General features: G+C 37.8%; 13 protein-coding genes and 2 long non-coding RNA genes across 28 annotated transcripts in view; 7 read left to right on the top strand and 8 right to left on the bottom strand.

Moving 5' to 3' along the window:
- The window catches only part of LOC135588492 (glutathione S-transferase zeta class-like), a 4,734-nt gene extending 2,479 nt beyond the window's left edge, over positions 1-2,255 (top strand). Inside the window, exons 7-9 of the mRNA XM_065080643.1 lie at positions 704-765; positions 1,302-1,361; positions 1,900-2,255. Of these exons, the coding sequence (XP_064936715.1) occupies positions 704-765; positions 1,302-1,361; positions 1,900-2,004 (227 nt within the window). The 3' untranslated portion in view covers positions 2,005-2,255. The remainder of the gene's footprint in view (positions 1-703; positions 766-1,301; positions 1,362-1,899) is intronic.
- A 655-nt stretch (positions 2,256-2,910) lies between these two features.
- Positions 2,911-6,905, bottom strand: LOC135581143 (cinnamoyl-CoA reductase 1-like). 3 transcript variants are annotated; one of them, XM_065080641.1, is made up of 5 exons: positions 6,772-6,905; positions 5,982-6,518; positions 5,174-5,336; positions 4,914-5,100; positions 2,911-3,189 (listed from the first exon to the last, which is right to left on the bottom strand). In XM_065080641.1, exons 2-5 carry the CDS (start codon positions 6,495-6,497, stop codon positions 3,033-3,035), a joined length of 1,023 nt encoding a protein of 340 aa, XP_064936713.1. In that variant the 5' UTR covers positions 6,498-6,518; positions 6,772-6,905; the 3' UTR covers positions 2,911-3,032. The 3 variants fall into 3 exon arrangements, with proteins under 3 accessions (XP_064936713.1, XP_064936712.1, XP_064936711.1); XM_065080640.1 differs by having other exon boundaries at positions 5,982-6,499; XM_065080639.1 differs by having other exon boundaries at positions 6,748-6,882.
- A 132-nt stretch (positions 6,906-7,037) lies between these two features.
- On the top strand, positions 7,038-9,295 carry LOC135588495 (uncharacterized). The gene is made up of 3 exons (XR_010476300.1): positions 7,038-7,175; positions 7,368-7,871; positions 8,763-9,295. It is a non-coding gene; the product is annotated as an uncharacterized LOC135588495 (long non-coding RNA).
- A 347-nt stretch (positions 9,296-9,642) lies between these two features.
- Positions 9,643-16,043, bottom strand: LOC135588491 (glyoxylate/succinic semialdehyde reductase 1-like). Its single transcript, XM_065080642.1, has 8 exons — positions 15,828-16,043; positions 14,156-14,266; positions 13,977-14,078; positions 12,058-12,159; positions 11,124-11,239; positions 10,451-10,529; positions 10,186-10,356; positions 9,643-9,907 (listed from the first exon to the last, which is right to left on the bottom strand). The coding sequence occupies exons 1-8, from the start codon at positions 15,930-15,932 to the stop codon at positions 9,812-9,814; spliced, it is 882 nt and encodes a 293-aa protein (XP_064936714.1). The 5' UTR covers positions 15,933-16,043; the 3' UTR covers positions 9,643-9,811.
- Positions 16,044-17,969: 1,926 nt separating this feature from the next.
- LOC103996468 (putative protease Do-like 14) lies at positions 17,970-23,566 on the top strand. The gene is made up of 10 exons (XM_065194307.1): positions 17,970-18,127; positions 18,256-18,396; positions 18,473-18,619; positions 18,711-18,814; positions 19,843-20,054; positions 20,298-20,379; positions 20,871-20,998; positions 22,371-22,491; positions 22,874-22,966; positions 23,399-23,566. The coding sequence occupies exons 1-10, from the start codon at positions 18,016-18,018 to the stop codon at positions 23,564-23,566; spliced, it is 1,308 nt and encodes a 435-aa protein (XP_065050379.1). The 5' UTR covers positions 17,970-18,015.
- Positions 23,567-24,791: 1,225 nt separating this feature from the next.
- On the bottom strand, positions 24,792-26,878 carry LOC135588488 (uncharacterized). Its single transcript, XR_010476297.1, has 2 exons — positions 25,746-26,878; positions 24,792-25,515 (listed from the first exon to the last, which is right to left on the bottom strand). It is a non-coding gene; the product is annotated as an uncharacterized LOC135588488 (long non-coding RNA).
- A 2,313-nt stretch (positions 26,879-29,191) lies between these two features.
- On the bottom strand, positions 29,192-35,659 carry LOC135588487 (RAP domain-containing protein, chloroplastic-like). 3 transcript variants are annotated; one of them, XR_010476296.1, is made up of 5 exons: positions 33,742-35,659; positions 33,559-33,641; positions 31,266-31,460; positions 29,751-29,922; positions 29,192-29,656 (listed from the first exon to the last, which is right to left on the bottom strand). XR_010476296.1 is itself a non-coding variant. In XM_065080634.1 (3 exons), the coding sequence occupies exons 1-3, from the start codon at positions 35,585-35,587 to the stop codon at positions 31,356-31,358; spliced, it is 2,034 nt and encodes a 677-aa protein (XP_064936706.1). In that variant the 5' UTR covers positions 35,588-35,659; the 3' UTR covers positions 31,191-31,355. The 3 variants fall into 3 exon arrangements, 1 of the variants encoding a protein (XP_064936706.1); XR_010476295.1 differs by having other exon boundaries at positions 29,192-29,922; XM_065080634.1 differs by lacking the exons at positions 29,192-29,656; positions 29,751-29,922 and having other exon boundaries at positions 31,191-31,460.
- A 444-nt stretch (positions 35,660-36,103) lies between these two features.
- LOC135588485 (2-dehydro-3-deoxyphosphooctonate aldolase) lies at positions 36,104-55,587 on the top strand. Its single transcript, XM_065080633.1, has 14 exons — positions 36,104-36,262; positions 36,648-36,707; positions 37,430-37,527; positions 37,630-37,726; positions 38,739-38,804; positions 40,240-40,299; positions 40,407-40,481; positions 49,153-49,237; positions 51,067-51,125; positions 51,660-51,704; positions 54,309-54,407; positions 54,988-55,035; positions 55,121-55,168; positions 55,271-55,587. Exons 2-14 carry the CDS (start codon positions 36,672-36,674, stop codon positions 55,325-55,327), a joined length of 873 nt encoding a protein of 290 aa, XP_064936705.1. The 5' UTR covers positions 36,104-36,262; positions 36,648-36,671; the 3' UTR covers positions 55,328-55,587.
- A 727-nt stretch (positions 55,588-56,314) lies between these two features.
- Positions 56,315-62,211, bottom strand: LOC135581136 (FRIGIDA-like protein 3). Of its 2 annotated transcripts, none has more exons than XM_065080631.1 (4): positions 62,099-62,211; positions 59,431-60,480; positions 58,217-58,386; positions 56,315-57,044 (listed from the first exon to the last, which is right to left on the bottom strand). In XM_065080631.1, the coding sequence occupies exons 2-4, from the start codon at positions 60,467-60,469 to the stop codon at positions 56,631-56,633; spliced, it is 1,623 nt and encodes a 540-aa protein (XP_064936703.1). In that variant the 5' UTR covers positions 60,470-60,480; positions 62,099-62,211; the 3' UTR covers positions 56,315-56,630. The 2 variants fall into 2 exon arrangements, with proteins under 2 accessions (XP_064936703.1, XP_064936704.1); XM_065080632.1 differs by having other exon boundaries at positions 59,431-60,502; positions 62,099-62,201.
- Positions 62,212-62,987: 776 nt separating this feature from the next.
- On the top strand, positions 62,988-72,151 carry LOC135588484 (probable V-type proton ATPase subunit H). The gene is made up of 12 exons (XM_065080630.1): positions 62,988-63,092; positions 63,258-63,361; positions 66,394-66,519; positions 68,433-68,535; positions 68,616-68,688; positions 69,180-69,245; positions 69,324-69,441; positions 69,702-69,863; positions 70,494-70,619; positions 70,713-70,838; positions 71,159-71,338; positions 71,669-72,151. Exons 2-12 carry the CDS (start codon positions 63,332-63,334, stop codon positions 71,915-71,917), a joined length of 1,359 nt encoding a protein of 452 aa, XP_064936702.1. The 5' UTR covers positions 62,988-63,092; positions 63,258-63,331; the 3' UTR covers positions 71,918-72,151.
- An 875-nt stretch (positions 72,152-73,026) lies between these two features.
- LOC103995982 (uncharacterized) lies at positions 73,027-81,540 on the bottom strand. Of its 7 annotated transcripts, none has more exons than XR_672557.3 (15): positions 81,389-81,540; positions 81,064-81,270; positions 80,629-80,763; positions 80,305-80,555; positions 79,918-80,106; positions 79,525-79,617; positions 79,366-79,404; positions 78,015-78,104; positions 77,825-77,927; positions 77,644-77,724; positions 75,538-75,614; positions 75,354-75,434; positions 74,096-74,187; positions 73,351-73,539; positions 73,027-73,257 (listed from the first exon to the last, which is right to left on the bottom strand). XR_672557.3 is itself a non-coding variant. In XM_009416760.3 (15 exons), the coding sequence occupies exons 2-14, from the start codon at positions 81,170-81,172 to the stop codon at positions 73,416-73,418; spliced, it is 1,464 nt and encodes a 487-aa protein (XP_009415035.2). In that variant the 5' UTR covers positions 81,173-81,270; positions 81,389-81,540; the 3' UTR covers positions 73,027-73,257; positions 73,413-73,415. The 7 variants fall into 7 exon arrangements, 6 of the variants coding, with proteins under 6 accessions (XP_009415035.2, XP_009415034.2, XP_064936698.1 ...); XM_009416760.3 differs by having other exon boundaries at positions 73,413-73,539; XM_009416759.3 differs by having other exon boundaries at positions 73,027-73,539.
- A 6,261-nt stretch (positions 81,541-87,801) lies between these two features.
- Positions 87,802-89,449, top strand: LOC135589208 ((+)-neomenthol dehydrogenase-like). Of its 2 annotated transcripts, none has more exons than XM_065081493.1 (4): positions 87,802-87,932; positions 88,014-88,272; positions 88,361-88,546; positions 88,919-89,449. In XM_065081493.1, the coding sequence occupies exons 1-4, from the start codon at positions 87,886-87,888 to the stop codon at positions 89,312-89,314; spliced, it is 888 nt and encodes a 295-aa protein (XP_064937565.1). In that variant the 5' UTR covers positions 87,802-87,885; the 3' UTR covers positions 89,315-89,449. The 2 variants fall into 2 exon arrangements, with proteins under 2 accessions (XP_064937565.1, XP_064937564.1); XM_065081492.1 differs by having other exon boundaries at positions 88,877-89,449.
- A 7,712-nt stretch (positions 89,450-97,161) lies between these two features.
- LOC135588482 (F-box/LRR-repeat protein 12-like) lies at positions 97,162-98,601 on the top strand. The gene is made up of 2 exons (XM_065080625.1): positions 97,162-98,180; positions 98,308-98,601. The coding sequence occupies exons 1-2, from the start codon at positions 97,302-97,304 to the stop codon at positions 98,368-98,370; spliced, it is 942 nt and encodes a 313-aa protein (XP_064936697.1). The 5' UTR covers positions 97,162-97,301; the 3' UTR covers positions 98,371-98,601.
- A 3,015-nt stretch (positions 98,602-101,616) lies between these two features.
- Positions 101,617-102,649, bottom strand: LOC103995986 (uncharacterized). Its single transcript, XM_009416765.3, has 2 exons — positions 102,460-102,649; positions 101,617-102,305 (listed from the first exon to the last, which is right to left on the bottom strand). Exons 1-2 carry the CDS (start codon positions 102,507-102,509, stop codon positions 101,816-101,818), a joined length of 540 nt encoding a protein of 179 aa, XP_009415040.2. The 5' UTR covers positions 102,510-102,649; the 3' UTR covers positions 101,617-101,815.
- Positions 102,650-103,751: 1,102 nt separating this feature from the next.
- Positions 103,752-107,050, bottom strand: part of LOC103995987 (protein NLP2) — a 4,865-nt gene continuing 1,566 nt past the window's right edge. Inside the window, exons 2-5 of one of the 2 annotated variants that reach the window (XM_009416766.3) lie at positions 106,677-106,718; positions 105,830-106,585; positions 105,306-105,429; positions 103,752-105,104 (exon numbers count right to left, since the gene is read on the bottom strand). In XM_009416766.3, coding sequence (XP_009415041.2) covers positions 104,074-105,104; positions 105,306-105,429; positions 105,830-106,585; positions 106,677-106,718 — 1,953 coding nt within the window. In that variant the 3' untranslated portion in view covers positions 103,752-104,073. The remainder of the gene's footprint in view (positions 105,105-105,305; positions 105,430-105,829; positions 106,586-106,676; positions 106,719-107,050) is intronic. The other variant, XM_009416768.3, reaches the window with a different exon arrangement.

Raw genomic sequence — 107,050 nt, 5'->3', positions numbered from 1 at the left:
TGAACCTGATCTAACACATTAAAGGACCTGTGAAAGATGACCCTCATGTTATACACCAGAAAATCAGTGTTCATCCTAGCAGGTTTCAACAAGCTGTTATACACAAGGATCATATCGTAGAGGTTTTACTACTCTTTAAAAGACTTTGTCCATGTATGAATTTTCTTGATCTCATCATTAAAGATGCCTCCCTATAATCTCAAATAGAAATCCCAAAACCATTGTAAAACTTTTTAGATGGTGGATATCACAAGTCTATAATAAGTGTCCCTAATTGTTTTAAGAGTGATGCGATTGAAATTGAATTTCACCAAAATATGCTAGATCAGTATCCATCTTCTTCTCTTATAAAGAGGCATTGTGGACCCTGCATTATTTTAGTGCCTATGGGGTCAATATCACTGATATTTGATGCTTGTCTACTATTGAATAAGTTGAGGAAACACCTAATGCCTCTTAGGGGATGAGATTGGTTGCCTTATACTAGTGCTGCTACCTACCCTAGGAGCATTACAACTGCATTCATACTAGTGTCTGACTCATCAGCACCACCAATTGCAATTATTGCCACTCAAACACCTAATGCTTGATGTTCCTGCAGTCGCATGATAATGAAAGTGTCAATTAGTTGAATTTTTATTCTGACAGTGTTCTTAGTTTCTCTGTAAACTATTCTTAAGTTTGATTGTTTGTTCGTCTTCAGCACTTGAGAAACTCTTAAAGGAGCATGCTGGCAAATATGCTACTGGGGATGAGGTCCAGCTGGTTAGTCCAACAGTAGCCTTGCGATAAAAATAATTATAGCCGATTAATTTGCTGCTTTATGTGTCGTCATTTTGGTGTTTTGTTCCATGTTTTTAGTAATTTTCTAGAATTTTTTTAGGTTTTAAGTGAATTTTCTTTTCTTGGTTTTGTGTTTAAAAAGCATGCATGGAAGCATAAAAATGCATTCTGAGCAACTACTTTTTGTGCTATACTTGTTCCTTTTCTTCGTAAGTGTCTGCATTGTGTTCACTAATGATTGTCAATTGTCGAGTCCATGTGGTTGGAAGTTAGAACCAGCTGAGTTCTGCTTCAGCAGTTGGCATAGATCTGCTTGCCTGATCATAAGCAATAGTGATGTTTTGACGATTTATGTCCTTATGTCCCTAGCATATCTGAATCCAGAGACGAGCCGTTCTTTGTCCTGTAATTTAGCATATTGCAGGGTTGAATCACGGTTCATGTGCTTGCAACTGTAATTGTTCTCAGGTTTTCCAAATTAAACTAAAGTAATTTCACTTTATTGTTGTCATGCGCAGGCAGACGTGTTTCTGGCACCCCAGATCTATGCAGGATTAGTGCGCTTCCAAATTGACATGGTATTATATGTTGCATAAGTTCTTTTGCTTTAATAAAATATTGAAATTTTTTATCAAAGTTAATGGAAATCCATCAGATCTCCTCATCCTCTTCTTCCTTTTGCTTTCCGGCATTACATTTAACCTTATTCAATCTAGCTGCCAGGTTTTGAAACCATTTATATGTCATTTTTTTCATAACAGACAAGAACAACCACCTAAGCAACAAAACTTACATGATCCAACAACTCAATCTCATAGATTTTGTCCAACTTGGCTCATAATATTTCCTCTCCAGTCTCTCTCTTGGTTTCACAGTCCCATAGGTGAAAACCAGTTTTTAACCAAAAACATCCTTCTATAAATCTTTTTGGCATGACAAAGAGACATCAGAGGTGAAAAACTAATGGGATGAGTCCTGAAATATGAATCTCAAGCACTCTCTTCCTGAATAACTTTCGACATTGAATTCAGTATTTTTCTTTTCGGCTGAAAGCTGCTTCATAGCTTACATGTTCATCCATCGACTCTTTATATCTTCTCTTTATCATGAATGCAGTCTCTTTACCCTACGCTAGCCAGATTGAACGATGCATACAACGAACTGCCTGCCTTCCAAGCTGCCCTCCCTCAGCGGCAGCCCGATGCGCCTTCTCCATCCTAAGGATCTCTCTGTTGCTGGATTTACTTTGGAAGGAGAACAAGTATGAAAATAAAGCTACTTATAATGTTGCATCCTCTGCTGTGTTTGATACATTACTGCAAGTGCTCCTGGTTGTGTAATCTACTACGCCTGGAACATTGGTAAGTTGAGTTTACTTGAGAAGGAACACACAAAGTAGTATCAAAATGTGAAGTTTACCTCTGATTTAACCAGGTTTAGATACAGCTATAAAATTCTTGAGTTCTAAGCAATGCTTGAAAATTACTGATGAATGCTAAACCTTGACATATAACATCTGACAACCTCAGAATTCAAAGGAGAGGAAATGGGAAAAATGATTGCTTGAGTTGTGGCCATAGTTATTTGAATGGAATTGATCATCGAAGCTTGTAATTTTACTGCAGGTTCAGTTATTATAAATTATATTTTCTTTTTTTTTTCTTATTCTTCTTGTCAGTCTCTACTCCCCTTTTTGCTCGAAACTTCTCTTTCCTATTCTCTTTCTAATTCCTTTCACTTCCTTCGCCTCTTCTCCCTCTCCCTATTCTTTCTTTTTGATCTGATAATTATGAACGATAAGTTGCTAACATTAGGCAGATTAACAGCAACAATTGCCAATTGTTCCTACGCTTAGCTTAGTTTATTTGGAGTTGTGTTAGGAGTTATCAAAATCCAAAAAATGATAACAAAGAGATGAAATGAAAACCTTTTAAATTAATGTTCTCCAGATTTCCCACTTCACATCACCTCACAAGCAAATAACCATCCTACTCAGTTCCAAAATACCCTTCCAAGTCTTTGCTATCATCAGCTGAGTGAAACTCGAGATACAAAATACTCTCGAGCTTTGGAGGGCATTTTGTGCCAATCCAATGGCAAGTCAAGCATGCAAAACGGAATTCCAAGTTGAAATAAGAACTACACCAAATTTATTTTTTTAGAACAAAGATCTTAAGTCACTGGTATTAACAATTTATGAAACAAGGTTAATTCCATGACCATAATGGAAAAGATCAACAGCATTGGATTTATTGGGTAGGTGGAGCAAGGTAGCCCTTTGCTATCAGGCTCTCTTGAGAGTCTTTTATTGCACTTTCTATCGGTCTGAAGACGAGGCCGAGCTTGATCAGCTTCTTTGCTGCATCTTTCAGTGCTACAAGTCCTGGCTGAGTTTCTTCTGTAAACCTGGTAACGGGATATTAGCAATCAGTGCATATACAGAAAAAGAAGGAACAAATCAAATTTACAGAGGGTTATGTTATTCTAAAACACTATAACCAAATACAAGTCCGAGTGCAGGGCATAAAAAGGATAATGTAGAGGCTGCATACGTCACACTGATAAATGCAACATGACTTTTGAAAAGAGATGAAGCCAAACCAAACTATGGCCCAGATACCAGAATGCCAGTTTGATAAATTGCAGTTTACAAGCTACCTTGATAAACAACTAGAAGGAAAGAGAGCAGTACAAGATTAAGACAGAAGTGCAGAAATAAGTGTCTAACAAGAGATTGATGTGCAGCATCAAACTGTGCACAAAATGTTATCCAGATCTTGCTGGTCACTTGGATACTCTGCTTGTCTCTCATGATCAGCTGAGTTGTCACGAAATCCACGACTTTGACACAAGGGTACACCTCAATTTGTTTGGAAGACCAAGGAGAAACAGACAAAAGCTGAATATATTTTTGACATTTATGGTCTGACACAGATCTGTTACAAAGCAGCACAGACCACTAAAAGAACAAGGCAACATGTAGGAACTTTGAAGAATTTCAGCTGTAAGAATAACATTAGAACATTAAAATGATGTCAACATTTTTAATTATTTATCTTATTGTTTGTTTGTCTAGTAATTCAATTGATCCAATGTTCTGCAAAATGAACTAGAAAATAAACCATCACTAGACAATAAGAAAACTTGAAGACTATACAAGGTAAACAGACAAATGAAAGAAACTTCCTTAGGAGAGATTATAAAAGCTTAAAGACTATACAAGGTAAATGAACAAATGACAGAAACTTCCTTAGGAGAGGAATGTCACTGGCAAATGCAACTTTCCTGAAATGCAAGAGCTTCAAAAAGAGTCAACAAGTGCACAACATTCAGTGCACAAACAAGAATCACAAATGAAATAAATATAAGCACAATAGCATGCCTGCCAATGTAAGATTCAAGGCAATTAACTAGTAGAACCCTACCAGAAAGAAGACAAAATAACAAAAGATTGTACTTTTTGTTTTTGCTTCAAAATTTTGTAATAAAAAGTGACAAAAACTCAACTATATCTTATTCTAACTATTTGTCATTTACGCTATCATTGCATGGATCTATTCCAACCTTGTAAACTTAAAGCTTCTAGTTCGAGAAACAAGAAAAACAATTGCAAAATTTCATTCTTCAAAATTTTAGAGAAGATTTTTTTGATAGGAAAAGAAATTGATCCACTAAACAAATGAAGTAATCAGGTTGTTTGATTTATTAACAAACTCACTTTAGTTTCTGATTGACCCCTTCAAACTGGTGAAACAAAATGAACCAAACGGGATTAAGGCATATGCTATGTGATGAAATGATAATGACTGAAAATGAATATATTGACCTACTATGATTTAGAAACAAATCTGGTGAAACAAAATGATTCAAGTGAGATTAACTCATATGCTATGCAATGAAATCATTATTACTGACAAATCAAGATACTGACATACTAAATATTTTTTTAAAGAGCACATTTAGGACAGGAAATTAACTCCATTAAGTAATTTTTTAAAGTATCTAACAGTACTATTGTTTGTTTTTTGTGCAATGAAACACTACATGTTTTTTATGTTGATTCATTTATTATTCTTTTTCTGAATCCAGGAAACAGAAACAAAGGAAAAGCACTTGTCAAGTGTGGTTACCTGTGTACATTATATCCAGGACATAGCTTATCAACAGTTTCAGCAAAGTCCTTAAACTGATATATGCCATTAGTGCATAGATGACGACCAGATGCACTTGGTGTCTCTAAGAGCAAGATATGAGCATCAGCAACATCACACACATGCACACAACCCAGCCAGTGATACTCCTGGCTGTCTTTTGACCCTGCTCAGAAACAGAAGCAATAATTAACATACTACAAGAATAAAGTCATTATCAAAATTTTAATCAAGCAAACCTTGTAAGAGTTGTTGGAGCACAGCAGAGCTAGCATTGAGAGTCGGCTGCAAGAGTGGACCTAAGCATGTAGATGGATTAATGGTCACAATATCCAACCCATGCTTTTGTGCATATTCCCATGCCACCTTTTCTGCCGTTGTCTTAGACACTGGGTACCATTTCTGTAAGAAAATGATTCAAATGAAAGAAGAAACAAAGAATAAATTCACAGCAAGTGCAGTGGCTTCACTTTAGTCATCACTCATGGCATTGCTGACTAGCAACTTAGCAAATTTATGAAATATGATGGTTTAAGGCAAATGGAAACACATGCCCAAGAATAGAGGCAGACTTATATGCATAAAAATCCCCTACCTAGATAGCAAGATGTCTTTTGATGTTACTAAAAAAAAAGTACTTATGCATTTGCTCAGATATCTTTTAAGCATGTTGATTAATTGACAACCTAATCACCACCTCATCATCATTTTATCAATTTTCGATCTGCCATTTAGATTCAAATTTGTAACCTAAACATAAAAAAAGCATATATCTTTTCATATGCTAAAAGCAATGTAAATACACTAGTATAGATATAACCAAATGAATTAAATATATAAAATGGTTTATGAGAGTTCTTTATAACCTAATTCTCTCATTCTGACAAAATTTTCATTGAAGGGGACTGCAATCACACTTCTAATATCAAAGAAATAGCAAAAAAATCCACGTTTTTTTTTACCTTTTAGAGGCACGAAACTGTGCAAAAAATAGAGTATAGACACTTAATCCTAAAAATCTTGGAGCAGAGGGAGTGCGGAGCTAACCTGGTGAGCCTTGCAGTAGTCGAGGTCGGTCCAACACTCCTCGTCGACGGGCCTGCCGGGGTGGTCCAAAGCCCACCTCGGGTTCGGCACCATAGAGGAGATGGAGGACGTTATCACCACCCGCGACGCCCCCGCCGCCCGCGCCGCCTCCAGCACGTTGAGTGTCCCCTCCACAGCCGGGGCGACCAGATCCCGCTGCGGGTCCCGCGGGGCTTCCAGGGTGCAGGGCGAGGCCACGTGGATGACGCCAGCGCGGCACCCAGCGACGGCGGCGGCGATGGCTTCGGCATCGAGGAGGTCGGCGGGGCGGAGGACGAGGCGCCGGCTGTCGTCGCCGCCGGGGAGGGAGCGGAGGTGGGAGGGGTCCGTGGCCGGGTGATAGGTAGCGGTGACGGTGTACCCCTTAGCGAGGAGGCCATGCACGATCCATGAGCCGATGAAGCCGTTGCCGCCGGTCACGCAAACCCTTCGCTCCGCTGCCGTCATATCGCTTTCGGCCATTTCTTTCGCTGTCATGTCTTCCGATCGAAAGCAAACCTCCATTTATAGTGTCGCACGTATTTCGGTTATTATTAAGATAAAATTATACATAAAATAATTAACTAAATAATAATAATAATAATTCGTGTAGTAAACCTAAATAATTAAAATATAATCATTTGTCATCATTATTAAGATAATTGAAACATTGTTATGCTTATAATTAGATTAACATTATGGCCACATCGTTATGGTAGTTTTGATGGATAAAGCATAAATCTCCTACCAAACAAATAGATAGAAGACAAACCCTCGAGACGACGCCCTAAATCTTGGAGCCTCCTCTCTTTGTGTTGTTTGGATTTGGTGATTTGGGGGGATGGAGGCGTAATCCGGATTGCCAGTTTGCTGTTGGGTTTGCTGATTGGAGGGCTTGGATTCGCCTCTTGCTTTCTGGGACTTCGTTTTACCTATCTCTATCTCTCTATCTCTAGTTTAGATTTGCTGATTTAGAGGAATGGAGGCGTAATTCTGTCGGCCTCTCCTCTTCCGCTGCCTCATTCATGGCTGATGTATGTTGCAGGGTCGCCTGTGAGCAGGGTAACCCTCCCCCGCCAGAACCTTTGGTGGCAACGTCATCCTTTGGTTGGACCACCCTGCCCCTGATTCCTTGACCACTTGATGTCGAAGGATCGGTGCTTATGCTCATCATTGGTGATTACAGCTTCTGAAAATTTTCATTTTTTTTTGTGCGTAGGCATTGTATGGTTCTGGAGTTGGGTTTTAGGGCTCCCTTTTCGTTCATTTATATGTTTGAAGAAATGGTTGTGTCTCAGTTCTGAAACATATCTGATTAGATTGTGCAATTTCCAGTTTGTTCATGTTCATATCTTTTTGATATTTCAGGTTTAAAAGGATATGAGAATTGGAATGGCCCGTGCTCAAGCCTTGAAAGATGTCAACAAAGAAGGAAAACCTGGTGTCACTATTAAATTCAAGAGCAAGGAGTCTGTGGATACAACAGATGCATCTGGAATCTTATCTATGAACGTTGGTGAAAACAATGTGTTTTATGTTTTTGTTCTGAAATCAGAGATCAGGGGGTTGGTGGGTGCCAAGGATATGTCTGGATTGATCTGTGCTAACAATTGCCAAGATCGTGTCTTCTGAAGGTGGTCGATGAGGTCATGGATGAGGAAGCTGATATTGCTAATTGCCCTGGCAGCATTGTATTTAAGATGGAGAAAGATGAGGACCTGGATGCTGCCATATATATATTCAAGCTCCTTTGGGAACACCTTCTCTGGATCAGACAATAGTCAGCCGAATCAGGATCATGGAGACATGGTCACCCTTTGTTCCTTCAAATGTTGACCCTGCTGCTATGGATGGACTTAACCGGGTTCTTAAGTAAGTTCCATGTCTCATAAATTTGTTAATTTTGTTTGAGAAGTTACCTTTCCTTTATATTGTTAGCACCATTGGATCTGCTTGGTTTCAAAGGCAGTGATAGTTCTCTTGAACAGATTCTTTTGAACATTGAAGTTGAAAACTCATCTTGACAATGTGATCTGCAGAAATGCAAAAGATATATCTTCTATTGGCAAATTATTTCCGCAAGATCTGCCTGCCAGATATACTTATAATGTTAGTGCTCTAAAATAATGCGTTGTTAGGTAGTCCGCCCCACCATGTATCTGGATATGAGATACAGGATGTGGTGATGCTGTGATCTTGATATAATTGAAAGCACAGTAGGCCTGTTGTCTGGTGATGGAGCCCTGAATCAGCATCAAATTAGCAACTTATCTAAAGATGCAAGACTAATGGATTGATTAATTATTTAATATGAACTTTTAATTGTTGTGATTGTCCCTATATCTCGGTAGAACTCTGAAATGTTTCTTAGTAGAACTTCTATTTTGTTGTTAAGCTATTTTATCTTTTGAAGCAACTACCTTAGGTCATCTACCTTACTGATGTGAACGATGAAACTTGGGGAGTATTAACTTATACTGACCCGAGAAAGTGCAGTAGTGCTGGAACCCATGTTTTTGTATTTTGGCATTATGAACCAGTAATCAGAGTTAAGTAGATAGTGTTATCTCCAGAATCAAGAGTGATATTCCGGCTTCATTATGTGCTCAGTTGAGCTATGTTCGTTTGTTGCCATATGAAAATAATATTGCTTTAATTACATGGTAGGCCTGCTACTTTCTAGTGTTTTATCAAGGAAATGATTTTTTATTCTGTTGATCGTGATCCGCTCATAATTGCTCAAAAATCTTGCTTGTGTTGCAGTGTCGATGACAATTGTGGATAGATAATCAAGTAGCCGAAGATGGGTATCAGTACTTTCAGAAAGTCAGCCAAGCAACAGAGAAACTTCAAAGGATGATAAAGACAAGCTGAGACCCATTCTGGAGATGCGAGCAGTGCCCCTGAGGTCCCATTGCCAAAACCAGTTCCAGCAACAGAAATCGTGTCTATGCCACAGCAACCGGTTCTGAAGCCCTGCTACATAAGAAAAAAAAATAGAGGGAAAAAGCCCAGGAAGAAATGATGCCAGAGTGAGAGGCTTAAGAAATGAAGATTGTCCAGCAAAACAACTTAAACTCAAGTATGTGTTCGACATGTATCCTATCTAGCTAATTTTGATCACATTTTGGTGGTTTGATTCCTCTTTCACAATCATATCATGATAAGTATAAGATTAAACTTGTACATCTGGCTGTTGGTGGTCTAAAGCCTTTCTCTCAAGTTGACAACTGTTCACAGTCATGCCTGAAAAATGTAACTTGGACCGGGCTAATTGATCAGTCTGAATTGATGAACTAAGTGATGGCAATTACTGTTGTCTGTGGTGGTCTGTCTAAATAGGCCATATGTTGGATCTGTTCTTGTTTTTTTCTGCTAGCTATTTGTTGGGGAATTTTCAGGAAGGGCACCACATGCTGCAGATTGTGATCATTATTTTGAGGAGGAATCAGCAAAAATTCCTATCAGCTCGTGGAGGATCTTTATATTTATCGGTGACGAATGAAATAGCAGAGAGCTTCAACTTATGTCCAACTCAACGGAGTGCCTGTATTCTTGAAAGAAAAAATGTATAATCCCACCACGAATATTGCAACATGAAGAATATAATAACATCGGCTCGGTAACCAAAGTACAAAACAGATGCAGCAAAGCCAAATAATTTTCACTGAATTAATAATATGCCATAGCTTGTCAGGAACTCTCACATATATCCAACGCTAAGCAATCGTTGACTCGAACTAATGTAGTCATTTGAGGGCATGGTGAGGACATTAGTGTGCATCTTTTTTATTTTTTTCTGGAACCAATCTTCAAGCACTATCGGAGTCTTTTGCAGACTTTACGGCTTCAAAGACAGCTGAGAAATCGAGGTCTCCTAACCCCAAGCTCCTGGCCTTCTTGAATGCCTGCACGATCACAATATGAGACCAGTTTTTATCTTATCATAGCTACGATAATAATGTATCTTCATGAATTTTTTTCCACCATTGAGCTAATCCTAGCTAAGGTTTTATATCTGATTGGATCGGTTTACCGGTGTACCAGATGGTATATTAATCTGTACCATCCAATATCACATTACTAGTCATCATTGACCTATATGATCCAAATATTAATTCTCGGTCGGAATGATAAATGTGCAAGAGATAGATGGTTGGTGTTGAGGAACAGTGGTAAGCATTACCTCATTGGATGCTGCAGCAATAGGCATCGAGACAGCATTTTCATCACCAAGGGCGAGAGCCAACCTCATATCCTTCTGCTGATGCTTGAGGGGGAATGCAGGTGGGTAGCTGCCTTTGATCATCGCAGGGCCTTTGAGCTTGAACATGGGATTAGCAATTGCGCCCAGATCCTGCCAGAATAACCGGGAAAACAAGAACAATTAGCTAACTGTTATTTCGGAGAATTGTGGAGCCTTCCATGGGTGAGATGTGAGAAACAAGTACCAAAACGTCTAGAAGCGTTTGCTGGCTCAGCCCACTTCTGTCAGCCAAGCAGAGTCCTTCCGATAACGCATTCATCATGCTGCAGAGCGCGAAAAAGAAATGAATGGAGGAATCAGATGTCAAAGTTCTGACAACCTGGAATACCAACTTGTAACATCATGTATCATTAAATGAAATTATAAAAATATTATGATGAACTATTATGTAGTGGTAGCAAGCTGTAAGTTTCGATACTAATACTTGATAGAATCAATAAATGCTGACAGGGACCTACCGGTTTTAACTGATGTTCAAAACTTTGGATAAGACTCCATGTCAATTATATACTATTACCAAGTTGTTCGTGCATGAAATAAGATATGCATACTTAAAAGAAGACATCATAAACGATGCAAATCTTAGCAGCACCAAAATCATTTGTTGCATCAGAGATGCACCAATGTGCTCATGAGATGCTCCAATGTTAACAGATGCCTTAATGCAGTTAATAAACTAGTCAACTACGAATACTAAGAAGAGAGTTCATAGGAATCATTTATAAGGTGAAATCATTTCAGCAAAATGGTGCACTTTTTTTTCATAAATCCTCATGAGGATCAACCAGTACTAAATTTACACTTTACTGAAACATCCTTCAAAAAGGTATGCCAAAGTCTTGGATTTTATAACGTACCTGCCCATGATCATGTTCACCACAAGTTTGAATTTGGCTCCATTTCCAACCTCCCCTAGAAAGAATGATTTTTTCCCCAGTACATCAAATGCAGGAACCATTTCGTCGTACAATGCCTGCATTAGGATCCAATACAAAGTTATAGTAATTAGTAATGTAGCAGAATGAAAGGCAGCATGAAAGGCGGGTAACTCATACAATGTTGTCTCATCTTTGGAACATTATAGTAAAAGAAAAATAAAATAGAAAAATAACTCGAACTCAAAGGAAAAAAGAAAAGAGAAGAATGCAGCAAATTTCTGGCATTTTAATCTTCATTTAAAAGCCAGCAAATCATCTAATTTAAGGCCCATCTACCATAAGCCCATTGACGTAATAACCAGGTGCCTTCTACGTGCATAATAGAACAAAATAATGAAATATATCATTATCTGTTCCATGAGATGGTCAATATACGTGAATCTCCCTTTAATATTTAAACAATCTGCAAAGAGATTATCATCTGTATATAACCCTAACAAATGCTCATCCTAGATGTATGATATATATTTAAGAACAAAAATTATTGTTTGTAAAACCACAGTTATCCAATAACTCTAGACAACTAAATCTTGAAGTAGAACAAAGTTCTCTTCCATCATCAGCCAAGATCTTATCCACAAATGCTAATATCTACAAAAAAAATAGTGGAGACTACATGATCTATCAAAATATTTCAAAAGTTCATGCTATTTGTCTGAAAGAGCTCACAGGAAATCCAATCAGTTACGCCAACTTAGTATTGATTATATTGGTTAAATTTTGAACAGAGAAGATGGACCAGAATTCTATTACTAAGAGCTCTACCAAGCCAACCAGTATGAAGCATAACTGAATAGAAGTTCCCAACAAATTGTGTAAAATACCAACAGATGCTTGGGATTTATTAGATTACCTTCTCTCCAGCTGCTAGAATTACCAACTGGCCATCTTCAGCCGGCTTTTTGCTGCCAGAGACTGGAGCTTCAAGAAAGTACCCACCCTTCTTTGTAATTGCCTGAAAATGTATACAAGCATCTTTTATGTGGATGGATCATTGATGCAGAAATGATGATGCTATTTACATAAATTTATAAAGCTAGATTTGTCAGATTGAAAATTTAGTCAATAACAATCAATGCCATCCCTAGTGCATTACAGCATTCGCCGAAAGCACAAACTAAGTCAAAACCAAGTTGCATTAACATGAAATATTAAAGAAAATCAATTGTAGGCTTATTCTACAATGAGAAATTTTACTTGTTTCAGATCAATTTTCTATATTGGTCCTGTGCTTTACAGCTCAAGTTTTATCAAATACAATAACATAATATTCTTTGATTTAGTCAGTCAAAATTCAGCTGTCTTATTTTCCTCGGAAAATATTTAGCAATTTTATTTGTCATCAGAAGCATAAGTATTTAAGTATACTCATTTATCATACATGGTGTTTCCCATCAATATGGGGCCAGCTATTCCAACAACTCAAAACCTAGAAGATCATGCCCCATGGTAAGGCTTCTCTCACTTGCAAACCTAGTCAACATTCACAATGTTATTATGGCTATTTGTCATCAGAAGCATAAGTATTTAAGTATACTCATTTATCATACATGGTGTTTCCCATCAATATGGGGCCAGCTATTCCAACAACTCAAAACCTAGAAGATCATGGCCCATGGTAAGGCCTTCCTCACTTGCAAACCTAGTCAACATTCACAATGTTATTATGGCTATTTCTTTCCCTTTCTTCCCAGATAGCTTGTCTAGAGCAGGTCACTCTATCTGACTTTTTCAATTTGTTGAATTAGAGATGGGCATCTAGTGGTGGAAGTAAAAAACAATGTAAAATGTTTATGAGGCTCCGTAAGGAAAGTAATAGAACTCTCATGCAGGTGTCAGTTTGGTTTACTGGTTTCAAAAGGATAACTCCTGTCTTGGTGATCACTAATTTTGATGAATTTAATACTATAATCTCTTTTTGTGATGTATTACTCGTTGCCATCTTGAATAACCTACTATCCTTTCTGCTTTCTTTTTATTTTTATTTTTATTTGTTTTTGTTTTATTTTCCCTTTTTATTGTTCTTATTGCATGTTCTTGATGATATAAGTTAGTAAACTTGCTGCTTTGCATTAATTAAACTGAGATGAATATGCTGAAAATTTGGCAAGATTACCTCATCAGCCAGTAATTTACTGTTAACCTAACAATTGACTGCCAAGTTCCAACCAAATTTAGACAAGAAAAAAATACTGGTGAAACTGGGACAGTACCTCCATATAGGGTGGTATACCATATGTACTGCTGGATATCATCAAAGAAAAAAATTAAAAATTTAAATAATAATCAATAATGACATATGGTCCCATACTGGCCTTTGATTGGACCAAAAAATATCAGTTCATACATATCAGTCTAACTGATATTTGAAACCTTAGTTTAAACTCAAGGAACATGGATTGACATCAACCATCCAATTCCTCTAGGAATCAAAAAGATATAAGAATAAGAACTCAAGAGTCTTTAAATTCTTGCCCTTCATCAATGGTTGCCCATGACAATTGAATTTTTATATGATCACAAGATTAATCACATAAGAAAAAACCTCATTAGCATCCATGAATCTAATTCTATCAATTAGCAGGTATAGACATCATTTCATGTTTAAAATTTCAAGTAAGCGTATTTTCAAAAGAGATCATTTTTTCATGCATAAAAGGAAATAAAATTATTGATACTAAATTAACAATAATCACAATACAAATCTCCCAACCAAAGACAAAGACAGAAGGTATTGCAAGTAGCCAGACTATATACACCATTAGAACAGACCTCACTGATCTTAGATGAAGTTTCTGCATCAACCGTTGACATATCTACGTAGCCTTTTCCACTGCAGATTTGCTCAAGCACTCCATCTTTGTCAAAAACTACCTGAACATGATCTGAACAAATTGGTAACAATGAAGTTTTAAGATGGTGTCCATAGCTGATTTTAGTTATTTGCTAACCGAGAGGGCTGCACTTGGATCAGATAGCATAGCTATGGTGTACTTGCACTTATTGATAACAGCTGCAGGTGTTTCTCCAACAGATGCACCTTGCTCCACTAGCTCTTGACACTGCAGTTATTAGATTAGTTAACTGAAAACTGTTTCCAATAGTGGAAGCTCAAGTATCTTTCTTTAAAGATAGCAATAAGTTTTGCATGAAAAAGCCATCTTAAAAGTTAAAACTACAGAAATACCTGGGTAAAAGCATATTAACACAAAAAGATATTGGCATCAACAAAAGACGGTGTCAAAGCTATGACGAGAATACAAAAGGAAGATATAATCACAATCAAAACTATAATTGTGTATAATGTGTCCAAAATCCATATGACCTACCTATGTTAAGACCAACTTAGGAATCAATCACAACTGAAGATGATATATTTGTAATAAAGCCATGAGCACATGACCCAAACATAAGGGTTGCAGTTTAGGTGGGTAAGTGGAGTCTGAGTCAGGCTGATTTCCAGTCGACTAAAAATTGCTCACTAGAATCTAGGCATTTCTTTTATTTGGCGATTGGCAGAATGTATCAACCAGAATCTGTAAATAATCTACAAGTACTACCATAAAATTACCAAGGCAATGGTACTATCCTCATCACATTATCTTAGCTATCAGATATTTATGCCTTTACCATGGCAATAGTCTGCTCTATGGTTGGTTTTCCGATACAGCATAAAAAATTGAAGGTACATTATGTAGACATAGATCAGAAAGGAATGAGTGATAATGGGAAGCACATGTGCTGGGCGAACAAGGAAGAAGGCCAGAACCTACATATATGTTCTTCCACCCATTATCTATATTTCTGAAGTGAGTGGATGTGGATGGCTCTATTGGGCATTCCGAACATTGTGACAAAATAATTCCGTTCAGAAGGGGCTGACCGAGTAGTTTCAATAATTAAGTTATAATCTATTATGCCTAATAGTTCTGGATAGAAAATCAACGCAAGAATCAAGTGTCTTTCCCAAACCCAATCCAGTTGAGCAGGTTACAGGTGAGGTTTTTCTCCCAAATTAAGGCACCAAAGTTTTCTCCTACTTCCTCTTGACTATTGAAGTAATTAAACTTGACACAAAAGTTCAAATTCATGCAGAATTATCAGATTGCACTAGATTCAAACTATCACGTTAGAATATCTTTACCCTCAATCATGAGTGCCCCTTTGTATTCTCTCAGTATGATATCGACTTTTCCCACCTGCCAAGATTATTTGGCTATGCATAAGGCAACAACTCTCAACTTAAAACTAAGAGTAGCAGTCCATCCAAGTATGTTACACATGGACATCATCAGATTGGGTCCGATTCCAGACGATAGATATCACATTGGGTCCGGTTCCAGACAATTCATATGACCCCATAAGTAAGAGAGCAATCCATATCGATAAATCAAATCGAACTTGTCCCTCCAAAGGCAACAATCGAGCACATGAATAAATTGTTACTCCATCCATCTTAAAAATCAAATCTTTATAGACATTCGTTTTCTAATCGCGTGACTACCATAGAGATACCACGGGCAATAGTGTCTATCCACCATATACACCAAATGAAGCAAAATCGAACAATCCTCGAACAAAAGAAAACAAAAGCGTGATATAGGTGAAAAGAAGAGATGAGACCTTGGAGAGGGTCCGATTCCAGACGGTCACACCGAATCCGTGGCGGAGAAGATTGACTGCCATGGCTTTCCCCATGATGCCCAGACCCAAGAATCCCACCTCCATCTTTTCCCCTCCTCTCTCTCACTCTCTCTCTCTCTCTCTCTCTCTTCTACTTCGCGTCCTACTTCAGCTTCGTCTTCCACTTCTACTGGAGCAGATCAATGAAAACCTACCAATGTTTCTAATCATGTTTATTGCGCCGGCGAATGGACTCTAGCTATTCTGTGTTCCTCCATTAACCAGTGGATGCTTCCCACGTGGTAATTGGGAAGGCCGCTGATCGCAGATATGATACAGACTACTTTAAACCATCGGATGTTGCCACGTAGTCGTTGAGATTGCCGTTGACGACGATTACACCACATTGCACCATGTAAGTATAATATGCAAGTACGACTCGCGTGTCTCATGCGAGGCAGGATCTAGGGAAAAGAGGGATACCACCTGTTAGATGACAAATCACACGGTGGGACCAATAAAAAGTGCCTCGCGCTCTCACCCGTTTCCTGAACCCTGTCCTAGATGTGCTGCTGAGCCGCCGGCCACAACCGAAGAGGGCCAATACGCGCGGGTCCCGCGACACCGGTCTCGGAGCAAACCAATAGGAGCGTGCCAAGTCGTCGTTCTCGACTCTGCTCTTGGTTCGCTAAGAGCAATGCATCGAAGCATAGTTATCATAATCCAACCACATCGACAGAGTCTGATCGAGTGTAAAGAAAAGCCGAATCAATCCATCAAATTAGAATGAATCGATCGGTTTTTCAATATGTGCGAAATAATAATATTATTATTCTTTTTTCAATATGGGTGAATTGATTAAATCATTTTCATTAAAAATCAATATCATAATATCGTTTCGGCTCATATAGTTATTATCCTATGTTTTTAGAATTCAATATTACACTATCATATAAAAAAGGTTTATTAGGTACATCTTTCGAAGCTAAGCTGAACAAAGGTTTTAACTTAAATTTCTCTTTGTCTAACACCACATCACTTAGAGATACACACAGCGAGATCTCGATTTAGACTAAAATCAACAATCATATTGAACGAACAAAATATGAATTAATAGTAGTAAAATAAATTATTTATTTATGCATAATTGTTAGAGTTGACACCTACTGTAAGATGGTAAGGGACTCTTGGTAAGACAGTAAACAGTTTAAAAAAGAAATTATTTCTGTAGAAAAATGCAAGCGAAGTTATTTTTTTCAAAAATAGTTTCAAAAGAAATTCAAAATATAATGAGTGAATTCCAGGCTAATATTAAGAATTTTTGGTAAGATGTCTAACTTTAAATTTGTAATGTTTTTTATATAAATATTCATTTTTCATGGCTCTTGTCGGACTCATCGTTACCTCCGCCCTACATCTCCCTTGCATCGCTTTCGTCGTGCTCACTCGCAGCCCTTGCGCGAGGAAGGAAGGGGAGTGAGGCTCATCATCTCATTCGTGAATCCTATCGACCCCCATAGGATTCACCCCTATATGTGTAAAGGCAATGACAAGTTCGATAAGAGTAACTGGGTTCGTAGATATAATAGCGACTCGCCTTTTTCGTGTGAAGGCCATGAGAGAGTAAAGAGGGGGAGCAAGGGTTATTGTCTCATCCGTAGACCCTATCGACCCTCATACGATTTGCTCCTATGCATATGAAGACAATGATAAATTCATCCAAAACTAATAGGTCCTTACACGAGGACCATAGGGGAGTATGACGAGAGTCAATGAGCGAAATAAAGGTGGGGCAATCGAGCTCTGATTTAGGATTTAAATATTTATATTTAAATTAAATATAAATATATATTTGATTTAAAAGCAGAATTACAAAATCATTCTTTAGAAGAATGATTTTTTTTTATATTTATCCCTCCGAACTAACGTTTTCTAGTGTTATTATATTTAATATTGTATTTGGGTAATTTTGTTAATTTGAAACTTTGTAGGTATAGACATGTAATTTGGGGTCTCTGGTTCGAATGGTCCGTTCTCGAGCAGTTAATTCGTTTCCTGATGCCGACTATAAATACTCTGGATGAGAAGCTGTTGCCATCGTAACAAATTCTTGGCGCCAAGCCCAAGCCGAAGGAAGGCGACGAAGAAGAGAGAGAGTCGCGATCGGTTCCCTCGACGTCGAAGAGACATGTTCCGCCGACTCCTCACGCAGAGTCCACGCCGCAGCGCAGCCACCGGCCTCGTCGCCCTCACCGCGCTTTATGGCGGAGCCGCCCTTGCTCCCTCCTCGTCCGCCACGCTCGACGGCCCCTTCCGTCCCGCCAGTAACCTTCTCTCGCCCTTTTCCTTTCTTTCTCCGTCTTACCTATTCATCTCAACATTCTTGTAGCTTGTCACATCTTAATTCTATTGTCTTCCCCATCCGCGGCTGATGTAGTCATTTCGATCTCGGCTCCGTTGCGGCAGTTCCTCTCCTCGACGTCGGATCTGTTCTTGCGAGACTTCACTCTTTCATATCTCTTCTCAACCCCTTCCGGAGGTTTAAATTTCAAGCCAATATTTCCTTCTTTTACATTTCTTCGGAAATGACTGATTCTTGATTCTAAATCTAGGGTATCCTACGTCGCGTTCTTCCACCGTGAGACCTATTCCGCTGTCGGGTTCAAGTAAGGAGACTTCCAGAGAGAGCCGGGATGATGGGCCGAGCTCCCCTGGTTGTATGCAGAGCGACACTATTGCCAAGGCGGCTGCTGCTGCCTGCCCTGCTTTGGTGCATGTATCTGTCGCTCAAGGTGAGGATGCCTCTTGATTTAGGTTATGTCGATCTTGGGTTTTTTGTTTGTATGGTTTTGTTTGGTGAGTTCTTGCAAAACATTTCTGTAGGTCCGTATGGATCCGGCACAATAATTGATCCAGATGGAACGATCTTAACCAGCGCGAGCTGCGTGGCAGAATCCCTCAACTCGAGAAAGGTTTCTAAAAGCAAGGTCGGTGCATAGTCGGAGACTAATTGTTCATTTTATTTCATTAGATCTGCCCTAGAAATGTTAGAGACTTTGGAAAGCTTAGCTCTAATAGTCAGTTTCATGAAGCAGCTCTGGTGTTATTGATTATAAGACAATGTCAGTAATTCTAGATGGTCTCTGAGAATCTAAAATTTCATTTAGCATCTGTTTGAATGTTTGTAGATACATTTGCAAGCAAATAAAATTAGAGCCTGTAGAGTCGATGCATACCATATAAGAATTACTTAAACCATGATAGATAAGTAGCAATGATAACAAGGTGGTTAGGCTCTGCTGCATGCACTAATTTGAGGTATTGCCTTTCTTGTACATATCTCATATTAGCTTGATAGATTCATGTTTTACTCATTCATATGTAGTGTTACCAATACTGTTATAAAATGATAAAACAAGGTGGCTAGGCTCTGCTTTATGCGCTAATGTAAGGTATTTCCTTTATTCTACATATCTCATTTTGGCTTGATGGATTCAGGTTTTACTCATTCATTTTTAGTGTTACAAATACTGTTATAAGGAGATTTTAGTTGTTTGAACAAAGCAAATCGTCTACATGTATGATAACTTTTGTGTAAGTTCTAGAAGGAAAAGATGTTTGAACTTTCTTTGAGAAAGGAGTCACTGACAAGATGGGCTTGAATGGTGAGTCTCTTTATATATTGTTGGAGGCCATTTCTTGAGTGCTTAGTTGAAATGCTTTGTTCCTAAAATCTGCATACTTTTACAGTTTATTAGAACTAGCTCGGTCCTCGTCAGGGCAGGTCTTTTGGGACCTGGGACTGCGCTGGGCCATTATGAAGCCAGCTGCCATTGGCACTCTGGCAATGATCAGACACATTTTAATTTTATTTGAAACCCTAATATTTGCCTAAGAAGAAAAACAAGAGAATAATTTGTTTGCTGCCATCCTGGTCTCTTTTTAGTTGTTAATGCAAGAAAATATCTGACTTGTTTTCAAATTTTACTGATTATTCTTTTGACAAATAAAATAGATTGGTGTAACTTTACAAGATGGCCGTGAACTTGAGGGCACAGTGGTCATTGCTGATTTCCTTTCAGACATCGCCATTGTGAAGATACAATCTGAAACTCCACTGCCAACGGCTAGAATTGGATCGTCATCTAAGATTCGTCCAGGCGACCAGGTTATTGCCTTGGGAACCCCACAAGCTCTGCAAAATACAATCACATCAGGCATTGTAAGGTGTGTTAACGTAGAAATTAACATGCTTCTCGATCAATTTCTACTTAATTATAACATATTCTTGATTTAATACAAGTCATTCCAAGAATATTATAAGAATTTTATTCAAATTATTTATTATGGTTTTGATCTGGAGTTATTATGAGCTTATGCTTGCAACATGTCAGAAGCACAGAGAGTTTCTTCTTTTTTTGCTACACCTTTTCTTTAAAGGTTGTTTTCATCTTTCCCGTTTATATGTAGCTGCACTGATCGGGATAGCAATGACTTGGGGCTTGGAAGTGTTCGAAGGGAGCATCTGCCAACAGATTGTGCAATTAATACGGCAAGCTTACTTTCATTCTTTCCCTTGAAATAATAAACTATAAGAACGTATCGGTCATTCCCAGATCTTCTTGTATCCTTATGGTTCTCTGGGTTGTATATGCAGATGTATCAGTTTTTCACTGTTACAATGCAAATGTTTATCGTTATTCGTTATTACTATATATTCTGAACTACAATTTTGCTAGGAATTTTTCTTTCCGAAAAATGAAATTATTTGGTGAACTTTTTTAGCTTATGCTCATTAGATGGTTAGGTTCCTTAATGCAGTGCATGCATGACTTTTATGTCTTGGCTAGATAGATAACTGGCAAAAGAAGAAAATAGAGAACACAGTTCATAATATACACATCAAATTGCAGTCGATGGAACTTGTAAGGTTTAAAGATTTGCAACATATTTGATTGTCTAACCTTTTTAGTTCAGCTTTTTCTAGCATAACCATGGAATAGTTTATGATCATTTTATTTGCCGATTGTTTCTTTTTTATAGGGAAGTCTTGGAGGACCCCTTGTGAACCTTGATGGCGAGGTTGTGGGTGTCAACACAGCAGATGGAATGAGCTTTGCAGTGCCAATCGATATAATCATGAAAATTATTGAGCAATTCGAAAAGAATGAGTATGTTCTGTATTGGTTCGGCTGCTCTTATCTCATTTTGCTTTTAACATCACTTTGGCTCTTAACGTTGGATTTGTTCTAATATCTCCCTTAGTTATCAACTTTTTACTGACATCCTTAATAAGGTCCTACTGATAGAAATTCTGGTATTTTGTTCGAGGACACAAGCAACAAAATTCTATCATTTTACTGGCATTATTTATTGACATCCTAAATAATGTCCTATTGATTGAATATTTTTTAGCCTTTTGCTTAACCCATCGATAACTATAGCAGAGTTGATGGTGGAGCTATTGGTAGGAGCTTACGTTGCTAAAGGCGAAAGTGTGGAGATGTAGGAAGTGGCAACCTTGGAGAAATAAAGTGATTGGAGATGAGCTTAATAGGGTGCTGGTGGAGCGAGTAGGTCAACAATAGGATGTGGGAAAGAGTAAGCGTATTTAAATATTTGAGCGAGTGGGTCATTTAAGATTTTTCTAGTTATTGCAAAGGTAGTGGAATATTCAGAATATCCTTGTGCAAAACATTTTTTTTCTATTTACTTGATGGAGAGTTTCCCTAGTTTAAAATATTAAGTGAAACTGAGTTTCATCTATCTAGTTTTAAGAATTTAATCATTTAAATAGTTCTCTGTTGATGGCATCTAAATTAATTATATATTCAAAATTTTAGCTATTTTTGGAGGATGTATTGTCTTATTTGCTTTTTAATGTTGTGGACCATAGTTAGTATCCCACACATAAATTTTTTACTACAAATGTTGTTTTGGTGTCATTTTGATTTAAATTAGACATGGTGTAACATAGGATCTCTTCTCACGCTTTGTCTTGGGTTCTCTATCCTATAGAAAAGTAATAAAATTTTCAAATATGCTAATCCTATTACTATAATAAATATCAATATCTTATAAGTAGCTATCCTATAAAGAAATAATAAGACTATTATATTCATTATATATAATCAACCTAATAAAATATAGAATTATAATGAAGAATAATGAAATAAATTTTCTAATAATTTCATTTTCATTTTCATTTTTGAAAATGAAAATTTTCAGTTTTCATATGGGGGCAATATATTCAGGGTTTTCTAGAATATTTTATATGTTCGAAGTAATTTTTTTAAAATAAAATCTTGATAGTGGATCATTGCTGCTACTGATATGGTACGCAATGTATTGGCACTTATTTCATGATATTTGTTTGTAATTTGCCTTACATATTGTTATATATGTGGAAGTTCCAGTACTTGTTTCAGTAATGAAAGGTAGAAAGTTTCGATACTGGTTGATTACTTTATTTATATAATTTCTTTTTTTATTCTGGCATTATATATTTTTAATATATTCAGTAACGGTGTGTGGTTTGTGCAGAAGGGTAATCCGACCACGGCTTGGAATGAAGGTGCGTGATCTTAATGAAAGGAAAATTGCACATTTTAAGAAAAAAGATGCTTCCTTTCCGGACGTAATCAAAGGTGTGCAAGTATGCGCGGTAAGCTTCGTCTAGTGGTAGTATGGTATAGGATAATGGAGATGCTTTTTATATTAGGTTACTCTATAGTGCTTGATGTTGGTCTTTGTTTAGGCGCCAGGGAGTTAATTAGATTTGAAAATTGTGGTTTGGTTTTGGTCACGTTAAAGAAAAAATTAAGAATATTTTAAACAATATTCTTAAACAATATTATGTTCATCTTTTAATTAAACGATTTGCTTATTAAACAATATTTCAATTAAAAGAAAAAAAAAAGGAGAAAGAGGATTATGCATTGGCAGGCTCATTTGTTGTATTATTCATCTTTATTGTTATGTTCTCATGTTGTATTCCTGCAAGGCAACCTAAAAAATGATGCATTCATTCACATAATGTCCACCAGGTAAACCCGGGATCCCCAGCTCAGCATGCTGGACTTCGGCCAGGTGATGTGGTCATCGAGTTTGACAAGAAACCCGTTGGAACCGCTAAAGAGGTACGTACTTCCACAGATTTACTAGAAACCAACACACTATGACCTACATCCTTAAATATATTAACTTACTAGTCAGGAGAATTCATATAAAATTAGTTCTCTTTCAAGTTCCAAATCCTTTCCTTTCCATCCTATCTTGAAAAGTTTCATATAATCGCTTTTAGATTCTATTATTTAATTTTGATAAAATTATTAACTAACATTTTTTCGTTTTCATGTTTTAATATATAAATCAAATACCTTCAAGCAATGCCTGATGAAACAATTAGTGTAATATCACATAGAGCCTCGAGACATTCCAGTACTCCATAACTATATAAATTATGTGTTCAAAATACATAAAAATTGATTATTCCTTTAATTTTTAAAGAAAAGTATCATAATAATAATTGTTATTTTAATTTTTTTTACATAATTGTTATCTTTTTATAGATCATAGACATCATGGAGGATCAGGTTGGGAAGACTTTGGAAGTGCTCATAAAACGAGCAGACAATACATCCATGACGTTGACTGTAATGCCCAAGGAAGCCAAAACTATGATTGACCTACCTCAAGAAATGTTAGAGGATTTCTCCACTAAAACTGTCTTAAGGTAAATATCGTACGAGTTTGACAATTGTAAGATTTGAGGTAAAACGGTTCATGAGTTGTAGGAAAGATAATAGACTCAAAAATGATGTGCGATTGATTTAGCTACATCTGTTACAGTGGTATGACAATTAGCTAAGAACTAAGATGTTGTGGGGGCTCTTCGACTTGAGGACGAACAAGGATCAATTTGTATCAAGCCTTGCATTGTGCTTCTACTTGGGCTATTTCAAGTTCACTGTCTGCAGGATGTTCAAGTTCGATTTCCTCTATGTTCTTGTTGTCTACCAACTTTTGCCCTTCAATATGATAACTCACAGGAAAATTGTAGAACAACGAAATGTTATCTGCAAAGGCCGGTACAAATTATGCCTATCGCTGAGAAATATCAGGACTTGTTTCAAGATCAATTCTTTGTTCACGGGACCTTCGTTTACCGTTGTTCTGATTAGATTAGATATCAATTGTTGTTCAAGAACAGGAACGCAGTAATAAGTTACTCGTGCAGTCTAATTGTCGGTCACCTTCTAAGAGGAGTATTGGTGATTGTGGGCGATGATAAGAGCATGACAGAATATTCGTATGTCGAGATCATTTGCATGTTTGCATGGATGATGCAAGAGGTTACCATCACCGGTCCTCTTCGACAACAATGTTCTGTTGAAGTCATAATCCATCCTGCACCTCCTACAAACCGATCTTTTCATTATAGGCTAACAGCAACTTCAGTGGAGTAGAGTCCGAAAGACTCTTCTAACTTGAAAAAACATCGAAATGGTTGTGATATGTAGTTTACTCAACACCAGTCCATAAGCGGAGAAATCAAATGTGTTTGTTTGGATCAAGAACTCATCGATACAAGCATAAGGATGCAAACCACTCTGCACTCACGCAAGTCATAACCTTACTGCTCAAGATTTGGAAGCAGAAGGTCGAGGAGAACAAGAAATCATTTAATTATCAGACAAGAAATAGTTAAAGTTCTTCTTATAAACTATGTTTCAGATCATGCAAAATAACGATTTAAGATGCCACAGAAGATGTTTTTCTATTCTTGTCTCGATGAACTAAAGCAATTTCTTCCACTTTCTCTAGTCCGAGGAATTCTTCTGGCACGATCATTTGTTCCACGAGATCTAAAGCAGTATAGTTTCCATATCAATTACATAACGTAGGCACAGAAACCAAGCAAATATGAACCGTCTTCTTACATTTTTCAGAGGTGGCATCATGTGCAGTAGAGTAGCAACATATATAATTTTAGCTCAAAATAGTTTCTGAATCTACAAATACTCTTATCTCGCGAGAACCGAAAATTCGCAACATAGTTACAAGTAAGAGGAGGCAATGTTTCTTATATCTGGGGGCATGAAAGCCAGGATCATCAGTAAGGCAAGTATGCCTAGAGGAAGTAACAGCAACATGGAAGGTGGAGGCGGCAGTGGAGGCAATACAAGGGGAAGTATCAGCAGAGACATGGTGAGGAAGATGAGCATAAGGAATGACTCCATGCTGAAATAGTTGGAAGCTGAGCTTCCTTGGTCTGGCTCTTGCGGCGGAAGGATTCTCTTGTCCGTACTCGAACCGCTCATCGATCTTTTCCTCCTCCCTCTGCCTTCCGTCGATCCAGGCCGAAAAGATCTCGTATCGCTCTGATCCTTTTGCATTCTTGCCAACAAGGCTTACCGAGCAGATGAATTTATTCCACGAGCAGATTTTTCTTCAATAATGGCTTCGAGATCGATGTGCTACTCTTCCCCTTCGTATTGAAAACCAGCTTCTTAAATGAAGTCCGAGGCTCGAGAGATCTCCAAACCAAACAGTCTTCGTACGAGTCCGACAAATCTAGCTATGGAAGAGAGAGAAGAGAATCCGGTCTCCTATGTTTTGGTTTTCGTCAATCGTGAGTGATGCTTCAAAACCATAAATCTAGTGGCACCCTCGGATGCTTGGTTTCCTGACACAGTAAGAGAGGCAGGCATCAACTCCTTTTTAGTTACGCGGTAAGGTTAAGAAAACTGGTGATCAGATAAAGATTCAGTCTTTTGTGATGGAACTATGATCTTGATCCAGCAAAAAAGTTACAATGCAAACTCCTAATTCACACCGGATGACAATAAGAAACACTATAATCAATCTTCTGCATGTCAAAACATCATTTAATGATCGAGGCGACGAAAGAATTACCTCTCTGGTCTGCTCTTGGCAACTCTTAGAAACAACCGTGTGAGGTCCTCTCCCTGAATGGTTCTTCACTTTAAGATCCATTAGGAAGAAGAAGAAGAAGAAGAATTGCATGAACACATGTCAGTGCATGTTTCCTCTCTCGCTCTTCTCCTGCAATTCAAGTTAAACGAGATGCAATCAGGACAGGAAAAGTTTGTTGAGACGTATGCTTCGAAGGAGGAAGGCAGCTTCTGCGAAGTTAAGATGGATGGACTGGTGCTGCTCTTGTTACTGTGTGTGTTCGGTAGCCAGCTACCTGCTCTCATCTATCTATCTATCTATCTATCCATCTGTGGGACGATGAGAGGGCAAGGAAGATGTTGGAGAGCCGAGGGCTGGATACACTGCATCCCATGAACAAGTCGGAGGTATTGTTCACCCCATGCAAAGCGGTGGGGGATGGTGATGCTGTTCGTGGGGCACATTTCTTTGCCTTGTGGAGAAGGATAGCCAAGTTTGATGTTTAAGGTTCCTCTCCCCTGGCCATGTTTCATTTTCCCCTCATCCCCCTGTCTCTTTCCAGCTCCCATCACCAGCCAAACTAAGGTCTCCATTTCCTTGTCCTTGTGCCTCTCTGACATGGTCCATGCTGGTTTTACAATCATTTTTCTTTTTCTTTTACTTTTTTTACTTTATTACTAAGAATGTAGATTCTTTCTTTCAAAATATACTTTTCTTTTTTCTTTTCTTTTACTCTCTTCATTATAAATTCTTTCTAATGATGATATCTAAATATAGAGAAATTATTTCGATAACTCGAATCTAAATTTTTTAAGATCGTAAAGGAGTATTTTTTTTTAACTTTATAGATTCTTTCTATCAAAATGTATCTTTTTTTTTTTTTACTCTCTTCATCATATATTCTTTTCTATGATGATATCTAAATATAGAGAGATTATTTTGATAACTTAAATCTTAATTTTTTAGATCGTAAAGGAGTAATCCCATCATCTCTCTTTATCAAATAATAATAATAATAATAAATAATAAAATTTTAAGACAGAAATTATAAAAGAGTTATATGTTTGTTTACCTCTTTCTCTCTTTTTATTTTTATTTGTATGATAAACAAAGAAGATGAGATTCGAGCTTAGGATCTTACGATAAATTATTAAAGCTTTCTAACTAGCACTCTTGAAACATGTCGAATAAGATTTCAATGAACATTCAATAATCTTTGTAAATAAATCTACCAAATTAATGTTCTTAGATAGATAAGTTGAATTTTTCTTTTGCTTAGATCAACTCCAAAGTATATATTATTTTTGGATATTTCTCTACCGGTGTTGATTATCCATTTAAGAATCCTATCAGTAATCTTTGAGGAAAAAATATATATAAGAGTTGAAAGCTAATTTGTGGCTGTTGAATGCTCAATGAGACAGAGAAACAATGAATGGAATAACCTATTATAATATTGCCACATGAAATTGTCCACTGTGGATGAAAAATGTAGGCTGAGTTGATATGTTTGCAGTTGCAAGTCAGTCACACATCAAATGAATCTAATATTGCAAATGGGAGATCTAAATCATTATTCTGGGATCCACTCTCAGAATGCTCCACATATCTTTTCAAGCCATTCTTTTCTTCAACCTATGATTCCCTCCACAGATTTCTTTCTCCTCTTCCCTTACAAAGTACCAACTTGGCTGACACAAATCCCAAACTTCTTAGCTGTAGTCTTCTGTTCTAGTTGGAAGAATCAACAACATCATAAAGAGAGCATACTTTTTGACTGGGCATTGATGGAGAAATGAATCCTCCAAAGGCTTTCACACTTAGAATTTTGTGAAGCACTAATTTTAGATTCAGAAATGATTAATTTACAGAACTTTATTCCCGCAAACAAAGATGACATCTTTATATCTCAAACACATCACTCAACACTAGAATAAATTTGCGCTGGATCAAACCAGAGAGAGCTTCTCTCCCCATGGAATTTGGCATCAGTGAACTCATTAGAAAGAAGCCAAAGCAGGAGATGGACATGTGGGGGATGCTCATCTGGAAAGTTAGAAGAACCAGTAGCGGCTGCTTCAGTACTTGGAAATCTCAGCTTCCTTGTATCAACTTGCACTTTGTTTTAGAGTGGATGATGACTTCAAAGGTTTCAAGTTCTTCTCAAGCAGCCGCCACCTTAATCTTCTATTCTGTACTCTGCTCTTTTATCTGTCCTCCAACATGAGCTGAAGACTGCCTTTTTAGCATTGTTCAAAAGAATAAAAAACATCACATGATAACTTTGTTTTTTTTAGATCTCTCAATATATATATATATATATAGAGCGCGTATATATTTGAATTTATCAGTTCCTTGTTCTTGCATTTGGTAACCTTAATCCTTTTGTAATGAACCAGCATTTAATGCTTAATACAAATTGCCAACACAAAAGAACTGAGAGATGTCATGCTTGTCATGTATCATCACATGGAACAATTGATGGAATTCTTCAAGCTCAGCTCATGTAATTATAGCAAGCAGGATATTTAGGTCAGAAAATATTTCTTGGTTCAGCAAAGGTTCTCTCCTCAGAGGATGTTGTCAACCATGGATTAAAACTGGTCTGTCTATTCTACCACCTCAAAAGAGATGTTTCCTTGTCTTTTTGCCTTGAATTCCATTCAACCAACTTCTTGCTTCAACTAAAGGGGCAGACTTTGTTGAACATACAACAGTAGCAGCTCAAAATTTTAGGTCAATTCCAGCTTCATTCAACTCTCTTTAGTAGAAAGTCTAGTTTGGTGTTTTATCTCTTTTGACTTTGAACCTCAAGAAGGTAAAATGTTTTCATGTACATCCATCCATGCAACACCACAATTGCTTGTATAACACTTTAAGCCTACAAAAGTTGGAGACTACACATAATGGTCTTGCAACACTAAGCAAAGAACTCTTCCTTCCACTCCTTGTTGTGGAGGTCAAACTTTGTTCAGGACATGGCCAAAGTTGGACACAATTTTAAGAATTACAAATTTTATTAGATTTGTATTGTTTTTAATTGGTCCATGTAAAGTTTTTCCACCTTCCCATATTTCTAACTTGGATTCATAATTGACTTCTTATTTGCCGACAATAAGGACCTCTGCTGATAATATAAAATCCAACTTGGTCTTGGGAAGCTTTAGATAAGGATTAGTTCTAGCATTTGGTACTAATAAGATAAGAGATGCATGAAATTTCCTTGTTCAAGAAAGCTGTTGTCCACCTTGTCAGAAAATAAAGTCTATCATTTTGAACATGATGCTATGAATATGTAATTGACATGAACATTATAGGTCATCACAGAAAATAGAGAAACAGTATTAGATGGAACTCACAATATGAAAGTTAATACTAAACACCACTTTGGAGGAACCTTAACATAACCATCATTATAATGCATCAGTACCAACTTGAGACAAAAGTACATCAAAGTCAAACTTCATTATAGTCTTCTTTTTCTTTTGAACAGAAAGATGGTGATAGATCCTGTGCAAATTTAATCAAACATCTTATGTTGATCCATCAGCATCTTAACAGAAAGGTGTCTCAAAATAAGGATAGCATCCTCTGCAATGTAATCAATAAGTTCATTAATGAAAGCAATTTTGGTCTGATTAGGTTCATGAACTCATGTATCAGAAAGGAAGTCAATTGTTTTCAGATGCCAATCACCCTTCATGAATCAGAGGCCAACAAGCCGGATTTGTGCGAGACAATTACAGAACACAGTACAATCAATGTGGATGATACAACAATATGGTCCCCAAGTCTGTCCATGAGATGAATCTGGACCAAAAGTCCAAGCAGCAACTATTCACTGGCAAACTCCACTTAGGTTTGCTGTGTGCTAAGCATTTGTCAGCTCTACAGATTGGTATGTTGGAAATCTGAGGAGGCCAATTTGTCCAACATTAAAGATTTGGTTACACATACGTTGTCATGGCTTGTCATAGTAATGGAATAGCAGCAATATCAACCAACCTCACATGACATCTTGCTATGCTAATATGATATCAAATGCAACAAACCATCCAGGAGGTTCAAAACCCAAACTAGCAGATCCATTGAACTCATCATTTCCACCAGTTTTATGGGCATTTTTTGGATGACATGAGCCAGCATTTCTGGCTAAACCACCCACTTAGAGATTGAGCTACAACATTCCAGCACAAACTTGTTAGAACAAAAAAAAAAGAAAAAGAATGCTGATTGATTTGGTAATTTGGCCAACCACACTGAATTCATGCAATCTTCTGAACATTCATACTCTTCTATCTAAAATTATTATTTTCTTACAGAAAAATGCTTCAACAAGCAGGCTACTGACTGCTTCTGAATTGTCTCACTAGTTTGAAATGGAGGAGAAGGATTACACTTCAGATGATAACTTTGAAACTGTTTTATATTCTCTCTCACCAATTTTCACAAAAATAAAGATTTAGACTTCAGATGGAGAGAAGAGTTCATCAAGTAGGATTCTGACTAGCTTTTCTAACTTCCTTTGATATTTACAAGGATGAAGAACAAAGCCCCTCTCTCCTTTTATCTAGATGGAGAAAACACATCAAAGAGTGAAGGCATGTGGGCAGTGACAGAAAATCCACAATGGAAAGCTTATAAAGATCTACATGTGACCTTCAACAGAGATTGGTGGGTTGTTCCTTTTTCTTAATGTTGTCCAGTCATAGTTTAGTGCTATTCAAATAGACCACCTCATTTCATGGTCTACACTCGTGCTTGAAGAAGTTGCACCACAAAAAGGTCTTGAAACAGGAAAACCAACCATTAAAAGGGTACATGCATATTCCCTTGTTATTTCTCATACTGGCCTTCAAAGTTCTCCAGTAGCTTCAAGGACAAAATTGCAGCCCACTATTCTGAATTCAATATGTTAAATCACTTTCTTATCATACAGGAAAGGAATATGGCAGGTTGGATAAGACTTGGAACAGTTAAGACAAAATAAACTAGAGGAATCTTGATTCACAGTCTTATCCACAACTTGCAGCACAGAAGTACATAAAATACTTCCCACTTGGAAAATTTACGAGGAATCAGCGGCTTGACAGATGAGATTATACGAAAATTTATCAAACAACTACCTTGTTCGAAAACCTAGAAGTATGAAGTGAGGTTGAAAATGGGTCATGTCATAGGAGGATTAGATTATAAAATATTGATGTTTTATTCCCTATTATTCCTAAGGAGCCTTGTATACTGTTACTTTATCAATCAAACCTGAATCATTATACAAAGTATTGTTAGCATGTTGGTGTGGAATGACTTATGATCCTAAACTCAAGTACTGTGGGTTCAGTAGGATAAGAGGGCACCTAGCAGTTGAGGTATTAAATCTATGCAAGCATATAAACTGAAGTAATCACAACATAAAGGGTGCCAAATGGAAATTCTGCTGTAAGATTGAAGAAGAATCAGAATGGTATAATGCATGGTGAAAATGTCAAGAGACATGGTGCCAAAAAAAAAAAAACTTACAAAGGATATCATTCAATTTAGATACAAATTTGAAGCCTTCAGCAACCATCACTGCCAGCATCAATGTATCATCAGCAATAGGTTGTGCTTTCATTTGAGCACCTCAGTTGTTTCTTCTAACTCATTAAATGTGTCGATACCAAGAATTCTCCTTAGGTACTCTAGTTGCTCAAAGCCCCCTTGAAGTTCCTCCCACTGCAAGGAATCATTGCATCTAGTCTCTTAATAATTGATTTTACAGCTATCATATCACAGGAAACAAGCATGGAGAAAGTAACAGGTTCAGGATTTGAGATACAAAGAACAGAATCAACAATCAAATCATCACAAGAATCAACAAATATAAACCATCACAAGAACAAACAAAAGAAACATTTTTTTCAATAGATGCATCTATAAATCCTTAGCACCTACGTGATAAAGGTTCGAGTCACGAAAATAAACTCTCTATTTGCAATGCTAAGATTGCTTATACAGTCTAGACCCCATATTGGTAGGAACCTCATGCATTCGTGACCTTTTTTCATTGATGTGTCAATTAGAAAGCATATAGGTAAACTTAGTTCTGATTTCTGAATACTAAATGAAACATGATTGTTTTTCCACCTAGCAGGGAAGCATTTCATTATATAAACATTTCATAGTGAAAGAAAGCCTATCATAAACATTACTCATGGAACACATATTCCAAATTCAGCGATCTTCAACTTTACCATTTTAGATGTTAATATTGTAGCATAAACTCCCTGAGTATTGCTGCCAAGGAGTACATAATCTAGCATATCACTTCCATTAGATGCTCCTATCAACACATCAGCGACAGAAAATAAGGCTTAAAAAACTATATGAACACGATATGAGATGAAGCCAGAATCTTTTGATCATCAATTTATAGGCCAAACAGTTGATGAGAAAATTCTAGCAAGGCTTAAAATATGCTAATCTTTCCCATATAAGATATATCCAACTTCAAAGTTTTATATTATCAGAAAACTTAATCTTCTAGCATAACACATGGTTCTGAATATCGCACCAACTTTGAAGCCCCAAAAAACAAAAATGAACTAGAGGATCTTGTCAATGCTAACTTTCCAAGTTTCCCTCCCTCACTCTACAAATTTATTCTTTTTTGTATTTGCTTCTAAAATTTTAAGATATGCCCACATTATAGAGTTTATGACAAGGCATTCATCTAAATTGTGTAGAAAGGAAATTATTAGATGACCTAAGATGAATTCTTCTCAATACAATAGTTCAAGCATCAGTCAACTTCAATATGATACACCTACTCTTTATTGGTCTTGCCAAAGATTGATACAATTTTGATCTATCACTCAGCACTATAGTTAGAAATTGATAGCGTTCAGCTATAAAATTGATCAAACTCAGTTGAAGGTGACCAAGATTTGACAAACTTAAAAAAAAAAATACAAAGTTTAAGAGATAGAGGAAGGGGGTGAAAGAGAAAGAGAGGAAAGCCAAAATGGAGGGGAAAAACACTCATGGGTGTGAGTCTATGTAATACAGAAGGAGATACTATTATAATAACTTTGCATGGGATTCAGAATAGATCATAAATCCTATGTGTTCTCTCTTCAAAGAATTTTCTATCACTCTTTGCATTATCATACACTTCACTTTCAGGGTAACTAGAGTGGCATTTAGGTCATGATAAAGCTAACCATCTAAAGAACTGTTTTTGGTACTTTTATATGACACATATGATAGTTATGTACTAAATTAATGTAGTTGATAGAATTAATACTTGTTCTCTAAAAAATATATTATATTATTTTCAAGAATTATTCTTCATCATTTTCAGATATATTTATCTTTCATATTTCATTTTTCTACAAAAGTTTATCTTCCAACGTATAATATTTGTATGTTCTCAAAGTTTATATAACCATTTGATAGTAAGCTTCTTTGGGCTGATTCTGATCATGCTGAGGTAACCTGATCAATCTTGCCAATCCCAATTGATTAAGAAAGAGATGATAAAAATAAGATATTAATTTAAAAGATTGTACTCCATTTGATAAATATGGCCATTACTGTTCAGTAAAAGAAGCCAGCTTTGGTCACACCTGAACATAATAATCAACACAATCTTTCTTTCTTTCCTTGTAACCTAATGGATATAAGCATGCATCCTTACCATTTTACTATTTTACTAAATAACCTAAGAAAAGCCTTCCTATAAGTAGCTCTCTATATTTTAATATTTGAACATGGTAGTTGAGCGACTATAAGATATATATAGCATCTCAGCTTAGATTATGCAAAAGCTCACCTCTTGAAGGGAAAGAGAAACTAGATTCCAACCAGCATCAGCAATATATTGTCGTTTCAGTATTGTGTGTCCTAAAGGAGTACCTGTGAAACAAGCAACATCAGTTACTCGAGAGATTATGAACAGCAGCAACATCTAGAGACTGGCAAGGAACAAAAATGTGGTTCACTGGTTAGTGCATGCCTAAATTTCTCGAGAAATGTGTTGGTCCATCGATCTCAAAAGCAAGCTTTTCTTCAACAAGCACCGCATCTAGTGTATACCCATCAACCATGTATTCTTTGACCCAATCAAGGCCTGTACTAACCAAAAGCCGTGCCACCTCCTTTTGGAATGAAGAAGTTGTTTTCTGATTGAACCGCTTAGTCTTCACTGCTCGTGATATCTTCTCCTCTAGATCACTCCTAAGAGATAGACCAAGATGAGGACATTGAAGCTTCAAGCACTGGTTCACCAGATGAACCTGTGAAGCAAACATGATATCTTCCCTATGCTGCTCCGAAATCCTTTCCTCTTCAAACTTGCTGAGAGTAGTCCAAATATGGGAGAAGAATGGACGATTCATTTGTCCAAGCACAGCATAGGACCAAGCTATATTACCAAGTTGATCTCTGTTAAATCTGAACCTAAGGCCATTGAAAGATACATCCAGAATGCTGCTTTCTGTGCTTTCAAAATTTTCATCATTCTCAACCTCGGCATGTGAACTTTCAAGCTGACTTAAGTTTTCTGCATTCATGTAGCATCCAAGGCTTACTGAATCCTCAAAAGAATGATCAAGTGAATTAAGCAAAGGATCAGCATGCTCGTTTAGAGATGCAAATGACCACAAGAGTTGAGCAAGCTCTTGCTCCCTGAATGTGTGAACTATTTCTGATGCTCTTTTAGCTAATTCACAGAACAGGTCTGGTGCAGAGTGTTGCATCGAAGCAAATGCACCAGCAATATTCGCAACATTCTGTGAATTGAACTCCTCAACCTTGGTCAGTGCCACCTCAGCAATTCTATCCATCTCTGACAAATAAAGCAGCTCACCACCAACCTTTGACAATGCCCAGGCAATGTTTGAGATGCCCTGAGCAGAGCACTCTGGTAATGCAACCATTGCGATACCTACAAGCATAGACATCTCTCTTTGACGAGAAAATGCCAACCTTTGAGTCCTCGTCATGGAAACCTTTTCCATGTTCTTGGCTATCCGGTGGAGAGCTGTAGCTATATTCAGCGGAGTAAGTGGTGAAGGTTTCAATCCTTTAGCTACAGCTAAAATAGTCTCAGCAGCTACTTCCAAGACCACATCTGCAGTCTGAGCATCCACGATCGCTTTGTTCAAAGAAATCTCTTTCTTCCTATCTGAGGGTCCCGAGAACTGTGACAATTTCTCGATGAATTCCTCCCTGGCCTTCAGCCTCCTTTCCTCGAACATCCCATCTGCAAACAAATTGATTCTCTTTTTAAGATCACTTGTCCCACCACTTTCCCAGTTCATTTCATCCAAATCAATTTCTTCAGAAACACCATCAACATCATCACCCTCTAAATCTTCCATGTTTTTTCTCTTCGTAATATTTTCTTTCTTGCTCGCCTTAAGCTTTTTCTTCTTATTTTTCTTCTTTGATGTCACCATTTTCTCCACGGAACCTCTCAGTCCCCTGGCTTCGATTGCTCTTAGCGCAACCTTCCTTGCATTCACACACCAATCCATGCTCTCAGTCTCTTCGAGCAGCCTCGATTTTTCCCTACGCTTCTTATTCTTGGGGATGTCCGACTGAGATGGACGAACCTCTCCCAAGAACTCCAATTCCCACGAGGAAGCGAGCTCCTTTTGGTCCTCTACTCCCTTCTTATCCACCAAATCACTTCCTAATCTGCAAGAACCGAGCTTTCTACTCAAAGACCCAACCTTGCAGTTGAAGTGATGGAACCGTGGTATAGTCTTCATCGCTGGACATGTCTGCATGTCTTTTGCAGGAAAATGAAGCGGAGGGAGGCATCTTCTTGGCAGGAGAGCGCCGACACAAGCTTCCATTGTGACCTTAAAAGGCAAAAGCTTGAAAGCTTCAACGCCCTCGACGAGATGGAATCTTCGGAAGCACAGCCGATTACAGAAGAGAGGTGGCTGATGAAGCCCCGAGCGTCTTCTGATCCGAATGCGCGACGTGGCGAACATCGAGCGGACGGATCGTGACGGTGCGAATTTTAATGTCCACCGACACCGCCTGTCGTACACGTTTTCGCGTCTTAAGTCGTGCAACGATCGTAGTCCTCGTTTTGATCGGGTCCGGTCATGGATAAATATCCGCTACCCGTTTATCGACTACCTTCCGGCAGCTGACTTCCGTACCTATGACTATAAAAGAGCTCACGCTTAGCGAGTGTAACGCGGGTCCCTCTTCTTCTACAGTAATACGTCAGGTAATTGATTGGGTACTGTCGGAAGGGCAGGAAGATCGTTGCCCCTCTTATAAGCAAACAATGTATATATCGGGTCTGGTCCGAGTTAATGACGAGATCCGACCCGGACGAGTTACGGTCCTCCGTTTCCTCTATCTGACAGTACCCATGGAAGGCATCCCGAGGACGACGGTTCATCCAAAACCCTTTCGTCGTCCTCTTCGCAACCGAGATCCAGAGCTCCAGGCTGCAGGGATCGCGCGGTTCTTCCTCCGATCGAAACCTCTTCAAGCTCGTCGACGAGTTCTGGGTACGATCTACTCTCCGTTTTTCGACGATTTCAAAAAAATGGAGGAATTTTCCATACATTTTTGTCTGCATTGTCTTCTCATCGACCCCTCAAACCAAACGGAAGCGATTTGCCTGTTTCTGCTCTTCGACATTGGTGTTTTTGCTGAAAGATTTGTGAAGTCTGCATTGCTTGTGGGTTATGATTTGATGTCCATGACGTCAAGTTTGATTCCTTTACTGCTTTATTGGGTGAAACGTTTCCATTGTTCTTAATTCTTGTAAATCAGTTCTGTTTAAGGTCAAAAAAAGCTGTCAGTTCGAAGTGTTTCTTGATATGTTGAAGTCGCCTTTTGTCCTTTTCCTGATTCACTTGAGCCGTACATAACGTTTCATTTGTGATGCAGAACTCTACTGACGAATCAAAGGCAATGGATTCTTCTGTTGCACTTTTCAACCAGCTCAAGGTTCTATGCTGTCATTCTGAATGTTCACATATGTCTGTAATTTTGTTTATTAGCCTCTATCCGGTATATAGGGCTTGCCGCATGCCTTATTCTCGGCTGACGTTATGTGCGGATGGACTAATTCTGTTTGATGAAAGCTACATCAGTGCCGTCTTCTGCTAATCTAGATAAATCTCCAATGAACATTGCAGTGACTTGATGTGACTAGTCAGTGTGTTCTCATTTCCATTTAAAGGTCTTGTGTTAAATGCAATCTAACTTGACCAAGGGCTGTTTGTATTTGATTTGCTTATGTCGAGATAAATCGGTTGGGTTCTTTATCATTAGCGTAAGAGTTATTCAAGTAGAAAATGCAATGCCCAGCCATCTGAATCCAAAAACGCTGGGCTGCTCATATGCATCTGTCTGAAGTATTAGGAACACAGCGGAAGTGACCTAGGCATATCGTTTGACATTAGTAGAAGCCAGCAGATGAGAGCAATCCAGACCATACCGTTATGCATTTGCTAGAGGCAATTTTGGTATACATTAACTTCCTTCTTTAGTGAGAAAAATGTAAAAATATGTAACTTCAGGAAGGATTCACGGAGGATCAGAGGTCTAATGATGCCTTCTTTTTTAGTTCTTTGAATAAGATTCCATAAGTGTCATATATGTTTTCCTTTCATTTAATAGATGAGGCATCTAATTTTTTTCTTTATTGATTTCTGGTTTACGAACAGGCTGCAGAACCATTTTTCGTACTAGCAGGCCCTAATGTTATTGAATCTGAGGAGCATATACTGAAGATGGCCAAACATATAAAAGCCATCACATCAAGGCAAGCATATAATAATGCATGCAATGCTTATCTAATGGTTTTGCAGTGTGGGTGTCATAATGTAATAGACTTCTGATTAGCATTTCGAATTGTTACTTTCAGGCTCGGTTTGCCCCTAGTGTTCAAGTCAAGTTTTGACAAAGCTAATCGTACTTCATTGAAATCATTCCGAGGTCCTGGTTTGGAGCAAGGCTTGAAGGTAGCATCTAGTCTTCTCTTGATTATTCCAATCATGAACTATATTCGCGAGTATTAGCAAATGGCAATGCTTTAGGAACTGAAACGTTGATAATCAAATTGACACAAATTTCACAAGACAATATGATTATGATACTAGCTCTGAATGTGAATTTCATTTTTCTGGAATCTGTTTGTCATTGAGATAATTCAGGTTTGGAGAACACCCCCTTAATTATTGTCAAAGAACATATGTTTAAGGAAAATTTCTAATCTTTTGTCATACTTAGAATTGAAATGTTCAATATTTTCTTAAATATCTTCTTTTATGAGAGTTCTATCTGATTCCTTGTGGATCAGCGTTGATTTATAGTTAGGGTAGTTACTCAAAGAAATCATGCTTAATTTAGTCAACTAAGAAGATCTGAAATTTGTGGTCATGTTTTATCATAATTAGATCAACAATTTGTATCTTGAATTATAGAGGAATGCCTAAAATGATTTTTACTTATTTAACATATATATCTTGGTTCTTCAGTTATTCCATCTGCTTAATATTGTTACCATTGCTCTCTAGAACCTAATGTTAACTGATTTTGTACATTGCTAAGGATTTCAGCATCAGGATGCATAATTTGTCATAAATTGTATCTGATAGAGAAATGGTACACTTCTCTACTTAGTTACTAATAATACAAATTTTATACATGTAAGATAGCATTAGAGCATAGGAATGCATAGACAAGTCTTTTTTTCCCCTGAATAACAGTGACTACCTTATAATGGATTTTCAATGAGTTGCACTTTCATTTATTAGTTATTTCTTTTAGTTACAACAATATTGGTTTATGGATAAACATTTACAAGCTCTGTAGATTAACTTGATTGAATGATTGGACAATCAATTCCTAAAACATTGTCCTTCAAGCTTACATTTTCTCGGTACTCCATGTCCTAATCCAGTTATTCTTGCAGTTATATAAAATACTCTTTCTAGGAATTTCCAAATTGATTAGTATTGATCTGAATGGCAGATTCTTGAGAAGGTAAAAGTGGCATATGATCTTCCTATAGTAACTGACGTGCATGAGAGCAGCCAGGTAATCATCAGTTGCTTCTCTAGATGTGTCTGGCTGTATTATGTATGGGTATAATTATATGGTTGATAACTTGGTGTTGTTATTGCAAATATTGAATCTAGTCCCTCTAGCTTCAGTTATGTGATTGTATTACTCGGTCATTCTTGGCTCAAACTTTTCTAAAACCTATGTTTCTTTCTGGACAATGAAAGATAATTCTGCTTAGCATGGATTTAAATGAAAATGCATCAAAATGACCTGATTTTGGCTACTTGATGTCGATGACATAAAATCCATTTGAGTTAAAATATATGCTGACCTGTATCATTCACATGAGAGGTATTATCGAACATTGTGAGGAGATCAAATTTCACAAAACAGATGTGCACATGGTGTAAAATCAACTGCCTACCATCATCATTGAAATTCATGCAAATTTTTTTAGCTTCATTGAATAAGATTTAATTGGACAAACTTATTGAGACACTGTTCGCTCATATTGATAAAACTTTAGAAATACGTGGTCATCTCCAACTCTATCTCATGTCTTTTCAGTTGCTTTTTCTGATTGTATAATCTAAAGAAAATGTTCAAATTCTTGGTCATGATCCTCAAAGCTCATTTTTATGTTTTTTGATATATTTTCTTTTATTTTTTGAGTTACGCACAAAATTTATGATTTATTCCCCATAATTTCCCTATTGAATGTCACCTCTATATCTGGATCCACAGAAAACTTGATTGATTTTCTAATCACAGGATTCATAGTTACGTTAAGCTATCGTTTGGAAGTGAAGCTGTAAGTTCAAATATTGCACAAATTGTATGTCTCGTCTAGGCTTTTTGTTGGTTTTAGGGAACTTTCAGATAGTTATTTCCTGGTTGTACAAAGTCAATTTAACTGCCAGTAAGGTGCTTCTTTTAAACCATAACAAGAAGAACTACTTAAGCACCAGAAAAATTGTAGTCAACTGTCTTGGCCATCTATATCAGTGGATCATGAAAATACTGATTGATAACATTTTCTTTAAGTTAGCACCAATGTTTTTCTGCATCTCATCAGTTCTTCTAAAACAGAATTTTGACCTCAAATTGGAGTTTTTTTGTCTCATATTTTATTCTCACATACAACTTAAATTATAAGCAATCCACTTTGAGTGTATTAACGCAATGTCTCAACTTATAGATATGCATCTGACCTAACTACTAAGGATCTATATAACAATCAAGTTTTAACCTTTCTGCAAGAATTCATTGGAGATAGTTGAGACATTTCTCCAATTCTGAGATATCTTTTTTTCCTTTTATGTATAATTCATGTACAGTAATGGATATGTTGCACATAGAGGCTAAAAGTCATATGAGATGCAGTTATGAATTTTTGTGGTGCAAGTAGTTAAAAGAAGCACAAGAATTTTTTCAGATTTAATTCTCTAACCTGATTCAATGAACATAGTGTGAACTTGTTGGAAGAGTTGCAGACATCATTCAAATTCCAGCTTTTCTGTGCCGTCAGGTATAAATCAGCCCATATTTATAATATGAACATCTGTTAATCTGCTATTATATTGTAAATTTTATAAGTCAGCACTTCTGTTAACATGCTGCATTCTATCCTGACAGACTGACCTTCTAGTAGCAGCAGCAAAGACTGGAAAAATAATAAATATTAAGAAAGGCCAGTTTTGTGCCCCTTCAGTAAGTGCATTCTTTTACCTTCTGTATTTTTTGATCTTTTACGTTATGTATTTTCGATGTATCTGATAATTGAAACGATAGACAAAATCCTATTTTTTATCTGTTAAAGCAATATTAAACTATAATGAGGCAGATTTCTAGCAGCTTGAAGTATAGGAACCATGTCAAAATTCTTTGAGAAATATCTGGGATCGGCCTCATGGATTATTTCTCTGGCTTAACCAAATATTGACTTGTAATTCACTTACATAAGTGCTAGAATTATATTTGCTTCTTAGCAAAACATAATTATATTTGCTTCTTAGCAAAACATCCATATTGCGAATTAAGCTTTGATATATGTGTGTCAGTTCAAAATCTTTGAGGAAGTCAAGGATTTAAACTCATAAAGAAAGAAAAAGAAGGGTTCATTGAACAGCATTTATATGGTCTATATGATCTTTGATCATTTAGCAATGCTCAAAATTACTTTTACGTTCAGGTGAATTTATGATTTTCTTCCATAATCTGATTTAGGCACCTCCAAGAAATGTATTACTTTTTTATTATAAACAAAGGTTTCAATCTTCAACTCTGTAGTACTTGTTACATTTTACTGTAAATTTCTTCTAGCATCAATCAGATACCACTTAAGGATTGCAAAGAAACAAGAAAAGTTCCATATGCTTAACTGCAGTTGTGGTAACACACATTACTTCATTTTTATGTTATGCTAGATCAGTGTCACCAACCTTGTGATAGGAAAAGAGTGTTTTAATACTGAAAATTAGTTCATCTAAGGTAGTTAGCAAAAATGTCAACTGGGAATCCATGTGTTGTGTCTCAGAGTTGGATACAAATTGGACAAGAAGAATGGACACCGGAATATTGGATTTTGGGTCAAATATATATTTGAAATCATACTTCTATATCAACTCTTTAAGATGAAGTCTACTGTGATCTTGAGCTTGCAGTTTTTAGGTGTTAAGAGTTGGCTGTTAATGAATGTATAATTCTTAAGGAAAATCATGTGAATGCCCTAATTTTGTTGGTTTGGCCCTTTATTTTGATGAGAGTTGTCGCTGCTTATGATTCGTTAGCTTAGAATCATTTATTTGAAATTTGAAGTACTTCAATTGCATCTCATGGCTCCATTATTTTTTGCAAAAAAAGAATCTCACCAAATATCATTGGTTATGTCTTTTGCTAGTGCATGATAACTTTTTCTTTTTAATCCCTAGTTGAATCAACAAATAATTATTGCTTGCAGTTATTAAAGTATCTTAGTTTCAGTAGGTTTCAAGGAACCTTTGTTACAGCATTTTGTAGCCACATAGGTCACTAGATATGACTGTTCTGAAAATGGGACATAAAAGTAAACAATTGAAAATCTCAATCTGTGGCTTTTAGCAAGGTTCGCCTTATTAGTCCGTACCGGTGTATTGACCAGCTTGACACGGACTTAGCTGGTTTTGCTTAAGTCGTGCGGCACCTTTGCGCGTCCGTCCGCAAAGGTTAGCCTCTCCGAAGCCTCCCATTGTCCCTTAGGACCAACAAAAGAGAGAACGGGTTAAAGAGAACGCCTCAATCGGGATCCACAAGCAAACATGTCCGAAAAACACTTCATAGACAAAGCAAATTACAAACAGACTTTACAAGCTCTGAACAGTGGCACAACAAAGGTTAAAATGGTCCATTACAGACCGGAAAGCTCTCGCGCGTGTCCACATGACACAACCTTTATTTACAAGCCTAAAGAGGCCACCAACCCAACTAAAATGGGACTATTAAGCCTTCGGCCGCCCCTCTACATGTTGTACAAGGCATGAACATGCCAAAAGACACGGACACACATAAGCATTACATCCAACATCTTGTCTAGAAGTTTGTCCGTGACATTCTCCCCCACTTATCCCTTCGACGTCCTCGTCGAAGCCTTTGTGAACACTGCAACTCTTCGCCTTTGCTGATTCTTCAATCTTCTGCTCCAGCTGCAATGCGCCTCCTGGCTCCCAGCTGCTCTCCGCTGCTGTTTTTGAGTAGTCGAACTTTTGATCCGCCATGCTGCTTCAACTCGCCAATGACTCTGACTCTGGTGTGGGGTTGGCTGAGTTGTGTTGATCCTCGTTGATTCCTGCGGATCCACCAAAATGAAGGAAAAGACCATCCTTACTGCGCCAGTCTCTCAAAAATTCCACATGCTGCTTGAACTGGGTGGATGCTTGTTGGAGCTTTAACGAGCATCGCCTCGCAAACTTCTGAAGTTTTGGGTCCTTCCTCCATAACATCTGCTCATTGACTCTTCTTTCAGTTAGTTGTCACATCCAAGTAGGTTCGCATCACTTCCGCTTTCGATTGACATTTTGTTGGGAAATGAAGCGGACAATCTACTCTCAGTAGCACTGATCACCATTGGTGAGGATTTGACAACTGTTGTCTTCCATTCTCTTCGAAGGGTCTTTGAACTTGTGCATAGCTCCTCTGCTGGATAGATAAGAGAATTGTGGTACTCGGTTTCGCCCATTCTCTTAAGAGTTGAGAAGGCAAAGGTTACTTGACTTCGCCCGCCTCCTCGAGGTTGTACTTCATGCATCGAGCTGGTTACTGGCCTTCGCCTGCTCTTTGCTCACACTTCTGAAGCACTTGAAGTGTTTGCACTCCTTGCGTTGAGTTAGCTACTGTGATTCACCTTCTCAATGCCATTGAACTTCTGGAATGCAGGAAGTTTTCACCCCAACTTGGAGTAATTCTCTGATAGAAGAGGTCGCCTCTGGGATTGTACCGTCTTCTCTATCAACCCTACCGCCTACTCCACTGAGTAGCAAAGGTACAGCACCGCGTACTGCTTGCTTCGTTCCTTGGTCGTGCACTCTTGCATGACCCGAAGTCCTTCACTTACGGCTATCTTAATGAGAAACTTGTTGACACCGGTCTTACGAAGTTTCTTGGCCTCTGCCCTTCAGCCTTGTCTTGGTACTTGGAGATTGCCTCTGCATGCTCCACCTCCTCGGCCCCTTTCACGACCAAGCACTCTCCCTCCATGAGAGCAAGGGATCAATGACTTTTACGGAAGTCCCGCCTCTACGGTACCATGGCGCTGCCATGCCCATGGCCCTACTATCCGTCGCCTCGCATCTGCATCCCTTTTCTTCACGATCAGTAGAAATGTCTCCGTGGCACTCCTCTGAGTCCACCTCCATTCTAATTGATGCTTGATTTTGGGTAGCTAAGTCCCTCTGGACTCGTCGTCGCTTCCTCGCCCCTTTCAACCCCCTGCTTCAACACCTCTGTGTTCTCTAAGCAGTCTGTTTGGTCGATGGAAAGACAGACTGTAACTCCCATGCATGGCCTCTGCCATCACGTTGTAGGGTTTGCACTGATTCTGTTCTCCTTAGCTTCCTTGATAGCAACGTTCGCTTACTCGACCTTGTCCTCTGACTTGTCGGGCTCCCTTAAGCGAATATGAGCTCTGGAGCAGTCCAACTCTCCAGCTGCTTCGATCATACCTCTGCATGATCAAGTCCCTCCCATGGAACTCACTGGTACTTGCATTCGAACTTTTCCCTTAGTGGAACACAGCCCCCATATGCTGATGACCAAGGTTTTCATCCGATGCAAAATTTGATGCACGCCCTGAAGACCCGCCTCTGCGGTACCATGGCCTTCACTCCTTGAATCCATAGCCCTTCTTGCCGTCGTGTTGTTCACCGAAGTGGAGCTTCCAGTAGCTCCCGATCATACCTCCATATGATCTAGTCCCTCCCGGGACTGTCGTGTGTATCGCATTGCCACGAACTGTTCCACCACGATCCGTTGCACCATGTCGCCTCCTGGTGACATCTCCATTGCATTCTGATCCTTGTGGAATAAATTCGAATTGTGAACCCTCCATGTGTGGCCTCTGCCAATACATCGCAGGGTCTCTTCCACCTTCGATTTTGTTCGCTCTTTTGGCAATCGACCTTCATCCACCCACTCTTGGGTCATACCTAGATGAAGCACCGCTCTAGGACAGTCCGTCGCCTAGTAGCTCCCGAAGTCCACCGACTTCGCTGTAAATTGTGCACCATTGCCTGGATCCTGGGCCTCTGCCCCTACCAGCACAATCTCCGCTGCACACTGCTTCCTTCATAGCAACTCGAATGGTAACACTGTGGCATATTCTTCAAGAGTACCCGCCTCTGCGTCCTCTTGCCCCGTACTAAGGCCTTCTGAACCCAACTTCGCCTCCGCAAATTGAGTCGCCTTAGTTCCTCCATCAAATGCTCATCCGAGATAAAGTGCATGTGCCCAGAAGCTCCATTCGTCTTTGGCACCATGAAAGATGAGTCCGCTCTGTCAGAATGAAGGACCCATGGAACAACATGATCCTACCCTTGCCTCTACAAGAGTTCATGTCTTTGACCTCTGTCTAAGGAAAGCACTGTGCTTCTGCTCCATGTTCCAACTTCTCTGCTGGCTCCCTTCATGCGGCTTGGGTACTTCGCCAAGTTGCTCCGCTCCTCGTTTTTGCATTGAGTCGATGGTGGCCCTCGTGCCCACCATTCCACGAGTCAGCCCTCCCTTGAGTCCGATCTCTACATCGACTCCAAGTGTGCCTCCATTTAAGTTGCTTTAGGTCGCTCCCCCACTTGATCTCGCAATGCATCCACCAATGCATTCTCTCGAGCGAGATCATGCGACAACTCCTCGCTGCTTGCTCGGTCCATTGAGCTTCGTGGAGTTGTTGTTTGTGAGGTACTTCCTCCTCAACATGTGAAGTCCGTCTCACATGATTCTCCCTCTGGAGAGCCGAGACTTATCCCTCCTGGATAACTGTCCCGTTGGAGCAACATCTCTCTTCGTTTCGGAGACCACCATCCCCTTGGACTACTCCGATCTGCTGAACAAACTGTGCATTGTTCTGCCTCTTGCAAACGCACTTGCTAGATTACGCCTCCACGTCAATACAGCCACCGCTGCACCCCTCAAGGCCTAGCAACATGCTGAACTCGTTGCACACTTCAGCCTCCTCCGGACGTATCCTTCGCATGCCGAAGAGAAAGTTTCAATGCTCCATGGCGCCGAGTCTCGGTCGCCTTGGGATGGCCACGAACATTCCATCGTCCGCATACAAGCCCATGCATGAGTACCAAATTCTTCGAGTTAGCAATTCCCCTCACCTCTGTGAGCTTTGCATAACTCTTTTGGTCGTTGAGCAACTCATTCTACCTTGGATGGTCTCATTCTTGCCAAGCGCCTCGCTTGCCTAGAGCACCATCAAGTATAGTTGTCAACGTTGAGCCGTAGCTCAAACTCAGCCATCCCAACCTTTGTGCGCTCCACATTCTTCCAAGCTTGCCTGTTCTCGTGGTGCCTCTTGCGCGAAGGGTTGGCCATTCCTCTGAATGCCAATGTCAGATGCCCGCTCCTCTGAGCGACTCCTTTTCCCTACATCTCCATGCCCGTTTTCCCCCAAACGGTCGCGCCTGTGCTGACTACCCTCAACGCAGCCCCGCTAGGTCCCCCACGTTTGCATGCTAAGTGTTTCTATGAGTGCTTGTCCCGCTCTGATACCATATGACACGGACTTAGCTGGTTTTGCCTAAGTCGTGCGGCACCCTTGCGCGTCCGTCCGCAAAGGTTAGCCTCCCCGAAGCCTCCCATTGTCCCTTAGGACCAACAAAAGAGAGAACGGGTTAAAGAGAACGCCTCAATTGGGATCCACAAGCAAACATGTCCGAAAAATACTTCATAGACAAAGCAAATTACAAACAGACTTTACAAGCTCTGAACAGTGGCACAACAAAGGTTAAAATGGTCCATTACAGACCGGAAAGCTCTCGCGCGTGTCCACATGACACAACCTTTATTTACAAGCCTAAAGAGGCCACCAACCCAACTAAAATGGGACTATTAAGCCTTCAGCCGCCCCTCTACATGTTGTACAAGGCATGAACATGCCAAAAGACACGGACACACATAAGCATTACATCCAACATCTTGTCTAGAAGTTTGTCCGTGACAAGCTGTCGGTATGATACATACCGAGGCATACCGATATATTATATATCGGTACGCCGGGGCATACCAATATACGGCGTGCCCAAAATCGTAGAAAATAGCTCAAAAAATATTTAAAAAAAATAAAAAATAGAATAAGGTTTTAAAGTTGAAAATAAATATAAATTTAATATTTTTTTGCAAAAATAATCTAAATTAGGAAAGAATAGTGAAACATCTTTTTCGGACTTTGAGGAGTAGCTTTGTGGTATGTTTTGAACCGTCCTTCTTGTCACGGCCTTAGCTGGAATTGCCTAAGGCGTGAGGCACCCTTGCGGCAAAGACGCGAACTTAACTTGCGTTGCCTAACTCACGAGGCACCCTTGCGGTAGAGACGCAAACTTAGCTGGCGTTGCCTAAGTCGCGCTTCGCCCTTGCGATTTGCGTCCGCAAAGATCAGTCCACTTGCAACCTCTCGCAGGTCTAAAGGACCTGTAAAAAGAGAAAGTTGATTAGTTCTAAGAACGAGCAATAGACAAGTCCCGACGTCTCGTGAAAAGGGGAAGCTTTACAAGCAATTCAGTGAGCACCTTGCGTGCACGAGAGAAAAGAGGGAGAGGGGGGAAACAAGGACTTTAGAAGATTGAACGAATAGCTGCAAGCCCACAAACAGCTGCTCATCGGGTGCCGGGCGCGACAACAAGTTCCCGTCAAGGTAACGTGCGAATTTACGAAAGATTATTCAACGCCCAACACTATACCGAAGCCCCATCCAGCCTTGTGTCATCCGGGGGGGTTCCAAGGGGCTGAGATGGCTGATGTTTTGTGAGCGGAAGCGGACTGCAGAAAACAGCTCGTGGCATATGAAAACGGAGCTGTTTTGGGCTGTTTTGGGGCTGTTTTGCTCGGTTTGGTGAGCGGTCGCTTTGTAGCGCTGCAACTTGTTCAAACTTTCATTTTTACAAGCAAAATGATTCAAAACCAAGACAAAATATGCTGCCAAGCAGTTGTACATGTAGATGAGAGCAACGAACGGTTCGTTGAATGGAGTTGTTGCGGGTGCGCGATGACCGTTCGTGACATTATATATCGTGCGCGACGACCGTTCGTGACATTATATACCGAGGCGTACCGATATATTATATATCGGTATGCCGGGGCATACTGATATATGGTGTGCCTAAAATCACCGAAAATAGCTCAAAAAATATTTTTTTAAAAAATAGAATAAGGTTTTAAAGTTGAAAATAAATATAAATTTAATATATTTTTTGCAAAAATAATCTAAATTAGGAAAGAATAGTGAAACATCTTTTTCGGACTTTGAGGAGTAGCTTTGTGGTATGTTTCGAACCGTCCTTCTGTTAATATTGAATTATCTACAAAGAAATTATTTAAATTGATAGATTTTTTTTAAACAATTTAAACTTTAAGGTTCAAATTAATCAAATAATCAATCGATGAATATATCTAATTCTACCACCAAAACGAACCATAGGGCTCCACAAGCAGCAGTGAATCGAGGTCTTCAATTATATGTATATGTATATCAATTTGATATGTTTGTCGAACTCAATCCTAAAATTGATCACACGACATAGTATACTGATACACTATATACTATTGGTACATCAATATGGTGATGGTCATAGTCTAATCGTCATAAATCACAGGTTTCTGAGGTGGCTCCTGAGGCAAGAGCGATTGTGATATGTATTGGTGTGGAACATAGAGAATAATATCAAAACTTCTACTTTCGTCATTGATCAGCTGCCCCGTATCGTACTGCTGCTTGGAGAAGTCTGACCAATTATCACCGTATTGTTGTTGGCTGTAAGATTCTTCATAATATGACGATTGTAAATACGATGAGTTTCGCTCTGTGTTTACGTTGTGTAGGCTCTGTCTTATCTGCTCAAAATCATCCACTGCTTGCCCCTTTCCCTTTTGTGTATAAACTTGACCAGTACCTCGTCGAGTTCCATGATCTAAATCTTGGGTGGCATGTGGGTTGAAAGAGAGGGGGAGGAAAGGGTTTAAAAATCAAGTTCAATGATTCAAATGGTCAATTTGACCATTTGAAATAGGGCAATCTCAGCCCTTGATTGGTAACGATTGAAATCTGATCGTTACTGACCTGTACCGATCAGTAACTGTCAGATTCTGATCGTTACCAACTGGTACAAACCTTGTATCACCCGATACGGGGTCATGTAATGGTACCGCCCAGTATAGGTTAGTCCACGTATTGATCCCCTATTGAATTGGTACGTACTGCCATGCATCGGTACAGCAAACCCTGGTTTTTCAGAGTATCTCACTGTAGGTAACTTGTTTATTAAATAACATGTATTAGTTTAAAATAGATCAGTTTCATTTGTTATTGGTCACAAACTATACTTCTAAGTTGTAACTGAGTCAGATTTTAAAGCTTATCCATGAAGATGATGGTGCCTTGTTTGGTAAAGGAAGTCAGACAATCTGTATTGACTAACATATAGTGTTAATCTTTAGATACCTTGTACAACTGAATTCAAATCTGATAAATGACCAAGGGCAAGTTTTGCTAAAGAACGTGTTTCAGATTTTTTACAGTTCTCTCTTCAACAATGAAGTATTGGATCCATATGTATTAGCAAATGCATGCATTGCCTTAACCTTTTACCACATGAAATAGTTTTCTGCTTTTATAGTGACATGGGTTTTGCAGGTTATGGTGAATTCTGCAGAAAAGGTTAGACTTGCAGGCAACCCAAATGTAATGGTTTGTGAGCGAGGCACCATGTTTGGGTACAGTAAGTTCGCTTTAACATTTTTAGTTTCTTGCTTGCATTTTTTCCTGAGAAACTCATATCTTTCATCATGTGTAAGAAGTGTAGTCTTTTTATAAGCTTCTTTAGAAGAATTGTTGATTGGATGAAGAACCATGTTCCATTGATCAGTTAATGTGGTAGCAGTTTTAAGTTTTTCATTTCAAACATAACCAAAGTTTGTTTCCAGGAACCTTCCCGCAAGGTTCTGTTTTTCTTTTTGAAGTGTTTTCCTTTTTTTTTCAAATTCTTAGCATTAGCAACAATATGTAGCCTTTTGGATATCACTGTATCCTGCTATAATTGGGCTATATAGAGAAGAAATTTCAATAATAGGATAAATCCCTCTATGGATATTTGTAATAGTATCTTTCTATAATCTAGCCTTTCCTTTCATTCCACAATTCATTTCTTCATTTTTTTATTTCATTTTTCTATGAATTGATCATGTAGAGTGATAATCTTTAGGTGATAGGTCCTTTGTTTCTAGTTACCAAAAATGCTCATAGGTAGATTGGAGTTCCGTTTTCACCGGTATTCATGGCGTCAGCGTTAATATAAGGACAATTCCTTCAGATGTTTCTTCACAGCACAGATTGTTTCCCGGGCCTACCTCTGTTAAGGATACAAATCATTCTTAAACGGAAACAGACCCTGAACTTGTGTGACTAATTGAGGAAAGAATTCAATTCAAACTAGAAGGCCCTAATACATAAGTAGCGCATCTATCACTCTAAGGCCCTAAGAAATAATGGCTATCGAGCGGGTACAGGCCCAACAGAAGATCTTTATCTGTAAGGATCTCATGCCCATGTAGCGGTTAAGGCAATTAATGAAGTTCGGGCTCTGTACTACTCGTATACTAGTTTGGGCTGTAAACCCTAATTTCTTTTACTACTTAGTTCAGAGTTCAGTTCCATTATTACTTGCTTCATTCTTATCCGAGTAAAGTCAACTCACCACTCCTGTTCATTTGATACCATCATTCTTCTCCTATCACTCCCGGCTCTGACTCCTATACGAATCCACCTCATGACTCTTAAGTGCACTAGGTTAATATTAAACTTGATTGCAACTCTAAAGAATGCCACCAACTGCCATCAATTATTGCACATATACACCTAATTTTTCCACTATTGCCCTCTACCATCATGATTTCTGGTTGTATTGGAGTAACATGAAACCTTGTGTCCTATGTACCAAGAGATCAATAATTGGGCTTTAGGTGGAAAAGCCACTAGGATTATTGTGGCTACATTTAGAATACTCCTAACCAAGGTTTTGAATACCGATCCGCACCGGTATACCGAGCTCTACTCGGTACGGTATGTACTGGTATGTATCGTTGGTATGCCATGGCGTACCAATGATACATCTTAAGACCTTAAAAATACCTCCATCTATCATGCCAGGGCGTATCGACCGGTACACCTTGATAATGATTGAAATCCAGGGCGGTACCAGTCGGTATGCCTCGGTACCGATCAAAACATTAGTACTGGCCAATAGAGGGTGGTTCGCGTACCTGTACATATCGCCTGTACCACACATCGAAATTGAGAAACTTGCTCCTATCACAATATTCTTATCGCACATGGTTAAGAACAAGGAAAGATAAACAACTTGCAAAACTTACATAAGTGATGATCTGCAGTAGGCTCTGATTTTGACTGGCATAGAACACTTAACCCTTTAGTGTATCCATCATTGGATTGAGCAAATATGACCTTTATATATTATTCAACTTTCAAAAATTTTAGAAATATAAATTTCATTCCTCTATATGTTGCTAATCTCTAAATTTATAATAACAGATGATTTGATCGTTGATCCACGGAATTTGGAATGGATGAGGGAAGCAAATTGCCCTGTTGTAAGTACCTTGATTATTATTATGTTTGCTTCATTGTACTTCTTTCATTCTGATATGTTGATTAAAAGTATGATGTTAAGGTTTAACATACATGCTCCGTACTTGTATTTTATATATGTTGCATGGAGCGTCAGTTTAACTTTTAAAGAATTTCCTTGTTGAGACATCATAGATGTAAATGTCACATCCTATTTCAGGAGGTTCATACTCTGTTGTTTGTTTTGTTGGTTTTGTTGGATTTCAATTCCACTCATGTCTTTCTTCATGTACATTCTACTCATTCTATTGTTTGCTAAATTTATCAATCATATTGATCTGTGGTCTTAAGAGATATTTTTCTCTTTCATCTGGTAGAAGACTTGAATACTAGATACAATCACCATAGCCAAACATGCCTTAAGATAGAATTGTTTTGTGCAATTTTCTTATTCAAATAGGAATTTTAAATGGTGCCATTGTAAAGTTGGTTTACCTTGTTTATTAGTTGAGTTCCTCTAGAATGAAGCTCAGCAATGAACAACTTGTCTGTTACAGGTAGCAGATGTTACACATTCACTACAGCAACCTGCAGGGAAGAAGGTACAAATTTGCATTTACTACCTTCACTTATTTGGTAACAAATTATGAGTACTATATGTTTGCTATTTGGAATGTGTATTCTGTTTCCTAATTTTGGATGCTTATTTTAAAATTATGGAAATTCCTAAGCATTTATCTCAAGTAGATAAGAAAATAATGTTAAATAAAGAAATCTTTCATGTGCTGAAAATACATTTTAATGTTAACCGAGCACTGTTTGACCTTTAGTCATATTACTTAAAAAAAATCACTAGAAAATCCAAAAAAGAAAAGAATGAAGCAAATTGATGGGAGACATCCTAAGGTTGTTTGATGGTAAAGGTAAGTACTTTACAAGCACCTCCAAAACATGCTGCAATATTAGTTGATTCATCACATATCTAATGGATCAGGTATCACACCTATGATGCAAATTAAAGTGGTTAGCAACCTTTTTCTGTAAGAAGCTACCAATGCTTGCAAACTACAATTTTGTCCAGGTTCTCAAAATTTTCTTTGCTTGTTGAGAGACTTTAGGTATATAAAGTATCTGAAACTAGTGATTTAAAAAGGCGTTCGGGCGCTCGCCTAGGCGCTCGGGTGAGGCCTGAGCACCTCGTTTAATGGCCAAACAGCATGCTTCAAAGAGACGCCGCCTAGGCGCATGCCGGAGCCCAAGCGTCGGCCAAGCACGCGGTTTAAACCAAGCGACTGACTGTAGCAGCGGTAGCGGAGAGAGGCAGCGAGCAACCGATTAGTTGGTTCGATTGAACCAACTAATGCACACATATCAGCCCCCCCCTCCTCTCGACTTCCCTTAACCCTACGCCCAATTCCGTTGCCTCTCTCTGCCATTACCATTGCCTCTCTGCTGTCGTTGCCTCTCTTTGCTACCACTGCCGCTGTCGCTACCTCTCTCTGCTACCTCTGCTGTTATTGTTGTCACTGTCGCTGCTCTCCGCTGCCTCTCTTCACTGCCACTGCTGTTGCCATTGCTGCTGCTCTCCGTTGTTGTTGCCCACTGTCGCTGCTATTTGCCGTCGTGGCTCTTAGACAATAGTCTCCTGTCCGCTCGGTTCTCATCGTGACTCAACTTCTCACCTCGGTCTCCTTCTCACACTCTACTCTTCTCTATTGCTATTAACAGTAGAGAATATTTTAAAATATTAAAATATTTTTTTATTTTAATATTTTAGAGATTTTTGCTTCGCTCGGGTGAGCGTCTCGTGCCTCGAGCGTTTTGGGACCTTAGCGCCTAGCGTTTTTAAATCACTGCCTCAAACTTGGGGCATGCAGGGAATTAGGTTAATGGGCTAATGGTTTGAATGGAGGAAATAGGTTAGGCATTCAGTCTCTGAACAGGTTGATGCTTGAGCCTTGGGGCATGCAGCATACGTTTCTTGGATTTTCATTGAAAGAAGAATGAAAGAAGAAAAATGCAAACCCATTAAAAATTACATAAGATAAGACCAGAAAAGAACCTCCTTCCTTTTACTTTTTGTTCTACCACTTGGGCATCCAACTTTGCATGGGTATTAGACACCTTAAATCTATGCAACAACTTGAGCAAGCACACTAGAAGATGGGTTCATTTTAGTGTATATTTCCATGTTCTGGAGTTTGTTTAGGAGCTTTCATATGTTGTCATAGCTAATCCTGATATTACTTTTAGCATGACTAAGGGTTAGCTTGACAAGCCAAAAGGAAGAAAGGATCCAGTAATGATGGGAGCAAAGTGAGAACATTCAGAAGGTTGCCTCTTCTTTTCTACATTGTTCCTTTATTCTTATAGAGCAATGGTCCCTTTGACTAAAGGGGAATGCTTATCAATTAGTGATGCCCATCCCAATTGTCCTTAGAGCCTGAAGTGTTAGATATGCTATTTGATTGTAACAACATGATGCAAAACAATAAGAAATAATTTCATGGATTCCTTTGTATGAGAAAATAACTCAAGCTGAAAGCACAAGAAAGATGTGGAAGTCACATTTATGTTAGTTGGGATATGATGATCAAGCGTTGGATTATATAATGACAATGAATCTTAGGTTATTTTTGGAGAGCGTAAGTTCATATTAATTATACCTCTGATGTCTAAGCCTCAAACGTACCTTAAATCCCTGATGATGATCTGTAAGTCATGAAAGGAGGAAAGCTTCAAATGCACCTTTCAAATGACTTTTCTTTTTTAATCTTTGCAGCATGTTGTTCTCTGTTCCCCTTTAATTACAGAAATTGCCTAAAATGAATGACATAGCTATATACCCCTAGCTTGATGAATCATTATCTGTTTTTAGATTAATCTCATCGTGCAACATTGGTACATGCCACACTTCCTAAGATATAAACTAACATCACAGTATAACCAAATCAATTAAAAAAATCTGTCATGCTGAACATCAAAATGAGGAGAGATGCTTAAGCTGAAGCAAGATATGGCTCTTTTTCTTGTCTTTGTGGTAAATAGTATTGCAGTTCCAAGATATTGCATATCTAGTTGCAGTGTAGTTAACTGACAGATAACATAAGCATACTGTATACTGTAGGCTTGTTAAACGTACAGATTTTAGCAACTAGACTAATAGTTTCCGCATCTTTCTTTCTTTGATAATCTCTCTATTTTAGCTTGACGGCGGTGGTGTTGCGAGTGGGGGACTGCGTGAACTAATACCATGTATTGCAAGGACTGCAGTTGTTGTTGGTGTGGAAGGAATTTTTATGGAGGTAACTACTTTGACAGTTACATGAAAATCTTCATAAATTGTCCATCGCCAATTACATGGAAATGTTCATTTATTTGAAGAACATAAAGCAATATGTTATATGTTTGTCATTTGTTTGGTTAGCATGTCAATAGATGCTGTAGTTGATTTAGTGATCAATGGACATCTTGTCTTGAAAATGGCTCACTTGAAATCACAGAAGCCGAGTATCATTCATGGTTTATGTTGTAGCTTTCCTCACCCTTTATGCTAATGAAATGTACATTAACTCACCTTTTGTTGGGTAATAACTATAGGCATTGGAAGTTGTGAATTATCCAAAGCTCATATGAAATGATCCATTGATTGAGGTTTATTTGGTGTCGAAACACTTTGGCAACCTCAGCGATCTCTTCTTCCATGTTGTCATTAGCCTTTTTGTCTCAACCACAAGAACTATTTTAACCTGTCTTTGCAGGTCAGCGGACTGTTTCATGAAACTTTGGTGTTCCGTTATATATCTTCTGAAGGTTTCTGCTGATAATTCTTTGGAGTCTTTTTTTTTTTCTTGAAGTTAATAGCAATTCTTTCTTGGATGTTAGGTACACGATGATCCCCTTAGTGCACCGGTTGATGGTCCAACCCAATGGGTTCGTATTGCTTTCCAATATTCCCATAAATAGCTTAACTACAGGGAAGAAAATAAACTTCCAATAATCTATTCAAACAATGCAGCCTTTGCGCAATTTGGAGGAGCTACTCGAAGAGCTCATCGCAATCGCTGTATGTCCTTCATCCTTGCATTGTTTGTGCGAATCCTTGTTACGTTCAGTTCAGTTCAGTTCAGTTGCTGACGTATGCATGTTGTTTCTTGTGCTTGTGAAGAGGGTCACCAAGGGGAAAAAGGCATTCAAAATTGATCTTACACCTTTTCGCGAGTGAAGTGATGATATCGGCAGAACACGAAGGAGTGACGTATGCATCTTGTGCTTGTGTTTGTGCATTTGCTTGTTCGGCCGAGAACAAGAACCATGTCTTATCAAATGTAACATTTTGCTCATCAATTTGTTGTTTCCTATTTTTTAAGGAGTACTTAAAGATTTTAGATATCCGCTGGATGTAGATTTTGGCAACATATTGGACCAGTACGAATATTGTAGAATAATAATAATAATAGAATAAAAAAATTGGAATATTATGTCTTTTGTTATCCATCTAGATTACTTGTTATCCATATCAGTCAGTATATACAGGGTGGTATATGACTGACTATATGTATCCGTATCAGTACATATCAGTAGGACACCTTATTTGAGTTGGTGGCATGGACCGAGTCAGCAACACATGCCTTTCAACATATACTGGGTGGTAATATGTGCTTACGTATCAACAATGGACTTTGGGACATGTACTGATCGAGTTGGGGGGGATTAGTACGGGTTTGGTATCCAAAGAATCAAACCATGATTGAGATCTCAAGGATCGTGGGACTCGTTTCGATGATCTCTCTTGATCGGTATACCCGACCCAATAGGTGATTGCAATATGTGCCATTAGGGTAAAGGACGTGACGACGATGTGGTTGAGATTGTAGAATCAAAATGCATGCGAAAAATCTAAATAAGAAAACCTAGCCTACACCCACCCTTGTTTTCCTTTTATATGAATGAATGGACAACTACGCCCACCGTCCATGCCCTGCTCTGCTCGGATCAGACATCGCCGATTTTATACCGACCAATATAATTTCTCTGTAATCAGCCAAAGACTAGTTTTATTTTGGTGGGTTATGTTATATCATGATGGTTTCTGGTTCAGAACTGAGAGCAGCATCAAGCCTTGATGAAAAATCAGTCTATCATATGCCAGCCAATGTTTAAATTTTAATGTGCATGTCCTATTCAGGATTCCAGATTACCATAACTAAAATGCGACTCAATATTATCTATCATATATATGCAACCAACCATCAGATCAATCTCCAGATCGGTATTACATGGAAGAAACAGAATTGTTTGAGAAATAGAAAACGAAATCAAACTGGACATTAGAAGAAATACATGTCTATCAGTCAAAAGGGGATAAACACACAGCTTCCACCATTCCCAGGTGGGCAGCAAACACTTGTAGTAAACAGATTAAATCTTCTGGATATAAGCAGATTTAGTTGATTAACATGTAGACATACCCGATGGGTTAAGAGCTCAGTAATTAGCGGAGATTATGATCACTGTGGCCTTCTCCATTAGTGCAGATAGGCAGTCTGGTACTGGACCTGGTAGCCATTTCCGTAGTAAGTGGTATGAGTAGGGGAGATGGTGGTGTATGGAGCAGAATTCACCAGAGGAGGATGATGAGCTTCGGCTGCGTACACATACTGCCTATCGTAAGGATACAGATATCTCTCAGGGGGTGCATGGTAGAAGCTTTTGTCAGGCATGCTGGTGACACGAGGGGCGTAAAGGCTGCCACTGGCACGGGGTCTCTTGGATTGTGGCCTTGCAGCTTCAGCTGCCCTCCTCTTGTCAGCCTTTGCTTTCTCTAGCTGGAGGATTCGATTCTGAAGTGGATCGACAGGGTATTGATCTTCAAGTTTGTGCTCCTCGATGCACTTGATGACAGCTTTAAGGGCAGATAATTCACGTTCGTTCATTTCATTCTGAAATAGACACACAGCATTGATAAAAAGAACATACGAGTTGGACAATTAAAAATGCAGAAGCAGAGAAATGGCAAGTATTACAAGTTGTCAAATGAAGCATATAATTTTGCAATCTTTGTCGGATTGTAGGTCCAGCTGATCACGATACAATCAGGATGCAAGTTTCCCAGCTATGGTTTTTCATTTTTAGTTAACTCTGGCTACACGAATGGTCAGTGCTGTAATGTCTTAACATCAGCGGCATAGGATCGCCACAGTGACAAAGAAGAAAAGAAAAACTAAATGAAAAGATCGGTCTCGAATGGGGAAATGGAAATATATATTGCCATTAGTTTACAGGTCAAACAAACAAATCACTGTGGAGGCAATCCTGGAGGAATAATTAAAAGAGAAGCACTACATAATACACACATTAGTGCTAAAATTGACCTAAAAACTTACCACATAAAATTCTCAAGTAAATATTCATAGCTGATGGCATCTCAATGCAGCTAATGTCAATGCCGTGTCAGCAACGATTGCAAAGGACAAATATGTGCGCACAAATCTAAAAAAAGACATACCCAGTGCACGAGGCTCCCATATGAATTTGTCCAGAAACTAGAAATTACCGAGAAGAGCAGATTTGACTAGAAAGTAGAATTTACTGAGTTTGCATCGTCACAAACTTTTAAATACATTGTATTCCTTTCACATGAATTTGCCAAACTAGCATAAGCGCCTAACTACACAAACAGATGGCAATTAACATCTAGAAAATTTAGACATGTAGGTAAGGCTAAAGAGCAGGCAGTGCTCTCAATTGAACAAAGTCAGAACGGTTTATAAATCCACCATGTTTGAGAATATTTGGCCCAACAACTTAACAGATATCAGGTTTCCAAAATTTCTTTGGAGAAATACACTCCATAAATAAACAAATATATAATATGAATAGCAAGTTATAAACAACAATTAGTATCATATTAGCAACACAAATTTGACCCAATAATAAGCCAACTGTATATGTTTCTAAAATAACTTTGTTGCAACATTAGAATTAGAAGCTCCACCTAAAAGTACAAAAATAAAGTCCCTTCGTTCCAAAACTAGACTCGAAGACAGCTAATTAGCAGATGGCAACATAACTCGGTGAAATATAAAATTGTAACAAGCTGGTGAAGGAAGACCTGTGCACCAGGAGACATGCTTCCAGCTTTGACTTGTGATACCTTTTTCGCTTCCTTCAAATATGATTTAAGTAATGGCACTGGTGCAAACTGCTCAGTTAATTTGAAGGCATATGCGAGATTAACCACCTCAACTTGCCTTCCACTATTCAGTAGAACTTCGATCAAACCTAGGAATCAATTGACATGGAACAAAACATGTTTACCCATAAATGATCAAATTAAGTGCATCAGATCATTAATGTATTGATTTTTATTTAGGACTCTATAAACTTTAAGCATGCTACTTTTGGAAGGATGTGATAGAAGAGACTGAAAAGTAGCTAGCATGATAAGTATGTAACATGGCTCCTCAAAGGGTTTATGAAATTATATGTAGGACAATGAGATCAAGCTATTACAAAGGTTCATTTATCAACACCTGAAATTTGATAAGCAGTGTGGAATATACCATAAACAATTTCTAAATAGTGAATAATCAAACTAAAGTGAACCACAACCCTAGAAATTATGGCAGAGGTATTTTTGACAGAATAAAAACATACAAAATAAAGAACTCAGATATTTTTGTAAGAAAGAAAGTTCCCACTCAGATTAGAACCAAGCATGATTAAGATATAATACAAGTGATTTTAAACAGCTAATCTAGTCAAGTGACATCCTAATATGCCTGCTTCAGAACACAAAACTCAAGAGTAAAAAAAGGACAGCAAATAGCTTAAATCACAAATTTATCTCCTTATTGCAAATAGAATATAGTTCAATACTTGATTAAGAATAATAATAGAAAGTAAACAAACTACAAACTAATTTACTTTAAAGAATGATATAAAGGAAAGTGAAAAATTACAAACTGATTTGCTTTAAGTAATGGTAGCAAAAGCATGCAGCAAAAGTACCTACTCTGAAAGTAACGACTTATCGGCCAAATTTATGACTCGGACCGCAAAACTAGAATATTTCAAATTTGTGAAATCAATAAAATATACTTCATGTCCTTCAAATTTGTGAAATCAATAAAATCAAGGTAAAGCATAATTCTGAATCTTCATGTCCTTCATAAATATGGTAAATTTCTCACCATTAAAATGCATAATGATGTGAGGCATAAGGATAGTAAGTCCAAGACAGAAGTGTCATTTACAAGAATAAGAATCATCTGTCCTACAAACATGAATATACTTTAAATATGATCAAATTAACATATAACCAACCTGGCATTTTATGTGACAAACCAAGTGAGCGACACAACTCAACAGTTTGACGACGCCGTGTAACAGCTGGAATAAGTTTGCAGATTTCATCTTGATCAAACTCCGAAACAATATCAAAAGTAGCCAAAAGCTGAAGAAATGCATGTGCTTCCAACGAGTTTCCACTGCTGGCTTCAGTGTCAAGATGATCTAGTTTTGGCTTCCATTCTTTAGCTACCACCTTTGCTTTCTCTTTAGTATCTGGTGTAAGTATTTGCTCATCAGAAAGAGAATCTGGAACACCATTTGCCAACAGTTGTTCAAGAGATTCCATCAACATGAGACAAGTCCTTCGCAGGCCCAAAAGGCTTCCATCTTTTTTTCCATTTAATCCTAGAACCTCTCCAGCATAAAAGCCCTTCAAAGAATCCAAAACTAAGCTGAAAGGACTGGGTGCACTTCTTAATGCAACTGGTATTTCTTCACGTATAGAGCTCAAGTTTTTACGATTGTCTGAAATGAACTTGTGTAGACCTTCTGCATCCATTTCTTCACACAATTTAATCAGCTCCGAAGGAGGCTTGGTGCATGTGTTTTCATCTTCTATAGGACACACATATTCAGAGCCAGATTTGGCAGCTGTATCATCCAAGTTCTCTCTTAAAATAGGATCAGCCATGCCATTGCTGACCCCTGCAGCAACGAGTTCTGGAGAAGAGGTCCTGTATTTGACAAACAAAGCAGATAGAACAGCATCTCTTTGTTCCTGCAATCGTTCCAGTGATGCAAGCTCCTTAGACACGACAGCAGCCTCCTGCTTCTCCAACATCTCTTGGGCTTCTGTGACCTTTGTAACGTATTTCTTTTCCTGATCTTCCAACTCATCAAACCTTTTCTTCAGAGATTTCTCAAGTCCATGAAAATGTTCTTCAAGTTCTTTCCATTTCAAGTTCAAGGATATGGCACTATGACTCTCAAGTTCAGAAAATGCCTGTTGCAATTGTTGCAACTTTGAAGTTGTAGAATCAATAAGTGTGACGACTGACCGTGTATCTGCCATAGAATAAATCCCTGCCAACAGAGAAAACAGATGCTAGTGCATCAAATAGTAAAATCACAAAAGTAAACTCCACATATATATACACACACACACACATATACATGTACATATATATATATACACATATATACACATATATATACACACACATATACACACACACACACACACACACACACACACACACACACATATACACTCATGTTGCCACCTGAAAAGTGAACAAACAGTACATGATAATTGCAGAGTGCTCACCAGTAGATGTATTTCTAAGAGTTGCTCTTTACCATGTGAAATCTAGTATCTATTGGAATAAATGATAATTGCAGACTATTTTTCTACTCATTTTACTTTGTAAAACCTGGTTTCTAATTCTATATGAATAGAAAATCATATTAGAATGATAGCACGGCATTCAATTCAGCACCTGTAGACCTGCTAGGCTTAGCCAGTGAATTGTAGCATCTCTGTATATGCTTTTTCTTTTATGAGCTCTAAAATATATGATTGCACAAAATCAAAAGTCATAGGAATATTTAACAACAGTATCTTATATTTGGATTATTCAAAGAATGTTGGGTGAAAGCTTTCCATCACTTCATCTTGTTACATGGGTTGTGATTAGTTGCAGACATGCTATTGGCCAATTGAACTTTTTAAGTACTTGGGCCCTGATCAGGAACCAGATTTATGGCAATCATAAAACCTACAAACCACAGAGTTCCTAGTTGCGTATGGAAGCATTTTCAAAATAATTTAAATGGATCAATAGAGAACCAAAATACCCACAGACTTAACCAGAATGAATGTACAAAAACTACCAAGAGATAATGGAAAAGGACGACAAGAGCATGAGGACACAGAAGTTCCTATACTAAGCACCAAAAAAGAAGAACTAAAAGGAGAATTAGTTCAGTATACTTCCAGAAGACATAGAATCCCATTATTAGTGGAATCCCATTATTCACAAATATACTTCCAGAAGACAGAGAATCCAGATGCAATTACTTCCTAAATTGATTACATTCTATAAATACACTTACAACACCTTACCCTAAACTAGCTCCAAGGCCAAGACGAAGAAAACCAAGCAATCATAATGGGTTGAAACTTGAAACAATTCAGACATCAGAACCACATTTCTATACTGACTAGTGTAACAATAACACTTGCTTGCAACGCCAAGCTATACTCACTTGTAAATTTCTCCCAGGAAAAAATGCTCCCATTTTAGACTTAGTACTTAATCCAACCCTCCTAAAACTTATACGGTCAAAACTAGCCTCCAATCTGCCCTCCCAATATCAAGGCCCGCACCATCATCAAATCAAACAATGTAGAGCAAAAGGCCCACCAACAGCCTATCAAAAGGGGTTTCACCTTCAGCTCATAACCAAACCCTAGAAACGATACAAGAGAGGAACCACGACTCCCGGCCTCACTAAACCGACTTCAACAGAACAAAGCAACAAAGAACAGAGTCCACTAAAATCCATCAATCTGTTCCCCGAGAAACCTGCTTTCTGCATCAAATCCACCGAAATCCGTACCGAATCGGGGATCCAACCACGAACAAACTGAGAGCGAGAAATCCCTGTTGAAGACGAAGGATTCAGAAAGAAAACTCACAGGAATTCGCAAGCACGAGATCAGGGGATCACAGAAGGAAGCGGCGAACGGGATTGGGAACAGAAGCCATCCATCCAAATGACAGTAAAAGAAGAGAGAGAGAGAGGAAAGCGGTTAGTTGCTTCCACCTCTATATAGCGGAGGCTTTATTAAAGCGCGGGTACACGTTGTAATCTGGACTGTCCATTTCCAAATCGACGGATCAGATAACTGTAAATTTCAGCCGTTGGATGATGATCGGAACACTTTTGCTGATGGGTTCGTGGGTGTGGCAATGATGGCGTCTGATACATAGCTCTGCGGTCCAGTCATCATATGGACACGTGGCAGACTTAGAATTCTCATGATCCGCAATGATCTTCGACGCACACGTAGGTGAAATTAGCTGACGTAGATAAAAAAAGATAATCTATTAAAATATTAAAATATTTCTACAAAATAAGATAATTCTATCTAGAGAACATTTATATGTAGAAAAATATCTTTGGTAGGTCAAATCGTTATATTTTTTGTTTTTCTTTTTAATTTATTACACGTGGCAGTCCTTATCTTGCCTTGAGACTGGTGATTATTTTATATTATCTTTATATTGGGAAAATGATAATAATTTTAATAATTATATTTAAATTTAACATATATGTATATATATATATATATATATATATATATATATCTTTTAAGTTTGTTGCACCGCTTCTCTTTCTCGTCTTCATCCCGTCCCGTTCACGTTTACCTATTCTTCCACCTGCATTGTGAATGGATAAAAAGAGGGAATACGGTGGGACCCATTATAAGGCTGTGCCGCGCGGCTAGGTAGAGTTATTAATCGTGGAGTGGTGGAGATCCGGAGTCAGTTATTGAACCGGATCCAGCTCGACCAGACCCGGATCGAGCAAACCGGACACGGTTGCCCGTTTCCATCAGTGAAGCACCCCCTGTCGCGTGCGCGATCAATGATAGCAGCAGCGCATTGACGACAGACGGAGTGGTGCGGGTGAGGTCTCTCCTCCCAGCTCGTTTCTGTAGTCAACCGATTCGTAGATGAATCTTCGTATTTCCTGAAAGATTTCCTCATCTCCTGGAATTCGGATCGGCAGTTTCGATTAGGTTTCAAGATTTCTCTCTTCTATAACATTACGAACATTTTTGGGTTCTCCAGATCCGTGGTTATTGATTTGGAGGGGTTGAGGCGACGAAAGCAATCCTCTCTCGTGGTAGAAGGCCTCGTTCCCGATGGATCGCGCGGATGTCACGACAGAAGAGGTTGGTCATCTGAGATCCGACTCTGTGCTTATCGGTTGGGAAATGGTTGTCGAGCGTTCCTACATCTTGTTTGAATGCATGTGTGCGTGTTAATTTAGGTTATTTGTTGATAATGTTGAGAACACGATGGTGAATACGGACTTATTTTGATGATATCTTTTTTGGGTCTAGGATGTGATCACCACTTATCGAAAAAATAAAATAATAAAATAATATTCTGTATCTTAATATTCAAAATAGTGTCAAATTATTATTTCTTGCTCTTAGCCTTTTATGAATATCTTCTTTTTAAATTTCTTGATTTATTTTTTTTTCTAAATTGACTATTTATCCAAATTAACTCACTTTGTGTACCTAATGAATTTATTGATCTATTTTGGATACTTTATTGCACCTTATAAATTGACATTATTTTTTGGATATCATGTTGCTTAATTGTCTAATATCATGATCCATGAAATAGTAGGTCGTACGACCAAGGATTCATGTTTGGTTGTATTGACCGGCTACGTGACTAGTGTGTCGCGAACCAACCAATAAGCCACTAATTTCATTGAGCCTGACCAATAGTTTAGAATGTTTAAGCCCAAGTTGATTGTGGTAGGCTCTTCTAGCTCTTATAAGTCCCTTAAAGTCTTCTCACACTTCTGATGTAGAAATGAACCAGGGACTTATAATTTTTCGTATTTAATGGGCTTAACGTCTTCATCAAGATCTGGCACAACCTTTAAATCTTAGCATGGTGCATGTGAGGCCTAGCCTAGTGGTGACTTCACATGGTGATATGCCCTCTAGCCTCATCTATGGGTAGTACTTTCGTACACGAGTCTCTCCTATACCCAATACTAGGTCAACTCTGATAAGAAACACATTAACTTGTTGAGTCTTTGAACGACATAAGTTCAGGTTAAAGAAAGTAGACATATTCAATCATTATAAGTTCATTGAATTCTTCTCTCATTTCTATTGTGGGACTAATTCAGGTATTGCAATTTTCAAAGGAGTGCAACACAAGAACTTCCAAGGGTCTTGACTTTGGATTTTTGATGAGATTTTGTGCATTAGTGCTGGTATGATTGAACATCTAATATGATTTGGAAAGTGTTCACAACTAAAGGTGTTATGCCATATAGAATGCATGACAAATTGAGTCCCAGATTTGTTGGATCATCAGAGATTTTAGAAAAATTGAAAATATAGATTACAAACTTATTTTACCACCCATCCTGGTTGGAGTTTATAATATCTTTCCTATGTATATATGTCGAGATAATATATTCCAGATTTTGATTGTGTAATTGAACTGACACTACTATAGTTGGAGAAAGATATATTGTAAGGAAAAACTTATTTATATTGTGGAAAGAAGAGCAAAATTAAGATGCTGAATCCATATTAAGGGCAATCGAGTGATTTTAGTGAAAGAAAAGTTACTTCAGAATTGGAAGATGTCATGAATGAAAATTTCTTAATTATTTTCTAATTTAGGTTTGTCAAGTCTAGAGGATTAAACTTTTCTGGGGGGAAAAATGTAATGTCATAATTTCCTAGACCTAATTGTAATTATAATGTACAAAAAGAATTAATATGAAAAAAAATACCTTAAGGTTTCTTTTAGCTCTCTATATCTATCGAGTTATAATGATGCCATTCGAGAAAAAGAATTCATCCATTGGAGTCTTTGAGTTGGAAAGGAGATTTCTTTGAGTTCGAAAGGAGAGTTTGTTCTACGAATGAAAACAGAATATCAAGATCGTACTAAGGAAGATTGAGTTTAGGTAATAATTATAACTTTTATAATTTTCGTCAGTCATCGAAACCTATGGGGTTGTAGAGAATGTAAATCTTGATCCCTATTTATTGTTTAGCTTAATCTTTAACAAATAGATTTATTCATGGATAAAAAAGATAAAAAAAAAATTGATCATTTTTCATGACTTGCCACAGGATTGATAGCAATCCGTGAAGAGCGTAACTTTAAGAAAAACTAGGCAACAGCAAGTTATGGTGGGAAAGAACAAACGGAGAGAAGAATTTGAAGTGGTGTTTCCTCTTCACTTTTTCCTTTCCACCATCACTTGCTATGGCTTATGATTTATTTTCTTTTTCAAGGTTACCCTCTTCATGAATTATTGTCAGTCATCTGGTTATTCATTAATCAATCCATTCTCTAATGATAGTATCATTACAGATTAAACTAAATTATAAAAAGATCAACATTCATATTCTCTATGACCCTATAGATTTCAATGATTGATGAAAAAACTCTAAAAACTATAATCCTTACCTAAACTTGATCTTTCCGGTACATCTTTTGGTATCATTTCCGGAGCAAATCTTCTTCCTGAATCAAAGACTCTGCACGGACAGATTCCTCTTCTTGAACGGCATCATGATGACTCGTGAGAGGTACAAAAGGTTAAAAAGAAATTCTATGGCCTTTTTTCATATTAATCCTTTTCATATTTTATAATTACAATTAGATCCTAGAAATTATGGGATATTGCATAGTCTGTGCCAACCAGTGTGCTGTGGAAATGGGAAACCAGAAAATAGGTATCTGATCAGAAAAATGATGTCCAACAAAGAGGCATGCACTCATACAAACCTATTTAATGTGTGCATGCAAATCCAGATTCATGACAAAAGACAACTCATAAAAGATGGAACTATTTCCAAAAAAGATGAAACTATAAATTTCTTACCTTCTCCGGTGGATGACTCTCAAGACCTTTTACTTATTTTCATTATGTGGGAGTTAGAAATCTTCTCTAAAGAATCCAACTTTAACTATTCTGAGTTGAATTTTTATTAAACCTTTTGTTTGCTTGTAAATTTTAACTTATTTCATGTGTTTATGTGGTAACTTCAAAAGGTAGTTGCTATATTCTATTTCCTACTGGTTTTTGCTGGTTTGAAAAAATCAGTGGACTTTATTAGGTCTCTGCTGGCATTTCCATAGAGCAGTAGTGTTGGTTATGCTTGTTGAAGAAACCCGGTTATCACTTTAATTCAATCTTATGTTTTTGAAGGTTCTCAAGAGGGACATACCATGGGAAACTTACATGTCAGCAAAGCTTATTACAGAAACACATCTTCAGCTACTAAGGCGCTATGACAAAAAATCTGCAAGCCAAAGAGCTGCTTTGCTTGATGAAGTAAGTATTATGTTTAATGGTATCAATCGATAGGTATTTGGTGTTAAGGTATGTTGTTTTGGTTTCAGTTATAACCGTTCTAGTGTTCTAGGTGCATATTTCTCATGCTGTTTGTTAAGTTTGGTCATCCTTTTGCTTCTTTTGTATTGACTTCAGATGTTGTTTAGCATGTCTGGATGTTGGAGTAAAACATACTTAACTTGTATTGGACACAATTTATACATTTTGAGTTCCATAAACTTTTATTATTCTCTTCTTATAGATGTCAGTGATCATTCAGTTTGGTTTCGGATCATGTTGGAGTCCTAGTTGAAGTGTATTGACTTCAACAATGTACACTATAAATAATGTTTGATCACCTGCCTGCTTTGTATCTTTGTTATGATGTTTAATAAAATGTTGATATTAGCTTGGGCTAGGCACTCATGTTATCGCTAGAAAGTAAATAAACCTTGGAAGGCCTAGTATTCACTCATTTGGACCAAGATACGTTTGTGGATTTGATTTTTTTTTCATATAAAAATGATATATTGATATATGAATGTAGTATAATATTTGTGATTTTGCATGTAAGAACATATATTGATTAATTGATATACACAAATAATTTTGCTTTATTGATAATAGTAATTTCTTTAAAGATGCAAAGGATTAGCTTATTTTGAAATGCAGCTCGTACCATGCAATATGTACTGATCCATGTCAAAACCAGTACACAGGCTGCTTGGTTTTATGTGAAGAAACTTAACTGACCAACCCAAATGATGCGTGAAATTTGCTTTCAGCCATACATTACTTTATCATAGAACATTAACTAATCATTTGTGTTTACAAACCACAATGTTTCTCACAAGTGTTCTCTAATGGTATCTTTCATCCTATAATAATGATGCATATTATACTGCTACTCCTATTGAGATCTTATGAAATTAAATCAGAAAATGAAGTAATTTTCTAATAAGAATTGTTTGGGCTATCTCTTGGTTGCTTAGACGATGGATTAGGCTATTTCCATCCACATAGGGTAACTTATTTATGCCTGGAAGCTATAACAATTCCAATTTAGATATTGATTAAAATTTTCAGACATCTATCAATTTTCTGGAATTTTGATGAGAAATTTACTCCATTTCTGAGCATTTATTCTAGGAAATAAGTATCTAGTCTGTTATAAAAGGACAAAGTGGCCTTATCTAGCTGCCAAAACCTCTCAGTAACAAGTGCATGAATCAGTTTAGACTTCTGATGTTCCTAAATATAGCATGCTTATTCCTTCAATTTTATTTTACAAAACTATTATATATATCTTGTATAATGGTGTTCAACTATACTCAAATCCTCATTCTACACCTATTATCTAACATACAAGTTGCCAATTCAACATCTACACTGTTCACCCACAGTGATGTAACATTTGGATACGTAGGACGAATATTTGCTTGACTATATATATACTTTAGCAGTATATTTAATCTAACGGTTGCAAATCCATTGTTGTTAGATCATGTTAAATATTTTTCTTCTTTGAAACAGGATACATATTTTATTGACTTTATTGTTTAACAAGTTAGGTTGTCTTCCCATTATTTGTTTAGTGTAATTTTAGATAGCATCAAGGCTCTTCAAATAAAATTAGATACCAAGATTGTGTTTGCTTTCCTTGGGTTTTCAGTAGTTCCAACTTCCAAGTATACATATGACACAGAGTGAGTTAACAAACATAAGCATAGACCAAGACCATGTTTCACTGAATTTATCTTTAGAATTTGTTAAATGACTTGATAATGTGCATTGGTTCTTTTATGTTCTATACTTCTATCCCATATGAATTCTGAGTGGTATTGGAAAAGCTTTCTTAGTTGCATGAATAAGTTCAATCTACACTACTCATTTTAAGTTGATGAATTTAACAGGATGGACCAGCTTTTGTACGGGTCTTCATGAACATATTGAGTGACGTTTCCAAGGAAGAAACGGTGGAATATGTGCTTGCTCTCATTGATGAAATGCTGGCAGGTACAAAACAGTGCAGCAATCAGATAAAAGTTTGCTCTTTCATGTAGAGATCTCGATGAAATTCTTTTTATTCTTTGCAGCAAATCTAAAGCAGGCTAGACTTTTTCATGATAATTCATTATCAAGCGAAGACACTTATCAACCTTTTTTAAGTTAAGTACAGTTTATCTGACTAATCAAAAAAAAGTACAGTTTATCTTATATTCTCCAAATTCTTGTTCAGAATAACCATGACTAAATGCATCTCTGAGGTTGACATTTGGAACTAGTTGACCTACTTCTATTATCTTGTCAAATAAGCCTTAATAGACCTCAGTTAATTATTTATATCTTTTTGTTTAGAAAGATTTCCCACATTTTTTACTAATCACATTCAGAGTGGGATCTTATTGTCATTGTGTTTCTTTTTAAGTCACTAAATGACTTGTTAAAGACTTGAAAGACCTTTGATTAGTCCTTCCCTTGAAAATTAATTACTTTCAGGGTCCAAAATTTAAATTTCATTTTGAGTTATCCTTTTATCTTCTGGATGAATGATCTTACACTTTTACTATAGAATCCGTTATTTTGAGTATTGCAATTATTTTGCATTGGTAATTGTATAGATCTTAAGTGATTTACACATCCCACTTCCAATATTTCAGATGGCTCCGGGAAGGAAATTTGTTCATACAAGACAAGAGCAGTAAAATATTGACTCTGATAGTGAGGTACTCAGAATTTTCACATGTTGCAAATACTGTTTTAAATATATAATCAATGGAGCATTTAACTAACTATGCTTGCAGTGCTCATCCTAAAGTTCAAGATGGTCTTGTTCCAAATGGAGAATCCTCACATTCAAAAAGCAAGATCTCAAAGACTGATATGGTTCTAAATGGACTACTTGACTGGCTGTGTTCTCAGGTTAAAGCTTCTATGTACTTCATGCAGTTCTACAACACAGTTCTTCTGTATTATTTCTTCTTGGAACCCCCTTTCGCCAAACCACCATAAAACCCACCACCATTACCACAAAAAAGGTTTAAATGGCTAAGTAACATTTGTATTTATTCTATATGCTTTACATTATTGTGTTATGCTTAGAACTTGGGAGAAATGGCATTCAATGCATTTTGTTCTTCTTTACAATGAAGTATTACTCAAAGATGTATTTTCTTTTTTAGCTGAAGACTCCATCTCATCCTAATCGCTCTGTGCCTATGGCTATAAATTGCCTAGCCATTTTGCTAAGAGAACCCTGGGTTAGGGTTTCATTTATTCAATCAGATGGTGTCAAATTAATAATTCCTTTGATATCACCAGCTTCAAGCCAGCAGTCCATCCAGGTAAAATGATATTCATGATGCCTTCCAGATTGGATGGGCACATCTGATTCTTTTTTTTCCCAAAATCATGTCAGATCTTGGTGACCAATTATTTCTTGCCTTTCTTTTGTTGTGTAGATCTTGTCAATAATAAGCTTAATCGTACATATTCCATTTTCTGCACTTTAAGTTCTTTATGCATACGTCCTTTTGATAATTTTCTGTGCAAAAGTGGTATCATGAGTGTAATAGAAGTGAGAGCTAAAAGATGCCAACGTATGTCTTAAAGTATCTTGATGTCATAGCACTCATAGTGGTACTTGGGAAATTAGCTACTCGGAATCCAACAATAGGCTGTACAGTTTTCATTTGTATGAATTGAATGAAGGAATATGTTTTATAGGTTTTCTCTTTCCATCGCTACGTGAACATATGTGCATTGTCCACTATGATTAAGTTTGACATGAAATTGCATATTAATTTTGATAGGGAAGTGCATTAGATCATTTATCTAGTATAATGAACTGCTTCTGAAGCATCCGCTATGATTAAGCTTGACATGAAATTGCACATTAATTTTGATAGGGAAGTGCATTAGATAATTTATCTAGTATGATATACTGTTTCTGAAGCTGGTATTCATTCATGCAGCTTCTTTATGAAACTTGCCTTTGTATTTGGCTCTTGTCCTATTATGATGCAGCAGTTGATTACCTGGCCACCACTAGGGTCTTGCCAAGGCTAGTTGAGGTTGTAAAAGGTTCAACAAAAGAAAAGGTTGGATTCTCTAACATTTTCTTTCTGGCCCAATTGTTTAGACTTTGTGATGATCATATCAAATCTTAAATGTCTCTTCTTTTTTTTTTGTAGGTTGTGAGGGTTATTATGCTAACATTGCTCAATCTGTTACCAAAGGCAGCATGTGGGGCCCAAATGATTGATCTTGGACTACCACAAATTGTCCAGTCTCTAAAAGCTCAGGCCTGGAGTGATGAGGTTAAGTTTCAATTGTCGTCCATGCTATTTATGATGCATATCCATGTTAAAATCATGATTACATAAGTAATTGAAATTTAGATGCTAGAGGGTGGATCTCAGAATCACAATAAAGTTGCTCTTTGTGACATGGGTGACAAATTCAGAATACAAAAGTAGCCTTTCTACTTGAGAGGGATAAGGCTGCACATGTTGACCCTCTCTTCATATCATGCATTGGTTGAAGAGTGATGGTTATAAATGACATTATTCTGCATCTTTCTAGTCCTTTGATCATATGTTTATTTTGTTGCTTTTTACCATCTTTTCATTCTTTGTAGGATTTGTTGGGTGCACTAAATCAGTTAGAAGATGGACTTAAGGAACACATCAAAACTCTGAGTTCCTTTGATAAATATAAGCAGGAAGTTCTTCAGGGTCATCTTGACTGGTATCCTATGCACAAGGATCCAGGATTCTGGCGTGAAAATATTACAAATTTTGAAGAAAATGACTTCCAGGTATGTCATGCTACTATTTAACTTCACATCAAGATGCATATCAAAGGACTCTTGGCCTTCGATTGCACAATAACACTTAATGCGTGGGATTTTCATGGTTGGTCTGCCACCTCAAGTTAGAACAGCACAGAATTCGGGAATCATTTCTAAATAAACAAAGTGCCTTTTTCATTTTCTTCTTATGCAGAGTAATGTACCATTTTATCTAATTGAGTAAAAGAATCATTTTATGTTTTTCAGCCATCTATCATGTTTAACGCTGGGCGAGCAGACCCACAAAGACACCTGATTGGTTCTTCTAACTCTAAAAATCTTTTCTTATTTTTGCAGATTTTACGTGTCCTCATCACGATCCTCGACACTTCCAGCGACCCAACTGCACTTTCTGTTGCATGCTATGACTTGTCTCAGTTTATCCAGTACCACCCTGCTGGAAGAATCATGGTGGCAGACCTGAAGGCCAAGGACCGGGTGATGAAACTCATGAATCACGAGAATGCTGAGGTGACGCGGCACGCCCTTCTGTGCATCCAAAGGCTTTTCCTGGGTGCCAAATACGCTAGCCTTTTGCAGTCTTGATCACTCTTCATGACCATCTCAAGTTTGAACCATGGCTTGCAACCGCAAATGCCTAGCAGACAGTGAGTTTTGTTGTTTGTTCGTAAGATCCGTTATTATTTTTTGCTGCATGTAATAAATTCTACTTTTTCGTTTCAAATGCTCTTTTAAGCATACTCGATACTCGATTTGCCCAAGTTGGGCACATTTTTATGGTACTGAAATAATTTGCTGTGTGGTTGAGTTCATTTGTCACTCTTGTTGCTTGAAGGATGTCTTCTCTCTTTGTTTGGTCGGCCTCACAGCATGCATCTCCACTTGAATCTGCAGAAAATTTAGGTCTAATTTTCTGCCTATCAATGGGAATAGATTCGAATACAGAATAAAGGTATGTAGATCAGATCTGGCTTACTTTAATGCATAATTGAACCCATGTTTCAGCTTCTAATATTTTAGATTTCAAAGGAATATGAGCTTATTCGGATTGCCATAGTTCAAGTGTTATCTAACTTGTAACTATCAAATCTCTTGTCGACCTTCACAATTTGACTTCTCTAGCGTCTAAATAAAGATCAAAGAAAAGAGTGTAATTACAGAAAAATTACGGATTGCTTAAATATGCAGAGAAGAAGGAAAAAAGGCACAGATTCTTCATTGGCTTTAACATGTGAGGCTTCTTTCCAAAGTAAACCAGTAGTCGGGAGGATTCAGCACATCTCTAGCTATATAAATCACAAACGCATGAACGCAACTAAAATCCAAAAGAGTCAGATCCAAGATTGCTGGATCTTCGATCTGCACCACGCATATAATTACCCTCCTTCGTTACTACTTACATGATCCAAATTGAAGCTGGGGAAATAATTTCTCTATTCAAATATCGTAACAACAACAGTCTCAGCTCATTAGGTCTGCTATATTTACAATGAGCTTCTTCTTCTGCCTGTCCAGAGTGGAACTTCTTCACTAATTGAGGAAGAGACCTCAGCTGCTCAAATTGGAGGATAACAACTACTAGCACAACAATGAAACTATATAGAAAAATATGGACTACCACCATCATGTTGGCGCCGATTAAGAATGATTTAATACAGCCACGAGATGAACCATCGACTTGGATGAAAACTCTATGATTTTAACATGGCAGCTAACTTACTCGAACACTTGTACAAGCATTTTGGAGTGCGGTACAGACTAAGATATGGCATAGCTTGAGCAAATCCAGCCCATTTGAGGTAGGCAGCACATAGCTAATTAAAATATCACAAAAGATGGTCAATACCACAGTAAAAGGATCTGTACTAGCAGTGCTTGCAGCATTTGGTTGCAGTTCTTCAGCCAGCGAAAACATGGTCTCCTCCCTAATAACATGTACAGATGAACAAAACAAAATTAACCCATTCATGGGTGTTAATTCAGGTACAATAATGGAGATGGAGAACAGAGTAAATTACATCTATGTTTCTTTGTTCTTTGAATTTGCAATAACAGGAGTTTGTCGACAGGAACTGTATACCCGTCAGTCTGCATCCAGTTCTGCACCAAACTGCTCCAGCCTTGACATCTCGGCATCAATATCACGAATAAGAGCATGGTTGACAGAACCATCGTCCTCGCTCGCATGTATCTGTCTTCCACCAAACCTGTAAACCAAGTTCATCATGCAGGGAAAGTGCTTTAGAACAGGGAAAGTCCATTAGAACGATACCACCATTGAATAGTTGCAGAGTACATAGAAATAGTGTAAAAAACATGCATAAGTTTACTGCCACTGCTAGAGTGAAGAATTACATAATTCTTTGTAAAATTCTACCAGTTAAAAAGAATTTGCTTTAAGAAGAAAACAATAACAATACCGAAATCAAAGTTCCCAATAATTAGCTTTGCTAATTTAGTTATTTAGATCATAATCTAAAGACTAGAATGCAAAAGTTTTCTTTCAGTCTTATGATGCTTATTTTGATCCCCATCGTTGCTTGTGGTAAACTCCCAAGATTCCCTACATAACCACATATCAGAATGCAAAGATGGCACCAAAAATCATTTGGATATGCTCCCATGTTGCACTTAATTACGTGTTCCTGTGAATGCTTGAAATCAAAGGGTACATGTAAAAATGATTCAGAGATGCTCTTATGTTAGAACTCAATGAGGTGTTCTGCAAATGCTTGAAATCAACGGAGAGCTCAGGCAACAAACCATCTTCCATTCATCAGCTCGATGCACTTTGTAGCATCTTTCCGGTCCTTAAATTTCACTAAAATCACACCTTGTGGATGACTTTCACAAACCTGTATGCCAATTTGTAACGAGCAACATAAGTACCACTGACAAATAACTATACAAAATATGAAATAAGCAAATTATCTCAAAAGCCTTTACCTAAATACAGTCCAAATTCCAAAATACTAGCTAAAGGTTGTGATAATACTGACATGTTGATCCTCTGATTCCTCATTGCTAATGGCTATTGTGGATATGAAATTCCCGTAATTATAGTTTCTATAACAACTCCTGTAATCCACTAGGGACAGGAATATGCTGGGAGTAACCTTCAGTCGGTTGGTATAGCTCATGGGGATGGTTTGTGGAAGAATATGGATGGGAGTATAGATTTTGTAATTAGCGGTGATACGGCTAATTGTGTACTTTATGGATGCAGGGACTTAGAAAACAGAGATCGTCCTACACTGTGAAGCTGTTGTGCTCAGAGATAGATTGAAAACAGATTTGGAAGACAGCATTCATTGAATACATATTGAGACTGACTCAATGACGTACTGGCAGTTGTTGATGAAGAAAATTAGTCCACCTTGGGCCATTTGAATGTGATCATGGACCTTTGCATTTTGTTAACCTGTTTTGAAGAATGTAGAATTTAGAAGTGTGTTTAGAGAGGGTAATAGGGCCACAAAGTGGCTTGCCACTTTGTTAAGAGTTAGTAGATGCAATCAGATATAGAAAGGGGAATGGCCTTCCAGCATACTGTCAGTTTTGAACTCAAATGTAAGAAAGGATTTTTTATACCCATTTTAACTAACTAATATCAGTTTGCTTTTCTGGAAAAGAAAATACAGTCTGAAAAATAATTTGCAGCACCCAAGCATAATAGTCAGCTCCATCTTCATCTTGAGAGGTTCTTAGTTTGAGCATATGTGAGTCACTGCCCATATAGTTTACCAGGTGTGTTTCTGGGCAGGGCACCCCATCCCCATTATGCTCACAAGATATAGAGCAACAGCCATCATAAATGAATTTGTGTACCGAGTGCTGCTGTTGCAGCATCTGCAAACATTATGTAAATTGGACTTCGGTCGAAAATAATAATATTTTGATGTTAAATGCCTTTCAACAGCATGAAAATAATAATAACAACAGCAATGTAACAAAGTCAAATCAGTCACAATCTGCCAAATTGACTTGTAGCCTAGTGGCAAATGACAACCACATTGCATACCTTAACTGAATCAATTGGGCCCAGTTTCACACATTCCTCCCTAACATCTTGCTCTAGTTCTGGCAGAAGACTCTCATCAGCCTGCTTAGAACCATAGACCACAATATAATATGTATTACTAGCGTAGATCAACCCAGTTCACAAAATCAGAAATACAAATATATACAAGGCACCAATGGCTTACCCTTAACTCAGCGGGTGTGAACATGTTGCGCAAAACAACAGTAGCCAGAATTGTCACCTTTGCATCATCATGTCCACCTAGAAGAAGAAATCAGTGATGCTATACAACAATTAGTTTCACAAGGTTATTAAGATCTACTAAAAGTTGCTAAGAGATAAAGCAGATGATTCTGAGAAACGACAGAATGAAAGGTTGAAATTTCTTCAACAATATTGTTAGGGTTAATAATTATATATGGAAGTCAAAAAGAAGGAAAACATCATACAGTAGGTAGCATATTGGCAGAATATACCAAACTCATAAGAATGGTCATCTGTCAGAAGTAATATTAACCAAGGAGGAAAAAAGGTTAGCATGGTCCTAGTGCTAAAACTTCTTTTTCAGGACAACTAGGCCATGACTTGCAACATTGATGACAGGAGCGGTGGGGAAAGATGATGAACATTCTTTTTATCTAATTCTGTTATGATGATTAGACAATATGTACAGTGAGTAATGACACAATTCAGAATATATAACAGAATGTCCACTGCAAAAACATGTAAAGACTGCCAGTCGGTATCATAATTAATTCTATTCTCCACTTGGACACTTTGGTCAGTGTCTTTTGTTGTCATTTAATGTATAGCTAATTGTTCACCAAATCATATCTGACAAACTGACAGTATAAAATTAATACAACTCTAGTGATATAAGAACAAGAAAAATGAACACTTTAATTTCATATGATGGACCATTCTACTAGAGACAGGAACCTTGAACCTTGAACCTCGTCAAATTATAAATTTATTCAAAAAGATTATTAAGACATGAAGCTTTAGAGAAAATTTCTTATCAGTGTCTAATGAAAATAGAACATTTTATATATCACATATTTAGATATTATTCTCTCATATGTCTCAGTAGAGTGATTTTCCTCGTAAGTTCATACCAAAATGAATTAGATTCTTCTAATCATACAATTTATAAGATGTGACATTTGTACAAAAGAATAACTGTATATATGCAATAATCATTGAGCTTCTAATCATCATTATGGAACCATTTTCATCAGGGGAAAGAAAGATTATAAGCAATGAGTGAATAGACAGTATTCTACTTTGGGACTATGTATCAGTTTAGCTATTTCTTTCACCTCAGATAAGTATATATGATTCTCTGAATCAAGAACTTACCTCCTGACAACAATATATTAAGGAATTTTAAGTCTAAGGAATTTTGGTCCAGTCTGGGGAAGGAGACAATAAATAGAAAAGGTTATTTGCAATCATGAACCTCCCTTAACCGCTAAGCCAAAGGTTTTGCCTATCAGGAATCTGGTGCCTTCCATTAGCGTTGTCGACATCAATGGACCCCTCCAGTTGCTACCTACAAGGACTCTAGTTTGCTGGGTTAGGAGGCTTTGCTACGTACCAAATACCCAACACTTGATGTCTGTGGACACCAGTATCAATTGCTCTAAACAAGTTGTGAACCCTTGAGACAACCAGCCATTGGTTGACAATGTGGTAGATGGTGGTGGTTTAGGAATAGAGTTTAATCATGCCTTTCGAGAGAAAAATTATTACCTTTTGAGTTTTGGATTTATTGTCTAAACCTAATAAATCTAAGGTGTTAACTCCACCCATAAAATTAGTGACTCGTGCATGATATGAAGAATTTTTCTTTTGGTTTGTGGTTGTGAATCTTAACTTATTTTCTTTCTTTTATATTTATTCTTCTTTTTATTCTATAATCTCTACACCATAACCTTATTTCTTCTATATGTTTAACAACTGCAAAAAAATCAGAAGTTTTCAACCTTCAAATCCCAAGACAAATTGACATTAAACAACTAGAATATAAGGTCATTCAAGTAAAACCTCTGGAGAATTAAAGTACACTAATTTCTACTGTATATGCCCCACCGTGCAAACATGATAACTCGAAGACATAAAAGTAGTACTGAGGAAGTCATGAATCTTACACTACTACCATAGATACTAAAGAATATGATAAGTGCTAAGTACACAAATCATTAGAAATGGTTTTCACTTTGACTCAATAAAAAAAACAATTCATCTTGGTCATAGAACACAAACAACTCAATACAAGGTCAGAGATTACCCCATCCAAGAATCTTGTCTTCAACTCTCTTTAATTTCTTTTTCTTTTTCTTGTCTGTTTGCTTTGCTACAAATACTTCTCCTGTAAAAATGACTCAGTAAAATGACTATTTTTGTGTGGTGCGAACAAACTTTCAATAAATATTGAACAAAGCATAACTCAACATAATTTTTCAATAAACCTTTTTGCTCAAACTTAGCTTGGCTTACAGACATAACTGTCTTCCCACCAGGACGGAGAGGTGTTCCATCCAAAATTTGTATTGCTAAGGCAACAGATGGTTCCTACATTTCAAACATGAAATAGTGTTTTAACTCCAAGTTTCCTACTATGTATCGGTCATCGAAATGGGAAGCACATTACTAATTTACCTTCAAGTATGACACAAGTGCATCCCCCTTTATTCTACCTGTTTCTTTGTCCGTATAGATCTTTACACGAGGCTTTTTAGTTTCAGGATCCTGTAAATGACAATTCACTAGCTTATAAAGTGTGCCAATAGGATGATCAAGACATGTAATATCATGAAACTATTAGGGTATGACAAAGACATGATCATGAAGGCTGCCAGTGTATACAACATCTAAAGCTGCTTCAGATTGAAGATAAATTGTAACAATGACAAGCCCTAAAATCTCAATCCGGTGCTATTACTAATGGACCACGAGACAGGTATGTAGTTGGCATAAATCAATGTACTAATCAACACTCGGTACAAATCAATACTACCTGGACCAAAGAGAATAAAGAAGAGGGGGAAAGAGGAGACGGAGGAAGATTAGGGTTCAAAGGCAAAGAAGAGGAGGAGAAGGAATCGGCAGCAGCAATGACACGGAAGGGAGGAGGAAGAGGCAAAGGAGAGAGTGTGCATAAGAGTGAAAGAAAGAAAGAAAGAAAGAAAGAAAGAAAGTGAAAGGAGAGCATCATAGGTGAGAGAAGAATTATCAAAGCTGTCAAAAAATTGAAAAATTGATAACAATTTCAGACCCGAAGGATTGCTGCCCAAATACTTGTTCCCAACAGTAAAAACCGGAAGGTGCACTCGATAAGGTAACAGTACCAAAAAATAAGCCCCATATGAAATGAAACATGGCAAAAATCGATGGTCCATGTACTGGTTCATGGTTAGACCAATAAATACTGACCTGTACTGACCGTTAAGCCAGATATTGTAAACCATGAACAACGGGAAATAAATCATATGCAATTTGGCAAATTTTTATGGGCTCATAAAGCATACGATACTAGTTCAGGAAGTGGTAATTAAATAAGGGTTAAATAATGAACTGATATCATCAAACTCGTATCTTTCTAAACACTTTACAGGCAGAATAGACCACCAAGTTACTTCTGGAAACAAATTGAGAGATATAGAATCAGCTCCAACGAAGATGTTCATCTGCAAATAAAGATGATAACTTTCTATGATGTGGAAAGAGTTTCTACTTTCTACTAATATGTTACAATTAAACTTGACAAATACTGTAGACAAGTTGTCTTGAACATGTATTTATCCTATTCTCTATCAGTAAATTTCTGATTCACGTTAAGTCTGCAAAGACAAGTACAAACAAACAGGGTGGCAAAACACTCTAGTACGATCCATATTCCATACATGCCACAGATCTAGCAACTAGTAGGTAGCAGATATAAGGCACAAATTTAATAAGATAAAAAATTCCAACAAAAAAGCAAAAAAAAAAAAAGACATTTATATTTAACCTCCTTTATGATCCCGCATTTTGAGAATACTTCCACAATCTGCAAGATATTTTAAAAGCCAATGTCATGCCTGAGAAAGAGTCCATCTAAAAAGTTATGAGAAAACCAATCCTGGTAATAGATGAACACAGAGGTTCAATTCTTTCAGCTTGGACTTACTTCAGCAACAGTAATATCATCAGGCAATCCTGTCACATAAACATGAGTATTCACTTTTAGATCAAACCAACTCTCTGGAGGTTTATTAGCTTCCTGCAAAAGTTCCAGCCCAGAAGTATCATAACTTTTACGCAAGCATATCTTCAACTAGACTTAGAGTACACAGATAATAAGTAAATAAAGCAAACTATTTACTAACTATACAACATGAACTCTTCTAACTTGCTGTCCAGGTAAGTGATAGATAAAACATAGCACATTCTGATAAGCAATGGGCAAGATAGTTGATGAACTGCAGGTTCGAACACTCAGTTCAGTATGTAGAAATGAAAGAAATTAACTGTAGAAGAAATAGAAACTACACAAATGAAACAAAGAAGAATTGGAAGTAACCTTCTTTTCAGTTGGCTTATCAGGCAACTTCCTCTTCGTCTCGGGTTTTGACTCCATGTTCTTGGTGGAGGAATCTTTTGCTTCAGAGACTGAGGGCTCAGGAACCTCTGGTGCAAGATATACTTCCTCCTCTTGTGCAAAGGTCATGTCTTCTACTCCATACCCACTTTTTTCACTTAATAAGTTCTCCTTGGTGAAAAGATATGGAACAACCATGAATTAATGGAGATGAGAAGGAGTAGGAATCAATTGGTTTAGAAAGACAATGGCACAAATGCAAGAGTAACTCATATAAGTGTTACCAAAATGCAGACAACAAGATGAGAAAATCAAACATGTATATCAAAAACTTACAACATGACGAAACTGTAGAGTTCAAGCACTTACTTGAGGAACCCATTTCCTAAGAGCCCGATCCCACTTATATGTGGATCCATCATCATCAGTAAATTCTTCCTCCCCATCAGGTGGAGTCGTGGGCTGATCATCAGCGCCTAAACCTGCTCCTTCCTGTAGACCCTCTCCCCCTTCAGCAAGGACACTCATCGTAGTGCCATTTTTCAAAGCCTCAGCAGCTGCCTCAGCCTCTTGAACCTCTTTCTGCCATTTTGTAAAGTCATCATCTTCATCTGGCAGATCTGCAAACAGAGTAAGAAAGTGAGATACAGAATCTACAGCACATTGAAGTGAATAATATTATATCTTGTTCACCTGCAGTAGAACCATCAAGTTTCTTGATGGGCATCCCCGCATATAACTCCCGTATTGAGGATAGTGGCGCCCACTCACTCCTCCCCTCAGACCACAGAACGGTGTTTTCTGAGATATATCCATTTGCAAAATGTTCTGCCACAGTAGATCGTTCAACATGTCAAGCACTTCATAATCCAGAATTCCAATAAAAAATTTGGCAGTTTTCTGTCATAAAACGTATATTTGTAAGACGTAATGCACATTTCCAAACAAATTCACAAAATAAAAGAAGCTCTCAATTGAGCAGAGGGCTTTTTTTTATTTCTTTCTTTCTTTCTTTTATTTATCCGAATTGCCTCTGATTCAACTGGTCGATATGAGTCCTTTTTGCGTCTGCGGTTCCTAATGACTTCAATCCACAACAAAAGAAGCAAGCGACGTCAAAGGAATCACCTTGCAACTCCGACAGCGCATAAGGGCCGACATGTTCTTGATTCTCCCCGAGGATATACCAGCCGACTTCCGTGGCTACGGCGTAGCTGGCATCACTGCTGCTTTCCATGACTAGAAATATTCACCGATGAAGAACAAAAGGAAAATAAGAGCCTCGAATCCCCACAATGCGTCAATTTCAAGAAAGTTCACTTCTTCCTATATTTTCTAGAGGGGATGCAGAAAGACGATCACAAAGTGAGAATATGATAGCAGAAATCATTCAAATCGAGAAGAACTATTCAAATGACATAGAGAGTGGAAGAAAATATGGGAAAGGGAGTACCGATCGAGAGCGCTCTCAGGGCGCGGCGCGGCGGAGGAAGAACGGCGAAACCCTTCTTGAGTGCTCGAAAGACGGGCGAAATGGAGGGGGGGAAATCGGGAGAAGTCTGTGGAAATCGCGCAATCGCGAGGGTACTTTGGTAAACTCGGTGTTCTCCTAAACGTGCGTCGCACGTGAAACTACCCGAGCAACCTTAAATCCAACCCAAGATGGGCTATCCGACAGTTGCATTAAGATTCGAAAACTAGGGATCAATTAGCTAATCATGATCGTGTGCAAGCATTATTTTGTGTGTGTGTGTATATATATATATATATATATATATATATATATATGGCAGGAAATGTGAATGTTGCAAGGCTAAAAGGAAGGTCATGCAAATCACATTATACAATATGATTGATTAAAGTTGTTTGACTTGTTGTTATAAGTCAACTCCATCCAATCCCTTTGTTTACATTATGCTTCATGTTTTCATTGCATTAATATTAATTATATAAGGAGGATCTGAAAATTTATTTAAATTCATAAATCAATTTCCAAGTGGTCTTAACTTAACTAAGGATGTGATTTTTTTTATGAAACTAAATAACGATAACAAATATATTAATTCATCCTAAATGGTTTATTATTACGATTAAATTAGAAATCAAATCATCGTTCAAACCATTAATTATATCATTTCAACCATCGATTGTCCTTTATTGCAACATGTAAGAGAAGAAAATAATGTTATATTCATCACTTGTCTCATCCCTTTTATCATCTGTTTTCGCTATATTATAAGAATTATCTTTCTATAAAATTGCCCATGTACCGGCTCTATTGATGTTTGTAGTGATGATAGGTTTAAGCATATGAAACATCGAACAGAAGGAACAAAATGTATGAACAATTAATAGAAAAAAAAAATATTGAATTAGATTGAGAATTGCATTTGATGTCCTTAGAACATATAAAACCAGCTCGAGTAACTCGAGAAAATGCCAAAACCGAAGAAGTTAATTTGCTCTTTTCTTGATCACCAAAATCTCTTTTTAATTTATATGATCATAACGTTTAGAGCTTAAAAACAATCATGGATCAAATCATACAATATATGAATGTTCATTTGGTCGATAAAAACATATCATAAAAAAAAAATCAATAAATCTTGTGAAAATTTTGCAAGGTAGAATCATAGGTTTCACTTTCAGTTTGATTTAATTTTACAAACTAAAACTCTAGGTATTATTATTTAGTTGTATTAGTAATGTTATGGAGTTTGAAATTATTTTTAAAATATAAAATATTATTAAGATAATAAGTCATTGATGTTCTCATCAACTCAATATCATCTGGAACCATATGTGCAGGTTGTGCAAAGTGCCTCTGAGGTGAAAACATCGAGCTCCCGAGGTATCATCTATATAAAAAACTAAGATTGTGAGAGGTTTTTTGACTCGGTACCTCCTACGCCCAAGCTAGTAACCCAAGATTTACGTGTATAGATGCGAATGGTCAAAAAAGATAAGTCTCCTACCCCCTCCCCCCTCTTTCATTGTGTTAGAAATAAGCTTTTTATACCTATATATGTACAAAATATTTTATGAAATATTATATAGGAAGGCAACATCTAATCACCTTCAATAATCTCCCCTTAGCTTATTATTCGCATGGGAAATAAAGGGGGAAACATATAACCATCTACCTCAGACCCTTACTCACATAGGAAGACAGTCAGAGGATGATCTTTGTCTTATCCATCCACCATATACATCACATGATAGTATACATCGGATGACAATTAGCTAATGATATACTCCCTGTCATTTACACTCTCCCAGGCATGCTTCGAAGCTCTAGTTAGAGGGGTACAAAGAATGGTGTATAGTTCATCCAACATGTTGAGCTCATATCTTTTCGATCCATTGTTGATATGGCGGCATGTTTAGTTTATTCGGCATGAGTTCGTTCGACATGTCTAATTCATCATAAACCTTGTATCCTCCAAAATGTGTTTGTTCGGCATGTCCATCAGGGATCAACTCCTCAGCTTGCTGGTGGTGATCCATTGCTAACCTACTCCTCGTACCATTGAGGGACACACATTGGTTAGACGAGGTCAAGTTTTCTAACCTCCATGCCTCTAGCAGAGGTAAGAGTCGGGTTTTTTGACCTCCGCACTTAGGCCAAAGGCGAGGGTCAGGTTTCCTGACCTTCATGCCTCGACGAAGGTAAGGGTCGAGCTTTCTGACTTTTGTGCCTGGGGTGGAAGCGAGAGTCAGATTTTCAACCTCCGTGCCCCGATAAAGGTGGGAGTTTGGTTTTTTAACCTCTACACCTCAAGCATATTTTATCTTATACCTCTTGTTATTGTGGGTTTCTTCTACCATGTGTCGGGTTATCCAAACTCACACATTTTAGATATATTTTATCCTGTGCTTTCCATCATGATAGGCTTCTTCTAGTGCAAGTCGGATTTTTCTAACTCATGTGCCTTAGACATATTTTGTTTTATATCTCTTGTCGTGATATATTTTTTTTTAACATGGGTCAGATTTTTTTGATTCACGTGCCTTCTCATATTCTATCTTCTATCTCCTATCGTGGAAGGTTTTTTTTTTTTTATGCAAGTTAGGTTTTTTTCACTCACACATCTTGAGCATATTTTATCTTATGTCTTTCATTGATGAACCAAGCAATGTAATTCGCAACCGTTTCCTCCTCCCCTTGTTTAAGTTTGAGAAGTATTGCTATCGATGGCCTCGAGCATATTCTTGAATAAGTAAAGTTCAAACTCCCACATGAGTTGGGCAAAAGAACCAATAGAAAGTAGTTTTTTACGGGCATACCATTCTCGTTTTGAGTCTCTTAGCATGGTCGGAAAGATACAGCATATTAGGATATTTGAAGTGTCATACAACGATATTTTAGTACAAAAAGCTATAATATACTCTATCGAGTCGACATTATCAATGAATGTCTCCAACAAAGTGAGGCAGGAATTTGCTTGAATTGGATCTTCCTAAATTTTTGGATGAATGGTGACCGACCCAAAGTAAGGTCGAATAGTATTTCCCCTTTGGATTATTGGAACTCTTATCATATCTTCTTTGAACGTCGATCTTAGATTCACATGAAATCCTCCATCTATCAAATCTATCGATTAGGTCATGAATTTAGGTAAGATATAGTGGTAATATAATCCATGGAATTTCATGGTTGTGAAGTAAAATGCCCCCTTAACCGATGGTTCGATAGGTCTCGACTGCTCCTATGATGCCGAGACAATGTCGGGTGAAAGAACCTCGATGGGTGTTAGTGTCGATGGTGGTTGAGCCGGTGACGGCAATTAGCTTAGGTGTATTTGTTATCAAATACTAAATATAATATTTTACCTTTTACCTTTTGTACCTCAAAAGATTTATAAACTATATTTATCAAACTTCTTTTTAACTCTAATTACTTCTCTAAAGAATCAAACCAAATTAAGCTTCCAAACTACACAATTCTACACCCACAAACGCTCGAAATTGGCTATAAAAAATTACATCTGATTGGTGGTTTTGTTAATCATTCCTTTAACATACTTAAATATTGATAGGCTTGATTTAACTAATGTTAGTGGGTTAAAAAGAAATGATAAGAAGTTAAAGCTGAGTTCCCAAGTCATTGGTTAGTACCTATGGATGCATTAAGTTATAAGAATATGATCACATGTCCTTATAATCTAAGTCTCTCTCACACCAAAGTTGGGTGCTATCTATAAAACATAACTAGTAGGTTAGGCAATGCATCAGCCTAGGTTTTGGTTGAAAGGTGAGATTGAATGGTGGGAGAGCACAGCTTGCATGAACACTGCACACTATAATATGGCCCTATGGCATGCAAAATACACAAATGTTAGGCAACCACATGTGCTAAAGTCACATGTGGATTGATTATGGTGTTTCAAATCTCAACTTAATTATGGTCACTGTTCCCAAGTGAAGCTAAACCACAACCTTTAGTGTTCCAACACTGTTTAACTCAGCTATTAATTTCAGCATGCATCTACTGATGTTTATATACTAAAAGCCAAGGAAAAAAAGTCTCTTAGTTGTTGTTGCACTGCAAAATTCTCACAAGTTTTGCATTACTTTGCTACAAACTTGTCATGCATCATTTGGATCAAATGATCATGTACATACCTTACTAAATAATCAAAGTGTTTAAGGAAAAGTTAAAAGAAAAGATAAGGGAGAGAAATTAGTGTCCCTCATAGTCCTTTGGACATCCACCACTTGCAGTGTCTCTATCTTGGGGAAGGTGTGAAACACAAAAAGATCATACAAATTATTGTACCCACTGCTAACTGTGCACTGCTATGTGCGATGCTACTGTACGCAACTCAAGAATACAATGATAATATATTTGCCCACAAGGCTTCTTCTGGAAGCAGTCTCTTGACACATTTTTCAGCAAATTCTCACTTGATGATGATGTTTTCTTCCATCAAGCCATCTGAAGCAAACAAGTGAAGCTAAACCACAACCTTTGGTGTTCCAACAGCTCTTGACTCAGCTATTACTTTCATCATTTCAAAGCCAAGAAAATAAACCCTCAGTTGTTATTGTGCTGCAAAATTAAACCCTCAGTTCAGTAAATTCTCACTTGATGATGATGTTTTCTTCCATCAAGGCATCTGAAGCAAACAAGTGAAGCTAAACCACAACCTTTGGTGTTCCAACAGCTCTTGACTCAGCTATTACTTTCATCATTTCAAAGCCAAGAAAATAAACCCTCAGTTCAGCAAATTCTCACTTGATGATGATGTTTTCTTCCATCAAGGCATCTGAAGCAAACAAGTGAAGCTAAACCACAACCTTTGGTGTTCCAACAGCTCTTGACTCAGCTATTACTTTCATCATTTCAAAGCCAAGAAAATAAACCCTCAGTTGTTATTGTACTGCAAAAATACTCCATCCATACTTTAAACTAAATCGATACTAGTTTGAACCTCTTAATCAAGTGACTCTAATTTTACAAAATTATTCAAGTGTTCCTCATAGTAATTTGGACATCCACTGCTTTGTCTCTACCTTAAAGATGATGTGAAAGCCAAAAAGATCATGCAAATAATTGTACTCTCTACTCACTGTGCACAAGCAATGCTGCGTGTGATGGCACTGTACCAAACTCAAGAATACAGTGATAATATATTGCCAACAGGTTTTGTTCTGGAAGCAGTCTCTCGACACATTTTTCAGCAGATTCCCACTTGATGATGATGATGTCTTCTTCCCTCAAGTCATCTGAAACCTACAAACGTTGACTACAGTTCCCAAGTGTCACCTGCTGAATTAAATACATTCCCATACAGAAAAAGACATGCATATGGTTATTGTATGACTGCAAACAATTCACGAGGTATGAACTCGTGGGGTCGACAGCTTGCTTGTGTTGACTCTTGAACAGCATATGGTGGTTTACGGTTTCTTTATGATCTTAGCTGAGGAATTCTAATTTATGTTGACTCTTTCTTTTAGAATCCTATTGGATAGATATCATGCATACACGTCCATAAACCCCTTTGTGTGAGTTATGCACAATGCTTTAGGCACTAAAAAATCAAAATCTTTTGTTTTGTATTATATTTTATTTTTTTAAGAAAGTATTAAACATGTGTTCCAACAAGTTGACTTGTTGGTTCAACCAGTGACACAATCTAATTCTTATTAACTATGGTTCTAATACATTTTAGTGTAGTTGGGAGGAGGTGTGGATGATAATATTTATATTCTAGTCAAGAAGAAGAAGACATCATACTGTCAATATGAATGTGATGCGTGCGATGGGAAATGACTAAGTCAATAAAAATCGAACCATTTCTCCTACGACATTTTCCTGTCTTATTCTCCTGTCAGGTTCATCATCGATGCTGACCCACCCTAATCCAACTAGATTGCCATTACGTTGATGCTAACCATTCAGCTAATCTCCATTAGACCATGACTAACACCGTCTTGCTCTAATCCCTGCATCGCATGTGCTGTTTCTCCTGCTGCCGTCTGATTCATATCATAGGAGGAGTTCTTCGATCCACAAGTGGATCGCATGATAGAGATTACATTAATCTTCGCATTCACAAACTCGGCACGTTTTGTAATGCAATGGTCCCTACGTGGATCCATATTGACCATGTGATGAAGCATTCTTATCGCCGACACTTTTTTATTTTAGTGCAGTTGTGGTGCCCGTCAGAACGGCTGAATCACCATGGAGAAGTTTCTTGGGTGATGTGTTCTCTCGATGACCTATAGACCGTGATGCCATGTCATCCGCAAGAAGTCTCCGGGGTGATTCGGTCGTTAGTGTTATTTGCGTATGATAGTGGGGTGCTCCACCCCCCCGTCTTCCTTTTTGTATTGACAAGCTCCGCTTGAGCTCTGCCTATATATGCTGTTCTCCTTCCTCTCCTTGCCCGACGCATCTCGCGAGCTGTGCCATCATCCGGCGACGTTTTCACCGCGATCATGGATATGGACCTCAAGGGCTCCGCGATCTGTCCCTCTACCGCCAGGTGAAGTTTCATGGGCGACCGTTTGCGGCTTGTAAATCTTTGCCTGTACCGTGCGTCATTCTTGTTGCGGGTGCTGTGCAGGTGGTGGTCGAAGGAGACGGTGGCCGTCGTCACCGGCGCCAACAAGGGCATCGGATTCGCGCTCGTCAAGAGGTTAGCGGAGCTGGGGCTCACGGTGGTGCTCACTTCGAGGGACGTCGGCATGGGGAAGGCGGCGGTGGAGTCCCTCGACGGCCTGGGGCTTCATGTGGCGTTCTGCCACTTGGATGTGGCCGAGCCCTCGTCGATCGTCACCTTCGCGGCCTGGCTGGAGCGGAGATTTGGAGGACTGGACATTCTTGTCAGTAAAGCTTGTAATCCTTGTCTTCTCCCTCTTCTCCTTCGCACGAATTAGATCTGATGAACTGGCGGCGCCTCTTGATGTGTAGATCAACAACGCTGCCGTCTCATTTAATGAGATTGACACCAACTCCGTGGAGCACGCAGAAACTGTCATCCGTACCAACTTCTACGGCCCCAAGATGCTGATAGAGTCACTGCTGCCCCTGTTCCGGAGATCCATCGCCACCAGCAGCCGCATACTGAACATTAGTTCTCAGCTCGGCCTTCTAAATGTAAGTCAAAGATGCTGCCTTTTCGACCGGAACAGATGTACCTCCGATCACAGTGATATCACTGACTGATGATTTAACCTAACATGCTACACCCAACATATCTTCCACGATGCAAAGCCTGCAGAAACACCATGTCCCAAACTTAGTCTGCATCTCTCTCTCTCTCTCTCTCTCTCTCTCTCTCTCTCTCTCTCTCTCTCTCTCTCTCTTTATTAGTCACTTCCTACATTGCCTTTTCACTCTCGAAAAGTGATGATAGGAGCATCGGTAGCTTCATGAATGCTTGGTGCATGCCGAAGGGTTCGATCTCCTCCATTTATTCTACTGCAGCAGGCCGTGAACCAAAGCCATGTATCTCTCTGTGCACTGCAGAAGGTGAGGAACCCAGCTCTGAAGGAACTGCTTCAGGACGAGGAGATTCTAACAGTCGCGGCGGTGGAACGCATGGTGTCGCAGTTCCTCCACCACGTAAAGATGGGGACATGGCGAGAAGAAGGGTGGCCAACGGTGTGGACGGACTACTCCGTCTCCAAGCTCGCCCTCAATGCGTACTCCAGGCTACTGGCGAAGCAGCAGGAAGGGCGGGGGCTGAGCGTGAACTGCTTCTGCCCGGGCTTCACCAGGACTTCCATGACTCGGGGGAGAGGCAGCCGGTCACCGGAGGAGGCCGCCGAGGTTGGCGCCAAGCTCGCCTTGCTCCCTCCCCACCAACTACCCACCGGGAAGTTCTTCAAGTGGTGCACCCCTTCCTTGTACTCGAAGCTGTAGATGTAATGCGTGTGATGACATTCGAGAAAAGCTTTAGATAGTGACTTTACTGGTCATTAGAAGTGGCGATAGTGATCTCAGGTCAAAGCTATCGGATGAGAACGAGGAACAAAGCATGCATGCATTTGCTGTGCTTGACTCGAGATCTTGACCAAAGCCCTCAAGCGCTTACTTACTGTTTGTTCTTCCCCCTGAGCATGATCTACCACCAATGCGGATCCCATGAAATCTTCCTGATCACCTTCTTTAATGCATCATAGGTAATAAATATCTCGGACGATAGGCATGCAGGGAGAAAACAAGTGGAAAAGGGAGGGACTGAGAACGTGATGGACGTCGTGTTCAAGATGAACAGCCAAGAATTCACATGAGGATGACATTGCTTTATGTGCGAGCCGCTCATGATATAATAATAATTAAGATAGAAGCCGGTCAAATTGACACAATAATTGTGATTTTTTTATATGTCTTGCATATTTTACATCAAGATAATTATAAATGGTTGGTCAAAGGAACAATTAAATGAGAGATTACGGATTGCTATTATTGTTATAGATTTAATCTACTATAGGCTTCAACATGGCTAGTCAAATTATGAGTTTGGTCAACTCAGACCCGTCCTGCTGACTTATTTCAGTCATTCGATTGACTAAATATTTTTAGCTCTAATTTATGTATTAAACAAATGAAGTAAATATACAAGTCATTTACTTGGGCGCCCAGTCAGGTTGCCACCTTCGCTTGGGCTCGGGCCAGATCGCTAGGCTGGGCCCAATCTATCCACTGGATCTGGTTCGATCGAACCAGATCAACGTATGTTCACACACGTACCCCGAACCACACCCGAACACACGGACGCACGCGACGACACAACCTTTGGAAACCTAATTGGGGGAACGGCGACTCTTCCTCCAGCGGACTCGTCGTCGGTATGTATATTTCTCTCTCTCTCTCTCTCCTCCTCCTCCTCCGTCGTCGTCGCCCACGCCGCCGCAGCCGCCAGTGTCTTCCCCCCACCTATGTCGTGTAGCGCCCGCGCGCCCTTCGTCTGTCCGCCAGCGTCCCCTCTTCCCTTCTCCTCCCGGCGCTGGCGTCTTCCATTCTCCTCCCTATGCCGGCGGCTTTCACTGTATCATCCTTTCAGCCCTGCGGCCAACGTCTTCTCCCCCTTCGCTTTGCCGCAGCTTCCCCGACAGCCTCCTTCTCCTCTCTGATAGCTCCCCTCCCTCCTCCCTCTGCCCTTCCCAACCGACAACAACCGATAGCCACCCAACTGACGGCAACTCAACCGACAACAATCAGACAGCTACCCCATTGGACAGCAACACTCTCCCGTACCTCCTCCTCCCAGGCCTTCTCCTCGGATCCTTCATCCTTGCTCCCCTCCCAACTGACAGCAACCCCCTCTCCATCCCCCTCCTCCTTCTATGTTAATTTGAACAGTGTCATTTTGACCTTTAAATGAATATTTTGTTATTTTTTTTGTTTTAGAGATTATATCTATTAACGATGATATATTTTTTTAAAATTTTAATATTTGAGAGCATCTTACTTTGCTAGTGCGCTTTGGCACCTTGGGACCTTTAGTCCCTCTTGCCTTTGACTACACTTTGATCCAGTTTAGATGTTCATCCACAAATGGAAACTTGATTCATTGGGTGTTCTGCATTCGTTTGCTACTGCTTGTAGGGGTAACTTGTTATGAAAGGATAATTAAATCAAAATGTTTAGTTGCACTCTGATACAATTCACTGGGGTAACTTGAGTTATCGATTTTGGTGCAATTTGTTTAGTTGTTTGGGGAGGATGATGCCGATTTCTAACAGCCTGATACTTGAATAATTTTAATAAGGTTAGTCCGTCCTCCACCTTTGGATCAAGAGGTATCTAGCAACCACAAAATTAAACTAGTTGATATCAAGATTGCATATCCAAGCCTTCATTTGAAGAGCACATAGAGAATGATTTTAGGCAGTCGAGAATTTATTCTATAAGACAGCACTTGGTAGGATATGCTAATGTTCTCATTTAAATGACAAAAATATATGTTAATCTAGCATGTTTGTTTGCAAAGTTAAGAAAGAGGAGATTCTTAGAAATTGGTGCAGGATATAGATTGGAATTGCTTGTCATTCTTTTATGAAAATAAAGTGAGGTTGGTTTGCTTGTCTCTGCATGATATCGACAAGACAGGTTCCTACTTTATGTTACTGCACTAGCTGCTAACTGGTATTGTTTAGGGTATGCTGTGATCTATTAGGACCTTAAGCATGTATGTTTGCTTTCTTTGCTGCAAGGAAATATTATAGGTTTCGCTAAGGATTTTTTGTTTGTTGAAGAAAGGAAAAAGGTACTTCGTTGAAACCAATTTGAGTCCAAGAAATCTCAACCCAATCATGCTCCAATCTAGGTTCATCTTGACATTGCCTGATCATATTTTATGTTATTGCCTATGTTTATTGCATATATTACAATTAGAACCTTACATTGCCTATGTTTATGACATATATTACCATTAGAATATGAGGGGGGACTGGAAAACAATAGGGAAAATTGCACGTCACTGTCATCAGGCATCAACTTACATCATCCCATGATATAACTTATAATCAGAAAGATTATCGATCATGTGTGACATTATTCATGGATTTTATTAGGCTGGATTTAGAGAGTGCAGATCAATTTAGGGGGCATGAACATAAGAAGGATTTCAATCTGAATCATGTAAGAAGATATTAGATTTATAAGGTGTTCGTATTTGACAACTATCAGCTGATTGAGTATCAGATTTTAGCACTGACAGTGACTTGTAATTAATATTCCTATTAATCATACATGACAAAAAGCGAAGCTCTTGGTGTTCTGATAGGCACAAATTAGGGTAAACCTTTAGAACAAGCGACTGTTGACAGCATCTCTCTTAATCCATCCATGTCTTTCTCTTCCCCTTCATTCCGCCCTGTATTCCTTCTTCAACCTTCAATGCTTTATAGTCCTATTCAATTGTTTTGGTTCACTGCTAAAGTTTATTAACTGGCTCACAATCCATTTGTTATATTGCCACTGAAAATTTGATTTCATTTTGCTGCATATGACAAGGCAAGAAAATGCTTCCCATATAACAACTTTGGTGCTTATATACTGTCAGCTGATTTCCCTATCTTAACTGATGATATGGCTGTTCTAATATGTATCATACTGCTTATGCTGTTAAATACTTGTCATGAAAGTAAAAAGGTCTTTTTTTTAATCTTATGCATAGATTCTGTTGGGAACACTCGTTATTAGCAAGACAGTACATAATTTGTATCTTTTTTCCAATTTCAGTGTCTTGAAATTGATTTATGTAACCTTTGATTGCTGCCTCGAAATTTACTTGTTCTTAAATGCCTATATTAGAAACATTCTTTGCTAGCATTCCGTCATCATGTAATGCAGGTTCTTGCATTGTTGATGAATAATTACTGGTGCTTTTCGATATTCATATTTCCATCTTGTGACCGATTGCCTATATTTGAATCTTCATTCTTAATAGCAAGACTTGCCACAATGAAAGGATTCAGCAGTCTCGCACCAAAGACCAAGAACCTGATTGTTGCAGGTGGATTATCAGGCTTTGTGCTCGGTGTTTACTACTACACAATGAGGGCGGTTGGCGGCACGGATGAGCTGCAGGTAGCAATAGACAAGTTTGAGCAAATGAAGAACAAATGAAGACGCAGTTAATTTATAGAAAGACAGATCTGATGGTATGTCCGGGAGGATCCCCAACGAGAACACATCTCATCTTGTAATAAAATTGGTATTATGTATAAGCTTTCTGACATCATGCCATGATTTTGTGAGGATAGTTTTGTTTCTTTTTGTTCAAATTTACTGTTTGACACTGTAATCTGCTTCCGATCATGTGAAATACTCTTTTTAACTCATCTCTGTGTTCTCATATTTTATTAGTAAATTAGATGCTTGACATCCACGCATAATGCATTCATGTTGATCTATATACATCGTGACTTCTATTGTCACTTTTGTTTGTTATATAGGATCTTACCATCTTTCTGCGAGTACGTCCAGAATAAATGTTAGGAAGGTTTGTATTTCACTGAAATCGAGTCTAGAATTTGAAGATTGTTTCGAAAATCAAAAACAAAAAAAATTTAAAAAATACTAAGTAGGAACTCTTATTCCGGAGATGAAAATGTTTCTAATAATAGATGGAGATAAATTGCACTAACAACGGATAGAAGAATCATCGTACTATAGAGGGAATATGTTTATCTAATCGCCATCAAATGGAATCGTATGTTTTTTCCAAGGATGAAGGAATCGTTTTTATCTACCCTTTACAAGGAAACAATATCATGATTTCACAAGGAAATAACATCATCTCATATTAGTTATGTTTGTATCGAAATAAAATAATATATTAAAACATTTTTTAATATTATTAATATTAATTAATATCAATTAATCGTCAATTAACTTGAACCCTCATTCAATCGATCCAATTGAACTCGATTTAACTAGAAACTAGTTGAATTGATTTCTAATCCTTATTTAATCGGTTTGTAATCATCATAAACTAATATAATTTAGATTAAATTTAATTTAATTTAGGCTAAACAGATTTAAAGAAGATAGACTAATTTGGAATTATGCTGAATCAATCTTCAATTGAACAAATTTGATTTAATTCAACCAATTTTTGAGTCTAAATTTAACAAAATAATGATAATAAGTTAAATAGTATAATATTGGGTTAGGTTTGACAAGCCTGCTATTATAACACTGGTCAATCCATAGCCCACGGGCTAGTCATGTGCGTTGCACGTGATTGCTCATGTTAGGTTGGGTTAAGTTAGCCTATGGACTAGGCCCTGAACTACGGGTTAGGTTTGGCTTATTGGTTGAGCTTGGTCTATTGATCAGGCCTAGTTTGTAGGCTGATTTCGACCTAAACACAATGAATTCTCTCAAATTTAAATTACGAATATTTATTAATAATTATTTTAATATAAATTATTAAAACATAATAAACAATAACATATTAAAAAGATAAGATGATAAAATAACATTCTAAATCAAGTATTGTATAAACTTAATAAAAATCAAATATATTGCATTTAAGATAAAAATTTTAGAAATATAGATGAATAATTTCAACATATTCCAATTCAAAAATAAAATTCTAAACATAAAAAGGGATAAAAGAATATTTTAAAAACTTCATATACATGTTTTAATCTAACAATAAAATTTTGACATTTAAAGGAATAAAAATATTTAGAACCATATATAATATATTTTAAGCTAAAAATAAAATTTTAAATATTTAAAGGAATCAAAAAAAATATTTTAAAGAAAGATAAAGAAAACCTATCTCTCGCACTTCAATTTTTTTAAAATTTTATATTTTTTAATAATTATTTTCATTTAATTTACTAACAAAAATAGACTATCCGAATAGTTATTTCTTGAATCTCATTATCAAAGAAGCAAATAAAGATCATACTTAATTTAAAGATTTGATTTCAAATGTATAAATATATACATGTGTGTGCTTATGATATATTCTTATGGTTTGTATCAAGACACAGCGCATCAAAGAAACTACTAACAGATGTGATATAAATAAATAGACTTTTCAATTCAACTAATAATTACGATGATTAAAAAATAATAATTTCTGAAATGTGTCATTTATCCGTTACCATTCTTACAATGTCAACATAAGCTGACTATCTATCATGAATTTAATTTCGAGCCCGATTCAAATATTTTTTTCTCTCTTTAACTCATCCCAAATCCACTTTTAGAAAAAAATTAAGTTCAAACCAAACATTTAAAAATAAACACCTCCCATTCTATCTTAACTTGCCAAAATCCAATTAAGAGATTTCTTAATTTTTTTGAAATCTAATTATAAAAAAAAATACTTTAATCCTAAACAGATATAAAAGCTTCTATTGTTGTTGTTGTTGTTGTTGTTATTATTATTATTATTATCGATCATTCCTTTTTTAAATTTTCTACCTGATGTCTTATTTTTTATTTTAGAAAATATCAGTGTATTATTTTTTTTATTTTTTCCACGTGGAAAAGAAAAGGAAAGAAATGAGAAGCTTTTCTCATGAATTTGTCCGATAAAAAAATTGGTTGTAGGTTAATTTTAAATTGTTTATTATGAAAAATCTGTAGCCGTCGGAAGTGAGTACTCTATTTGGACGGTCGTGATCCCATCTTAATGGTCGTGTGGTAACCATCCAATCGTGAGACGTTGACGAGATATAATAACCTCTCCTTTGACCAAAAAAACAGGAAAACAACAACATTTCCCCTTCCGAGCGCTTCGCCGCTCTCCCTCTCCTCCCCTTTCTTATTCCCTTGTGAAGCTCCATGTCTCCATGCCTTGATGGATTTTTCGTGAAGGTTTCGTCGTCAGAATCCGATTTTGGCGGCTGACGATGTCCCAGGCGGACGTGGTTTACAGGTATTGCTCTGATTGCAGCGTTTCCTTCGATCGGTGTATTGTGGAACAGGGAAGGTTTTCCTTTTGGGATCTGCTTTTTCTTGTGATAGAAATCGAGTTTGGCGTGACCGGAACCTCTCTTGGATCCGCTTTGTGTTTTTATGGCTTTCTGGAACTTCTCTATGTTCATTGGCCTTTGCGTGTGGGATTTAGGGCTTCTGTTGAAATTTTTCTTTGAGGGCTGTTTGTTCTTTTCGGCCGATTTATTCTTGGTTCGATTTGCATGTGGAGTTAACAACGGAATTGGTTGATTTAGTGATTGATTATGCATTCGACGTAGAATGCGGATGTCTTGAGTTCTTTTACATAGATGGATAGATGATGAGAGGAAGAAAATGTGCATATTAGAAATTGCAGCGCTCATTTCATTGACGATAATTGGTATTCTGATTGGTGTTTCACAACGACTGTTGACTTTATTGGAGTGTAAATTTCATTCGGGCTGTTGCTTGAAGTGCAAACCAATGCCTTAACCGAAGGGCATGTTCTTAGATCTACATGTTGGGCAAATGGAGGAACGCATGCGTCTAGCTTAATGACATTTAAAAGTGTTTCTACTATTTTCAGATTATATATATATATATATATATATATATATATATATATATATATATATATATATATATATATATATATATATATATATATATATTATGACGAATTGTTTCAGTACTGTTTTTCTATCGACGATATTGATGGGACCTTTGTAAATCTTTTTTGTTAGATCACAACATAAAAGGATAATTTTCAGACCAACATGTATTTTGAAGGCTTTATGATAATATGTCATGATGCTGGTACTTTGTTGTGTTGATGCTAACATCATCACATGATGACATTGGTAATCATTGTTCACTATCCTTAATTACTTAATTTTAGTTGAATGAAATTTGGAAGCTTTAAAAGGATCCTATGATATTTTAAGAAGCGACAGAGCATGGGATATAACATAACAGCAGTTGGTACTGTGGATGCAATTTCAATATTATTTCTTGGTCAACCTACTGTAGAAATGAACACTGTTGTATGTTGCTCATATCTTTCATGTTTATGAGCTACTAAGTCTGTGTCAATAATAATTTTCATGCAGTTGCAGCTCTTGTGGGTATCCTTTGAATTTAAGTTCTTCTAATCAAGTCACATCTGGGATTCGATCTGATTGTAAAAAATCTAGCAAAAAAGGAGTCATTTCTTTTGTTTCTGTTGATCTTAGTCGTTTCACTCAAGTGGATGAGGTGAGTTGTCTTCCTATCACTTGCGGACGTTATCGATCAAAAACCAAACTTCTCTGCCGCAAATGTGGACTCCTAATTGGCCATGGATACAGTGAATCAGCTCTTCTTTGTGGCTTTGAGTCTGCTAGCTCAACCTCTCAAAAGTATTCAATAAAAACACGTGCTCTACAACCTTCGGAACAGAACTAGTTCATCTGTTGTTCATGTTATAAATAAACCAAAAATGGATGGTCAATTTGAGAGGGTTAATTTGTACCTGCCCGATGATTGTCTGTTAATGATCTTTCAGAAGCTGCAGAACAGAGCAGACCGTAATGCATTTGGCTTGACATGTCATCGTTGGCTCCAGATTCAAAACATTGCTCAGCGATCATTGGCTCTTCAGTTCTCATATGACCCAAATATATACAGGAACTATGTTATTTATCTTCCAAGGCTTTTGACTCGTTTTCCACATCTCAGCTCAATATCTCTAGCAGGGTGCACAGAGCTGCCTGATTCAGCCTTACTAAGGTTACGAGATTTTGGGTCAAACATTAGGTGCCTGTCATTATATTGTTGTTTTGGCATCTCTGAACATGGTCTTGCTCATGTCTCTACAGGATGCCCCCATTTGGTATCTATTACTCTTTACCGTTGTAATATTACAGATATTGGGTTGAGAATACTTGCCAAACATTGCAAAGTTTTGGAGAATATAGATCTATCTTATTGCATGCAAATCTCTGATCGAGGGATCAATGCACTCTCGAGTGAATGCACTAAACTCCATTGTCTGGTGATATCATACTGCAAGGCTGTAAGAGGCATTGGTTTTGCAGGATGTTCATCAACTTTAACTTATTTAGAAGCTGACTCATGTATGCTTACACCAGAGGGATTGTCAGAAGCTGTTAGTGGTGGTGGGCTTGAGTACCTGAACATCTCTAATCCACGAATTTGTGTAGGTGCCGATGGCTTGGCTATGATTGGTGCTGGATCTGCCACAAAGCTTCGGTACTTAAATCTACGGATGTGTCGGTTCGTTAGTGATGACTCAGTGATAGCCATAGCACAAGGATGCCCATTGCTTGAGGAATGGAGTCTTTCTGTTTGCCATGAGGTACGCAATGATGGATGGTCCACAATTGGGTCAAGTTGTAGAAATTTAAAAATCTTGCATGTCGATCGATGCCGAAATCTGTGTGACCAAGGGTTGCACGCTTTGGGAGGTTGTGTCCGTCTCACAGTGTTGTATATGCATGGTTGTCATCGTGTCAGTTACACGGGATTGGAGACATTCAAGATGCTGAGGCAAGATGTGCAGATAAGAAGAGAGGGATGTGTTTCGGTTGGGCCTCCCATCAATAAATTTTTTGCTTATTAAGGTGGCATGCTGGGACTCTTTAGAATCTAGGGAGCATGCATATTTTTACCTTCTACTTGCATGAAATGATTGAACAGGTATATATGCTAATGAATGAGGTCCTAAATCGAAATTATTAATAAAATGGTACTGAATATGAGCCCATTCATAATTCCAATTTGAATGCAAAGTTGATTTGATATATTATCGTTTTGAATATTCCATTCCACAAGTCATGAGCAATTCCAGGATTTTATTCATCATCTGCTGTTTTGCTGAGCTCCAGTAATGCTGCCACTGTAATGCATTTAACATATTCTGCACAGACTATATAAATCATCCAACTGCAATCATGCTTTTACCGAGAGTTATTTTCTAGCATCTTTGATTTTGTTTACCGCACATCATTAGAGTGCAGCTGTACAAATTTATTGCTTTAGATCATGCAAAATCATTGGCAATATGATGTTGAATTGGTTGATTGTCACATGATGGATGGTGGGTTTTGGCTAATGGTCATGGAGCTAGCTTGATTCTTAGCTACCAATAACATCAAATACCCCATTATGTCTGGCAATAGTTACTTCTTTCTTACATCTGCATTTGCCACATAATTTCCTTTTGTGGTTAGTTTAGCCAGTTGGTGTCCAGTGATATTTGAGGAATTTAAAGAATTTGTTCTTAAAACATCATTTAATTAGCTGATTTTTTGAACATCTGCAATTTGAGAATTGTATCTCCTGATTTCAACTGCAAGGTTACACCAGGTTTGTTCAGGAGCTAGTTACATGGAGAAACTATCCAAGTAGAACTGCTCAAAGGGAAGCATTTTTTGTTGATTAGGTATTGTAGATTGATGATGATCTGAGTGGCTTGTGTATGGTCTCTCTGGATAAAATAAATAAGGGAAGTAACTAGTTTAAATTCAGATTATTGGCTTTAATGTGTTCCACTATTAGCCTGCATAATGCATGATTATTCATTAAACCTAAATGAAGAAAATTATCATTTTAAGCCTTGCATGAGCCAACATTCTCAGGGGAACTCTTAGGCAAATATATCAATTGAAAATTTTGAAACTGATATTTGTTTATAAAAGCTAAAATAGGCTTTTGGATAAAAGAAGGCAGAATTATGAAAATAAATAAATTTAACCTATCCTTTGTGTGCATCAACAAGAGATGTATAGGCAAGAAAATCAGAAAATTGGAACAAGTTTGACACTTTTTCTTTTTCACTCACATGGATATTGAAAAAATAAGGCAATTTACTGTAAGCTAAATTTTATAACAATTTCACTGATTTTTTTTTGAAATTATAATATATTTTGTTCTGCCATATTTGTATATTAACAACTTCATATGTTCTCTAGTGCTTTATAGAAACTAAAGAAACTGGTGCTTTGTAGAAATTAAAGAAAACATGCACTTACTTTAGCAGGACTTTCCAGACACCTTTATCTTGACAATTTTCACATTAACCTCCTTTTTCTGTGCCATTTTTTCAGCAACTCTGTTGTTACACTTCAAGTTAAATATGTGGTGGGTGGAGGGCCTATCAAATCTTCCTTAGATATGCTTTTATGTAGTGTTGTTGTTGGAAAATAGTAACATCTCTGGGTACTGCAGTATAGTTATGTCTAGTTTGTACCATTTTGATTCATTGAGTTAACAGTGAATGCTATCAAACAAGATCGACCTTAATAAAATGATTTGTTGGATTATGTACAAAGTATTTTCCATTGATGTAGTTTGAATCTCATCATAGTTAATCATTGTGAAATAATGATGTGTTCTTTGGGAGTATGTTCTTTCTTTTCCTTGTCAACTTCTGACTGTGACTAAAGTGAGGCCTAGTGACATGATGGTGAGTGAGTGTACATGATCCCTAGTGCCAATGTACCCTTGGAGCTTTATTGCAGATCTTAAGAATGCTCTCTCTCCCTCTCTCTCACACACAGACACAGTATCCTTGACTTGAATCTAGCATCATAGTGTATGTTTGCATAGAGAGGATCCTGTAGGAACAGCACAGGATATTGCATGTAGCTTTTGTTCTGGTCAACAAATCTCTACATGAAGTTAATCAGATTCCTCTGGTAACTATATTTTCTTCATCTTCTTCAGCTGGAGAGGGATTAAATTTACTCCTTACTTTCAAGTATAACCATGTCTACTAGATGTTTATTGTACTCAAAATCTCCTCATGACTGAACACACTATGCTTTAACTAACCATTAGAATGTCCCCTCAGATTTGGGAGAATGATCATTGAACAATCAAGGGTTATTAACCACATTTCTAGTCATGGTAGTCTTCACCAATTTGGTAATCTTTTAGCATGACCCCCCAAGAAATAAGGATATTAGGTTAAAACTCACTTGAACTTATTTACCATGAGTAGGATTTGGACCTGAACTGCTGACCAATCTATGCATCTCAGATGTGTTAATCATACTTGTATGTAGGAACCAATTTGCATAGTTTGTAATGTTACAAATAACAATAGTACAAGTTTTTCTATTTTCCAATAGTGTATACACTGGATCATGAAGTCAAACTTGGTTTTGTCCTCAAGTGAATACAGCTACCCCATTTTAGGCTTGTCAGCAACCTAAACCAGAGAATCTATCTGGGTCCTACACCCCAAGTTAGGGACCTTAAATGGAATTATATTTGTATGAGCAAAAGAAACTGACCCACAAGGAATGATAGATGTTGAAAACAGGTGCTGTCCTTAACAAAGAAAAGAAAAAGGTGCCAATCTTTCACCTATCACTCCATTCTTCTTTATCTCCATCATTTTATCAACTTTTCTTCTTGCAATCAGATTCATTCTTGTAAAGTGATGGAAAATAGAAAGAAGAGAAGCTAAACATCATTCATCTTTTGCCAAAAAGGCATTTGATTTCTCTCCAAGATTCAGTTCATATGTCCTGATTGATCCTTACTAACTATAAGAGAGTCAGTCATATGGTATAGTTTGGTAAGGATGATATTTATCGATTCCACAGTCTATTGATTTTTATGGATACTTGAAGCTGGTAAATCTGACAATAAATCTAGCATAAGGCTTGTACCAATTGGTATAAGGCTTATACCACCTGTTACCAAATGATACAAACTTTGTACTTTTTTTTGTTTCTTCAATTTGTTTTTGTTGTGTAGACGTATCAGCACTCGATACACTGGTACAGATCCATATGGTACATACAATTGCTAACCTTAGAATTATGAAGTGGTAACAAACAATCTCAATCATTCCCCAAACACAAAGTATGAAGAAGAAATGAAGATCCAAATGAGGAGTTTGCATACAAGCCATTGAGAGGCAGAGAACAGCAATGCAAGTATCACTACTTGTTACAACACCCCTGTAACATGTAATAAGAGCTATTCTTCTCCAGCCATTACCATCCTACTGAGAGGACTGGGTCCAATCTGTCTCCTCCTCATGGTACTCCTCTTCCTGATGAACTCCATTTGGTTCCTCCTCTTCAGCTGCATCATGGCTTCCTCTTCCACCACAAACCTTCTCATCATCATGTCATCTGTCAATGACTTCCCCCTGAACACTCTCCGGCCTTCACCGGATGTTCTCATGCTTGTGACACTCCTCTCTGGTGGTGCCGCGAAAGGCTTTGATCTCGAATAGCTGTAGCTTCTTCGCGGCAAGACTTCAGCTTGCAACACCTCATTGTAGGAAGAGATTGGAGCACAAAGACAGACTCGAGTGAGCGAAGAAGCCGCCTTCAGAGAGGTGCATTTTCTGAGCCTTGATTTGTTGGAGTTGGCTGTAATCCCTTCAGACTTTGCTGCTGTAGGTTTTACTACGGATTTCCATAGAATTATGACCTCCATCACTCTGCCACACCATGATTTCCTGGAAAGTGAGAAGCCATCGATCAAGATCTTCAAGTATCATGAATAGTTTGAAGGTCAGTATAATTCTAGTGCTGTCACTCAGGTTCAGAGACTATATGATGCAAAACATGCATGCAGGAAAGGAGTGGTAAAGAGTGCAGATTCTTGCTTGCCTTTTTTGTGGGTGCTTCTGCCTTTGCATCAATAGTGAGTGGAGAAACATGGGAGAGTTGGAGGATGAGAGCTTGGAGTTGATCTGTGAACAGAGTGGTGCAATTTGTGCTGCACTTAAACAGATTCTAGAATGGCAATGTGGTCCTTTTCCTTCTTCCTTTCTTTATTGTAGGATGACTGTTCTTGGTTTGGCAGGCCTCCTTAGAATGTGGTAGAAAGAACTATTAGAGGAACAAATATGAACTGCAGAGGAAACAGATGGAGGGTCCTTCACTGTCACAAGGACTACCTGAGGTCCTCAATCTTGTGCAATGATTAGTTTATCTAGTTAGGGTCAAATCTAATGACCCTAAATCATGATTTTGTTGGTGCAACCACAAACACAAAATGATTAAATGGCAGTTTTAAATCATAACCCTGGCCCATCTCAAAAGTGTTCTTGGCTGTTCTTCACTGGAGTTGAAAGGCTCCAATTATGACTCCTTTCTAACTACAATGGGGTTAAGGTTACTGTGTCTCCTACTAACACTTGAAATGCAAAGCATTACCAACACAAGAAAAAATGAGGTGCACCATAAAGTCTTTAGAGTGGGTGGCATCAGGATTTATCTTTTGGTAACCTGAAGCCTGTGAGATTGAGAAGAAGTGGAAAAAGAGAACATGATCACTGCTGAACATGAATGCACTTTAATAATAATATCAACAGCAGGATACTACAGAAGCTGACAAGAATTGTAGTGACATCTTGAAAAGATTTTGGATGACAAAGTTAATAATCGCTAATCCACATATGGAGACATTGACTGATGATATAACTCATTAAAACCAGCAACCACCAACTGTATAAGATACTGAACCACAATACCGAAACAGTTTCCGAGAAAACTTATTTGCATGCATTGGAGGTGCATTCAAGTACTCTGTCATGCCCTTTCGAATTATCACATTCAAGAGGTGTGATCCTGTTTTAAATCAATAATATTAAATTTTCATCAACAATCTAATCCAGGATTCAAACTAACATTTGAGGACGTTAAGAAACATTCAGAGTCAAAATTCACATCCGCATAAAACCTGTATAGTTTATAATCATATATCATATCACTCAAATTTTATGAAAACTCAAACCAATTAACAAAACATTAACTACACTTATAAATCCACAAGTATAAAAATTTATACAATAAAAAACTCTAACCATTTACTATGAATTTTCATATCATCATAAACTAAACATAATATTTCAAAATTTTCAAACGAGAGAGATCTTTTAAAACTTTTACACGATATATCAATTCAAATCTGTCGACAACATTTCATTACATATAAATTACACTTATACAATAATAACGTAACAGCCCACAAGGACTTGCCCACAATCTGAAGGGTTAACCGCTGCAGCAAAATATAGGATACTATATAGAAGAAAGCTCCTCCGCACCTTTACTAACTGAATAATTCATATCCATTTTACATTTAGAATATGTAAACATGGTAATACGAGAGACATACTGGCATCCCTAAAGATAAGATTCCTATGTTGATTACCCACTACCAAAATGATATAGCCTAACCAATTCACAGACTAATGAGGCATCAGTTAACTCTCCTCTTCAAGGCTTCATGGGCCTTAGGCAGTTACTACTGGCCGAGCTGCCGATGTTACAAGGGACATCTCGGACTTGAAGCTTCACCGTCTTCGATCCAATATTATTTGGTACATTGATGCACTCCTGCAGATCAGAGTCATTCACCAACAGAACCCACTCTTCATCATTGTCCATATGCTCGAGCTGGAATGTTCCTGCCAGCAGTTTGAATCTCCTTTCAATTTCCTCAAACAGGTGGTGGCTACCCATGGACAGCAAGAACTTGAATCGAACAGTGTCACCATTGTATGTAGCCTTCACTGTAATCAATGGGCCTATTTGGGAGATCAATGCCTTGCTTTTCTCAAAACTAGGGTGATTCAATGCACGGCCGTTAGATGAATCTGTCATACCGGAAGAAGGATGACTGTGTTCTATGATTCCATCATTACACTCTACTTCCATTGCCATTTGATGCAATGCTACAAAACTAAAGTTTCTTGACATAATCTGACATTCATTGGTCATGAAACTTAAGCCATCTTTGCTACCTTGACAGACTGCTTCTTTTGAATTATATGAACTGTCTGAAGCATCTTTTGAATACGATGGCCAGCTCAACGCACCTTGCATGTTAGCATATGGTAACAGACCTCCATCAGAAGTAAAGTCTCTATGACAGTCATTCGAAGGGATACCAAGTTTATTTGTTTCACATTTTAACATGGCCCCCCTTAGGTTTCTGCCATGGAAAAAACAATCTTGCTCCACCTTCCCAATGGAGTGATTTGTTTCGCTGTGGTGTGAAGAAGAAGCAGGCATAAGATCTTGACCTTTTGGCTCTGAGGATATCAATGGTGGGTTTTCTGGCGGGGAGACGGATGCAACAAGGCACCTAGTAGAAGGATCATATTTTAGTGCTCCATCAACTCCTTGTACAGACCTTATCACTTTCTGGATCTTCTGCAGTGAACGATTGACCTTTTTTATTTTGCGGGATGGCCATCTCAAAATTCCATATTGTCTGCATGCCCTTTTCAATGTTGTCGGACAAACTGCCACAGTTATCACATGTTCAAAGAAATGATCTCCAAGTGAAGAGTTTAAGATCTATAAACTACTGTTTCCAGGTAAAACAACTTTAAGATTACATTATAAAGGAGAACAATACCATTTTTATGTGTCATAATTGTGAAGCCAAGGAACTACTTTTAGACAATAATATCCAAGTTCTAAGGTACAGAAAGAAAGCTCACCACCAATACTGTTTGCAGCATCCTTCAGACTTCCAGAAAAATAACGCTGAAGAACACTGAAGCTAATATTCTTCTCAGCTGTGCTGCGTTTTTTCTCCATATGTTTCATTGAGATGGACTTTAACTGGAAAATAGAAAAGAAATGTAGAATTGGACCATATAGAACAAACAACTTTAATTTGAATAATAATAAGTACCAGTGCAACAAAGTGAATAAGCAAGATTCCATTAGTGTTCTTATTGAGATACTAAAAACACCAAGCATATCCATCAAGTTAACATACATAATATCTGGTTGATATAAACCATTAGCTCAACCTGCAGACTGAACTTTATTTATTATTATTAACCTTTTAGCAGACTGGCTTACTTACTAAGTAGTACGTACTGCACCATTGAGCACCTTACAAAGAGAGTACTCGAATCTTGGCAATCAATCAAGATGATGAAACTGACAATTCAAGTTCCAAAGCAACTATCTTCAAAGCATGACACAAAACAAAGGTCAAAGCTAAGACAAGCACCTGCTCATGATGAGCACCTGCACTTTGTTCATTAGACTCCATATTCTGAACACCAAAATGCATTTCAGCAGTTGTTTCACTATTGCCGTCCATCAATTGAGAGGATTTCATTGAGAAGGCAGTTGATGAGGAACCTAAGGATGCTTCGTTATGATTGCCTACTCTCATGATCTCCGACCCACCTATTTCAGCATCCAGGACAGTTCTCAAGCTCCCATGAATTCTTCGCATGGTACTTGAGAGGTAACTTAACAAGAGTTGTTGCTCTTCACTGCCTCTGCAATTGATTGGCAGAAAGAACTCTACGATGTAATCATCATTTCCAGTGTATGTGCTCTTCAGCCTAAATGCAACTGCAGCACGAAGGTCAAACCTACGGGCATGGTGTGCAAGTGGATATTCACGTATATCATATACTCTTACATCAGGGGAGAAGAATGGATAGTTTGATCGGAGTGCTTTCCCAGCAACACCTTGTCCTTTCTCGAGGTGATGTTCAGCACATGCATGAAGAAAATCCTTCATTTGTCTATCATTAACGTAGCAAGCCAACTTTTGGATGCAGAGGATAGTCCTCCTTGAAGTTGGCTTCATCACCCCTATTTCATCTTTCTCGAATTTGGCTTCGTATATTGCACCATCATCACACCAAATGGGTATCCATGTAATTGCAAGCGGCAACATGTGTGCATGGCAAATAACTCTCGAAACATCATGTATCTCCGAAAATATAGATATCTGACTCTTTGTGAAGCTCTGCAAAATGAACCTTTTTTCGTAAGCATCTTTTAAAAGCTTCATTCCCACTTAATACAAAACATGGTCACTACTCGGTATTCATTAATACCTGTTGATGAGCCTGTGCTTTTATGCTCCTCAAGTTCACAGCCTGCAGAAGGAACAGAATAAAAACAGTAACATAAGGGAAAAAAAATCTAAAACATCTGCTAAAATGTCCATTTTACCTACCCAACAAAGACAAGCATGTTCTCTCACAATGAGTTGTGGTAGCCAACAGATAGTGAGATAAATAGACTTATACAACAAAAAAGTCATAGTTTGAGAATCTGTCTGCCTTTGAGCAAGGATCCAAACAAGTGATCCCTTTCTGTCCCTGTGACCTCTGAGAAACCAAGGGACAATATGCAAACGGAGGAAGCAGTATACTACACTAAATACCCTTAACATGACTTTCATCATTATATATTGGCAAAACAAATC

The sequence above is a fragment of the Musa acuminata genome, chromosome BXJ1-8 (genome assembly GCF_036884655.1).
Source record: "Musa acuminata AAA Group cultivar baxijiao chromosome BXJ1-8, Cavendish_Baxijiao_AAA, whole genome shotgun sequence".
NCBI classification, from domain to species: domain Eukaryota; kingdom Viridiplantae; phylum Streptophyta; class Magnoliopsida; order Zingiberales; family Musaceae; genus Musa; species Musa acuminata.
Note: the sequence above shows the minus strand (reverse complement) of the source record. Positions and strands in the feature narration are given on the sequence as shown.

Coding starts and splice junctions, on each gene's coding strand:
- LOC135581143 (XM_065080641.1), bottom strand. CDS start 6,497: ATGACAGCGAAAGAAATGGCCGAAAGCGATATGACGGCAGCGGAGCGA. Junction 5,337..5,981: donor ACTACTGCAAGGCTCACCAG/GTTAGCTCCGCA, acceptor ATTTTCTTACAG/AAATGGTACCCAGTGTCTAA. Junction 5,101..5,173: donor GCTCCAACAACTCTTACAAG/GTTTGCTTGATT, acceptor GTTTCTGAGCAG/GGTCAAAAGACAGCCAGGAG.
- LOC135588491 (XM_065080642.1), bottom strand. CDS start 15,932: ATGGAGGTGGGATTCTTGGGTCTGGGCATCATGGGGAAAGCCATGGCA. Junction 14,267..15,827: donor GGAATCGGACCCTCTCCAAG/GTCTCATCTCTT, acceptor TAATAACTGCAG/TGTCAAGAGCTAGTGGAGCA. Junction 12,160..13,976: donor CTTCATCTAAGATCAGTGAG/GTCTGTTCTAAT, acceptor ATACATTTTCAG/GCAATTACAAAGAAGGGTGG.
- LOC103996468 (XM_065194307.1), top strand. CDS start 18,016: ATGTTCCGCCGACTCCTCACGCAGAGTCCACGCCGCAGCGCAGCCACC. Junction 18,128..18,255: donor TCCCTCCTCGTCCGCCACGC/TCGACGGCCCCT, acceptor CCCCATCCGCGG/CTGATGTAGTCATTTCGATC. Junction 20,055..20,297: donor ATCACATCAGGCATTGTAAG/GTGTGTTAACGT, acceptor GTTTATATGTAG/CTGCACTGATCGGGATAGCA.
- LOC135588487 (XM_065080634.1), bottom strand. CDS start 35,587: ATGGAAGCTTGTGTCGGCGCTCTCCTGCCAAGAAGATGCCTCCCTCCG. Junction 33,642..33,741: donor ACATTTCTCGAGAAATTTAG/GCATGCACTAAC, acceptor CTTGTTTCACAG/GTACTCCTTTAGGACACACA. Junction 31,461..33,558: donor TTTCTCTTTCCCTTCAAGAG/GTGAGCTTTTGC, acceptor GATTCCTTGCAG/TGGGAGGAACTTCAAGGGGG.
- LOC135588485 (XM_065080633.1), top strand. CDS start 36,672: ATGGATTCTTCTGTTGCACTTTTCAACCAGCTCAAG. Junction 38,805..40,239: donor ACGTGCATGAGAGCAGCCAG/GTAATCATCAGT, acceptor CAATGAACATAG/TGTGAACTTGTTGGAAGAGT. Junction 54,408..54,987: donor TGGAAGGAATTTTTATGGAG/GTAACTACTTTG, acceptor CTTGGATGTTAG/GTACACGATGATCCCCTTAG.
- LOC135581136 (XM_065080631.1), bottom strand. CDS start 60,469: ATGGCAGATACACGGTCAGTCGTCACACTTATTGATTCTACAACTTCA. Junction 58,387..59,430: donor TTTGTCACATAAAATGCCAG/GTTGGTTATATG, acceptor ATTGATTCCTAG/GTTTGATCGAAGTTCTACTG. Junction 57,045..58,216: donor GCATGTCTCCTGGTGCACAG/GTCTTCCTTCAC, acceptor TGTCTATTTCAG/AATGAAATGAACGAACGTGA.
- LOC135588484 (XM_065080630.1), top strand. CDS start 63,332: ATGGATCGCGCGGATGTCACGACAGAAGAG. Junction 63,362..66,393: donor CGGATGTCACGACAGAAGAG/GTTGGTCATCTG, acceptor ATGTTTTTGAAG/GTTCTCAAGAGGGACATACC. Junction 70,620..70,712: donor AAGGTTCAACAAAAGAAAAG/GTTGGATTCTCT, acceptor TTTTTTTTGTAG/GTTGTGAGGGTTATTATGCT.
- LOC103995982 (XM_065080626.1), bottom strand. CDS start 81,172: ATGGAAAGCAGCAGTGATGCCAGCTACGCCGTAGCCACGGAAGTCGGC. Junction 80,107..80,304: donor TTAGGAAATGGGTTCCTCAA/GTAAGTGCTTGA, acceptor CTTTTCACCAAG/GAGAACTTATTAAGTGAAAA. Junction 77,725..77,824: donor AGCTAAGTTTGAGCAAAAAG/GTTTATTGAAAA, acceptor TCATTTTTACAG/GAGAAGTATTTGTAGCAAAG.
- LOC135589208 (XM_065081492.1), top strand. CDS start 87,886: ATGGATATGGACCTCAAGGGCTCCGCGATCTGTCCCTCTACCGCCAG. Junction 87,933..88,013: donor ATCTGTCCCTCTACCGCCAG/GTGAAGTTTCAT, acceptor GGTGCTGTGCAG/GTGGTGGTCGAAGGAGACGG. Junction 88,273..88,360: donor TTGGAGGACTGGACATTCTT/GTCAGTAAAGCT, acceptor CTTGATGTGTAG/ATCAACAACGCTGCCGTCTC.
- LOC135588482 (XM_065080625.1), top strand. CDS start 97,302: ATGGATGGTCAATTTGAGAGGGTTAATTTGTACCTGCCCGATGATTGT. Junction 98,181..98,307: donor GTCTTTCTGTTTGCCATGAG/GTACGCAATGAT, acceptor TCCGTCTCACAG/TGTTGTATATGCATGGTTGT.
- LOC103995986 (XM_009416765.3), bottom strand. CDS start 102,509: ATGTTTCTCCACTCACTATTGATGCAAAGGCAGAAGCACCCACAAAAA. Junction 102,306..102,459: donor CAGAAGCACCCACAAAAAAG/GCAAGCAAGAAT, acceptor CTCACTTTCCAG/GAAATCATGGTGTGGCAGAG.